Source organism: Acomys russatus, chromosome 31 (assembly GCF_903995435.1).
Source record: "Acomys russatus chromosome 31, mAcoRus1.1, whole genome shotgun sequence".
In the NCBI taxonomy this organism is placed as follows: domain Eukaryota; kingdom Metazoa; phylum Chordata; class Mammalia; order Rodentia; family Muridae; genus Acomys; species Acomys russatus.
In genome coordinates this window covers 22487656-22631834 of record NC_067167.1, presented here as the reverse complement: position 1 = coordinate 22631834, position 144179 = coordinate 22487656, and the positions used below count along the sequence as shown (strand labels likewise).

At 40.7% G+C, this 144179-nt stretch overlaps 1 protein-coding gene across 4 annotated transcripts; it reads right to left on the bottom strand.

The window, feature by feature from the left end:
* Window positions 1-60571: 60571 nt before the first annotated feature.
* On the bottom strand, window positions 60572-140382 carry Kitlg (KIT ligand). Of its 4 annotated transcripts, none has more exons than XM_051172661.1 (10): window positions 140025-140381; window positions 104035-104148; window positions 91364-91426; window positions 78554-78724; window positions 76670-76826; window positions 75883-75966; window positions 68376-68485; window positions 67527-67594; window positions 66512-66587; window positions 60572-60822 (listed from the first exon to the last, which is right to left on the bottom strand). In XM_051172661.1, exons 1-9 carry the CDS (start codon window positions 140157-140159, stop codon window positions 66548-66550), a joined length of 942 nt encoding a protein of 313 aa, XP_051028618.1. In that variant the 5' UTR covers window positions 140160-140381; the 3' UTR covers window positions 60572-60822; window positions 66512-66547. The 4 variants fall into 4 exon arrangements, with proteins under 4 accessions (XP_051028618.1, XP_051028621.1, XP_051028619.1 ...); XM_051172664.1 differs by having other exon boundaries at window positions 140145-140378; XM_051172662.1 differs by lacking the exon at window positions 67527-67594 and having other exon boundaries at window positions 140025-140382.
* Between the last annotated feature and the right edge of the window lie 3797 nt (window positions 140383-144179).

Here is a 144179-nt window from a genome sequence, read left to right as displayed (position 1 = left end):
TAATTCTCTAGTGTTCAAAAGAACATAAACCTAAGATAAATAAGCACATTTATATATTACTGTCAACATAGAAAGTTAGAATAAGAAATATACTAGAGTAATAGTGAGGTGTCCAAAATTTATCAAGCCAATCTTGTGTGCAGCCCATTATAACAAGTGCTATACGGATTAAAACAACAGCGATTTGTAATGTATTTTATAGGAACAAATTAAACATGTAAGGCACATTCTGAAAATAAATATCAAATGATGTAAACTTTTCCCTTGAAACTAATCAACTCATTCTCCTACTTCAAAATTTAAGGCTGTTGTCTTTTCTTGACCCTATAAATGTCACGGGCTTTTCTATTCTTAGTTCATTTACTTTGTTTTTGATACAGGGTCTCCTTATATTGTCCTGGATGGCCTGGAACTCGCTACAAAGACCATGCCAGCCTTGAAGGCATAGAGGTCTGCCTCTGCTTCTGCTATAGTAGTGAGGGACTATAGGTGTCTACCATGATGCCAGCATGCCTCGTGTCATTATCATAATGAACACACAAAAATCAGAATGTATCCCTATAAAGGTAAAGTGGAAAAATTGCTCCTGTTTTTCTTGCCTTGGTCTTTGGAGAATTGACTGTTATATTTGTGCATGTCCATTATGCAGGTATCACTAAAGGACTCACTTTAATTATATATATGCAGTTATATGTGTGTTTTATTATGTCGATTTATAAACACCCAATTATAATGTCACAACAGTTCTTGTGAATAACACCGTTTTTTCATAATCAGTGAAAAAGAATTGTGCTGCCATACAGTTCATGTCATCTGTGTTCCGGTGGGTTCTGTACTTTTATCTATCTTCTAACACAATGCTCATGATATTTGTGTTGGAATGCCTATGTCATACTTTCCGGCTTTGCTTTAAACGTTTCTATATTCTTTTTCTATGTATAACTTCTAAGGTGCCTGTCACCATCAGCTAACATTAATGGAAGCTTTCTCCTAGCCCTTTACTAAACGTGGGAGCCCCGCCCCTGCAACCCCCCCCCCCCCATTTCTAAATACAGCGACCAGCTCTAGATTCTCACCATTATTTTGCTCTGCTGTTGTAGCAACTAGGAAATGGCATCATTAAAAATACTTAATATGTCCTTTAAAAAAAAACAATAAAAACATTCGTCCCGGATGAAACAGACTGAGCAAAGGGATACATCTAGCACGAACAGAAAGTAATATATCACACACCACAGAAGAATTCAGTTGAAACATGCGTCGAGACGGCATTTACTCTATTGAAATTGCAACACAAAGTGGAAGCCGATTGGCTTTCACGTGAGTCCTTTCCTGTGGTCAGAGCACATGACTCCAGAGGAAAGCCAGGAATAGAAAGCCAGAAGCTTTCCTTGGGGAGTCTTGTTTCTGCTTTTGTTTTTTGTATTAAGAGGTTTCATTCTATTTTAGAACTGGAAACCTACCTGGTGGACAGAAACCAGCATGGTATGAGAGAAGGGATGTGAGCTAACACACTGTAACGCTCATGGAACAGCCTGCGTGTGAGCCCTCGATGTACTGTGCTGAAAATAGAATTAGGACGGATCCAACGTTCTCAAGCGTTCTTTAAGCTAAGCACCACAGAGCAGAGGCCACTGTTTCTCCACCCTCCACCCCGCATTCCTCCCAGTTTTTCTACTGCAGAGCCCTTCTTACAGGAAGAAAGAAATGTGGGCCGCTCACTTTCTGAGTGTTTCTGCTGCTGCTGCTGCTGCTGCTGCTGCTGCGGCTAGGAAATACACTCTTTGCCCGGACCAACCTGATGAAATCAGAATAGAAGTTCTCGTGACTTCTGGGAAGAATTTCTCCCTCACAAAAGACGTGCAAACATAAATGGCCACCCCTTCTGCTTTGCAGGTCCCCATGTATGACGTGATACCTGGAGCTCCCGCAGAACCGAACCATACACCCCGACCCACACAGTACCTGGAGCACCTGAGAGACTCTTTAACCTCTACGGTTACTGGGCTTCAAGAAAAATAAGCATCGAGAGTTAAAGCCATTTTCTGGCAGTCACGTGAATCCTGCCTGAAGGATTCTCTCTCTGTCTGTCTCTCTCTCTCTCTCTCTCTCTGTCTCTCTCTCTCTCTCTCTCTCTCTCTCTCTCTCTCTCTCTCTCTCTCTCTCTCTCTCTCTCTCTCTCTCTCTCTCGTACTCTATCCCTTAGTTAGCTGGAAGTCCAACAACTTAACCGGAATGAATGATGAATGGTTTTAAAATCCATCTCTGGCAAACACTGAATGTTTTCAACTCTGCACATTTGAAAAGAAAAAACCCACAGAACATATTTAAGGCAGGATAGAAAAATTAAGAAAAATGCCAGAGCGTTCAGCATCCTCCCCACTTTACAATATTACCTGATAATTCAAAGGGATTTAATTAAAAACTTTATCAGGCCCTTGGGCAAGTGAAGCTGGTTACTGATGGGCCCTTTCCATAGAAATGGTTTAGGAAGGTCAAGAATTTGCTTCCCGGGTTCACCTGTAGTCTCCCTAATGAAGGAACTATGGTCATTAGCCTGAAACTTGGCCCTTTTATCTGCATGAGCCATATCCTTGCTACACAGGATTCCCTCCTTAGGGATCTCTCTCTCTCTCTCTCTCTCTCTCTCTCTCTCTCTCTCTCTCTCTCTCTCTCTCTCTCTCTCTCTCTCTCTCTCTCTCCCCTCTCTCTCTCCATGTGCAAAGATTGTTAATCCAGACAAATAACATCTGTGTAGAAATCTCAACCACCATCAGATGACACGAAATGAGACAAAATTATGCTATATGTGTGTCCTTCTTCGATCCCAGCCCTCTGTAGAAGCAGGCCACTTTGTCTGGTAAGCCTAAAAGCTGGAAAGTGAAAAGGAAAATATTACAATACATGCCCAGACAGGAAATGAAACTTATCGGCTTAAGGAAGAGTACCTAATAATATGTAAAAGGTTAGGGCAGTCACTGCTGTTTTCCTACACACACACACACACACACACACACACACACACACACACACTAACAGTATAAGAATCCACAGTGAGAAAGCTGAGTAAATGCATTCAGACCTTCACTACATACAGTTCAAGCCACCCATGAGTGTGGACTAGAATGACTGGAGTAACACTGTCTCTCAGCCTGTCCTCTTATAGCACATACCTGTCTTCTCAGAGTAACAGCCTGGGCTGTTCTTCTAGGAACCAAACTAAAGAAGCTCCCCCCCGCCCCTTTCTGCTCAGAATCCCCGAGCCGTTCTCATGACCACTAAAAGTAAAAAGTAAAGATCATTGTCTTAAGCTCTTATTGCTAGGAAGAGACAACACGACCACGGCACCTCCAGAAAGGAATACATTTAATTGGAGCTGGCTTGTGTTTCGGAGGGATAGCCCATTCTCGTCACAGCAGGAAGCAAGGTGGCACATGGGCAGAGATGGTGCTGGAGAAGTAACTGAAAGTTCTGCACGCTGATCCTCAAGCCACAGGAGAAGAACGTGAACCATTAGGCCTGGCTGGAGCTTCCTGAGACCTCAAAGACCACCGCAAGTGACACACTTCCTCCAACAAGACCACACCTACTCAACAAGGCCACAGCTCCTAACAGTGCCGCTCCTTATGAGCCTACGGAGGCTCTCAAAGCACCACAGTCATAGCTATGAAATTACTTCAGAGGTTCTTTATTTTTTTTTCCCTCCCCTTTTCATTTCATGCACATCTAATTGTTTTGCACTTACCTCCAGCAAAACAACAACAACAACAACAAAACAAAAAACAATTTTCAGTTGTCAGAAAAACTCAAGACATACCCCCGTTGCTTTCTTCTTACTCATCTTTGCTTAAATGTATGCTCTTAGTAGGATCCTAGACTCACTCTGTTTACACCATCAAACCTTACGGTGCCCAAATGTTTTCCCAAACCTTCTCCTCTTTCTTGCTTCATTTCTCACCAAAGCCCCTTGCAGCAAATATAATATACTGATTTTTTGTTTGGGTTTTATTTGAGACAAATTTTCACGATGTCACTCAAGCTTGTCTGGAGCTCTGGGTCCTTCTGCCTCTCCCTCACACAGGCTGGAATTACAAGCATGTGCCACCATATCCATCCAGCTCATAACATTTCATTGTTTAAGTTTTTATTATTTATTTAAAATTTTCTTTTTTTATTGGTTCAAACCCTTCACTAGATTGCTGGTTACACAAGGGCATGAGTATTGTCTGTTATCTATTTGTGTAATTAATGCTCCAACTAAAGAATATGCAACTAACATCAATGACCAGACATTGTGGATGAATACATTTTGAATGTTCCAGCCCCTGGCTGAGTTCAGGGACACGGTAAGCTCAGCTTTCACTTTGAATAAGAGAAAAAGCATACACCTGAGGCCAGCTAATATTTAGAATAATAAGAACTAATCAAATGTTGCTTTCCTAAGTCACAGAAAGCAAAACTAGATAACAAAACTACTTAACATGTACAAAATAATAAACAATTAAGTAATAAGTTTTTCTGGGTACATATTCAGTAAATATCTGCAAAATGAGTATTCTACCAGCCTGCCTGTTTATCTGAGACATTTGCTGTCTAGTTCCAAATAACTTACACGGAAAAAAATGCTTTACTGAAAATCCATTGAAATGCTAAAAAAAAAAAGTCAGACTCCAAAAATGATTAAGAATAAAAGACAGGAACTGAAGAGATGGCTTAGTTGTTAAGAACACTGAACGCTCTTGCTGAGGTCCCACATGGTGGTTCACAAACACCTGTATCTTCAGGTCCAGGGGATCAAATTCCTTCTTCTGAGCTCTGTAAGTTCCTGCACACATGGGGTAAACATGCTTACATTCAAGCACTCACACATATGCATTAAACAAACATGTGTGTGGGGGGGAGTGCTAAAGAATGAAGGGAAGCTGGTTTACAGAATTCATGGCAGTACGATGCCATCCCCACACTGAGCAAGTGCTTACTACTGTCTTTATTCTACCTCCAACACCGTGAATGCACTCTAAGTGTCTTTATCTTTACACATATTCTCCAGTAAAAATCATCCAGCTGGATGGTTCTAGATCATGAGACAATAATTCAGCTGTCCAAAGCCACAAGAGACAACGCTTTATCATTTCAGTGGCCATATGAGTGAGAGGTCCCATTCTGTCTCCATTAAAAATGTATTCTCTACAAAAGTTTCAAAACTGCGGTTGGATCTAGATCAAAGGCAACCAGAAATGAAGGTGCTTTAAAAAAAAAATTAAAACATGAGGAAGTTCAGGTTGGATCTATAATTATAAATGTAAAATGACTGTGGTTTGCTCCTGTTTCATTTTTCCAGTTATGTTCTAAATTTTCCCAGTGGTATGAATAACTACATTAGCTCATTTAATGACGTTGGCTGAAGGAAATTAATGCAAAACCGCAAAAAGTTAATAAAATTTTTAGCCAGACGTAACACAAAGCCATAGTAAGCTCGTAAAAATTTTAGCCAGACCACTATGGTCCCCTTGAGGCAGGCTGTGATCTGTGGTGTATCAGTACTCATGCAGAGGAATTAGATATGAGTGGATAGGGAGATCTTCAGTGAAGTGCCTGGCTTCTTCAGGGTAACTTTTATCCAAAGTCCAACCTAATATCGGCTTTGTTTTCTAGGACATTCTCGCAATAAAATGAGAAGCATGAATGAAAAGCAGATGTCCGTCTGACAAATCATTATTTGTTCTTTTTCCCAAAGAGAAGATGGTCACGCATATTATTAACTGGAATTAAAATTTATTGCCCAAGTATTTTTATTTGGTGTGGTGTGCAAGACACATGCCCCCCTGTCCTGTAGGCTGCTCCCCAATGTGATTTTTCTACTATTTCTATCAGACTCATGAAGCCTTCACTGGTCTTGTCAACGTTGTGACTTTCAAACCTATTCACTTAGACGCAGTACAGTTTTTGATCTTGATCCTTTGAATGCCAGCTTCAACGTAAGGAAGTCACCATCACTTGGTTATGAAGCAATGGGAAAAGGAAGTCCTTGCGTGATTAAAGTCCAATTGGAAAGCACAGGGTGTTCCAAAAGCCAGCTAGCATCGAGATAAGTGGTGCCTGAATAATATTCCCATACGGGACATTTCTACCATCCCTTCTACGGCTCAAGAATATTTTGTGCAAATGGAGGTGGAAAGAATGTAAAATCTGGACAACAGGGAGAAGGGCTGCAAAATGCCGTTTTCTGGATATGACACAACCATTACAATTGTGAACTCATAATTAGCTGTGATTACCTGTACAGGGTCTGCATGAGGATGGATGGATCTTTCAGCAGTCAGCTGTGGGGAGGAGAGAGTTTCGGGGTGTCCTATCCCTTGCTTCTGAACTATTGCCCATCAACAGGTTTTGGGAGAGGGAAACCTCTTATGCTGTGTAGCCACTGGTATGCTCACCCAGTTCCAATAGATCGTTCCAAACCCATGGTCTCATAGATATCCCTGGTTAAACCCAATGGGCCACAGACAAGACACAGAGGCATGAAAAAAGAGGGAATATTAAAATATTCAGGTGAAATAATCAGAATATAAAATATAAAATCAAAAACCCTTGATTAATAGCCTTACTATTTAGCTCTTGACAAAACAGTTCAAAATTAACCTGTGTCCTTTGGAGCTACAGGAAAAACACATCAGGTGAAATTTATGCAGCTCTGGTTTTGCCCTACAAACCAATGCATGCGGAGGCACCTCTGTCCCTAAGCCTACCCCTCTCCCTGAGCCAGCCACCTGCTTACAGATGACACCCTGTGTTCTTCCATAGTCTGCAGTAATTTATCTGACTAACAACTCTTTTCTAAAGTTCTAGTGTGTTGCCTATATCTGCTAATGACAATATACAGGGGACACAGGCATGCTTTTTTATAACATCTGTTTTATTTGACCTTAAGAGACACTGATCTCCTTCCTGTAGTCATCCATGTGTCCTTTTCTGAGGCTATCAGGAAACCTTTCTGTTCTACTACACAATAAGAATTTCAGTCTAATTAGGTGGAACAGCTATGACCGTGGCAGGGTGGTGAAGAGATCTGGGCTCCCAGAATTCTTGTTAGCAGTAATGGCTCAGCTTATACAAAACTTCCCTATGTTTTAGAAATGTCTCAGATGGTCATTTGAATCTGAAAAAATTTAATTTTGACTAATATTGTGACGAGATAATACTTGCTGCTGGGATTCTGCTTGTTCTATTTTGATTTTTTTTTTTTTTTTTTTTTTTTTTTTTTTGTGGTTGGGGAGTTTAAGTTAGGGCTTCACAGATTTTTAAAATTTTAAGTCATTTAAAGTATTTAATTCCCCATCTCTTTCACTTTCTGTCTGTCTCTGTCTTTCTCTCTCTCACTCACTCACCTGTGCACATGCATGCCTCCCCCTCACACAATGAAGAACAGACCTTCTTTAAATAATAAATAAATAAATTAAATAAACAAGTAAATGGACATTCACTAGTAGTTTACTAAGAGAAGTTGTTTGGTGCAAACTCATTTTAAAAGAGGAATTAGAAGTGTTCACAGTCCATTAATTATGTGGCTGTTTTTTTCCACTCTTTAGTGATGATTTTGTTTTTATCAATATTTTGCTTATTAAATGAATAAATCCCCCCTCTGCCCAGAGTGTGCTGTACTGAACAAAGGGTTATTGTTTATAACCATTTGAATAAAAATTTTCCATTTTTATTTACCATTGTTTGCTTTTTGATGAATAATGCCCTTTTCCCAGACACCAAGCTCTTTGAGGAGTGGGGACAGGGAGGGATTCATACTTACTTTATCCTGTGGTCCCAGTCTAACAATAGTATATCTCCATTGTAATTTATCAGACAGGTTTTCAGAAAATAGTCCAACTGAACCACAAGGTGATGAATAAACAGCTTTTATGAGCATACGGCATTATAACCAAAGCTCTGAAGATAAAGAAAAGGTCTTTGAAGTTTTTCTATACTAGTAAGCTCATGAATCATTTTATCACGTGACTGATGTGTTTATCTAGTGATTAGTATGTTTTATCTTATGTTTTAAAATAAATATAAATATAAGAAAGTATAATGAATATAAACATATGAAACTAAAAATTAAGAATTTCTTTGTTACAAAATAACCATTCTTTACAAATATGTTAATACAAAAGCATTTGCCCATCCATAATCAAATTCAAAGCAAATGTCTAGGGAAGAATTAAATACTTAAGAGTTTTAATTATAGTGCATTATTTGTCTAAGGAGTTCCAGGCTGTGACTCATGGTTTCTGTTACTGTGATAAAACACAATGACAAAAACCAACTTGTAGGGGGAACAGATTTATTTCAGTTTAGGTGAAAGTCAGGGCAGGAACTTAAGCCGGGCAGGATTCTGGAGGCAGGAACTGATGCAGAGGCCGTGGAAGAGTGTTGTTTACTGACCAGATCCTCATGGCTTGTTCAGCCTGCTTCCTTATAGCACCCAAGGGTAATATATGCATAATAGGTTGAGCCCCTTCCCTCACACTAATCACTTGTTAAGAAAACACCCTTAGATATTACTAAGAGGCACAGCCTCACAGCAAATTCCCTGATCCTCTGGCACTACAATCTTTTCACCCCTTCTTTAATATGTTCACTGAGCCTTAGGTGGGGAAGTGTTATATAGATGTATCCATTTGGACTGTCCCCAACAACTGCGTTTTGATTGGCTGTGGTGTTATGTAGTGGTCTCAATCTGTTGCAAAGAAAAATGTCTTTGATGAGGGGGAAAGACTATATTTAACTGTGTATATAATAACAAATGTTTATAGATTGTTATTAGGGATTATGCTAGATTAGTAGATTAGGGATTGTAGATTCTTCTATGATAACAATGATCTCAGCAGCACTAAGTAGTTATCTAGTTTATAATACCATGCATAGTTTTCCTCTTGTTGAGAGGGTCTTATGTCCAATTATAGAGTTGTTGGTTACTGCTAGATTATATGTGCCACTACTGCACCCTTAAGGTTAGTGTGTTGTGCTAGTCAGTGATACAACATATTCATTATAGCTGGGTAGAACTGTTGGTTGCTTCCCTCCTTTGGAAGCTTGCATGGCACTTTCTGGTACTACGAAAGCTAATTCTCAAGGAGAAGGCATTCATTACAGTTCCAGCATGGGGGTCTCTGGCCCCTGTTTCTATAGTGCATGGTGTCTTCAGCAATAGGAGTTTACATTTCACTTTTGGGGGCAATGAAGGGCAATGACAACAGGCTGTATCTTTTGGGGGTCACTTGGACAACTCTAGTCAACAACTCAAAAGAGGGCTTCTTATGTCTCCTGTTGGGGGTTTTGCTGGAAATGTCAGATGCTGCACTCAAGGTCTCACCAACATAACTGCCCAAACATGAGATGAACAAGGATACCAATGGAAATGCCAAGTGAATGGGGGAAACCCACAAGGCCTTAATTCTATACAAAAAATTATAGACAACTGAGGAAAGCTGAAAGCAAGAAAGGTGGTCTTCCTCAGGGAAGAGCACATCAATTGGTTGTTCAGTGCCAAACTGTCAGCCTTGAATACATACATAAAAGTAACATTATACAGACTTAGCAGGTTATATTTAAAAGCATGTATGTATGTATGTATGTGCATTTGTGTGTATATACATGCAATAACAAAATAATTAATAAAAAAAGAGGTCATGAATTTGAAGGAGAGCAAGGAGAGGTATATGGTAGGATATTGATGCAGAAAAGTGAAGGAAGAAATATGGTTATATTACAATCTGAAAACAAAGTAAGAAAGAAGGAGAGGGAGAGAAGGAGGAAGGGAGGGGAGGGAGAAAAAGAGAAAATGGCCTTTAGCCCACTCTTTCGGGGGCATTTTTCTCAATTGTGGTTCACTCCCTTCAGATGAGGATAGTTGACATAAAACTAGCCAGCACAGATTGATACATTACATTCTCTGATTTTAAATTATCATCTATTATAATTTTTTTAAATATTAAGAATTTTAATTTTATAATTTTTTTCTGATAAAATGATACAAGATATCTCTAATAGCTAAAATCTTGACTTTTTATAAAATAGCAGAGCAATCATTTTAAATTGTTGTGAAATTTATGACAAATTGAATTTGTTTTGTAAAGGCCATAGGAAGTATAAGACCCCAAACATTAAAGTGTTGAGTTACTAAGCCTGGTTCTCTAATTTTAGTTTCTAAAGATGTACAAATAACTTATTATATATACTACAGTTTTAAAAAAATAAAACCAATAAACCAACTTAATACATTTTACTTGTTTAATTTATAGAAATTGCATACAATGCCAGAATATTTTCCACTAGATAGAGATTATAACTTTCTCTTTCTTTAAAGACAGAGTTTCTCTGTGTAGCACTGGATGTCCTGGAACTTGCTCTGTTGACCAAGCTGGTGTTGAACTCAAGAGATTCGCCTGCCTGTGCCTTCTGAGTGCTGGGATTAAAGGCGTGTGCCACCACTGTCTGGCTAGAAAAATAGTTTAAGTAAAATAATGCAAAAGCAATTGTGTACTTAATTTTTCTTGTGTATTATCCTATTGTTGGGGATACATTAGTTGTACATTATAATTATATTTTATCGCATACAACACTATGATTAGGACAGATTGTAGAAGGAAGAGTTTATTTGGGATTATGGTTCCAGATGGATAAGAGCCTGTCTTGTTTGGGAGACACAACTGCAAACAGCAGGCATGGTGCCTGGAGCAGAAGCCTGGGGCTCACATCTTGAACTGCAAGCAAGAAGAGAGGGATGGGAAGCAGGTGCAGTCAGAGGTGTGCTCCTCAAAGGTCACCCCGCACTCAGTGATGCACTTTTTTCAGCAATGCCACACCTACAAACCTCGCTCAAAGCACCACCAATGAGGTTCAAGTGTTCAAATGCCCCAAACTATGAAGGACATCTCACTCAAAACATCACAGTAAACTATATATATAATCATTTTTTTAAAAAATCTTTCTGAAGTCCTTGAATTTTAATAGTTATTAAAGTATAGGCAAGTGGCCCCAAGGAGCAAAAGAAGTATTAGCGTTCAGGTCAATATCTTTTAATTATATGTGAAAATAATGACACCGGTTCCTGCTAATGAATGAAAGGTCCTAATGAATGCTTTTTTAAATTTGGCTTATTTTGTGGGTTATACAAATGCCAATTTTGCCTCAACCATTCTGAAACATTTCTGTTAGTACTTTGAATAAAGTTCAATCTATATATAGACTTAAGCCTATAAAAATAACCTTTACTCTTACACAGATACAATATTTATATATTTTATATAATATAATATATAAATTATATATGTGCTTATGTATGATTTTAATTTATTAAAGCTAGGAGAAGCTGCTCTAAAAAAGTGCAACCTGTTTTTATGGTAGAGGTGTATATATGTTTAAAGTTATAGCAGAAAAATAAAACGCTCTAGAGTAAAGAAACTTGATGGAAACGTGAGTAGAGCAGCAAGTCTCATGACTACTCAGTACATGGACATATTTCCAGCAAGGACATCACTGTGTGGCACAGAAGCCAGCAAACATGGCCAGGATGTACAAATCAGTTCCAGCCACAGCACCTCACATGGTACCAATCTAATCTCAAGAAAGACTCCAGCTTTTAATTCAATTCCACAAATATTTGTGTTCAATATTTGTTGTACAAGAGAACCCAACACTCTGCCAAATGGTCAGCTTTAACAAAAAAAACAAAAAACAAAACCCTGAAATCTCTGTTTAACTTGGAGCACAATGTTCAGTCCTCATGAGTCTCAACTTCTTCATCTGGAAAATGGAGACCAGATTAAATGATAGCTAAGGTTTTAAAATTCTTTTGTTGTGCCAATAGCTTGGATCTGGTGATAGCAGATTATGATTTGCTTTTAACTTGTTTCTTTACCTCTCAGTTGGGATAGGAGCTAATAAGGAAACCGCAAATTAGCCTTTGCAGAAGCACATCAGCTACTAGAAGAATATGTTCTGGGTGCTAGGCTGGACAGTGGTGGAGCGTACAGACTAACCAGAGGGACAGTCAGTGCTGGGACTCTGCCGTCATATATTATATGATTTGAGGAAGTTATTGTCTCTCTTGGGGTTTTGGTTTCATTTCTAAAATAGTAATTGAATTTACCTACAAATGGCCAATAAATACTTTTAAAAGTGTTCAGTGTGGAAAGCTATAGGGGATATGCAAATTAAAACTACATAGAGATTCATTTTTATTTCCCCATGGGGTGGCTATCATTAAAAAAATAAACTACAAAAAGGCTGGTGAGACAATGGACAAAGAAAAATCCATATTCACGGCTGGTATGAGTAGAAGTTGGTACGGTCATTATGGAAAAATTTTTTAAAAACTGAAAAGAAAACCACCATTGATTCAGAATATCTTCCCTAAAGAAATCTAAGTCAGAATTCTACAAACACATGAACAGATACATTTTTAGTTTTACAATTCACAATACCTAAGATATAGAATCTATATGCCCAGCAACAGCTGAATGGATAAAGAATAATAAATTGTTGCATGTACAGGGACATAGGTGGAACTGGAGATCGTTGTACTAAGCAAGGAAACTAGACCCAGAAAGACAAATATTGCATGTCTTCGCTAATATAGAGACGTTAGATTTATATGTGTGTGTATTCAGATATACATGTTCTATACGTATAAGACGTAAAAGTAGAGAGGATTGTAAGAGGAGAAAGAAGTATAAAGGGATGATGATGAGGAGACAAGAGAGGCTAACGGGATGCTTGTGCCATAAAAACAGAAGAACGCAGGATATGAGGGCACGGGAAACACGTGGGAGGCTGAGGTGGAAGGCCAGTGAGAGGGGACAAATAAGAATAAAGTTTAATGATATATATGTGTGAAAATGTCACAATGAAACCTACTTCTTTGTATGCCAATTCATGTATGTATATATAAATTGTTATTATATTATCTTACAGGGCTGTAAAGAGTTGTTTTACATAAAGTCCTTTGAGCAGCATCTAGCAAAGTAGGTATTTCAGCAAGACTACCACTACCATTCTACATTAGGCAGAGGACAGAGATGTCAATAGTGTAGACTTCAACCTATACACTGACATTCCTGAAGGAGATGCTTACGTCAGTTAACAGTACCCACTTTGCGGAATCACTCATGAATAAATAAGTAAATATCTCTATATCCCATCAGGAATAGTACATGACATAAAATATATACTATTATCGTTCAACTCAGTTTATGTAATCAATGGAATCACCAGTAAATTAAAAACAAAGCAAAACAAAACAAAAACTTATCTGTCTGCTGAGGTTCCTTCCCCCACACTCTTAAACATCAGTACAACTGAGGAAGGACTCCAATCTTACTTGTCCAAACACTGAAGGTACAAGCAGAAGTTAATACATTAGTGAAGCCAGAATTACCCACAACTACTGCTCTTCCTTCAGTATCCTATGCAATAACCCCGGGAGCTGAGATGTCTAAAAATGTGGGAATATAAAGAGGTCGTTAGGTTTATAAATGTAATTGCAGGGAACTCTTAGAATATAAATATTCAGAACAAATGGAAACAGCCTTGGACAGCACAGCTAGCCAGGCATATATGCGCAACTCACACTATTGCTCATTGTTTTACATTGCCTTTCTATCAAATGTAAGCATCTTCTTCAGTTTTTAAACATTTTTTTTCATGTGGTTACAGTTGTGAGATGCCATGTGGGTGCTGGGAATTGAACCCAGGTCATCTGAAAGAACAGCCAGTGCCCTTAACCACTGAGCCACCTCTCCAGCCCCCTCTTCCACAGTTTTTATGAAAATGAAACTTACTATGCAAAAATCACATCCAATAGAGTAAGAAATTTCTAAGTGATAAGGGAAATCACCATTTTCTCACAACACAGCCAAAACTATGTCACAAATATGACACAGTCACTTAGAAGATTCAAGAAAAATAATAGTTGTTGCTTAATGAAATAAAACTCATTGGAACAAAAAAGCTATTCTTTCTCAATTACGTTTTACTTTTTCACTTAGTCAACTAAATCCTCAGTAGATTCACCGAGAGTAACCTATGACTTCATTGCTACTTGGCTAAAAATTAAAGTCACATCAAATCCTTGTCTAATGACACTACTGCCTATGAGCTGACACTCAGAGAAATGGGAATGCGGAGTTGTCAAAGCCACTGGTAGGTTTGTCAGAGAATACACATACTGCTGATTGGGCTGATCATTTTTGCATTCAGGCAGAGAGCTGCAACAGCATTCTTTTATAGACTCATGTAATATGACTTCTCTATAAGAGAATCTAAATAAATAGATGCGGTATTGCCTGTTAGGTCAAGTAACCCCCTCTTCCTTAGTCCCAAAGTGTAGTCTGTGCTTTCCATACATTCTCTTGGGAATGTCAGAACAGCTGCAATATTCCTGGGCAGTGGTGTCCATTAGGCAATGTTGTAGGCTTTCCGTCAAAAAAAAAAAAAAAAAAAAAAAAAAAAAAAAAAAAGTCATCCCTTGCTTCTTTAAACCACAAGGATCTGGCTTTCATCAACATCCTGTTTTTTTACAATAGCTTCATTTATTCATTTGATCGTTCACTTACTATTTCCATGCCCAGAACTGAGCATAGGGCCTTAGGTATTCTAGAAAAATACTTCATTCCTAACCTCCCTCTCTAGCTTTCTTTTTGCTTTTGTCTTGTTTTGCATGCAAGGTCTCATATATTGTATAGAATAGCTTTGAACCTACTCTGTATCCCAGGCAGGTATTAAACTTGTGGCTCCTTTGCATCAGCCATCTAAGTAACTGGGTACAATTTTGTGCCACTGCATCCAGATGAACCTTCATAAAGTAATATACATTATTTATTGTCTCCCATTTTATACAAATTGAAAAAATAATAAAATTAGCACAAATAGACACATACAAATGATAAATCTCTAGTAGCAAATGACCAATTGTGCTCTCAGGAAAGTGCTGAGATCAAGCAGTCACGGCATTTGTGCAAGGGAAACACATGGGCCAGGCTTCTACACAGGCCCACATGACTTTTGTGTCCTATTCCAATCATTATGGTGTCTCCTAACATAGCACCTCAGCTCTAACTGCTTCTGAGTCTCTCAATGGATTGAGAAAAAAAGATCTCCTCGTGGCTAGTCTTTAGAAGATACTGGAGCATCAAAGAGTGAAGAGGATATTCCTGGTATTGAAATAACAGAGGCAAGGAGACAGTCTTACCAATATACAGCTGCTGCTTTAGAAATGTATGTGGGCATTCTGAATATAACAGCCATTGTCTTACAGATATGCCTAGTGAAAATGTATATTCAAGCAGACTTTGTAGGTAAAAGTGAAAAGAAGAGGAGGAGGTATCTGAAAGCATCCATGCTTTCATACATATGATTTCATAACAAGTCAGAGGTCTGGTGTCATGTGCACCAGTTTGTTCTGGAACTTCTTGCTAGTGGCTTGTGAGTTTCAGAAGTGCTGTGAAGCCTGTGACCTCTAAACAGAATGACATGGTGAGGTAAGCAAATGTCTTCTGCCAAACTCACTTCTCTTTTATGGAGTCCTTTCCTCTTCCTCAAGCACTTCTGCCTTTCACCACTCCCAGATCTGCCTCTCGGTTTTCCGGTCTAAGTGTAAGAAGTCACCAACGCTTTGGTGGAGGGGATAGGGGTGGGAGTAGGGAAATGCTTTCTTGCCTTTTTGAAAATCTATAGTTTCTGTTCAGACAGTAGCTCAGAATATTACTTCTTTGGTGATAGAGATGACCAATAGGGGATTAGTTCAGGTCATTATTTTAGTGTTAAATGTATCATTTACACAGAAAATTCTACCATGAATTTGGCTGCCTTCCCTTCAATCCCAGATGGCTTCGGTTAGCACTGCAAAGATAGTATCAAAACAATTTTCTTCTAACTTTTTGTTAGGAAATTAACAACGTCAGGTTCAATCCCGTGCTTATACAGGCAAAGAAGATTTGCCAGTGGCAAGACAGGATGACTAAAACCTTGCAATGTGGTTTAGAATGAGCTGCTGCCGCCCTTGCTGTTGACCTCACCGCTTTCTCCCAGTGTATGCTCCCTGAGCGGCCTTGTGGCCACTGGGCATAAAGAAATTACATATCCAATGAAGTAATCCATCAAGAAATATATAATAGACTTCTGAAGTTGGCAAAGCTCTGAGGCAAGCTGTGCAAGGGAACACACAGATGTTCTATGAAGCAGTAAGCCCCCTTGTAAGCAGAATGTGATTACGATCGGGTGAAGAATGTTCACGAGACATGCTACTAGTACCAGAAGTGGGCACTACCACTGTAGCTGAGGTAGCCTGTGCTTCACCGGGAAGTATTACAGGAAAGGAATGGAGTGCTCTCACTGGCTATGTTCCCTGGCCAGGCACTGGGTGAGGGTCCTTACACATACAACCTGTGGAGTATTTACATGGCACGGGGAGATGAGGGAAGGGTATTTGACTTTCTTTCTTTCTTTCTTTTTCTTTTTGTTTGTTTGTTTTGGTTTTTCGAGACAGGGTTTTTCTGTGTAGCCTTAGCTATCCTGGACTTGCTTTGTAGACCAGGCTGGCCTTGAACTCACAGCAATCCACCTGTTTCTGCCTCCAGAGGATTACAGGAGTGTGCCACCATGCTCGGCTTGGGTATTCGACTTTCTTACAGCCGTGGAAATCATTGCCACTATACTCTTTCCATTGGAATTATGATCTTTGCCATAAATATCTGCTCATAAAATCAATTCATAGATAGTAAGAGGCACCACTTGTTAAATTGGTAATATTGATAAATGAGGGCAGAATTGATAAATTAGAACCAGGCAGCAGCAGGAGAAGATGAAGCAAGCTGATAACATCCCAGCCTTGTTGATGAGATCAGAAGGTCCATTCAAGTAAGATAACCAGAGGAAAACCTTCTCCTGCCACACTCCTTAACTAACATAGTTCCTAACTGCATTCTAAAGACTTGTTCTTATATCTACAGGTAAGTAGATCTCTCATCCCTGTCAGAAAAGATTCTATTTTATTCTTTTATTGAAAATAGATTTTTTTCATGCAATATATTCTAATTATGATTTCCCCTCCCTCTATTCCTCCAAGTTCCTCTCCACCTCCCTCTTATCTGGATCCATCTCCTTTCTGTCTCTCATTAGAAAACAAATATGTATATAAAGGATATTAAGGAAATAAAATAAAATATAAGATAAAACAAAAGCAAACATATAAATTCATCAAAATAAACAGAAGGAAAAGAGCTCAAGGCTAGTCACAAGAAACAGATACAGCATAGCAACCCACTCGTTCACGAGTCTCATAAGAACACAAACCAGAAGTCATGATATATGTGCAAAGGACCTTTACGGCTTAAAAAAGGAAATAAAATATATAAATAAAATAAAAACTTAAAAGCTCAACTTGAGAAAAGTAAAGAAAAAACCCAACATGACACAAGAAACAAGGAACATCCTGAGATGCCGCTGAGTTTCTTTTCCATTGGCCATCTACTGCTCGGTATCCAGGCTTCCATGAAGAGGAGTTTGTTTGTCCAGTGAGAGTCCCTTGGAGAAAAGCATAATTTTGCTCTCAAGTGGTTATCAATTAGGGATAGGAATGGGGGCGTGTATTTATTTCTTTCAGGCCCAGGACTCTGTATGGTCCAGGAACTGTGCATTCCCCGCCTCCCTCAGTCTCTGTGAGCTCATCTGTTCATCAATCCTGCTGATTGAGAAGGCATCATTGCCTTGGTGTTCTCCATCTACTCTGCCTCTTCCACTCTTTCTGCCTCCTCTTTCTCAGGGATCCCTGAGCCCTGAGGGAAGGATTTGATGGAGACATCCTATATTGGGTTGAATGTCTCGAGGTCTCTCACCCTGTGTGTGTTGTCTAGCTGGGGGTCTCCACATTTGTTCCCTTCTGCTCCAGGAGGTAATTAAAGAAGCATCTTTTTTTTTTTTTTTTTTTTTTGTAGAAGATGGAGACCATTACAGAAAGCCATAGCTGGTCAAAATGCAAAAAACAGCTGACTGGGGAGTGCCTAACCTTAATGGATACATCTACAACACAGCCCCTACACCTAAGGCTCAGGGGACATCTGGGAACAAAGATTGGGAGAGCCAGAGGGAAATGTATGACTTGTATATATGACAGTGAAGCTGTGTCCATGAAATCTCAACAGTACTGGTCTCCTGAGCAAGACCTGAAAAGTGACAACATCCGTTGACATGGCAATGAGGATGAGGGAAATCCATCAAGTCCCAACTCTTAGATTATAAGCTGCAGGCAGTTAATGGCTGCTAAGAGAAGGAGTTTCGGTCTTCTTTAGGGATGAGAACCCTGAAAGGTTACCTAATCCCAAATGGTCAGTCCTAAACACATACACATATAGGGAATGCTAAATGTACTCCACAGGTTGTATTTACACACACACACACACACACACACACACCAATAAAAATTAAAAGAATAGAGCTCATACATCTTAGAGGATGTAGCAGACACCGGTGGATTGTGGGTGGGAAGGGTTAGAAATGATGTAAAAACAATACTCACATATAAAATTCTAAAAAAAAATTTCAGAAATTAAAGACTATTTTAAATGCTTCTTAAAATCTGCAAGAGAGCTAAACACAGGGAAGCCTGTACTCTAGACCCTGAAGCAGGAAGAGCACAAGTTTGATATATAGCGATGAGTTCAGCCTGGATCATATTCATGCTTATATCAGGAAACTTATAAAATGCAATTCTTATTGTTTCATTTTTAGTGGGGAACAGGGCATAATTGTTCATGGCCTAGGAAAGTCATGCTGTATGCCTACCCATGGTGCTGACTCATAGGAAGGGCAGGATGACTAGGCAAAAATAAGGATGAAGTTAGTACCTAAAACTATTTTCAGTGGTTTACTTTCGGAGTCGGTTAACTTTGTGGCCATGGCAGTGTAAGCAAAACCAAAGATGTTACAAATGAAGAGCTCAGAAAAGCTAAGTGTGTCTATAGGCATGGGTGTGTGGTAGATAGACAAATAAAATGTAAGTGTTCTGACTGAAGATAATGAGCAAACACATACATGTGGTTTCTTTGTGTTCCAATATTTTTTTTAAATAATGAAATACTTATGTTTTTTTTTTTTTTTTTAAACAGAAATCACATTTTATGCGAAACTTAACTCAGGGTGGTCCACTTGTAAAAAGGGATGGTGGAGAGTATAAAAGCAAGACAGCACAGGTCAAGGCTCTAGATGGGGAGATGAGGTGGCTGGCTTTTTGGCTAGAGAGCATTGAGAGGAAGAAATGATTTCTCTGGAATGCTATCTGGCAAAAATGGGGAGTGTGGTCATGAAGGTGTTCCTGAGAATGAGGAGTTTGAGCTTTATTCTAAAGTGCAGAAGGAAGCCGTTGTATGGTCAGCACCGGAAGTAATGGTGATCAAACTTATGCTCCAGTGAAGAGCCACTGAACATCTCTGTCCCATGGCCCAGTTGATGTTTCAACCAAGATCATGGAAAGTCTGTACCTCTGTCTGCCTGGCCAGCGCAGAAGCTGAGAGTACAGATGTTCAGTCAGCTCCCAGAACAGCAACTGTTTCCCCATCATCATCCACCACTTTGAAGTCATTGTATTTTTTGTGCTCCACGTGTCATCCTGAGCGCCGTTTCTGGCTGTCTGGAGACTCGGTGGGCTCCTCATGACTCCGCAGAGATGGGTTTGGCAGACTCTGATCCAGCTCTAAACTCTCCACGGTAGTTTCCTTTTTTATTTTTCCTTTCTTCGTTCTCTCCACTGGGGTTGGTCCATGTTCCTCGCTGGCCTTCTTGGACTTTGTCCTAGATACATAGTCCGTGCAGCACCTCTTTAGCCTCCTTGGTACCCAACATCTCCCGGAGCATCCGGGGATTCTTTACCCCATCTTTCCTCTTTGACACCTTGGGCTCTTTTGCCCTCTTCGGCTCCTTGGCCCTCTTGGGTTCTTTTGGCTCGTTAGGCTCTCATTTTCTCTTTGGCTTGGGCCCCCTGTCTTGTTCCCTTTGTCCCCTCTTGCTCCCCTGGCTCTTTTTTCTTCCGTTTCTTCTTTACTCCAGGCCCTTCTGCCTCCATTATCCTCCATCCCATTATGGGACATCATTCCCTAGAAAAAATGATTATCAGCTTCCTTTTCGGTAGGTATAAACGTCCTTCTGGGGCAGACAGTGATTGGCAATATCTTTGATGTTCTCTTCCTTATCAGTGCTGTAGTCTAATGCCAATGGTGATTTCTACCCAAAATTAACAGAGGCATCGGACATTGGTGAGTGATTCCAACCTTTAATTTGAACAGCTGCTTCTCTCTCTTCTGTACTTTCATTTTCATCAACTAAGGGAAGGTATTTATTTCTGAAATGGCTCCTGCAGCAGCCAAAATACAAACAGCTATTATTTGGTGATGTTTAAACTCTGACCACTTGCAAGGACAACCTGACCCAGCCTAGTTGTGTTTTTTAAAACTTATAATAATGTTGAAAGGCAAAAGTCTAAGTCTCCAGATTAGAAAACGTAGACAAGCCAGAGGCAAGCCAGGAGACAGTAGCAGGATTCAAATGAGAATAAAGCAGACTTAGAGAGTAGCCATGTGGTAACTAGTACAATGAGGGAGGAGGGTCTTTTAAGTAGTGGTTTTCAACCTGTGGGTTGTGACCCTCTTGAGGGGTTGAATAACCTTTTCACAGGGGCCACCTAAGACCATAAGAGAGCAAAAATATTTACATTACAATTCATAACAGGAGCAAAAGTACAGTTATGAAGTAGTAACGAAAATAATTTTATAGTTGGGAGGACCACTACAACTCTAACTGTATTAAAGGGTTATAACATTAGGAAGGTTGAGAATCACTTCTTTAAAGAATTCTAAAGCAACTGAATCAAGTCTGTATGTCCAGCAAGTTACATTTGTCTCTGATATAAACCAACATTAATGGTTTCCAAAACCAAGCGAAAATATGCTGGGCCAAGATGATAGAAAACAGATTTGATAAATATAACATGATTTTGACGTTGAGAAGAACATGGTGGTGGGCGGGTAGGATAAACGCCTGAAAAGAGAAGAGCGATGTGCTCAAACATTCTAGTTCTTTTCTTGTCTGGCATATAGAAGCCCAGCGCTGCTTGCCAATCTTCTAATACTCAACCTATCAGGCAGCACAAAACTAGCCCTTTGAAATTTGGAGTCCCTTCCTTCTCCTATGGTTAGAGCAGGTGAGCTGGTAATAACCAAATATAGACAACTTTAAAACCAAGTCATGTTTCTACATATGCTAATCCTAGTCCTTTGTCCATTTGTAACAACAAGTAAATCTGTGTATTAAAGCAAAAGGAACGTCATTAAAATGGTTCGATAAAACAGCCTGTAAGAATTGTAACTCTAAATCAGGGACAAGACAAGGCTGTCCACCCTCTCCATATCTCTTCAATATAGTACTTGAAATTCTAGCTAGAGAAATAAGACAACTAAAGGAGATAAAGGGGATACAAATTGGAAAGGAAGATGTCAAACTATCACTATTTGTGGATGACATGATAGTATACATAAGTAGCCATAAAGGTTCTAGCAAGGAACTTCTGCAGCTGATAAACACCCTCAGCAAAGTGGCTGGATACAAAGTCAACTCAAAAAAATCAGTAGCCCTGCTTTACACAAATGACAAACAGGCTGAGAAAGAAATTAGGGAAACTACACCCTTCCTGATAGCCACAAATGGTATAAACTATCATGGTGTAATTCTAACCAAACTAGTAAAAGACTTATATGAAAAAAAAATAGTAAAAATGTCCATCTTATCAAAGGCAATTTATAGATTCAATGCAATTACCATCTAAATTCCAAAACAATTCTTTACAGACCCTTGAAAGGTCAATTCTCAACTTCATATGGAAAACAAAAAACCTAGAATAGTTAAAACAATCCTGTACAATAAAAGATCTTCTGGAGGAGTTGCCATCCCAGATCTCAAACTGTACTATAGAGCAACAGTAATAAAACAGCATGGTACTGGCACGGAAAAGGCTGGTAGACAGTGAAATCGAATAGAATACCCAAAAATAAATCCACATACTTATGAACATTTGATTTTTGACAAAGAAGCTAAATTCATACAATAGAGAAAAGATAACACTTCAACAAATGGTACTGGTCTAACTGAATGGCTACATGTAGAAAAATGCAAATATTTATTCACCCTGCACAAAACTAAAGTCCAAATGGATTAAAGACCTCAACTTAAAACCTGATACCCTAAAGCTGTTAGAACAAAACTGGGGAAGAGCCTTGAACCCATTGGCACAGGAGACAACTTCCTGAACAGAACACCAACAGCCCAGGCTCTAAGATCAGCAATTAATAAATGGGACCTCATGAAACTGAAAAGTTTCTGTAAGGCAAAGGAAACAGTCAACAGAAAAAAAAAAATGACAGCCTACAGACTGGGAAAAGATCTTTACCAATCCTACATCTGTCAAAGGGCTAATATCCAAAATATATGAAGACCTCAAGAAATTAAACATCACCAAGCCAAATATCCCAATTAACAAATGGGGTACAGAACTAAACAGAGAATTCTCAACAGAGGAATAGCAAATGGCTAAGAAACACTTAAATATATGCTCAACATCATAGTCATCAGGGAAATGCAAATCAAAATGCCTCTGAGATTCCATCTTACACCTCTCTGAATGGCTAAGATAAAAAATTCAGGTGATGGTACATGCTGGTGAGGATGCAGAGAAAGGAGAGCATACCTCCATTGCTGGTGGGAGTGCAAACTTTGGAAATCACTTTGGAAATCAATCTGTTGCTATCTCAGAAAATTGGAAATAAGTCTATTCAAGGCCCAGCCATCCCACTCCTGGGCATATACTCTAAAGAGGGTCTACCATACAACAAGGACATTTGCTCAACTATGTTCATAGTAGACTTGTTTGAAATAGCAAGAACCTGCAAACAACCTAGATGTCCCTCCACTGAAGAATGGATAAAGAAATTATGGTTCATTTACACAATGGAATACTATTGAGGTTTCAAAAACCAAGAAAATTAGAAATTTGCAGGCAAATGGATTGAACTAAAGTCAATCATCCTAATTGAGGTAACTCAGACCCAGAAAGAAACACGTGGCTTGTTCTCAATCAATAGTAGATGTTAACCACTTAATTCAGGTTAACCACATTACAATACAGAGACTGATGTGCCAACCAAGGTCCATGTGGGATGTGGACCTAGACCTTCTCCTCAGATGTAGTGGATAGGCAGCACAGTCTCCATGTGGTCTGTCTACAGTATGGGGAATAGGGACTAGTTCTGACATGGATTCAGGCCTTCTAATGTTGTTCACATCCCCCAAGCAGGGTGGCCCTGCCAGACCACAGAGGAAGGGGTTACAGGTAGTACAGAAGACACTGGATAAGCTGAGGTCAGACATTTAGGGGGGAGGGATCACCTTTCTAAGTACTGGGGAAGGGAGGGAAAGGGGATGAGGAAAGGGACTGCAATCAGGATATAAAGAATTCAAACTGCAGAACAAGCAGTTAGCTTACATAGCTAATCTTACTACATGGGAATAGCTCTGAGACTGACTAAGAATGTTTATGTATAGACAAGGCTTTATGTTGGTCACAGATTCTCTGTGACTTATTATTGGACACTATTCTTAGTATAGCATAAAGGAAGATTTGCAGATGTCTTACTTCTGCTCATACAATGATCTGAGAATCAACATTAATTTCTCTGTGCATCCAACATACCTCATACAATTATAATGTTAGAACTGCATAATGCTTGTGAGAAATTATATTCTTAGAAGAAAAGAAGCAGACACTGATGCTGGATCAGACCTGACAGGATTCATTCCTCTCAACATGCTGGACACTAACATCCTTCATCCTCCATGTTCCAGTCCTAGGTACCTCAGTTGCTGTTACCCATCAGAACAAGATAGCTTCCAGGACAGCATTGTAGAAAGCTTCTGATCCCAATTGGTCCAGCATTTCAGACTGTCCAACACAGGATTCCTATTAAGCCTGGGATGTCTCAATATTTAGAAGCTAGACCACAAATGCTATCCTTGGCTTGCTTAACCATTTTTCCCAATTTTGGGGGGGGCACCCCTTCAAAGGTATTATTTTCCTTAGATCAGCCTGAAGAAATATTAAGAGAATGACATCCATTTCATCTAAATGGTGTTGGGTAGGTTTTTGTTTGTTCTTTTGGACTACAGATGCTTATTTTCATTGGGAGTAGGTTGTAAGTTATTATTGGCCTTATACAGAGAGAAAACTAGGTTGGGCTAAGGACATTTCTCTTTTCCTTTACATTTCTTTCAAAGATAAGGAGATAGGACCTGAAAAGAAAGAAAGGGGGATATAGAAATATAGCAAGAGGATAGAACAAAAGGTAATTTTTTGAATATACTCATAAACAAGGCCTTAATTGTTACTCACAAATAAGGCTATTTTTAATTCATTGGTATAGAATTTTGTATATGCATGCAAAATAAGTATAATTCTGATACATTTTGGTATAGAATTCAAATCTAAGATCATTCTTCATACACAATATATATATATTCTAATATGAGTTATTACATCCATCCAATTCAATTATAATACAGTGTTTACTTCCAATAGCTTGAAAGTGGTGCTCCAGCCTATTTAAGATAATTAAGTAATACAAGCTAATTGTTAGTTGAACAAATCATGGTCATGTCAAATATGAGTCTAATTTTATCACAAGAATATAAATCCTAGATCTAAGAGATAGATATTATTCTATAGATATATAAGATAATATAGTTAAATAAGGTCTTCAAAAGCCTCAGAAACCTACAGAATATGGGACTTAAAGATGGTTTTATTATTCTAAAGACTCTTTGACAACAAGACAAGTTAACTCCTAGCAACACCTAGCCCACCTCAAAAATGATGAGCATCAAAGAACCTTCTTATGGAGTTGGCTTCAAACATGGCAAACAAGCCACTGGGCAAAATGTCCTCATTTCTGCCACAGACAGAATTCTGTCTAAAAATGGGCCAGCTTAGATGAAAGCAGAGTCGATGGCCAAACTCTGCCAAGACAGGATAAGCAAGTCCTCAATAGTTCCTGTCTTGCAAAATGTCTGTCCAATATATTGGGTTAGAAGGCTAAAGAGGATGCTCCAATGTTATAAAGAGTGTTGGGTGACTGTTGAGGCAGTAAACTGTCTCTGTCATTCTTTTGTTTTGGAAGCTGCTAACCTGTACTTCTGGTTCACTCAGGTATTTAAGTTTTATTCCTTCTCAAACCTCTGCTAGGGTTGAAGACAGATAGTTTAGTCTTACAATTAACCTTAGTTGGTTAGGGGTTGAGATGTTTTTAGATCAAGATAGGTGTTTTAAGTTAAGAGAGGTGAGATATGATAGATATTGATTTTCGTTCAGAAATTTAGACGCAACAAGATAGGAAAGATGTTTACTTCAAGTTTGGCAAATACAAATAGCCGAATCACTATGAATGTAACATTTATATAATTCCTGATTGCCTCGTGGTTCTTCGTGACGTAAGTAGTTTATTTTATTCACGTGTAATAATATAAATGTATATGTTATAAAATAAACATAATAAAAATGAAAAAAAAAAAGAATTGTAACTCTTTTATCTCCCCAATGGAAAATTTGAGCAGGTTTGAATGGCACAATCAGAGAGATTTATAGTTCTTAGAAAAACAAGAACAAGTTCAAAAACAAATGACCACACATACACATGCAGACATTGGGTCAAAGGACAAAACCGATAGAGCCAAAGGCTCTATCTAGTGATGTGAGCGGTGAATGCCAAACACAGAAAGACAGCACAACTGAAAATATTAAGGATAGAGAACTTAAAACTCTGGGAAAATAGGGCCAAAATTTCAATAAGCCAAGGATTTGAGGCGTAGTTTAATGAATTAGCCAAAGTTGTCTTCAATACTGACATTGGCTGAGTTTCTAGAAAAGGTTAGAAGTTGGAGTGTAACTATAGCTTTTGTTAGGATTGCATATCTGATGAAAATATTCCTGTCTGTGATTAAAATGAGATAATTCTAAAGACATCCTTTCCCATGAGAATTATCAGTAACTTGGTGCTGGAAAAATAAGATACTAGCACAGACACAGACACACACACACACACACACACACACACACACACACACACACACACACACAGCTTATTTGGCTTGCTAAAATACATGGTAGTTCCCTGCAGATACTCTGAGAGAGGTTATGTAATGTTTCATTTTCTGTTTCCTTTCTTTCTTTTGTCGTATGTCCCAGGCTGCCTTGGAAATTGCTATATGACCAAGGATGACTTTGAATTTCTGATCCTCCTGCTTCCAGTTCCCAAAAGCTAGGATTACAAGCATGTACCACTACATACAGTTCATGTGGTATTGGGGACCATACTGAGGACTTAATGCATGCTGGGTAGACACTCTACCAGCTGAGCTGCATCCCCAGCCTTGATATTCTTTCATTATATATTTTAATATGAAAAACAAAAGTATATAGAAAAACAGAGCTGGATACAAAGTGATTCTTAAATCAACTGCTAACAGGGACAAAAGCTAAGAGCTTTCCAAGTTAGGACTGCGATGATACTCAGGATCATCACAGAATGACAAGGTCAACACATTGTAAGTGGATGTTAATGACTCAGGTTGAAGGGACAACAGGGCAGATTACTATGAGACTTAGGTTTGAAAGACAGGGGTACCAAGATATATGTTTATAGACCTGGAAGTTATCCCAGAAAGAGTGATTTGTGAGAATAGATGGCCTGAAGTAGAAAAATACAATCAATAGAGATGGGCCAATAAAGAAAATTCCAACAACTTGGGGTAAATACCAGACATCACAGAATTAAGGTGAAGCCAGAGAAACAGAAACATCAATAGGCAAAGACTCTTGCCAGTCAAGGCACAAGAAATATATGTACCGAGACCTTGAGATGCAAGACTGAAAATGAAGGTTTAAGCATTCTATGTATGAAGTAGACAAATATCTTCATTACTCTGATACTTTTGGCTGATTTGTGGTGCAATGGGGTCAGAAATTATGTCGTAATTATTTGGAAGTATTAAGTTACATTCCTCACCCTCAAATTCACTTGCTTTCTTTCTATATCTCCTTAATATTTTCATGCTTTGGCTAAAAAAAAAATTAGACATTTTTGTTCCAGAACAGGAACAAAAAAAAAAAAAAAATCTTGTGCAGATATCTGAAAACACTGGATTGACATGGACCAGCAGCAGAGGCTTTATCTGAGCTCCTGTGAATGCTGTGAGAACAGAAGTGAACAAAACCTCACTGTGTAAACACTGCACGTAGAAACACGTAAGTGATGTGGGGAAAGCAATGCAGGGTCAGAGCGAGAAGAGCATACAGAGGCTCGCAGGGGCGTGCTATCTCGCATAGAAAGTCAGTAGCAGCCTCTGCTGAGATAGATTTTAGGGGCATAGAGGATATGCAAAGTGTGTTTAGAAAAGGAGTTATACAGCTTTGTACATGCGTGCATGCATGCATGTGTGCATGCATGAGTGTGTGTGTGTGTGTGAAAAGATATTTCTCCAGAATAAAACCTGCAACTGCAAGTGAAAAGGCCCCTGGGGAGCAGGCTTGCTTCAAAGACTAGCGCATCAGGAGCAAATGAGGAGCAGGTTGTAGTTTACAGTTATAGTTTATGGTTGTAGTTTACGCAGTGAACTTTGGCTCCTGTCCTTCCCTAGTGAGTTTTTTTTTTGTTAGGATTGTCACTCAAAGTACTGCAGACTGACTTAAAACACAGAAATCTGTTTTCTTAGCATTCTGCAAGACACAAAGTCAAGATCAAGGAACTGACGATTGGTTAGTGAAGCCCCTTCTGTTTGTGTGATATATATATATCCTTCTGTGGTCAGACCTTGGTATATGTTTTTATCTTTCTCTTCTCTTCAGGACAATACACTAGATTAACACCTATTTTTAAAAATATTTTTTATTAATTTATTCATATTACATCTCAATTGTTATCCCATCTCTTGTATCCTCCTATTCCTCCCATTCCTCCCTCCATCCCATTTTCCCCTTATTCCCTTCCCCTATGACTGTGTCTGAGGGGGACTTCCTCTTCCTGTATGTGCTCATAGGGTATCAAGTCTCTTCTTGGTAGCCTGCTATCCTTCCTCTGAGTGCCACCAGGCCTCCCCATCTAGGGGACATGGTCAAATACGGGACACCAGGGGTCCTGATGAACACCTATTTTACAGCCATCATTTTGATATATTTTCTTACTTTGTTTTTCTTCTTTCTTTCTTTCTTTCTTTCTTTCTTTCTTTCTTTCTTTCTTTCTTTCTTTCTTTCTTTTTTGAGATAGTATTTCATTGTGTAGCCTTGGCTGTCCTGGACTCACTTTGTAGACCAGGCTGGCCTCGAACTTACAGAGATCTGCGTCTGCCTCCCCTAGTGCTGGGATTACAGGGTGTGCCAATGTGCCCAGATTGATGTATTTTCTTTAAAATCCCATTTCTAGATATAATTACACCACAAAGATTTGTGGGTAGGTCATAACGCATGATTTCAAAGGATACACAATTCAGTGTGTGACGCTCAGTAATAAGGATAACCTGAATGTGTCTACTCAGCTATGGACTATGTTTTCAGCCTCCCTGTGAGGCTGTGGGCAGTGGTGGGCAGCAGTGGGCAAATGTCTGCCAGTTTGCTCTTCAATGTGTACCGAATGATGCCACTTTCATATTTCTAGTCCATCTCATGTCAGGGGAGAATGCTCTGTTTTGATATGTTTCCTCAGTGAACCCTACACTAGCATCACTTCCTGCTCAGCAGGAGGAGACCAGAACACACACACACATCACTTCCTGCTCAGCAGGAGGAGACCAGAACACACACACACATCACTTCCTGCTCAGCAGGAGGAGACCAGAACACACACACACATCACTTCCTGCTCAGCAGGAGGAGACCAGAACACACACACACATCACTTCCTGCTCAGCAGGAGGAGACCAGAACACACACACAATGTATATGTACTGTTATATGAAAGAGAAGAAACCTCTGTCTTCATTGAGCCTTTAAATTATGGTTGAAGCTCTCTTCCCCATATCTACACACACACACACACACACACACACACACACACACACACACACACACATCCATCCTTATGTATATATTCGCCTACCTCCTGTTAACTTAAATGGCGGTTGGATAGTAACCTTTAATTTGAACATAGTTGTAAGGGTTAAGGCCAAAATAACCTACAAGATCCACAGTATATATTGTAAGCTTAATTGATTTTTGTTGTTGTTCTTTGAGATAGGGTTTCTTGTGTAGCCCCAGCTGTCCTAGAACTAGCTCTGTAGACCAGGCTGGCCTCAAAGTCAGAGGTCCACCTGCCTCTGCCTCCCGAGTGCACTCAAGACCACTCTCCACTGCCTGGCTTTAAACTGATTTTTTTCCTTAACAATAATATAACAATTTCTCCTTAACAATATACCATTTGTTAGATTGGTAAAGTTAATTTATTGAGCCCTTATGCTTTATCTGTAAACAATCAGAAAAGAAGCAAACACTATGGATGACATCATCCTGTCTTTGAAGATGGAACCAAGATCTACCAAGTACACTCTGCTCAAAGGGAAACATACAGGATCTGCCTGGGGAGACCATGAAACACTACAAAGTAGAGATTGATGGCACTTGAGTATGCTTAGATGAAGCCACAAAGGACTGTTGTATGGATTTAAAGGAAATAGAATGTTTAGGTGCTATATGGAAAGAATAGGAAAAATTGTAATATTAGATGAATGAAAACACCTCATGAAAGAGTTGGAAACTGGCACAGAAGACAGGCCTGTGTCAGAGAATTATTGACAGTTTTCCTCTATGCTAGTTGAAAATTAGTAAGGAAGATCCTTAAACATGGTCAGGAATCTGATTTCTTTGTGAGGTCTATGGTCTTGGTCTCAAGTAATGGATACCACCTCTGTTTCTGTAGCACTGGGCTTTTCTGTCTAGGTTTCATCTGCCTCGGGGCAAGAGCTTAGATGAGGTATGTCCAGAGGTTGCTGTCTCGCTTGGGAGAAGCTGAGAGGAAACACCACTGTATATGTTCTTCATGGAAATGCTTATGTCGGTCCGATTTTATAGAAGAGGAGATAGCGCTCCAGAAAACAAGCAGACACAGTCACGGAGAGGAGCATGTGAATTCCACTGAACTCTGATGGCCACATGCTGCCATTTCACCTCTTGGTTTATTTTCTGCAAGCCACTTGCTGAAAGGGCATTCAGAACCCTCATCTGCTGCTGCAGCTTAGTTCCTGCAATTGCATCACAGTGGCTGAGACCTGGCTACCTGGGTCTGAGGGGAAGCCTCATCCACTGTGAACTATGTGAACATGGAAACTGTTTGAAATCCTCCTACCCTCCCCACACCGCTCCTTCTCCTCCAGGGCTTTCTCTGTAAGAAGCAGTTGTAACATACACTTGCCACTGCAATCTACTGAGCAGCGATGACAGGGATACCCCTACAGTATTTATCTACTTTTGCTTGAGACCCAGAATGGATCAGCACTTAAAATTTTAATAAAAAACAGAAGCCACATCCTAGTGGGACTCTAGATGAGAGAAGCATGGGAGAATAGCAAAGTAGAAGGATCCAGAGGGTCCTAGAAACCTACAAGTAGAACATTATGATAGGCAGATTTGGGCCCAGGGGTCCGGCTCAAACTAAGGCACCAGCCAAGGACAATACAGGTGGTAAACTTTAAACCCCTACCCAGATCTAGCCAATGGACAGAACATTCTCCACAGTTGAGTGAAGAGTGGGGTATGACTTTCACACGAACTCTGGTGCCTTACATTTGACCATGTCCCCTGGAGGGGGAGACCTGGTGGCACTCAGAGGAAGGATAGCAGGTTACCAAGAAGAGACTTGATACCCTATGAGCATATACAGGGGGAGGAAATCCCCCTCAGGAACAGTCATAGGGGAGGGGAATAAGGGGAAAATGGGAGGGAGGGAAGAATGGGAGGATACAAGGGATGGGATAACCATTGAGATATAACAAGAATAAATTAATAAAAAATTTTAAAAATAAATAAAAAGCAGAAGCCAGGATCTATTATATAAGAAACTAAATGTTTTCAGAAATGCTTTGAGGGCTCATTGGTCCTAAGTGAAACATTATGTCAGTATAGGCCACAGATTCATGAGGTTCAGACACTGTATGCTCATGCTTCTGTCATTAAAATATTTGAATCTCACAAGCTCCTTTCCTTTTAAGACTGCGCTGTTTAACTCCAGGACTTAACTCTTTGATAAGGAAAGCAGCTCAGAATTAATTTCCCCTTGCTTACTATCCCACAGAACCTTATCCTGAATCGATGCTCAAGTTGACTCTGTTTGTATTTGTTAGCCTTTCAACTCTGCTGTCCGTATGCTCGTGACTAATCTTTTCCACTGCCAATTAATAATCTTAAGGCTGGAATCTTTTCCCGTTCTAAACTACTGACACCCAAGTGGCTAGCTAATGGCTGTCCATGCTGGGTATGGACCCTGTTTCCTTTCTCCGTTCCTTGTTTGTAACTGTAGTGCTCAGCCTAGTGTGCACATGATTGTCCAGTACACTGCACAGGCCACATTGCAGTGAGCAACCATCCATGAGCCTTCATCTCCCAACGTCCAGTGCACCTCCTGCTCATTCTCTTAACTGAAAACTGTTTTCTCTTTGGCATTTTAGTGGTAACACCAGATGTTCAGGTGTCTCTAATTATCCTAGGTGACCTAACAGGAGAGTAAAATCCTAATAATAACTATGCCAAAACTACAGGTGCAGCAGGGCTTGGGATCTCCCTAGCCAGCCCCAACCTCCCCTGACCATCTGTAGAAAAGAAGGTAACATCCCAGACAAGGAGTCATGTGCTGTTTCTGCTGCTCCCAATCCTCTTGTTTGTTTGCGTCCTTCAGCTTTAGAATGTACCATCTTATGTCTATAATTCAATAAAGTTTAAACTTAATAGTACTAATATTCAGCAGCCTTAGAACTTTTATCTTGATGTTTACAGTCACAATAACAAAAATAATAAAATAACAAGCTTTTCCCTCGGTGACTTTTCATCGAGTTTCGGGAGTCAGCCTGGTGGACATTCTGTTTGAGCCTGGTGCGCAGCAGCTGCTGAAGTATCTGGGTTTCGTTATGGACTTCTGTTCTGGGATGACCAGCTGAGCAGGAGCGGGAGGCAGCCATTAAACGTTGATGCTTCTGCAGCACTGGCAGAGTTTCAAGGCCTTAATGGCTTTTCTCTTGCCATTTGCTGTCGATTTGATAGGGCAGGGCTTTTATGGAAACACGCAACAGCCGTATTTTCAGTCTTCACTCTGATTACACGGTTCTTGATTCAATTCATCACTTGTGCAGATAGAGGCCACTTTTTATTTATTTGTGATGACCCTTGGCTCTATTTTACACCTTGAAAGGGTGGGCAGGAACTGTCTTTGATCCATACTGCATGATTGTTTAACAATATGATAAACACTAGTGCTTACCGTGGATCTGGTAAGCTCTTAGACCAGAGGGAAAAACTGTAAAGAGAAAATGGTTACCCAACCAATGAATTTTAGCAGCCTAATGAGAGTCTATGCTGAGATCCTGCCCTCCAGTCCAAAGAAGGACCTTCACTTTTATCAATTGATACAGAAGTTTTAGGTGCAGCACGGAGATTCCCTTAAAAGTCTCCAATAGGATTACATAACTTGTATCATCTTAATGCTATTGCTCAGGTGACCTTTAGATTTTCCAACTAGTTGACAAGAACGACTGAACGGTTTGTTGTTGTTGTTTTGTTTTGTTTTACTGGTATTATTTCACAAGTATTATTCCATTTAACTTTCATATTAAAACTGTACGGAAGGCAGTATGATCCCTGTTTGGAGAAAAGTGAGCCTCAGGGAAGGGATATGTTTGTAAGAACTGGCAAGACACTGGCTAGCTTGCAGGCATCACGCGCTACTTCCCACAGCTATAAGAACGTCAGCTTTTAGTTAGCCACATTGCTGCACAGATAAAAGGACAAACTTTGCAGTCCATTTTGGAGCTGGCTATTAGGTTTTGAGTGAGGGGTAGCTAGGGATCGTATGATATTGCTTACAATTACCCTTAAGGGATGAAGGCTGTCTCACTTTTGGTTTGTTTGTTCAGGTTTCCCTGAAAGCAAACATAATGGCTAGGTCTACAGCACGTCTTTTGATTATGAGGTTGTTTGCTTGTTGGTTTTAATGAACAGGATTCTGAGTCTGTAACACTGAAGTTCTCATACTGTGGCACAGAGCCTGCCACTGATTTGTTTTATCCAAATGAAAAAGAAACGCGTAGGCTGATACTTCTCAGATCTTTATTTTCTATAATAACTAGCTAATATATACAAAGCAACAAGTCGACTGTAGTTACCTACAAGGTAGGATTGTGCCTTTGCATCATTCGGGGGCGGCATCCTCCATAATTTCAGATGTGGTGCGAATGAGTTAAGGCTGCCACTGTAGGTCACATGCCTTCCAGGAGTGGGATGTGACTCCCATGCAAGTCTCCCAGTTCTCCAAAATGATATTCTGCATTTTCTGAGCCCCTTTGCCAACTCACCTCCCAGCAGGGCCACACTGGTCAGCATCTTGTCATCAAGGATTGCTGGCCTCACTGAAAAACAGCTGGGAGGATGCTTTTGTGAAGTCACCAAAGACCTATAAGCATCTAATACAGGAACTTCAAAGCAGATGGTGAATACATTTATTTTTGGCCATCATTTGTTTCTTGAAAAAAAAATTCATGCCAAGCCACTTCAACCAACACATTGCTACTGTGCTATATTGCTGTAATCATCAGCAGATTTAGAACTTGTGGAGTTCAACACCTGGAGTTTGTATCTGGGGAAAGTAAGTGATAGAGAGCAGGAACGATGGGTCAAGAGCCAGCCTGCTAAACACAGGCAAGAATGAAAAGTCCTGGTTCCCCCATCAATCACCCCTCTCTAAATTAATCCCCCCAACACACAGAGGCCATCCAGATTATCTGCCTACACATGACATTTAATCTTAGCTCCAAACCATGTACACATTCAGAAGTCCCTGTGATCTTTTAAACTGTGCCTAACTTTTAGTTGTTAATACGAACAGTAGCAATTATGATAGAACTATTACTCGCGATGTGCGAGGCATTTCGTATGCTCAGAAGGGCTCTATAGGGTGGGCACTTTATCATCCTCACAGACAATGGAGAAGGGTGGCTTTTGCATTCAGGGAGCAAGTGGAGTTAAGACTTGAACTTACACATTTTGACTGCAGAGTTTGCTCTTAATGCCTCTCCCAGCTGCTGATTGTCTGGCCTCATCGTTAGAGTTGTTACTCCATTAAAATTGTAGTCATACTAAAGGGGCAGTTCCCTCCCAAACAGCTTCCTTTTCAGATGGCATTGTAAATGACCTCAATTGCTCCTACATGTTCATGAACTTTACAGGATGTGTGTGAAAAGCAGGAGGGGGGGGGAAAAACCCCAGAAATATCCTGTAGAAGGTAAATGATAGAAAAATTCCAACCAATTGCTGACCTTTTAACCTCAAGTTATTATCATAGTTGCTCCTTGGCAATACAGAAGGAAAAAAAAAAAAAAAAAAAAACAGAGATAACGAATTGAGCTTTGGGATGCTAGAGAAGGTAGTCTTGAAATGCCGAGAGAGAGGAAAAGGAACTCAGGTTTGGTGGTTAAAATACAAGATATTTGCAGAGAGAAAAAAAATTGGAGGCTTGAAGTACAGACGCACGTAAAAGGATTTAAATTCATCTCCGCCGCCAGGTTTCATGCTGCTTGACTACGTCACTCTGAACCAGTACTACCTAGTTTCAATTATATTCGTTTTATTTAAGATTATGTAACATTTACTTTGAGTGAGATCATTGTGAGAATTAATTTTTATTGTGAGGGCACATATGTGTGGATGGTACGCATTTATTAGTATATGTGTGTTCTCCATGTCTGTGGGAGCACATGCTTGCGTGGGTGCACATGCATCTGTGCTTGTGCATATGGAAGCCAGTAGTTGACATCAGATGTCTTTCTTGATTTCTCTCCATCTTATATCTGGCAGCAAGGTCTCTCTCTTGAGCCCAAAGCTCTTGGGTTTGGCTAGTGTAGCTGCCAGTTTGCCTTTGGAGATTGTCCCTCGCTCCCATCCTCATTTCTGCAAGGTGTGCTCTGGGATTTTGAGTGGACTTCCAGCCACAATTAGGCAGTTATATGAATGCTGGGAAGCCCCACGTGGCTCTCTTGCTTATGCAGCAAATGCTGTACCCACTGAGCCATCACTCTGCCCCTTGTACCATTTTTCTCTACGTCAGTTGCATACTTTAAATTAACAAGCATGATATAGACAGATTTCTCTCGCTGACAGAATAATCTCTAATTTTACAGTGTGATTGTAATATGAAAAGCTGTATCCAATATGTAGAATTTTGATTCAGCAATCATTTTATTAACAAAATTTTCCTTCAAGATATACATGCCTGAAGCATCACATCCAGGATTACAGACAACTTCACATTCTTATGTAGTCTGCCAACACTCTGTGTTTTAAGCTTCTGATAAAGAAGAAAAAACAGTTTAACTAATTTTTAGTAATCCCTGTGGATAAGCTTCATATTACATGTTTTACAATGCTATACAGTAATGTTTGCATTCACTTCGGATCTTATAAGCCTTTTAATGAATTCTGTTCTCTCACTGAATGAGGTTCTGCATGTGTATTAGACATGAGTCATCTGTTACTGTTAGCAGTTCAATGAGTCTATAAATCATGACTGGGTAAAGAATGAATAAAGTATAAGTCTTTGTATCTGCATGACATACGCACTGGAAGTAGAAAATTGCTAAGTGAACAGTAGCAAATTCCATGTTTGATCAGGCATTTGTTCCACTGCGGGTTGAAGCAATTCATAGTCATGCACGGATTTCCTCAGTCAGGCTGAGGCAGCAGAACTTTCTCTGAAACCCTTGCTTAGGAATCGGTCTTCTGCAGTCTTTTCTTTAGATGCACTGCAAGATCAGGTGCGGGACAGGTGCTCCCTCAATGTATGCTTGGGGACTTTAATGTTTGCTGTCCCAGGCACTGCCATTTTGGAGAAAGATAAAAGGATATGAAGTTATAGTTTTAGCTGTGTAGGAGACTCTGTAAAAAACAAACAAATAAACAAAAGCTATTTATTTTATACTGGAAGTATGGGCAGGGTCTTCTCAGTAGTGAGGAAGAGGATCCAACAGTAAGAACTTCATGGGGGAAGGTGAGAAACAGTTACCCTCTCATAGGACCTTAGTAAGTGCACCTCGGCAAAGTGATAAAAAATATATATATATAGACTTGCAAACAGCTAGAAACTTTTGGACAAAAGGCCAATCTCTGATACAGTGTCAATATTCCTTATCTTGAAAGTCCTTGAGATGAGAGAAGAAAATTAGCTTTAATAAAGTGTATTTAGGGTTTAAAAGCTCAAACTGGTCCACCAGAATATAAGAACTGCCCCACCTTATTATCATGGCAAATTAAGTATGTCTGCCTATCATTGGTTGCTGTACCACTTAAGGATGGTTTTTAGCTATCAGTAGCATAGGCAAAATTGGGGTTCTAAAACAAGCCTTACATGGAAAGAAGTTGAGCAGTAACTACCCAAAGTTGTTGGGGGGCAATGCACTGTTGTATAGACTTTCCCTTCTCTTTATTGTTATGCAATCACAGGTGGCTAAAGTACATTGAGGCTATGTGTCTAAAGAGAGAAGCAACAACATGCAGAAAAGCCAGCGGATGGAGCCTGTTACATTATACTAATCAAAAGGACAACATTTCTTAGAAGCCCAAGTCTCTCTGTTTCTTCCTTATATTGGTCAGAACTGAGTCACACTAGACTCCAGAGATAAGTCAAGGCGGAGTAAGTGCTGGAGAGGAATGACATTAATGTAATTTAGATCAGAACTGAGATAGGGATAGGATTTCCCAGGAGCCCTGTCCTAAACATGTTAACCAAACTTATTAGGGATTGTGTTAGAGGAGAGGAGAAGATGTCAGAATATAGCCAATGGGTGCCTTCTGTCATAGTCAGACACAGAGCCCCAGCCAGTCTTCATGGTTGAAAACCAATCCATTTGAAAAACAACATAGCATCTTAGTGCCAGACCTTTCTCGGGAAAAAGAAAAGCAAACAAACAGGAAGATTTGTTGACAAAATATGTTTTTAAATTTGTTTAGTATTTAGGTGACCATAAAGCATATTAGAGGTTTATTTTTGCATATTCATACATCTGTAGGCATGCATACAAAGCAATAAAACATAGAAGACGAGCCCCCCCCCCTTTTTTTTTTCAGAAGAAGCTGAAATCTCTCCGTTTTGCCCTGGAATTATAAACTCTTATCTTTGGGAAGAAAGAAAAGTTTGTATTGTGCAATGGAAGACATTTTTTTAAAAGGTCCTTAGTAGAGACAACACTCTTTCTTCATGGTTAGGGAAATACTTTAAAAGCTTGGATGAAAGTCCAAAAACCATTCATCAACCTGTCAGGGAAACTGTCATCTGGTCCTGCTCTCAGTGAGGATGAGAAAGTTCTGAGGCCCAGGACCATGATGCTTGCCATAGGTTGCACAATTGTTAGAGGAGGTAGAATTCAACCTCAGACCTCCTGAGCCTATTTGGAGTGCTGTTATCTCTGTCTCAAGCTGAAGCCATCCAAGCATCTGGGGAAAGAATGCGGGGTGGGTAGCCTCAGTTCCTGGTAAGAGAAAAGCAGATAGGAAGAGGAATTCCCTAGAGAGCCTTACCTCCCAGCTAGGAAAAGGCCAAAGGGATCCAAATATCACAAACGGACAGATAAAGAATGTTTGTGCGCAGCCAGCAAGCCTTTCTGTGTTAAACTTTTCCTCCCTCTCTCTTTATTTTTATGTGGATAACTCCAGCCTCTGTTTTCTAACAGACACAAGGTATCAAGTTAATCCTGGGCTTTGGTACAAACTAAAATTTGAAATGTGCTTCTAGTTTTTTTTTTTTTTTTTTTTTACATGTGGTCGCAATCAAAATTATGGCTTGCAATCTCCTAGAGCACAGCTCTTCCATAATGAGTTCAGAGCAACTAGCTTCTCATCTGAAAAAGGAGTGGATTGATAATAGCTGAGGGATTGGCTTTGGTTTAGCAGTCAAACTGTCAATACTGTCTGCCTTTAAGCATTTGAATCATGTTCGTTGTGCAAGCTATTGGGTCAATGGTACAAATGGAACTCATGGAAGATTTCTAGGTTTAAAAAACAGCATCCCGTCTACCATCTCACCTTCAACCTCATGCTCACTGAATGCTGCATGGCACTCTCAAACGCTGATCAGCACTAGTTTTTCAATTGAAAAAAAGTATGAAGTTCACATGTAAGAGAATATCTCACCCCTCATCAGAAAAGCTGAGTCTTGTAATAGATGGAGACTAACAAAGAGGAGTGGTTAAGAGCACTGGCTGCTCTTCCAGAAGTCTTGAGTTCTATTCCCAGCAGCCACATGGTGGCTCACAACCATCTGTAATAGAATCTAATTCCTTCCTCTGGTGTACATAAAAACAGAGCATTCATATACATCAAACAAACAAGCAAGCAAACAAATCTTAAAAACAAACAAACAAACCAAAGAGGACCTCAACTGGTCCATGTGCAGAGAATGAGATTGTGGCCTTTTCATCCTTAGCTAGCCCACACAAAGGCTCAGGGATTTTTGAGGAAGAAACAACCTAGATGTCCCTCAACCAAAGAATGGATAAAGAAACTGTGGTACACTTACACAATGGAATATTATTTAGGTATTAAAAATAAGGAAATCTTGAAATTTGCAGGCAAAATGGTTGGAACTAGACATGATCATCCTGAATGAGGTGACCCAGACCCAGAAAGACATGCATAGGACATATTCACATATAAGTAGATATTAGTTCAAAATAGATCTCCACTGCGAGTCTCCACCCAGAGAGAAAGAGAGGGACACATACTGGGACTTGTAGCTGGATGTAGGTGGAACACTGAGAGTGGTAGGGAAGAATCGGGGGATGGAAGGTCCAGGAGGGAGCAGAAGTTCCTCAGGGAGACCATCAAGGCCTGTGGATCTGGACACATGAAAGCCTGTACAAACCGATACACCAACCACAAGCAAGACATGCAGAGAACCAGAACCCTCTGTTGAGATGTAGCTGATGGACGGCTCATTCTTCACATTGGTGTCGGGGGAAAAAGGGAACTGTTGAACCTCGGATGTGTACTCTGGTGCCCACAATTTGGTCACTGCCCCCTTGTCAGGACGGCCTTGTGGGCACACAAAGGAAGGGTATGCAGACTATTTTGATAAGACCTGATAGTCTGTGGCCAGACAGTGGGGTAGGAAAGCCTCACTATCAGAGGTCTAGGGGAGGGAAATAGAGAAGAAGAGGGAGGGAGGGAATGGGAAGATAAGAGAGAGGGGATAACAATCAGGATGTAATATGAATAAATTATAATAAGTAATATATATTAAAAAGAGTTGCTATAAATGCACATCAGTTTTGATCTGGAGTAGAAAAGAGCAGTAAGAAGGCAGGGATGGTGGCACATGCCTTTAATTCCACCACTCAGGAGGCAGAGGCAGGCAGATTGCTGTCTGCCAGCCTGGTCTACAAAGCAAGTCCAGGACAGCCAGGACTATAAGAGAAACCCTGTCTTGAATAACCAAACAACAACAGCAGCAGCAGCAGCAACAACAACAAAAGGAATAAGTAATTCACAAAGAACTACTTAGAGGTCTATTGTGAAATAGTAATTTGCCAAAGAAGATGCCAAATAAAAGCATCTTCCCTACCCAAAACTAAATATATCTATGTCTTCTGACCCACAAAAAAGGAAAAACTTTTATGATCCCCAGTTACTGTGATAGAACCTATAACTTTTTTATTAGTACCCTGTTGGTAAATTTAAACCCAGTTTTTAGAACTTAAAATCTGTGTTTCTTTGATGACAGAGTCACATGACCACATAGACGAAGATCCATGCCTGAAGTTCCTTTCTGCATATGGAGTCAGGGGAGACATCTCCACCTTGGTCTCCCCCAGACAAACAGAAAGCATCCTGAATAACTGTCTGATTCTATTGTTACAATGGTTCACATCAATCTTCTGACCTATCTTTTCCAAGAACAAGAATCTATTGTATGCCTTTTTTGTTTTGCTTCAAATTGCCTTTCTTACTCTCATTATTTTTTCTTTTAGTGTTTACTTTGTTCCCTCAACACTGAGATCTACAATTCATAAAGACACATGTCTTACCTAGAGCTCTTGGCTCTTAAGTCCCTCTCCAAAGTAGGTCATATTTCCCAACAATTCTATCAAGAGCTAACCATTGATGTCACTTGACCTATTTTGCCTGACAGCAGATCAAAGAGGCATTGCTTATACACCAGGAGAAGGGCTGCTGCTGAGAGAGTCCAATAAGGATGAAGGCAGGCCATACATGGTCCCCTACCCCCTTTTTAGTACCCTTAAATCATATAACCTTTTGTCCTGTTACATTTATGCCTGGACTGTTCAAGCTTCAGGGGTGCCTATTCAATAAAGTTTTCATTCAAAACTCCAAAGATGATTCAAGGAGTGTCTGTACTTGTGAACTGTGTGGACTTCCGAGAAGCAAAGTACGACTCATCAGTGTTTCAGCATGTTGACTCAATCTGGCTCCTTGGGAGAAGCTTCTCTTTCCTTCAGAACCCGTCTAAATGTTACTTTCTTTTTCTTGTTCTTTCATACTCTTCAATAGGCCATTGAATGCAAATAAATACTTTCTGGAACTCTGTGGAGCACTCTTAACAAATGAATGAACCTTAAAGGTGTGTAGGGGATCTCACCTATCCTCAGGAGTTCTAGAAAGCCAGTTCTGTTGTGAGGGCAGTCTTGTGACATTCACCCATCAACCAATGTAACATCTAAATTGGATTGAACTGAAGGCCACTCAGCAGGTGCCCACTGCAGAATGTATATACATACTTTGGAATCAGAGATATAATTATGACTCTGGGTGTGGGAAGCTGAACTGGAGGGCACTTGTTCCTTTCTAAATCATTAGAGTTCAGTCTTCAAGTTCAATCATGTTACTTTATTACTTATGAATTGCTTTATATCCTGTCCCTATGAAACAAGGCACAATGACATAAGGCAGGAAAAAAATCCAAGCACATAATTTACAGAACATAAACTTTTAAGAATGAGGAGTTAGTTAATAAACTCATCAACTATAGAAATGTATCTAACAGAAAGATTATACTTATTGCTATATTCATTGCTGTTGGTACCAGCCATTTACTTTAATGTGTAAATTAAATGTGTAAAATGCAAGAGACTAGAAAAGAAGGTAGGGGTTTCAAGTAATAAAATAACAGAGTATTTGTTGTTATGACTAATCTCATATACCACAGCATACATTATACAAAGCCTGAAGATAAAAGGATAATAAGACATTTTCATACATAATAAACAGTAGGACCTCCTTAGTCATCAGTTCTGTGCCTGAATTCCACCAACAATAGTTCAAACACATTCATTTTACAGTTCTTGCACTAAGTAGTTAGGGCTATAAAGGTTATGTCTGTACTGAACATTTGTAGATTTGTCTCCAAATCTCTATAAACAGAACAGTATAAGAATATTTGTGACACATTTGAATTACATTGGATATAAAAAGTAATTTAGAGATGTAAGGGGTTATATACAGATAAGTTTTAAGTAACTTGAGCATCTATAGACTATGGCATCTGCATGGTTCCTAATGACTTGCAGACATCAAGGATGATTGTATAGAATTATTATCAATTGATAATAATTATACTGTGGTTGTTTGAATAGGAATGGCCTCCATAGACTCATGTGTTTGAATGCTAGGCCTACAGGAAGTGGCACTATTAGGATGTTGGAGTAAGTGTGGCCTTTTTGAAGAAAGTGTGTTACTGGAGGTGGGGTTTGCCGTCTCCTATGCTCAAGCTATGCCCAGTGTAGCAAGCAGTCCCCTTCTGCTGTCTGCAGATCAAGATGCAGAACTCTTGGGTTCTTCTCCAGCTCCACGTCTACCTGCATGCTGCCATGCTTTCCACCATGATGATAATGGACTAAACCTCTGAAACTGTAACCCACTCCCAATTAAATGTTTTCCTTTATAAGAGTTACCTTCGTCATGGCGTCTCTTCACAGCAATAAAACCCTAACTAAGACATACTTTGATTTAAGATGTTTTTAAACTACACATTTCCTATTATTAATTTCAAGTAACTACCATGAAGGATGATTATGGCAGACAAAGGACACTCTGAGACTGACACAGTGAAATGGTCAGTTACACAGTCAGATCCTTCTGGGAACCCTGAAGGCAGATGAATTTTGTGACTTTCACTCAACTTGTGGTAGCTGGGCCTCAGTGTGTAGTGTGTCACTCTCTTCTTTACCCCATCACAATATAGCCTTCTTTTCTCTGACCATATCTTCCTGCAACTTCTTTCAACTCTAGTCATTGAATTTTAGAGCCCATCAGTTCAGGCTGACAGCATAGCAGAGACATACGAATACATCTACAGATCCTATTTCTAAACAGGATCATAATGTTCTGCAGTTCCAAGTGGATGCTAGTCAACCCCGTTCATCCACTTGTTAGTAACATGAATTTAATCAAGAAACTAAGTTCTTTGTTCCTCATATATAAATGGAGACTAATAATAACATCTAAGTCCTAAATCATTGGGGTATTGCAAAAAAAACATACCAATGTACTCAGGATACTGTTTGGCAGATAATAATTGGTAAGTAAATGATAAAGAATATTAGTTCTAAAAACTGCAGTCCACTTCTTTTTGCCCCCAATAATAGTCACGGATTGGATCATCTTTGGGAAAAGTCTATGAAATCGATCCTGCTTAAGATCTAGATCACCCCCTGAACTGCATCAAAATTCTGTTACATTCTGATTTTGTTGTTTTTTCCTTTTTATTAATTCATTCGTATTACATCTCAATTGTTATCCCATCCCTTGTATCCTCCCATTCTTCCCTCCCTCCCGCTTTCCCTCTACTCTGTTACATTCTTACAAAACCTCTCAAAGGAGCACCAGTGTGCCAAGACTTTTACAATTCTAAGTATGTGAAAGAAAAGTCATGATCCAAGAACTTGGAGACTGGCTGCCTCCATTTGATCTTCAGAGGAGGAGAGTGGGCTGAGTAAATCCTGGGGCATGGAAGAATCATAGGCTAAGGTTTGGCTCTGAGTTTCAATTAGCCAGGATCGGAAACAGAGATTTCTCTCATATCGTCTCCATCTCTGACTGCCAAGCATGAGGATGAGGGCAGAGCAGAGGCGTAGTTTCTGTTCCTTCAAATTGCAGGCTATGGTGCTCAGTCCTGGTAGTAGATAGCAAGTTTCTCTTGTGTGGAAGACTGAGACTTCAAGGTCCCCTGAGAGATGTGCTCCTCAAACTCCTGAAGGGATTGAGTACAGTAAATGTCCAGTTCTTTAAGGGCTACAAAGAACCCAGTCTTTTTTCCCAGCCTAGTTCAGTGGGCATTGAAATAGACTCGTGTGTCATTCCGTTGAAATACATGGACAGTTTGTTGGCACAGAATTTGGACTTCTTTTTCCATCTCATGGTAGACCCCCTACACAATGGCGTACATATCGTGCCAGTGTGCTCAGTGACCTCTAACTGATAATGACATTCAGTGTCAGCCTGAGTATGGCACTGTGATAAAAACTTTCTACCCCCACAGTGCTAACCTTCTAACAAAGGAGCTCCCAATAAGAACGAAAGTTCATCTACAAGCAGGATTTTGAACCTTTGAATTATTGGAGCTCTTTTGCTTCTGTGAGCAAAGCTACTCTAAAGAGAAAGCCACTCTAGGAATGAAGCGACATAAATAAAAACACAAAAACTACTGGGTAATGTCAGCCTCAAGGCTGCCTGATTTCAGGCATTCCCATTACAGGAGCCAGTGCCTTTCCTTATTGACTAAATTACTGAGTTAGTCACTTCTTTTATCAGCTCTTTTCAGAGCGCTCTACCACACTGTTCTCTATGATTCAGATAGTATCTTTTGTTCTTTATAGAGTTCGAAAATGTCTTTTGTTTAGAGGTCAACCTAAATTGCCACACCTTCCATTAAGTCCTCCTTATTCCATGAGCAAGAATCATCGACACTTTGGTTCTCCCATGATCATTTATTCTGACTTTATGATGACTAGTATTTATGTGTCAACTTGACCTAGTTAAAGATTGCCAGAATAGTTGGTAAAACATTATTCCTAGGCAGCTGTGGGAAGTTTCTAGAGGAGACTAGTATTTGAATGCATAGAATATGGGAAGATGGTATCTGCTGAAAGCTTAAATATATATAAAAAAAATACACAAGGGAAGATTCTCTCTCTGAGTTGGGACATCCATCTCTTCCTGACTGGTCTGAGATATGGACATATCTGGTTCTCAGATCTTCAGGTTTGAACCAAACAATATTGCAGTAACAGCTTTCTGGTGGTCCTAGAAAAGCTGATAGCACTTTGCCAGACTTCTTGGCCTCAATAATTGTGAAAACCAGCTCCTATAATAAATCTCTCTTTTGGCTTTCTTCCTTTTCCCTTTTTCTTCCCATTCTCCACACATATATGTGAACATAAGAATGTATATACAATTAGTTTGTTTCTCTCTAGAATGCTAGTACATCCATTCACTCACTGTATACTTACTGAAGATTTATATATGGCAGTTTCTCTTATAGGCAAAGCTACATATAAATAAGCGAAATAAAAGAACTCCCAGCCTCCATGAAACTTATGTTTGAGGTGACAAAACAAACACAATACCAACAAAATGGCATGATGAAGTGGTATTTAAAATGTGTGATGGTGACCAAACCTAGAAAAATAGGATGAGTAGTGATGGGGAGTAACTGCAATATGAAACAGGGTAGGTTGGGAAAATATCTCTAAGAAGATGAAATTCAAGGATTTCAAAGGCCAGGTGTGCTTGGCTTACACAACCAATGTCAGCACCCGGGAAATAAAGCCAGAATGATCACAGGTTCCATGTCAGCCCAGGGTGTATAACAAAACTCTGTCTTTGGAAAAGAGTGTAAGAAGCAAGTAATTATTTTGAGAAAATGGGGCAAGATTTTGGCCATATTCAACATTAGTGTATTATGGAAGAAAAAAATAGAGAGCCAGAGGAAGCCATACTGTATTGGGATGGGAGTAGGGAGAAAGAAGGGGGAGCAGATGGAAAGTAGAAGCCAGATGCAAAGGACCTTCTAAGTCCCTGACCTGGCTTTGGGCAGATACTGACAAGATCTGAATTCTGTCTTTAAAGCCTCCCTTGGTTGCTGATTTGAGAACTAACTTTTGGGAGGCTATTTATCAAGCTGTGATTGTTAGTTGCTCATTCGTCTTTCTCATTTTCTCCCCTTTATCAAGACTGAAGCTTGTTCATTTTAATATGCTTGCTACTCTAAATTGCTTGACTTTAAATTGTTTGAGGGAGTGGTCATCAACTTGTTAACTTTCTCTATTTCTTCATATGTCATAAGATATATATATATATATAATCATATATAATGTATGTGGGTATGTGTATATACATGAACTAATTGTAATCTCAAAAGACATGCTAAGTATATTTCGTAGAAGAGAAAAAGTAATCATCATCTGAGTTTAAGAAGAAAGAGAAAGTCAAACAAACTTGTACATGGGAAGATAGATTTAAAATAAAGAATAAAACAAAATGTTATCATATTTCAAAATGAATTAGGACCTAAAAGAATTCAAAATTACAATAAAATAGACGTATCAGTTCAGCTTCTATCCTATAATGTAGCCTATTTTCTTTAAACTTAAATGCTCCTGAAAGCCTGGGGAGAGACTCAAATGACTGTGTTGAATCACTGCTGGACTCAAATCACCAGGTAGGTAGTCTAAATCTAAAGAAACCCGTCCCCAGAATCTAAATCAAGTATGCGCTTGGAGCACATCTGTTACTTACAAGTACAAACTCGCAACTTCATTGAATTGCCAGACAATTCATAGGTTTCACTGAATTTTTTTTCTTTAGCACCAATTGTCTGGCGTTTGAAAAGCTGTATTCATAAAATCACTGGAAAATATTTATAAGCTGCATGGTGCCAGGCGCTGGCAAATGTCCTCCTCTGGACATGTGCTGAAGCAAATAAGCCATACAGTTACGTCCCTCCCACATAATCCCTACGGTTCAGTGGGATTGGATGACCTTCTTGGGAACGCTTTCCTGTAGTCCGCATGGGTGCCAAAGCCCAAAGAATCTTGCTGTGTTGTTCTCATTCAAATACTGAGCTTGCTGGGTTCTTATTCAGGCATCTTTAGACACACTTCCTTCTTGCTCAGCAAAACTGCTAATTGGCACAGGAAACATCCTGGCTTTGTCTGTTTTCTATAGAACTTGCAAAAAACGCTTCTACCTGACTATGCTGACAGAATTCTACTTTTCAGTGCTGTGAATGCCCCAGACATTTCAATGACAACGTTGGAAGCGAAGTAACACATAATACAGCGAGTTGGTCTTAAACTGTCTCGACAAACAATGTAAGTCATTTAAAACAAAAATCCCCCCGAAACTGGGGATTAAACAAAATAGGTGTTTGAAACATAGCTATTTAAGTTTGGTGAAAGCAACACACAAGATTTTGCTGTTTCTATGTTCTTCCTTTTCACTGACTCCCCACCTACGAGTTTAATCTGTTCACCACTTGCTATAACTAAGAAAGATTACTATAGTTGTGTTCCCAAGAAATGTTTTTTCATAAGCTCGAGAGAGCATGTTGCATTGCCAAGAGTAAACGAAGTTATTCTTGTACTTAACGCCAGCCAAAAGCCCAAGTCTCACATACATCTGAAGGTGGAGGCAGTGGTGGCTGAAGGAAATTTATAATCCCTATTTTTAGGTCCTTCCTGCTTCTCATGGGCTTATGTAGAGTGAAAAGCAAAGGGGAGGAATAATTAGTTACTGTGAGCGCACTGGGGACTTGGGTTTAAATTATCATGAAGTTTTAAGGCTGATATTAACATTCTGAATCTACTTGCCCAAGGCACCTTAAATTATTAGCATCTGTGTTTGCATATATATTTTCTTTGAATTCAAGTAGATGCATCGTTTTCCACTGAGTCTTCAGGGGCTGTCCGTGGAAGATGATGATATTTTCTGTTGTGACGTTGTACTCTGCTCAAATGCATCTATATGAGCAACACTGATGCTCCCTCCAATCAAAAAAAATTTAAATAGCAATTCATGACATTGTTTAACACAGGGACTAGCCAGGTAGATGGTGATGTACAGAAAACTCATTGCTAGACTTCTTTACACGTCATTGATAAAACAAACAAACAAACAAACAAACTCATTCACACTTCCCTATTTCCAGTGTTATTTGAGTCATTAAAAGTCTATGTGCTGACAAGATGCCCAGAACTATGATAAACATTTGAATGCACACAAAAGAAATCTCCTGGAGAACTATTCTTCAGATGATGATTAAATTGTGATTTATAATTCTTGCTAGCTTGTTTGTTGAAATTAGTTTTTCAGAGAGAGTTCGGAAAGATAATATTTTATGCTTCAAACCCTCAACTTAAATATTATTAATATGCAATGCTAAACTATAAACTGTTTTTCAGGACCACGGTGAGTTAAATAGCCAATCCTTGAGAGGGTAAAATGACAGATAAAGCAAAAGTTACAGAAATAAATACAAAATTCACTTGGGAATTAATTTGGTGTGTGGGAAAGATGTTGCTTCAGCACAGTGAGGAAAATCAATTATTTACTGAGTAGGGGTAAAATGTCTGTCCAGGCCTTTGTTTGGAGATCAAGTGTAACCTATATTTTTAAACTTAAATAAATGCTTTATTAAAACAATGGCTTAACAACAAAAATAAAGAAACAGAAAACAGTGATACACTTTTTCTTTAGTATCATGAAACAGGTAATATCACTTTAAAAAAATCCCCAGCAGGATACACAGAATTAATGGCAGAATTGACTTCATAAGAACTTGACATTTCATGCCATAGAGTTACATAAAACTCAAAACCAAACCGATCCGATAACAAAATTTACCACTAAAATATCCAAAAAAAAGGACCAATTGATAAAAATATTTGCTGACCATATAAGCAAGAATTAAATTTCTAGATGAGCAAGAGATATTCACAAAACCATAAACAATGTGAAACACTTACAACTATAATCAGTAAAAATACAGACAGAAAAGAAAACAAAGGCCAGTAATCATTTATTTCAGAAATATATACTGAAAACCATAGCTACTCAAAGTATTTGGGGTTTCTGAGAGAGCAAAGATGGTGCAAAAGTCCTGCACATGGGCGCATTCTATGGTGAGGCATAGTGGCGAGAAGCCATGTTTCCACCCCATCTATTCAGAAGGAACTGTATCATGGGTTGACTTGGCCATCGCTTCCCAACATGTATGCTTGGGTCTGAATATTGGTATCTCCCAATGCATATATTTAAGGTTAATTCTCAATGTCACAGCAATAGTCAGGGGGCTTTGGGGGAATGGTTAAGTCATGAAGGTCCTACCCTCACGAATGAGATTAATGTCCTCATAAAAGAAAACAAAGTTTATCTATCTTTTTATCCCTTCCTCCATGGTCTGTCAAGTTGATGGCCAAGACTAACCATCACTAGCAGTCTGTATGTTACAGTGGTTTCTAGAAGCTTCAGGAGGAGCATTACATTAACATATTTTAAAAGATTTTATATAACAAACATTTCACATTATATTCATATTAATATTGCTATTTTTAATTATATATGTGGTTATTCTTTTTGCTTATAGGGCACTATAGAATCTTTTGGAACTCCCCCATAAATGCTACATTTTGAAATAATTTCAAAATGAAAATTAGGATATATAAACAAGTACCAAAATTACCACTCCCATTCGGATATATTTAAATCACAGTGTGCCTATTACTCATGTGTTATTAGTCAAGTATTTTAAATGGATTAATTTAATTGACAAAAGTGTACATATTAACATTTGTATTGTGCCGTATAATGTTCAAATCAGGTTAAACATAATTATGCCTCTTCAAATGCTTATCATTTCTTCATGATAAAATTCCACAATCATTTAAGTTATTTAAATTTACAATACATTGTTACTGTCCATGATTGCCACAGTGTGTAATGGCACATCAGGAATCCTTACTCCTACATAACAGTAACTTGATGTCATTAATGAACCCTTCCCACCTCTACTAAAAAGTTCATACTCGGGTCCTCTGGAACAGCGGCAAGCACTCTTAACCACAGAGCCATCATTCCAGTACCAACAGTTTTTGACTCTAGCAAATAATATAGCAACGGGACATTTTTTTCCAATGAAGAGATACCAATTTAGGGTATAATTCTTCATAATTCCAAGAAGCTACTTGGATAACCTCTATTTGAATAATGGAACCGAACCCCGATTCTCAGGGAGATCGGTCAGTCACAGTTGAGTGAGTAGTCAGGAGGTGAGTCTTTTTCCGTCTTTTCCCCTCTCTTTCTTCTTCACTTTCTGGCTTGTAGTAAGGGACCAGGCTTCTCTAAACTTCTCTGCTCCATTGTCCCACTGCTGTGACATTCTTCCTACCAAGGACCTGAGAGTAACAGCACCTCCCCCGTATTGTTGAAAACATGAGCGAAAATATATTTAAAGTTCTTTATCTTGGGTGTCTTATCACAGTGGTGGAGGTCTGACTAACACCACAGTTGTAATAAAAGAAGACATGAAATGTCTGGAAAAAAATCTCTCATTTCATGGATAAGAAAAAATGTACATAGGATTTTCCCAATTTGATAATTCTATAGACTCACATGACGTTATAAACATGAGCCATGAAGATGAAAGAAATGTTTTATGTTATTACATTTTAAAAGCTTGCCAGTTGTTTTATCCATGTGAGGAGAATAATTGTGGGAAGGCTGGATTATCTTTATATGCAAAGGTAAAGAAAAAAATGGGGCCTGGAAGATGGAGGCATAGCTTAGCAGTTACAAGCACCTGCTGCTCTTCCCGAGGCTCTGACCTCATCCATGGCTATAATTAGCATCCTCATGACCCAGTCACCTGTTAATAGGACCAGTGGCTGGAGATCAGATGTCCAATACATAAGCCGGTAGTAGTCACATCATATCTAAGGCTCAAGACTGTGCAACTTTAAACACTTGTTAAATTGATGACACCTTTTCAGCAGTTTATAGTTAACAACTTGTGGTGAATGTATTATGAGCTTTATGTTATTTTCCTTATTATGACATTTCATTTTTCTTCTTCTTTGAAATGGGGTCTATCTTGTCATGAGAAAGTATAGGCTGGCCTAGACCTCATAATATTCCTGCCTCATTCTCCATGCTGGGAGTACAAGCATGTGCGGCTTCTCCATTCTCAGGAAATACAGTACTATGTAAAAGTGACACAATTTTTAAGTAGTTTACCATTATATTTCAGTGGCCAGTTAAAAAATCGATTTGATTATTGAATCAGTACAAATGCCTACTCACTATTCCCTTTGTTAAATTAGTTTTATAACAATAAAGTACTGAGGGGAGACCTGGTGGCACTCAGAGGAAGGATAGCTAGTTACTAAGAAGAGACTTGATATTCTGAGAGCATGTATAGGGGGAGGAGGTCTCCCTAGGTCACGGACATAGGGGAGGGGAGAAGGGGAGAAATGGGAGGGAGGGAAGAATGGGAGGAAAGAGGGGAAAGGCTAACAATCGAGATGTAATATGAATAAATTAATAAAAAAATCTAAAACAAACAAACAAAAAAAAAAACCAATAAAGTACTGGGTTTTTTCAAGACAGAATTTTGTTAAAATTTGATTCTCAATGCCAGAATAATTCAACTTTCTTTTCTGGGTAATTGTTATTGATTTCTGTTTCCTGATTATTTATTTTATTTAAATATCCTCTCAGTTATTTTTATAAACAAATGAATACACTGAAGAGGATTTAAAATCTATTTTAGGGATTAATAATTTCTGAATTGTTTTTTTAAAACATCCTTACAAACTGGAGTTAAATGTAGATAAAATTTTGCCAACATTTTATTTCTTGTGTGTAATGGCTTTTGTTTTGCACATTAAAAATGCCTTTGAGAATTCCATAAGGTGTTATATCATATTGTCACTAGGATGCAAGATACAGCTTCTTGATACAGAAACCTCTTAAAATTCCAAGTTTGCAAGTGTGAAGAACGTTACATCAGCAGGAGAAACCAGGAAGGAAAACACACGACATGTGTGACATCCTGGAGTAATCAAATGTCCCTGCCATTGAGACTGCTTTTTGTCCTGTGAGATTAAGGAATGAACTCATCCTATGACTCGTACCCTGCTCTCATGTTTTAAAGCAGAATCACAGCTGCTCTGCAGAAAGCATGTGAGGAGAGTCAAGAGGAGAGCTACAGGCTGGGATAATGTGTGTGCACATCACATATCTCACAACGAACCTGCATCCAAAATACACAAAGAGCACTTCAAACTCTGGGTAAGAAAACAAACAACCCAATTTAAAAATGCACAAAAGAGGTGAACAGCAACCTCACTGAAGATAGACAGATGATGAATAAGCTTATGAAAGGACATCCGGGCCACTTGTCCCTGAGGAACTGCATTCTGAACAATCAAGATGGACTATTACCCTAGATTAAAAGGCAAACCTGTCAGTGACAGCTGCTGACAACAATGGAGAAATGCAGGAAGTCCCATTCACTGCAGCCACGGACGTAAAATGGCACCATGACTAGGGGAAACAGTTGAGCGGTTTTTTCCCCCCCAAACCAAACAGTTTTACAATATAACTAGGCAACTGAACTCCTAGGCATTTGTTTAACTGATTTGAAGGCTCAGGCCCACACAGAAGCTTGCACAGTAGTACTTAGGGTAGTTTCACTAATAATGATCAAAATCCGGAAGCAATCAAGATGTGCTTTATCAGATGAATGGATAACAAAACCTGTGATATCAATACAGTGAAATGTTACTGACAGAGACCACAGAACCCACACAGGTTAAAGAGAGAGCAGACTCCTGTAAGCTGGCCTCAGAACTCCACATGTATGTGGCATGTTTTACACATACACACACACACACACACAAACACACACATAATATAAAGCCAATTTTGTTAAATTGTATTGCTTCCTTGCCAGCGAAAAGAAAAAAATGTTTGCCTCATATGCTTCAGCCCTCATGTCCATAGGGACCATGTCCACAGATTAAATCAAACTTTGACAAAAATATTCTTCAACGGTGTGGACTGGACTGGATACTTGCAGTTTTCTGTGGTTGTTCTCTAAATAATACAATAGAACACATATTAATGTGATGTTTTCACTTCATTATAAGAAATCTTGAGATGATTTACTCTATGGGGGATGTGCACAGGTGCAAACACTATACCATTTCCTATATGATATTTAGGCATCTTAGAGTTGGGCATTACAACCTCCTAGTATCAGCATTGAGGGACAAGTGAATGGCCTCACTGTTTTTCTGATATGGAGAACCTTCTGTTGTACCAGACTTTGATGAGACCAGACTCCCTTAATGATTTTACACAGCAGATAACTAATGGTTATAATAACATTCTACAAAGAACTTATATTGAAACAAACATTTTATTATTTGCATTATGTGTGTGCATGTGGTGTGTGTGTGTGTGTGTGTGTGTGTGTATGAGTTCATATAGTGCACGCATGGGCTCATGTATATGCAGGTACAAATGAAGACCAGAAGATAGTGGGCTGGTCCCTGAAGCTGGAGTTACAGGCTATCATAAGGTACCTGATATGGATGCTAGGAACCAATCCCAGATTCTTTTTGAGAGCAACAAAGTGCTTTTAAGCACTGACCTATTTTGCCAACTTCTATACAATTTAATTTTAGGCATTTACCTGACAATAATATGAAAAGAGGAAAAGTAAGGTGCTAATAGAGGGTTTGGTAAAAATAAGATGTTTTAGGGTTGGAACATTGCTCTGAATACCAGAAAGCCTAATATATGGTCATGTTTATTTTTATATTTTATATGATTTTAAATTTTCCTTAACTAAAGTCTTAAGAAATAACTTTTGTTATCCAAGCACTCAAAGAGGCAAAAGCTGGAAGATCTCTGTGAGTTCAAGGCTAGCCTGGTCTTCAAAGTGAGTCCAGCACAGCCAAGGCTACACAGAGAAACCCTGTCTGGAGAAATAAACCAACCAAACAACGGAGCAAAACAGGAACTTTTGTCAAACAATGTGATAGATAATACCTACTCAGTCAAAGTTTGTTTCAGCTACATAAATACTTCTACTAAATTTGAAAAATGTGCTGCTATAAGGATTTGTAGGTCTAGCTCTCATGTTATTTTTGTGTTAGAAGACAATTGGTGTGTTAGCTCCCTCATAACAGATGGATTGGTGAGCCCTATTGATTGGGTTAAGTTTTTCTATGAAAACAACATGACCATTGGCACCATTTAGGTTGAGAGTAATGCAAAGAGAATGGGAGGTGAATAAGTTTGGTGCCATCAGGCTGTAATGTATGGTCTGTATTGATTACTTTTCTCATTGTTCTGACAAAATGCATAGCAAAAGTAATAGAAGGAAGGAAGGAAGGAAGGAAGGAAGGAAGAAAGGAAGGAAGGGGTTATGTGGCTTCCAGTTCAGAAGGACACTGTTCATCGGGGTGGGAAAGCAGCAGAAGGGTGAGGTGGTTGGTCCTGTTACAGCCTTACTCAGAAAGCAGAGAATGATGAACGCTAGTACTCAGCTGGCTTGCATTTCTCACCTGTGGGCCTCCAGCCCCTGGAATGGTGCTGCCCACCAACCATAGAGGTTGGTCTTCTTGGCTTGGTTAAATCTTTCTGGAAAAGGCTCTGTAGGCATATTCAGAGTTTTGTATCCTAGTTGATTGTAAGTCCAATCCAACTGACAATGAACGACTAACCTTCGGAATTCTACACCTCCAAACATATCACATTAAACCATAGCATTCTATCCATCGCCCCTAAAGTCTTAAGTTCGTCTTATCATGTAAAATGTGCTTAGACCATTTCTCAAAACCCCTTAGAATCTTTTTTTTTTCCCCCTTAGAATCTTAAAAGCACCAATACGGATCAAGACTTTAAAGTCTAAAGTCTAACCTAAGACTGGATATGAAGTCTTAATTATGAGCCCTTATAAGATCAAAACACAACTTAAATGTTTTCAACACAACAAAACAGTGAAATTTCCTATCATAAGGAGTGTATCACAAGCGAAGATTGAACTTCAAAGCAAAACCAGAACCCAGGATGCCAAACAGAGAATCTCGGGGCTCTGTGTACCTGATGCTGCCACATACTGTCTGGCATCAGGAACTTGGATGAGGGACTTAATAACATCACATTTTTTTTAAGCTTTAATTCTGGCAAAACTAGCACCATGTTGATGACACTGCCAAATTCTGCCGCCCTCTTTAGATGTGGCCTTACCTCCTTTTACACACATGAAGTGGCCACACTGTGTCTAGGTGGCTCAACCGAGCCAGAGACTTGCCATGGCAGTCTTTTTGTGTGCATGCAGAGAACCCATTCAGTGGCATTTGTTTTGTTCAAGCGCTCTCCTTCCAATTCAAATGAATTCCCATGTTCAGAAGTTGGAGCCTGGGGTTTGCTCTCCCCACCCAGCTCCCCAGGATACCTTCCCTATTAGACTGTAACATTTTTGCTTTAATACATTTATGTTTAGCAACGATAATTTCTTTACCCATGCCCACCCTATCTGAATCTCTTTCCTCAGCAAACTGCACATTTTGATCATCTTTCTGAACTCTTTCCCTGTTGCTCTAAAAGCAGGAAGGAGTAACCACGTCATAGCCTGGAAGTTATGCTCTTTTGAAACTTCCTCCGCTAAATGGATACTTCCATTACTCGTGAATTCGGCCGCTCTCAAATTCTCAGGACACCAGCAGAAAGCAACCAGATTCTGTGTCAGAATATAACAGAGATGTCTGAGTCCAGTTTCCTCTTGTCCTCTGAAACCAATGAATGAAGCTTTCACCGTCTGCATTTCTCTCAGCCTTCCAGCATTCCAAATTCCCTTCCAATTGGCTCATTGGCCTCAGCTTGCAGCACAGCTTAGACTTCTGTAGCGCATATATCCAGTCGTTTACAATTCCTTCCACAAAGCAGGCGAGAAAACCTAAGAACCACATGGTCATATTTACCACAGTGCAACTTCCCTTTAGTGCCACACTCCTCTGCATCAGTAACTTTTGTGGCTGCGACTTATGGAAGGGTTCGCCTTGGCTCTTCAGCAGTAGTCATGATGATGAAGGGATGAAGGGATGAAGGCATGCATGTGAAGTGACTATTCACACGAGATCTTCAGGAAACAGACAGATAAATGCTAGTGCTCCACACAACTTCCTTTTATTTAGTCTCAGGCACCAGAGGTTGGGATGGTGCGGCTCGCACCACATTCAAGCTGGATCTTCTAGCATCTGTTAGAACTGTCTTGAAAAGTCCTTACCCACACGCACAGTGGTGAATTTCCTAGGCAACTCTATAGCCAGTCAAATTGACACAAAGATTAATCATTGCAGAATCTCCAGCTAGTGCTAGCCAAGGATTGAGTAAGATGTTTACACACTGCCCAAACCACAGACATCATAGTGAGTTTAATTGGCCAATGGTTTTCTCAAAATCAAACATGGATGTGGACACTAAGAATGTGTCTTCGTTACCTGTTGTACCATCATCCTAAGGTCTCATCTCTGTGAATATCTTTTTTTGTATAGTATAGGCTAAGGCCACGCTTGTTTGACTACATGAAGAAAGCTGGGAGTTTTTTTCTTTTTCTCCTTGCTGTATGAGAATGTCTCATCCTTGTCAGTTTTAACTCCAGAACCAACAGTTTTCAAGAACTTCCCCTGATTTACCATTTTTTCAATGTGTGCCATAAGCATGTTAACTGGCCTCCAGGTTAGGATGTAGGTAGGTAGTTCAGTGTGGCTCTGTACACACTAGTGGGTTTCACGTCTCTCCCTAACTTATACTATAAAACTCTTGAAAGCAATATACTATTGCAACTTGATCACCTTTGCCTATTTTATGATAAAAATTACTTAATGAATTAAAATAATTTCTTATCCATTTGCATTTATGTTTCTGTGAAATACTGTCTTGATGACAAGTGTCCACAGAAAAGTAGATTTTTAAAAAGTAGATTTTAGCTTAATAAATGCTATTGTCATGTTACTACTGACATAAAAGCCTTAAGATATCAAATGAGATGGCAGATTTATGATGGTGCATAAAATTCTTTATTTAGAACAATAAAGTATATGTTTATATAATGTAACTTCAAATTCAAACCTGTATAAAAAGGGTCAGGACATATACCTATCTTAAAAAGTACACATACGGTATATACACATCACATTTTACGACCTTTTATTTAATTAAACTTCAGTCATAAACTATTTAGAATAGTGTTGACATACACTAACATTACAATAGGCAAACTTCAATCTATGACTGAGCTAGCAATGTATCTGTGAAGCTGTATAAATGTCGGAATACTTCTCAAGTTCACTGACTTACAAACAGTGGCAGCTGAACACAACAGTCACATCTCAATCCCTAAACTACTGGAGAGTAATAATACTATCGGAATTTTGATTGAAAATGTATATTTAGTGACGACTTTTAGCCTAGAAATTGAGTAAATGAAAATACAAGGGGCTTGTGTGTGTGTGTGTGTGTGTGTGTGTGTGTGTGTGTGTGTGTGGTCGTTGTTTAGACAATTTTCCTTTTCTCAAAACAGTATTATAAGAAAATATTTGGAGATGGCAGTTGTGCATATACAGTGCTTAGCAAACATTTTAGGATCATAAATACCCACCTTAGTATGGATCACTCCTAACCCCACACCAGTTTTCAAAGCGGTGCCATTATTTTATCCTGACAAAGGCATTTTAAGACTGGCTAGTGGAACGGCAGTAACAAGGGCTGTGTAATCAGACTCCACAAATAAATTTTGACTGGAATGGCTAGATTTAAAGCCAGGATTATGATATTATTCCAAAGATAAACGGGCTTACTTTAAAATCCTTGTCCTGCTTTCCCAATTTTAGATGTAATTTATGGATTATCATTTCACAAATTGGCTATAAAACATCTCTTGGCACCCAAAGTCCTTAGCACCCAACAGTTTTCGTTCTTAGCTTTCAATAAGATGAGAACATTTGCACTAATACCTTGACATATCTCCAAATGTTACACACATCTTGTATCTCTTCTTGATAAAAACACACTACTTGTTTTCATTCCTTGGAGGTGACCCCAAACATTTATTTAAGCAAAGGTAAAAGCCAGCTCATGTGTAAATGGTTCTCTAATTTGCCCTACTTAAGACTGAAATTCACCTTTACTCACAGACTCTATTTACATTAGAAACCAAAACAACGAGGACTTCTCATTGTCCAAAAGCCAGAATGGGGGTATTTTGCGTAGGACTGTTTCTGTTGTTTTCTCTGCTTTGTTAATGGTGTGGCATAGGGCTCATGCCTGAAGAGTGACCTCTGACCTATCTACACACAAATACAAAACTGAGATTCAAAGAGGGAGGTGGCATTACATCTGTTAGTGGCAAAGGACAGCGTCTTAACGATCTTTCTCAATGCTCACCAGGCTACAACTAACTGCCTGATTTGGACACATATTTCTTCAAGAACGTGTGTATAGGAGAGCTAAGATTCCATACCAAAAATTAAATCACAAAATCCAAATCTATGTAGAAACAATCAAGATTCCAGAATGGATTTTTCCTGTTCATTGATAACTTCGATTGAATTTAAATAACAAAATATGCCACACTTTTTTTTTTAAGCATAGGAAATTTTGCTGAAATGTGTTTAATTCTTAACTAAAAGCACGTACTGCCTTGTGGATACATGCTTTTACATGTTTGTATTTTTTTCTCATATGCAATATTTTTGTAAACACGTTTAGTTTTTTAAAATGATTATATAGAAAAATTCAATTGTTCTCTGATTCATTAAAACATGGCAGTGTGTCACGCATGTTAGATAGCAATATAAAAACCAGCACTGCACCATCCCTGCCCACGGATCACACAGTTTTGTTATGAGCTTGGTTTCTACTAAGGAGGTACAAAGTTTTTGATACAATTTACACTGTAGTTTCTTAGATGTTTTTCACTAAAAAGAGAAATTTTCAGCATTACTAAAGAGAACTCTCAGAAAAAAAAAATTGGACAATTTAAAGGATGATTTTATACTTTATCTTTTCAGTTGCGAGGTTTTCATAATTTAAGGAAAACATTCAGAATATACATGAAATGAACTATGGAAAGGATATGTATTTTTATTCTGAAAGCAGATATGCCATAGCTAATGTCCAAGCAGCTAGCATTCAAAATAATGTTCAGCATTTTCCTGTTGTTCGTGCATTTTATTGAACCTTAGTACTTAAAAAAATTGGCAATCCATGTAATGCTCCATGAGGTGACATATTTAGTAGGCAGGACACATCTTCCACCTTCTATGATGTCAGGTACCATGACCTGTTAAATTTCTTTATTTAGCTCTATTGATTTAGACTCTGTTTTTGAGTGTTACAAGCCAACTGCTAGCTTTGAGGGGAAACATCTATATTTATTGTACTCTCATGCTCAGTAAATAGCATTTTCATAAGTCTGAGCAGGATGAAACTACCAGGTAAATAAGTCAAGCCACAAAACTGAGAAGTAACAATAGTCTCAAGCTATACACACCTACACCTATTATTCATTAACCTACATCTATTATTATTCTCAGGGCAATCAATACCAAACAACAAAATAGGTCCTTTGCAGTAACTAAAACGACTTCTAGTTTATTACTCATCAGTTGTATCCTGGCATAGCTGAGGGCTTGAACAAGGAAATGCAGTGTCTCAATGCACTGGGCTTCACCTTGCAGGAATAATAGATAGCATTGGAGGGACCGAGAGCTTTGAAGGAACCATAGAAAACCACCTGAATGCTTTGGTATGAAGAAGAGCCGTGGTCATGTACTGGAGTTGTAGTTGGACTAGGTTTGAGTGTAAGCTAGAACTTTCCATGCACCGTCAAGGCAGAATAGAAGCTAGCAGTTAGGTTTCCATGCACTTTTGCATATTACACTGAAAATGTTTGCCTTAAGGTTTTAGGATGGGGCAAATAAAATGATTATAAGAATTAGGTTAGAATGTAAGGCTTCAAATTTTTATATATGTCCATGGTAGGTGAAAAGAACCTTCACCAAAAGAAAAGTGATTTTTTGATTTTAGCCATTTGTTCTCAATACATATAAAACCAGGGGAATCTATAACACACCTTGAAAATCTTCGTTTAAAAGCAGCGTTCATGGTGGAATTACTGCCAATTTCTGTCTAATATGAGAAATGCTGTCGCACATTTTAAATAGCAAACTGACATGCACAACTACATAAAGCTTTCTTTTTATTTCATTTCATAAACCTTAATGAATACAGAGTGCCTGATTTCAAATAAATGGCTACATTAAAGACATAACGGTTATACTGCAAATAACTGTTTTCTGATTCCTTGCATTCTTGCACAATCCTAGTAACTTAGTTTGCAACACCCATATTAGCATAAAGTGTCCATTTGTAATCTTAGTTACTAAATCCCATCATTTATTCTTATTCTTTCCCATCATGAATTTTTTTAAAAAATGGACCCTTACACAATTAGCATTTTGTCCCATCTGTTTTCATAGCTCTGTAGTAGTTTCAAAACATCAACATGTCACATTATATCTTTGCAAACATGATCTACACGCTCTAACAATGGCGCTCAAGGGAAAAGACCGGCTTCACTAGGAGCCCAATGCCTTCCTCGGCATGTTCTTCCGCTGGTCCTTGTTGATGGTTTTCTGCTGGGAAGACTCTGCTGTAGAGTCTTTCCTATACCATGGCCTCATACTTCACTTCAGCACATCTCCGCTGCATGGATAGAACCAGCCAACCATGTCCATTCCCCTAGTGGGATATGGTGCACATGGCTTGTTTCAGGAAGACCTGCAGTTTAGGCTGCTCTTGTTAATATATAACTACAGAGTGGATGTGCCTGCTCAAAAAACAAAAACATAAACAAAAACAAAACCTCCCCATGGCTTTCAACTTCATACAGTGGCTGATGCTACGGAAGTTAATGGATTTTTTTTTAAAAATTGTTTTCTACATCCTTTTGTGAATAAAAAAAGATTCCCCCCCACTATCGAGGCTGAAATCTACTTGCAGAGACCATAATTAACTACAGGCTGCAGGTTGGCACTGAGGAACAAAGCAGTGTGGAGCTTCAAAACAGACATTTCCCAAGCCATGCAAATGGCGTGAGCAGACTGGACACGTGTTGTCTTTCCCATCATCCCTTGCAAAACCTCCAGAGTCCTGCTCCATGCAAATTCTTCTTTGTAGATGATAATTCAGTGCCAGTTTCACAGCTGAACACTCTGCTCCAACTTCTGAATCATCCATACAAGGTCATGGGGACCAAGAACAGATAAAGATGAGGTCTGTCACTTGAGACAGAATAGGAATTTTGTTTAAAGCTGCTTCATTGATTGAAGCAAACATGAACTGTTACCAGCCTAGAGAGGAAGAAAGAGAAGAGATATTAAGAATTGTCTTTCTGCCTTTTTTTCTTTCTCAATAGCTAACTCCATATAAAACTCCAGAGTGAGTAATGGAGCTAATAATGTGTGTTTCACTCAGCCTTAAAGAACTGGATAGGAGCCCAGGAGCGGTGGCACACGCCTGTAATCCCAGCGTTCAGGGAGGCAGAGGCAGATGGATCTCTGTGAGTTTGAGGCCAGGCTAGTCTACAAAGTGAGTCCAGGACAACCACAGCTACACAGAGAAACCCTTTCTTAAAAAACCAGAGAACTGGGTAGTTTGTTGTTGTTGTTGTTTTGTTGTTTTTGTTTTTGTTTTTTATTCAAGTGTGATGGTTAGTCACTGTCTCCTAGGGAAGACATCATCTCAAGTGATTTTCTTTATGGTCTGTTGTCTACATCTTCCCATGATGGCATAAGGTTGTTGTGGACTGTGTACAGTTTACCCTTGTTCATTCATATGCTGGTTTCTCTACTCTCCCGTCTGGATCACAGTGTATTGTGATGTTTATACTATGTATCTCCTGTTTCAAGTTTGTGTAAGCATGTCACCCTTTTTTCCTTGTATTGCCAATAAAACAAACTAGCCAATGCTGAGCAACAACAGAGAAAAGGGTGGGATGTCCTGGTCCAGCGAGGGAAAGAGAAAGAAAAGGAAGGAAAGGATGGAGCCACGAGGAGAAGACCAGGAAACGTCAGGAGAAATCAACAAGGCCTAAGAGAAGACTTAAAAGCAAGAATAAAGTGGGAAATCAGAACGGAAGGAAACTATACTAGCATGGAGGTTTAGGATGGAGTAATTTCTGGGCAGCATTGTGCTAGAGGCTAATTAAATAGATTCTAAGTCTCTCTGTGTGGTTATTTGGGAATAAAGCTGGTTAAGGAACAGATGCTGAGTTCACTAAAATAATAATGCAATATTAAATATTAATAACCCTTCAACACACCCATTAGAATATAAGCTACAGAAGATCAGGTATTATTTTCATTGCTGCAGCACAACTCTTAGAACAGGACCTACCAAGTAGTATAACATACATGCAGCAAATATTTCTTGAATATAAGAATGGGTAAATTTCACCACTTCTCTATTCATGATAGCAAAAAATGGAGCCAGCCTAGGTGTCCACTAACAGGTGGATGGATAATGAAATGTGGTACATATACACAATATAATTTTCTTGAGCCAAAAAGACAAACTAGGAAATTTGTAGGGCTGGGCGGTGGTGGCACACACCTTTAATCCCAGCACTTGGTAGGCAGAGGCAGGCGGATCTCTGTGAGTTCAAGGCCAGCCTGATCCACAACAAGAGTCCTGGACAGCCAGGTCTAAACAGAGAAACCCTGTCTCAAAAAAAAAAAAGAAGAAGAAAGAAAAGAAAAGAAATTTGTAGGAAAATGGTTGTATCTAGAATGTGTAATATGAAGTGAGGTGACCCAAATGCAGAAAAAAAATGTATGCAGTCTCTTATGTGCAGATTCTACCATGTAATACACACACACACACACACACACACACACACACACACGACACGAATGAGTTTAAATGTGGATAAAGCATAAGAAATTGTAAAGAAAACCAAGAGAAGGTAAAAAATAGATGATGAGTAAGAATAAAGGTTGGAGTGGAGAAAAGGACAAAAAAAAGATGTGAAAGACAAAAAGGCAGTGGGTAGGGCTTACAAGGTGGGGATTTCCTATTTATTCATTGAGTGTGCTATAAAAATCCAAGGTATCATGATAAAAAATAGTGGGGTTTCCTCTATGATTATGTTCCCCACCATCTCTCTCTCTCTCTCTCTCTCTCTCTCTCTCTCTCTCTCTCTCTCTCTCTCTCTCTCGTGTATCCATACTGAAACCCACTTCTTCGTAAGCTAAAAAAACCATTTAAATAAAACAATCTAGACGTGGTGGCATGTACTTATAATCCAAGAATATGGAGATAGAGACAGGTAGATCCCTGGACATCACTGGTCAGCCAGCCCAGATGACTTGGCAAGCCTCAGGCTGATAAAAGATGTCTCAAAACTAAGATGGATGATGGCTCCTGGAGAATGACAGGCAAAGATGCCCTCTTGCTTCAACATGCATATACGCACATGAACGCACATGCACCAGAAAATAAAAAAGAATGACTAGATTAGTACCTTGTGGCTTTCATGCCCCCAAACCACCAGCTATCGCAGTTTGTGACAGGAGAGTGAGCAGTTCTCCAGCACACATAGTAGTAGACAGATGATGAGCAAGGAAGGTTTGAAGCCTAAAGCAGTGTCTGGAAAGTTGCAGAGCGGACCAGATGGTGTGGCATGAGAGACATGTCTGCTGCAGGTGGAGAAGCGAGTTAGAGGCCACCAGCATCTTTGCTGGGGAGCACCAGAATCCTGGCCGCCTAGCTAGGTCCTGCACTGGCCCTCCTCTCAACAGAGGAAGCCACAGCAGCAAGCTCTCAGAATTCTACTCCTCGGAGGAAGAACAACTGAAATCCTGGCACCACACGCTGAGGAATTCATTTGGTCTCCGCATATTTTATTGCACTTGGTGAAACACGAAAAGCCATACTTTGTTTTAGTTTTTCAGTGTTGGTGTCAAGCCACTGAATACTCAGATATTTCTGCTTCCCGGTAATTTAGGAAAGCAAAATTGAATCTGTACAGATAGATGAAGAGAGACTAGAAGAAAATTTTCAGAAGTCAAAAATATGTAGATGTTTTAAAAATAGAGCATGGTAAGACAAGCAAATCGGGACCATGGGAATCATGGAAGCTGTGCATAACTTGAAGTTCTAAAGTTAATTAAATATAGAGAAAGAAGATTGGCAATCTATTTTAGATTTTCCCCCTTGAGTCATTAAAGCAAAGAAAATAAAATTGAAGACTGTGGCAATATTTTTCATAGAACAATGCTACATTTCTTTAGAGTGATACTTTGGACCTTGCAACACACTCACGAAATAAACAGAATGAGTGGTGTTGTCACATACAGTGGTGTGTCCATGAGGGGGATGGCTTCTTACAATCAAGTCGTTAGGTGGTGGTGTTGCACAGTGTAAGTCTACAGATCTAGATGGGAGAACCTGCTACACAGCTAGACTGCTAGACGATAATTTATAATAGTACTGTGAGTGTTGTACATTGGCTGGAACATCAGTATGCCCTATTTCTCCAAGTGTAGCTCAGATCTACAGGAAAATTTCAGTTTATGTTTTGTTCTCAATCTTCTTTATGGCTTTCTACTTATATGTGAGTCTATATATATATATATATATATATACCATAATGTATAACATATATAAATTATAATGTATATGTTACATATTATATATGTTATATATTAGAATTTTAAAAACACTTAAAATTTCATATATTGAAATTATAATAAAGATATGTATATATCACAAAGTGTTTTTGAAATACAAATTATAATAATTTACTTTCTACTCTTACTATGTAAAGATAACTGAAGGTAACAAAATGCATGCACAAATACATACATGTAATTTACTCTCAGACATCCTGAGCCTTCTCTGTGACTCAACAGTGTCTTTTTCAAGATCTCAAGTAAGATTCTTTGCAGATGACTCTCAATTCCAATCTACAGTCCCAGCCCCAGGTGATCTCCAGACGTCGACGTCACTACATGTGGCAACTTCTCAGAACTAAATCACTACTGATCATCAGCTCCCTTTCTTGACTCCAGACATCCATGTTTTCTAATTGCATCATCATCCTTTCTTTCTTAAATTCCACATTAGGAGTCTAGTTGAAGTATGCATCAACCAGGTGGTTATGTTTGCTCTAAAATGTCATCAATTCTTTTTCTCCTAAGCAAAGTGGCTTGCATTCCCCATCATAATCCAAATGTCAAAGGGCAAAGGCAACGATCAAAAACACAAGACTGAAGAGCCATGTACCAAAACAGGATCCCGGAAGTGCAATCCCCAAACCAAACACCAGTGGATAGCACCCGAGCTTTTAAAACAAAGGGGCGCTGTGTGAACAACTGGCAGAAAGGGACTGAAACGGAAGTTCCGAGGAAGAAACCGGGGCTTGTGCTGGGGCTGAAGGTCGGAGAACAGGGTTTCTGGGAAGAGCAGTGATTTCAGCTTAGAGTATACCATTTTAGAAAATAAAGATTACACTGACTTATTAGACAGGAAACGAGACGGGAGCAGCTAGGACGGGAGAGATAAGAGAATCACAGTCTTGCTCCGCACGTGGCAATCAGGGGCGTGGCTGAAGGCAAAAGTCAAATGTATGTGGAACAACTATTCTCTCATGCTAAGTCCGGCTGTTAGAGCAGTCTTTTATGCCTATCAAAGTGAGTTATTAGAGCAAGAGGCAGAGACTCTGGCCCAGGTTCCCCAGGGAAGAGTCAGTCTGGAGATAATTTTGGAATCGGGGACAGAGTGACAGCTGGAAGGACAGTGACCTATAGGGAAAGGAGACAGTCCAACAGACACTCTATCAGAAATAAGGTGGTGTGTGGGAAGAACTGAGGCTCCCAGGAGAGGAGGACGAATCCCACTCGCTGCGCGAAAAGCATGCAAGGCTCAGCAGTCATTAGTGACCAGGTACCAGGAGTAAAAGTGATTCAAAAGGTTGAACTGATATTGAAACAAGTTGATGCCATCTGTGCCACAGAGCCAGGAAGGGAGATAACATGAGATAAGGAGCATCAAGCCCAGCTGTGGTGGTGCTCGCCTTCAATCCCAGCACTCGGGAGGCAGAGGCAGGCAGATGGCTGTGAGTTCGAGGCCAGCCTGGTCTACAAAGTGAGTCCAGGACAGCCAAAGCTACACAGAAAAACCCTGTCTAAATAAAAAAAAATTTTTTTAAAGAAGCATCTGTCCAGTCTGGCTGTGCCATACTCACCTATTTTGCACAGTGTCTCCAACCCCAAACCACACAATCATATGAAGTATCTGTTCTTTTTTTTTTACGATTTATTTTATTATGTATACAATGTATAGCCTGCACGTACACCTGTCCCCCAGAAGAGGGCACCAGATCTCATAATAGATGGCTGTGAACCAACATGTAGTTGCTGGGAATTGAACTCAGGACCTCTGGAAGAGCAGAGTCAGTGCTCTTAATCTCTGAGCCATCTCTCCAGCCCTGTTCTTGGTTTGTGGATTCAGTACACCCTGGATTCTGGACTACGAATGGGGCTCACTTATGAGCTGCCCTGCATTAAGTGGCATTTTGCCTTGAAAGTTTTATTCTAGCTGTAAGACACTGACTTTTTCTTTAAATGGCAGCAAAATAGCTTAGGGGTTTCCCTTTATTAAAAACATCTATCAAATGGGTCACTGTCATTCGACTGTGGTCACACCTAATCAAAACTGGTTGTGGTTATTCTTTTTTTTATTATTTAATTTTATTCCCAATTTGATGTTTCCTTTTACCCCATGTTAACAATCCATGATTAATATCTTATGTACCGCTGATCTAAAATGAATCCACTGATATGCATCAATACTGCCCACCTTTCAAAACCTGAGAGTTTGCCAGTGAAATACCCACAGTTTAGCTGTGTAACAACTTCAGCTAACATTCAGACATCAGTTCCATCAAGAACATAAATATACATCTTGTTTCTAAATGTTAGCGTTTGAGACCTTCTATGGTTCTTGCAAGCTCTTGCAGATCGGTTTCCAACAACTTACCACGGCACGAAGGTAACAATGTTGATACATCCACAATTACACCTCTTGAAACTCTCTCCCTTTCTGTTGCAGCATACTGAAAAACAGCAAGAAAAACCCTCATTTGCTTCTGGACAGAATCGGAAGTGCTTCAAGAGCTGGGCATTGTAAGAGGCTAGTCTAAAAATGTAGTAAATACAGTAGCAAAAGATTGCTTTGGGGGAGGAGGGATCTAGACACAGAAGAAAATAATTTTATGTCTGTCCTATAGAGAAGTCAGATGATTTTGTCTCAACGTCATCAGCTGAAGTAGTTAAAATTACATTGAAAATGGTTATATGTTCTCTCTCTCTCTCTCTCTCTCTCTCTCTCTCTCTCTCTCTCTCTCTCTCTCTCTCTCTCTCTCTCTCTCTCTCTCTCTCTGTCTCTCTCTCTCTCTGTCTGTGTGTGTTGACAGACATGAGGGAAAATACCATGCTGAAGATCATAATCGAAGGTAGGAAAAATGAAGTGCAAATTGGACAACATTTTAAAATAATGATTTTGTTTAGCTTTAGATAAAATGGTAAATAAATTGGGGGAAACAAAGGGCTATGAAAACCAGATTAGAGTACAAAGTTACATTGAAGACTGCAAGGGAAAGCCATCTAAAGTGTTTTGAACAAGAAGTAGCCTCACCAACAGAGCTTTAAGGAATTACATGACAAAGAACGTATTTACTACAGCCTGTGATAGCAGCTCAGCCAAGAGCAAATAATACAGATACCAGACACAGGTAAAAGGATTATTTTCACAGGACATAGAGAGTCTGTTTGTAGAAAAGAGAACATAGACAAACGTGCCTTCTGAGAGAGTTATTCACAGGAGACGACTGAAGCGACAGTGGAAGGACAGACATGGCACCAGATGTGGAACACCCTGAGTGGGAGGTGCAGCCCATGCACGAATACCACCCTAAGGTGTTATGTCCATGCACCATGCATAGGAAATGGCAACACCAGGTTAATTTGAGCACACGGTTAAGAGAACAAAATACCTTATCTCATTATCCTCTTCATTAATCTGTATATTTTCAACTGCCCTTGTAAGACTTGACTGTTTCTTCTGGGAGGGGGAAAAAAAAAAAAAACAAAACAGTGATACCTATTGTAGAAACACCGATGATGGCTGCAATGTTTGAAGTCTGTTGTCTTCACCTTTACCATTAAAAGCAATTAACTGCCATCACTAGTGCCTTTTCTTTAGCATGCAAAATAGTGTGTGTGTGTGTGTGTGTGTGTGTGTGTGTGTGTGTGTGTGTATGCGCAATGAAAGCAATGCAAGCATGGTCAACTCAACATTTTTAGGCTGTTCTATAAATAGTAATGAAATTAAAAAGATATTTCTTAAAGCTGAGTCACAATGATTTAGCACATCCAGAAAATTTAGACACACTTCAATAAGAGAACAAAACAGAGGCCATCCAAAACAAAAAACAAATAACAACAGCAGCCTTATAAAGGCATGTCTGTTTAGTTTCTAAGCACAGCATATTATTCTCAATATATTTTCTTCCTTTCTATATTTAATTTAGACCATTAAGCTCGGCCCCATCCCTTAAGTGTGCATTCTCTGTAACAGGGCTTCTCAGACCAGTGCACAATAATGAATGCTGGAAACTTCTAAAGTTTGAGTTTCACTGAGGCCCTATGTCATAATGAAAATGATCATTTCTTCACTAGAACCATTTCTTGGGAAAAAAAGAAGTATGTTAAACACACACACACGCAGACACACATACACACTCAGACACATACACACACACACACACACACACACACAGCTGTAGTATGAACAAACAAGTATATAAAGGTGGTGATGGGGTAGGAAGAATAGCAAGGCTCACCTTCCAGTATAAGGCTCCAAAAGCAAAGCCAATTACAAGAGAAATGAGTGCTGGCACTGCCATGGCTGTCCACTGTAGGCCCGAATCTTCGGGGGACTTTGCAGCTTTCCCTAGAATTCAAAGACCATGATGGTGAGTACGGCAGCTGCAGTCTAGAAGTTTGCTTATTAGGGTGTGGTTGTTCCCAAAGGATTCCATACTGATGCGTACAGCCCTTTGCAGTTTTTCAAAAAGCAGGCTTTTCTGTTGAATTTTGGTTTTGCAAGCAGAATAAATGACAACGGCATTTAAAAAGAGAAAAGCCACCCAACAGACAGAAAGGCGCTTGGCCCAGCTAAGGCTCATGCACATTTGGATTACAGGCTTCGCATAGTCCTGAGAAGAAAGGATTTCTACCATCAAGCAAATCTTTCCTCTGGAATCGATTGCCTAATACTGTTTAGCTTTCTTGCTCTTTGCATTCTGACCCCCAGTGTAAAACGAACCTTGCTAGATGGATCAGATCCTACATGCACTCAGCCTGGGTTAGTCTGTGGCAGACAGCAAATCGTTAAACGCGCACTGCAGATACAGCACTTTGAGCAGCTTTAAAAGTATGGCTCTTTGCTCATTTACACACTCAGTATACACAAGGGAGGGAACTTTTTTTTTTTTTTTTTTTAACTTTCTACATTGGAAAGTTTGACACTACACTGAAGAATGACTGAAGCCACCAGTGTCACCCAACTAAAAACAAAAACAAAAACAAAAAACAAAACCTTAGTGACAAAAATAAATGGCACTGACTGTCCGATATCTTCCCTGGCCCTGCTTCACCTTTTCTTAAGACGCTGAATGAGTCCCACACAAGGGCCTCTTTCCCCCAAAGTTGAGACGAACTTTCCTAAAAGACTCATTACAAAGACCAGCTTAGGTATTTGCAAACATTGGCACATTTGCTAGGTGGAAATTTCCTTTTAAGGAATTTATACATTTCCAGCAATTACAGGACACAAATTAAAATAGCATCAAGGTAAAGTAACTGCTTTTAGATAACCTTGTAACAGGAAAATGTGGACACAAGGTCGGCTTACAATTACTTACTTAACACCTAACATACCCTCTACGTGATTACTATAAAGGAGCAGATCCACTGTGTGGGTGTGCACCCCAGGCTAATGAGGGGGGAAACGCACAGGTTTAATCTAAAAGGCAAGACATAAATCTTATCTACTATAGTGAGAACAGACACCTGCTAATCCTCCTGGTACATGTGGACAACAAAGTGGGAATTTTGTAATTTTTTGACTGTTGTACTTCTGTAAGCTCATGCACATGGCATGTGGTAGAGAGGATGCTAAGCGGTGCATGTTCAGTATGAAGTGCAGGGATGTATAAAGGGTTGTGGGATAATATAAACTGATTCCTCATGATAAAATTAACAATTCTCTGGCCTGCCACATCATACAACCTAAGCTCAGACGTGTTAGGCATGCCAACTTGGGAGCCAGTACGTACTTATCTCTCCAAAATAAAATGGCGCCTGTTACAAACAGACTGAGAATAAGTGAAGGAAGTAGTGATGTGTGTCACAAATAATTTCTAGGAATTTCACTGTCTACAGATACATCATTTGGCTATTTGCATTTGTATTTCCTTTGAAGGACAACCTGCTGTGGCTACCACTGTCTAACGGGGCTGTTCACCCTTGGACCACTGCTCAACACAAAGTCCTGCAGTCTAAAATGCAGCAATGTCCCTTCTGTAAGAAAGGAAGCTAAGAGGGGCTCTAGAGACAAGGGGAGAAAAGGCCAGGGTGAGAGTCCTTCTCCTCTCCAGAGGGATGGAAGGAACTGGGTAGGAGAGGGCATGGGGAGGGGAGCAAAGGTGAAGGTTAGGAGTAGGGAAAATTGGGGGCAGGGTAGGGAGGACAGGTGAGAGAATGGAAGGTAGGGGGCATCTCTGGGGCATGCCAGAGACCTGGATAGTGGAAGCCCCAGGAAGTCTATGGGGGACACCCTAGTTGGGACTCTTAGCAATGAGGAATATGGGGCCTGAAGTGGCCACCTCCTATAGCCAGGCAATATTTCCAATGGCGGGAGAGGGCACCAACCCTTCGATCCAAATTCTGTTATGCCTACAGGATGTGCAGTGACAAAGATGGAGCAGAAATTGAGGGAATGGACAACCAAAGACTGGACCAACTTGAAACCTATCCTATAGGAGAGAACCAAACCCTGGCACTATTGACGTTACTCTGTTATGCTTATAGACAGGAGCCTAGCATAACTCCTCCTCTGAGAGGCTTCACGCAGCAGCTGATTGGAAACAGAGGCAGAGACCCACAGACAAACATCAGACAGACCTCGGGGAGTCCTATGGAAGGGTTGGGGGAAGGATTGAGGGATCTGGAGGGGTCAAGGACTCAACAAGAAGACAACTAACCTGGGCCCATGAAGGCTTATGGGGACTGGACCAGAAACCAAAGAGCAGGTATAGACTGGTCCTATGTCCCCTGCACCTATGAGCAGATGCACAGCTTGGTCTTCATGTGGGTTCCCCAGAAACTGGAGTGAGGTCCCTCTCTGACTCTGATGCCTCTCTTTGGATCCCACTCTTCTAAATGAGCTGCCTTGTCTGGCCTCAGTGGGAGAGGATGAGCCTAGTCCTTCAGCGACTTAAGTTGTCAGGGTGGATTTGCACCCATGGGAGACCTCCCCATTCTCTGAGGAGAGGGGAGAATAGGGGGAAGGGTGTGAGGGGGCAGCGATTGGTAGGAGAGGAGCAGGGTTATTATTAGACTGTAAAATCAATCAATAAATATATTAATGGAGAGGGAGAAAGAAAGCTCGCTTACACGAACTCCAGGGAGAGCTTTAGCGCCTCCACTGCGGCTCTCCAGCAGAACTGGATGCCTCAGAGCCCACTTGAAGGGGGTTTGAAAAAGAGCCCATGCACACCGCAGAGTTTCTCTGCTTTAGTACAGCAGTTGTCTGCCAAGACCTTGTGGGAAAGAGAGAAGATCTGGACAGGATCTGAGTAACACTCATTCCCTGGATCATGGCGGCATGGATTGTGTTTTGTTATTACTAAAACCTGCCCGTGGTTGAAACAGCCTATGGACTGATTTGTTACAAATCATAGTCGCCAACGTCTGGAAAACACCTGAATACAGAAAATGGTGTTCCTCTTGCTGGGCTTCCTTTTAGAGCTCTACCCTGCTTAGGAACTCCATGACAATGTCTCTCGTGGCACTTGGGAAACGAACAAATGATTTGGATCCTAAACTCATCAGAGTCACTGACCCACAGTGTTATTGTCTCGGTGCCTAGTTGTCTTCATAGTCCTTGACTAAGTCTTACTAGACATTAAGTAGGGCCCCATGCGCTTGCATACTAACTCATTTACATTGACAGAAGTCCTGCGGATGGGGGATTATTAGATGCCAATTGACTAAGGATTTAGAAGGTTTAATCAACTTGCTGAAGGTCACCCAGTATGCTACGAAACGTCCAGGCATTCTGATTCATAATAGATCTCTAGAATATGTATAGTTGATCACAAAGCAAGGCTTTCTCTTTCTATACTATCTCAATACTGGTTAGACAGCTCTCAAATGTAAATGTTTGAGAATAACAACTGCTATAAGCATAGTCCTATTCAGATAAATAGTAGTCCTGTGTATCATTCAATGACTCCTCCCTACAAATTCACATCTTTCATAAGTCCTGGTCCTTTGATTGTCACGGCTTATAAGACTTATCCCTACAAACTACAGTGCTTTTTTTTTTTTTTTTATCAAATTATCCTGACCACTCTTCCCCAAACATTTGAACTTCCTTTATGCTACAAGTAAAAACATTTTTGAAACTTCTATGCTTATATACTTATGTACTGTACATTGGTGTTTCGTTCATATCTCTTAGAATGTGAGTCCCACAGAAGATTGTTTTATGCATTGTTGTCTAACTTATGAGTGACATTTTATCTAGCCAGGCTGTGACATGTAAGACCTGTTTTACAAAAAGAATAACGGGCAAAATAAACATGGAAGAGGAGAGGAAAACTAGAATAAACAAAGAAACAAATAAATACATAAAGGATGAAATGGCTTTTAGATTTTGTATCCAGATTTTTTTGAAGATGGTAAGTAGATAAACATTTTTTAAAAGTTGGTAAGCTGCTTCTAATCATGATGGTGAGGGAGATCCTGTCTCAAAAATATCAACTTATGCTGGGTATGGTGATGGAGACCTTTAATTCCAGTGCTCAGGAGTCAGAGGTGGGGAGATCAGTTTGCGCTTTTAGCCTTCTCAAAGTACATAATTACAATTCCCGACATATTATATAAGACAACTATTTTGACAAATTAGCCCACAAATAGTACAAATACATACTTGCTAACAGAAAGAAACATACACCGTGAGACCCATTACGGATTTAATTCTTGCAGCAATGCAAGGACGCCTGCTGCACAGATTGCTCAGTGTTCATAAGACTCTACACTCAGAAATCCCTAACATTCAGAATGAGGTTACCCTCCCCTTGTCCATAATCAAGTTTTAAAAATAAGCCTAGAGAGGAAGGTTAAGCTTATCCACCAGGAGACAAACCAATCACCCAACAAAACCCAATGGTCTCTAAAAGAACGCTACAAAATTCAGAAGCTATATAACAATAGAGCAGCCATGACATACAGCATATGCTTAAAAAATTACTCGTTGTTCAGAGAAATATCTTGTCACAACCAGGAAGACAAAAAAAGCTATAGAGATTAAATGCTAAGATGACATACATGTTCAAATTAGGCAGTAAGAATGTTACACAAAAAAGAAAAATGTATTAATACAAAATTGGAAAAATCTCAGCACAAAAATACAAAATGAAAACTCAATTGGAAATTCTAGAACATGAAATCTAGAAATGAAAGCAAACTCTTGAGTGTAAGACACAGTTCAGAGGTGGTAGAAAGGAATCAGTGAACTGGAAAGCAGAGAAGTGAAAATTATACATTGAGATCAATGTGGTAAAAAAAAACTTTAAGAAAATTAATATATATAATCCCTTCACTTAGGAAGTAGAGGCAGAGGATTAAAAGTGTGTGGCCAGACTAGCTACACAGTGACTTCAAAGGCTAGCCTGGACTATGTGAAATTTTGTCACAAGTGAAGAAAAGAAAAAAGATAAAATAAAAACAGAATACAAATTTTTGTGACACCTAACACAACACCAAACTGAACTAAATATGTGTCAGTGGTTATCTCACAATGAGAGGAACAAGATAGTAAAGAAAAAATATTGCAAAAACAATGACCAAATTTTCCAATACTTTGGAATTGAAAAAAAAAAAAAACCAAACTTATAAACTCACGAAACTAGTCAAAAATCAAGAAAAATGAATACAAAGAAAACCACCTGTTATCAACATCTTTCACATTGCTCAAAAAAGAATTTAAAAAGACAGCATAAGGAGAAGTATATCTAGTATAAAACATATGGAGAAAAAAAACAATACAAATGGTGACTATGGCATTTGAGATATAATATCTTTGGAGGAAAATATCATGGTGTCTTCAAAGGAATAAAACAAAATTTTACGAACCCAGAATTTGCTATCTAGTAAAAAGTACCACAACATGCAGCAAATATAACATTTCTCAAAGAAAAGGAAAAATATTTGTTGCCAACAGATCTGTACTACAGGAAATTGAGAAGGGCTTCTACTTCCTGAAAGGAATTAACATCAGGTAGAAACATGAATTGAAGGCATGAAAACAACATAAAAGGTGACACATTTCTTTCTACTTGAAAGGATATATAGTTGCTTAGAACAACAGTTTAAAAGCTATATATGGGAGTTTGTGACTTAAGGGTATGACATTTATAAACACAATAGATTGGTTCAGGTAAGGGCTGTGTTTTCTTTGAAGTGCACCAATATTAACTCTAGGAAAAAATATTACAAGTTAAGATGTATGTTTTAGTTTCTAAAAATCACTATAAATACCACAAAGAGATATTAAAGATCCAATGGAGATGAAATGGGTCTTTCAGAATAAAGGAGCTAGAACGAAGAAGCAAAGGATAAAAACTGGAACAAGAAAGCAAGTGGAAAAGGTGACAGGTCCAAGTTTAGCCACAGCAATTGTATTACAATACCAGAGACAGCTGGGTGTGCTGCCACATACCTGTAACCCCAGCACTTCAGAGCCTGAGACAGGCAGATAGCAATTTGAGGCCAACCTAGTTACACATTAAGACTCTGTGTAAAAACAAAAAGTAAAACAAAACAAACAAACAAACAAAAAAAACAAACCAATGCACGTATGCATACTTTTGAAAAACAATAGAAACACAATATGCAAAAAATGTGTGCCACACAGTAACAGCAGGACAAAGGAATTTTCTCCTTTTAATGAAAGAAGTAAGCTGAAAATTAATGATGTAATTTTCCAACTTAAGAACCTGAGACAGGTTGAGTAAGTTCAAAGCAAAGTAAGGGGGATGGAAATAGTAAATATTAATATCAGTGAAACAGAAGTGAAGGGCCTGAGATGCTAAAAGTGGTTTCTTTGAAAAGATGAGTGAAAAGCCTGAGGATGACATGAATACAAGGCCCGGTCCCTTTTTGAAATTTGTTAGCTCTGGCGTGTTAAGCATGCAGTTCAGAATCTTAAGGTTTCTGAAGACTGTCCTGCAAACACCGGACATCATAGACTGCCATCCAGTGAGTTCTGGTGCTGTCCTTCCATCCAGTGTTTTCAGCATCTACACAGTGAAATGCATAGATCTTTTTTAAAAGAATAGAAGGCTATATGCAGCTTTATTTTAAGTTCAGGTCAAGTTTTGATGGGAAAAAAAATCTAAAACATGTGTCTCAGAGATTTTTCTTTTAAAAACTGAACAAGCTATTATAACTCTGTAAACACTGACACCAGAGTATATTTGATAATCTTGATAATGACCATTGCACAGTCTTGGAAATAAGACGTAGTCTCCCAGGAACCTGGGTTCTTGGGTAAAGAGGTCTGAAGTTTTATAGAAATAAGTACATTCTTGTCCAACCCACACTCTTGGGTAAAATAACAGCATCACCAGATTTCAAAACACACAGTAGTAAACACAGAGACCCAAAACTGAAAATATCCTAAGACTTTCAGAAAGTTAGCACATTCACTTCAGATTCCAAAGCTCCATTTTGATCAGGGACATTCTCCACAGTTTTTTTTAAACTTGCAATGACTTAAAAGAAGGCCTCTATCATATTTTTTTCAATTAATTTCATGCCTTATTGAAGATAATCTTAGCAGAAACTTTACTGACCTAATTCCTTCATTATTATCTTAAACACTAGGGAAACCCAATTCTACAAACCAGATATTAAATTGTCAGGAAGACCACACAAGGAATAACAGTAACAGAGTGGTATTATTAGTAGTAATTTATAAGCTTTCCTTCAAGTCCATGCAATACTCCTATAGAGGCTACTTGGAGCCCTGCATGCATTAAATCAGATACGTGTACTTACTATTACTGCTACTGCTGTCATTCCTAAGGGAGCTGGCTGCAACAGGGGGTAACATAAATGGTTTTGTGACACTGACTCTGGAATCTAAATAGAAAGCAATAGCGTCAGTGTTACATGGTGATTTATATGAATCACAGAGTCCCCAAAAGGCGAAGTTCAACATCACAGTGTGTACCAGGTCCGCTTCCCAAATCCACATTATTCAGTTCCTATTTATTTCATACTCAGCTCTGCTGCACAGACTTATCAAGAAACGCACCATAATCGTCTTGTAGAGTGATGATTTATTGCATGCATCCACATGCTAAGAAATGTGAATAATGAAAAGCTGTTGGTAATTCATCATGTTTTAAAAGGAAGCAATGAAGTTAGTTCCATCACAGGGACCCAGCTCGGGTAGAACTGGTGGGGAATCAGAATTCAAAATTCAGAGTTAGACCCTTATGAAAAAGATATTAGAAATGAGCATTGAGGACAATGGAGATGAAGAATAACATAATTCTATTCTACTAGCAAATGTCAGATAAAATACGTGAGGCACCATCATTTATTGTTAACTCACATGATTCCTCCATTTAAAAATATTGAGTATTGTTTTGTCTTGGACACTGACCTATCTCTAATGATAGGTGATAAGCATTAGTAGTCATTGATGCTTGCCTTTTTTAAATTAGAAAATCGCACATGTTCTTTCTATACCAACACATTCAGTTGACTCTGAGGTAGAGGCTTACAGAAGTGCAAGCTTGCTGTGTTTGCTTAAACAGGAAGTGCTTAAATGCCTTACCTTTCTCAGGACCTAATGTTGAAGAAAGCACACAATCGCTAGTGTCAGATGCCACCATGAAGTCCTTGAAGGCATCAATGGATCTATTGAAAATACTAAAGAATTCTTCAGGAGTAAAGAGCCTGGTTTCTGGCCTCTTAGTTGATTCCTTTACATTCTAGACAAATAATAAATAAATAAATAAATAAATAAATAAACAAACAAGAAAGATAGATTCTATTTTTCAACTGATTCATAGACTTGACTGATGTCAACACAATGGGATGTTGACTACGCTCTCAAAGACTCAAGTATCTGAACTCTACCAGCCAACAGGTTTTGGACAGCTGTTCTAAGAGACACAACTCAAAATGGTTAAAGAGAATAACGATGGCATCAGGTCAGTCACAGACTCAAGTGATGACCAAAGCAACTAGGGGACAATAAACAAAGCAAAAGAAGGAGCAATAAACAATGGGGCAGGACCAGGTCGCAACAACAGGACAATGAAATGATCCCCTCCCCCCTAAATAATTAAGAATTTAAAAAGTGCTTCTTAAAGTATGAGTGTTAGCTTTGAAGAGGCGCTGCTCTATAACATATGTTCCAAGAACTTATATCTTGCCATACTAAATATAGACAAAAATATGAATGGAAGGGAACTCCATTGATGTTTTATTTTTTTAATTGTGTGTACATATGTGTTGGGGTGGTAGAGGTGGTATGTGCGTGTTTGAGTGCAGGTACACATGGAGTCCAATAGAGGGCATCATATTGCTGGAGTTGGGATTACCAAGGCTTGTGAGTTGCTCAGCGTGAGTTCCAGAAACTAAACTTGGGTCTTTGTCTGAACAGTAAGTGCTCTTAACTGCTGAGCCATTTCCCCAGCCCCAGAGGAAACTTTTATACAGTGATTTAGAAATTCTACTCACAGGAAAATACCTTAGGAAACTTTGCTGCACATATAATCATAAAACAGAGAAAACTTTGACCAGGAGTATTTGTAATCCTTATATCAAGGCAATGGATGAGTGGCTTAATAAGTAGTCACAACCTTAATTATAATGGAATACTCTATAAATAGCAAAAACAACCAACTAATGTTATGTATATGAAAGTTAGCATATCTTATGAACAATATCAGATGACAGAAACACATCATAAAGAAAATAATAGTATGACTAACTTATATAAGGTTTAATGAATCAAACCATAGCTCTATGTTAAAAACACAGAAAGAATTAATATTCTATAATATTAATAGCACACACATATAATTTCTTGGGTTCTAGTAAAATGGCCATGGCTAGTAAATGCACATTCTTTGTTATTTGTAATGATTTACCCAACACTGCCATTTCTTAAACACAAGTCATCTTTAAATCTTCAATACATATGCTATTTCCTTTGTGATAACTTTGTGATGTAACTGGTTTTTGGTTTTTTTTTGGGGGGAGGGGAGGATTCCTCCTTGTTATAAATGAAGTGGCATTCTCTCTGCAATAGTAGCATGATGTGCATAGATAAGGCAGTGCTGAGAAACTGTGAATTTCAAAGTATGGTCTAAATTCAGAAATCAGAAAGTAAAACAACCGCAATGGTAAACTGTCATGAAGAGATTATTAACATGACAAGAGTGCCAAGGAAAGAGAGCATTAAGCTAGCTGAGCCCTTTATTCAATTAGGTCAGTGGCTATTAACCTTCCTAATGCTGTAAACTTTAACACAATTCTTCATGTTGTGGTGACCCTCAACCATAAATCATTTTTATTGCTATTTCATAATGGTATTTTGATACTGTTATGACTTGTAATGTAATATCAGATATCCTGCATACCAGATATGTGACCCCTGGGAAAGGGTAACTGGACCCCCCCAAAAAAGAGGTTGTGATTCACAGGTTACCTTAGGTGCGTTTTCTTCCATGCATTCCACGAGGTCATCCACTATTTTCCCAAGTTTGTCTATGATTGAGTAATTACTCAAGCCTTCAGAAATATTGGAAAACTTGTCCAGAAGAGTAGTCAGGCTGAGTGACAATTGTATTACCATGTCTCGTAGCCAGCAATGACTAGGCTGGAAGAAATTCAAAGAAAAAAAAAGAAAGCATCTATTAATAAGTATGGCAAAGTCAGAGAGCTCTTCATGTCTGCCAGTGCTTTAGTCGCTGACTGCAGGACAAAGAATGTCCTCAGAACCCAGCAGGTCAATTCTTGTTTTGCTCAAGTCAGATTTAACATCCGTTTCAAAATAAACAAATGCGTTGAGATCCAAGGAAACGGTCAATGATTTTGTCCTACCACCGAAGAAAATGAAAAGAACAGAAAGCCGGTTCTTACCCCACACAGTGTTCACGAACTAATCCACTTTAATTCTATGGAAGATTACTTATGGTTTACTCACTGTGTTTTCAAAGAACACTGGATACAGATGGGGTTACCAGAAATTTTTAGGAAAGGGAATCTTAGCTCTGTAGGAACTCCCAAGTCTAAAATAAATTAACCCAAAGGTCTCGACAGTTTTCACGGCTTCTGACTAGATAGGTTTACATGGGTAGGGATGTGGCTTGAGATCTGGTGGGCAGCACCAGCTTTGCTATATGTGGGAGGGACTGCAAAATGAAAGTGTATTTCTTGTTGAAAATTATCATGCCACAATTTACTCAAAAACTATTTAAAATTTCAAGGTTGTGATAGCAGAATGCTAATCCAAGCACGGGCCTAACTCGTGAAGCTAGTTCTGCCCATTTGTTAGATAGAGATATTGGAAGCTGGAACCAGACCTAACTGCTTAAATTCTGAATCACATATCGCACACGTACAGCATGAAAATTATGGAGATAGTTTGCATAATTTGAATGTAAGTTGCATAAAGGCAACATTTTTAAAAGGTCTTGCTCTCTGTGGTGCCTCTATAGCCTAGAGCATTCTGGGGTATCTGGTCATTGCTCTGAAATTATGTGCTAAAGGGATATATGGATGAAGGAAATTAACTGGGGGCTAGAGAAAGGACTCAGTGGTTAAGAGCACTCGTTGCTTCTGTAGAGGCCTTAGGTTTACTTCCCAGCATCCTCAGGACAGCTCACGATCACCTCTCACTCCAACGGCAGGGGACCCAGGGACCTCTTCTAGCATCTGGTAGACATATACTGCACATACATGCAAGTAAACACTCATCAACGTAAATACTTAAAAAATCCCTTAAAAAAAAAAAAAAAAGAATTACAAAAATACACTACATTCCAGGTTATCACTCTTGGAAAAACCCCAAAAGAGTAACTATTTTGCACTCTGTAAAATATATCTTTATCTCCATAAAAATCAAGGCTATTATGCAGAGTATGGCGGCAAAGCACATTGCTACCAAAACACTCACCCTCCAAGTACCAGGGATCAACCTCAGGGCTTTGCTTCTGCCAGCTGAGCACTTTTACACTGAGAATGATGCTCAGCCCTCGACTTGTTGAGGCAGTGGTTTACACTGTAGCTAAGGATAGTCTTGAACCTGCTAAGCAGCCTAGACTGATTCTACACTCCTGCTCCTCTGCCTCCAACTCCCAGAGGCTATAGCTGTGAACATGCACCTGTCTCGCCTGGTACTCTAGAAATGTTATTACAACACTGAAAATGTAATAATAAATTGAGTATGTTTTGCTTAATGGACTACTTTTCAAGAAGGCTCTACTAATGAGAAAGATAGAATTTTTTTGTCTGGGTTGATATATTTATTTGCTCAATTGTTCTTCAAAACTTGAATTCTTTATTATCAGAGTACTCACGATAATTAATGTCACACAAAATGAGTCAAGCTAATAAATTTGATTTCTCTACTTACCCGCGGGGGGGGGGGGACTTGAGTGATTAATTCATTTATTATAATTTACAGAGTTATTATATATTTGTTTCACATAACAGTTTTAACTAACATAATCTAGCAACAACAACAACAAAAAGGAATTTGGTTTATACAAAGATTGGTATGCTCCAATTCCTAGAGACAACCATTAAACATCATCAAACCTTTTCGAATGTTGGCCCTGGTTTCAGGAAAGGAATTCCCTTCAAAGCTCCTTCATGCTGACTCACTGTTAAGGCTCTCTCCTATTTGGGCAGTGCTAACTCCTTTGAGGCAGCAGCCTTCTGAGCTACTTTTACAAATGTGTGGTCGCACATTTACAACTGCTGCCTGATAGGATGGCCCACAGCACATACTTTAAGTAGTATTCACACAGCAGTGTAGCCCTCACCAACACGCACAATCGGTCTCAGCCAAGCCACTTTTCAATGATAACAGGTTGAATGTATGATTTTAAACTCTCTGTATGTCATGTCTCATGTCGCCAATATTCTTGCCTATCCTCTTGGGTACTCCGACACAATTAAATTCCCTTGTTTTGAAGTGAGGCACTCCTTTTATCCTGTGCTTGTTCCTTTAGGAAAGTATTCTTTCTCTCTTCTCTCTGTCTGTGCCCCACAAAGCCCCCTAGTCACAGTAGAGGACGGTGCTCATTCATTTCTTATTTTAACCTGGGGAGTTCCAGATTTACTGTCCCTTGTGTTTGGCTTTTTGTGTTTCGGTATTTAGGACAATTCATCTTCTCCTTTCTATTTAGTTATAGCTTCTCTCATTTTCAGAGGCTTAAATCAAGTCTGAGATAGGGGTTCCCAAGGTTTATCCTCTCAAACACACGGACAACTTGTCTTAATAATAACAATTTTTGACATGAATCCATTCATTTATTTCTTCCCTTATTGTCCCCATATCCCATTCTGCTGTACAGACAGGACCTTGATATGAAGGACACGTGAGCTGCCACCTTGTGATCCTCCTGCCTCAGTCTCCCAAAGTACTAGGGTAAGAGAAACATGCCACCAAACACCAAGCTTGCTATAAACTCTTGGGCATCCTATTAAAAGCTCACATATTTCTAATCCCTTGCTATTATATTTTATCCAACAGTCATTATTTTTTTTTTTACCATAATTTTCTTGAAAAGATTGTACCTTTAACTCAGTCCTATAAATTCATTAATTTGTTTACTCAGCTATGCAAAAGCTTTTTAAGACTCCTGGATCTACTCAGGAGACAAAGTAAGCAGATCACGTTCACTTTTGGCCTCTTTTGACCTTCTTGCCTGGGGGAGGGGACGGAGGGAAACCAGTTTTGACTAGAACATCAAGCAGTTTCTTGTCCTTCTATTTTTCTTCTTAATTAAATATAGTCAATGATTTGCAAAGGAAACAAAGCACAATGGACTAAGTATTTCATTTGTGAGATGATAGGAGGGAGCTCTCTGTGTTTCAATTCTTCCAAGATTATGATTATGAAATAGATGATTAAGTGTTGTCAAATTCACAAACGGCATCCTTTTTCCTTTGCCTTAAAATGGCGTTATCACTGCTTCTTATCTTTCAGAGGCCAGTTTAAAACTTAAAGTACTTTAAAGCAAATATTAACTTACAACAGTCATAAGAAGAACATAAGATAGAATGTTCTCTTTCGCTGACACAATGCGAAGGATCAGGAAAGTTAACAGTAACACAAAGTGTGAAAGAGAAAACACACAGCTTTCACATTTCATAATAGCTTGTAATTTGACTCCCCCTCCTCCAATCCATAGATACAGCTATCAAAGGAAGAATTAAAGACAGCTTTGAGTAGGAAAATTTGCCTGAAAAAAATTTTTTTGACTCCGTGCTTCATATAATCTCTCCCCTTCTGGCACCTTCTGACTTCCATTTTCTGGGTTAATTGGAGCGGGCCTGTGTGAGACTACTGGAACAGTGTGTGTTCCCTACTCCTATATATTTGTAACATGCGTTAATCTAGAATGCTAATTGACTTCAAGGCATTAAACCAACATCTTAGGACGATGAGCAGATGAGTAGCACTAACGATTTAGCTATGAACTTCCTTAAGGATTTTAATATAAAATCACTGTCCTGTGATTTTACTACATGGCTAAGTAAAAGATACAATGAAAGACAAATATAATTATCAGTAATCTAAACACAAGTAGGAATACCACTGCTTTGGAGGGGCAGTGATGAAAATCCCCATGCATTCCTAAGACCAAGAAAATGCTAGAAAGAAGATGAATGGATTCTCTAAGATGTGTGATGCAGCCACCCTGCAGTATCAAAACTGGGTAATTTGAGCCATGCATGAAGAAAACATGGTAGAAATACCTTGAGGTTTTGCTAAGTCTGGCATATTGTGTCCTCTCAGAATCTGACACATTATTGTACATCCATCTCAGACTTACAGTCTCTCTGTGGTCACTGTCAGATAGCTATGCGCTATCTTACTGAGCCTAAATTTGCTATAAGGCCAATATCAATCAGATTCTGAGGGAGAAAAGCCCCAGCTGGTAAACTTTCAATGGTATTCACAACAAGTATTCACGCAGTCTCTAATTCATGGCAATGGCAATATAATCCTATGGGTGGGCAAATCTGAATTTTCCTCTAAAAGTACTTTGTAAAATATTATGTCTTGACATGGCTAGTATAGACTTCCCAAAGCATAACTCCTTCTCGATGATCAGGGTTTGGGGATGACGCTGTCTGGTCCTCCCCTGAACAACTCATTTGGGTTATTAGCACTAATTTTGCATTTTCTTCCAAATTAAAGGGATGGACAATATTCAATCTAACTAAGATGGTAATCAACCCGAGTGGTATGGGCATAAATTCATGCTATTTCTTGGGACAGGCCTATCAGTGGCCCCCTCGAGCCACACCCAACATAGCAAGAGAGGATACATTACAAGGATGGGTAAAACCAGCCCTTAGTCCCTGTCACCTCACTTTGAATGAATTCTAGGTGAGTCAATTCATTTACTGCTTCACTTCCTCCATCTGTAAAATGAAGGGATCTGTCTAATCTATGCTGGCAAATGTGGAGTCTAATCCTACTGGTGGCTATTTATTGCCCCATACCACGATGAACACTTAGTGCCTGAGGTAGAATTTGCTATAGCTTTGAAATATGTAGTGGATTTCCAATAATGTAAGGATGGTACAATATTCTACAGGTAATTTTCTATTAATTGCAAAGTAAATGGTTGTATGTGGCATATTGTAAGCTAATTACAGTTAATTGTGCTCAATTGCATCTGTTCTTTTAAACTTTTTTTTTTAATGTGGCTACTCAACAATTGAAGATTACATGTGGTTCTTTCCTTTCTATCAGACAGCAATTTGGCCTACATGTTCTAAACTGTGTCTCAACCTCATTTATTGAGTTGAGCCCTAGTGCCGTAGGTGAATACGCTAAAAAGCTATGTAAACCATTATTCAAAATATTGGTTTATCTATTTTCTTTCCTTCCTTTTGATCTTTTTTCTTTCTTCTTTATCCCTTCCTTCTTTCCTTCCTTCCTTTTTTTTTAAAACAACTTTCTTAAGGTGGGGTATTGGTGCTATGGAGCTATAATCCTAGTACTTCAGAGGACGAGGTAGGAAGATGTGGACTTTAAGGTAATTGTTGGCTTTACACTGAGCTTAAGGACTTCCTAGGCTACACAAGTCCCTGCTTCAATAAAGTGAAATCAAAATTAAAAAGTAATACTTTTATCCTAAATGAAAGGTAAAAGTAGATAAAGCAATGGGCACACTCCTTTACTTAGCCAAATTTATTTTCTATAGTAAATAGTCCCTTCTCATAGAGGTAGACCATCTAAATCCATATGTACAGTGACATGTTTTGCTAGGCCATGGCTTAGATGATGGTGTACACCTGACTCACAAAAAAAAAACAGTAAGAAAAATCCCTCCAACAATTGGTAGTGGTGATAGGAGCTATAATTAGTCTTTGAGCCAGGTTCAAACTGTAGTGTGTCGTTTCATGCTCTGAGACAATTGTGGAACAATGAAGAAGCGTTCTGCACAGACATGGGACAATCTGCGCAGAATCAGGCAGGTTAGGGTAGGGTTAGGAAAGGGAAACCTAGGAGCTTTGCACACGCCCAGGCCCTTGGCAGGGAGGTTCTGTAGCATCCTACAACAATGGGACCTACCTTCCTTCCTTTTCTCCCCTGCCCCTGTTTTCCCTTTTCTCTTCCTCTCCCTTTTCCTGGTTAATCTGGAGTTCACCATGGTTAAAAAAAAGGATCATAAAAGTCCTTATTAGTGTGGCAAGATGGGCTTCTTCAGTACTCACAAACTTGGCATTTTCACTACAGGGAAATGCTGTCTGGTAAGGTTTTTTATTTTGTTTGTTTGTTTTTGTTTATTTTTTAGTAAGTACTATATGCAAAGAATCATATAGAGAACGGAGAGGAACACAACAAGGTGAAAGAGGCCATCCCCGTCTTTTCTATAGTTAAAAATAGAACAAACAAACAAAACGTAACAGCATAGCCATGGCATCTGGGAACAGTGGCACATCAGTGTACCAGCAGCACTGGGAGGCTGAGAGGCAGGAGGACTTCGCGCTTAAGACCAGCCCGGGCTACACCACCAGAGCCTATCTCAAAGTTACCAAGTTATCATCACCCTGACAATAATAGCAAAGATGATGAGAGTTGTTAGATGTACATCATGCATAGCTCTTTTATAAATATCTTAATTATTCCTTACAACACCGTGAAAGGGGCACATACCATACACGCTCTTCAGTTGCCCTATAAGTAATACACTGATCTACCCACAATGAATGCTTTTTAGGAACTTCTACAGAAATCAAGAGATAATCAGCTAAAAGACAACATGCCCTCAGCAGACTGTTGCTGACCACCAATCAAGATACTCCACTCAGTCTACACGTGGCATTAATTTCCTATGGTCTCATATTAAAGAGGGGAGAGAAAGCACAGTCTAGAGGCATAGATGATGGCCTTGTATAAAAAGGAGACCTTAATCTGCTGTTAAAAGAGCTGGTAACCAAGACATATTGAGTTCTAAAACAGCCACAAGTCCATGGTAGGGTATGTGGGCAGATGAAAGGCCACCTGTGGCAAAGGTGAGCAACACTCAGCACAGCACAGGCGTTGAGAACAAGCAGGACCACATTAGGGGGCAGTGATGCCTCAGGCTTGGGTGGTGAGCTGATGTAGGGGAAAACAGGTGTTACAATGGCGAGGCTAGGATGAGGCAAGATTAGGGAGTTTTATAAACAACAGGTTTAGGGACTTGGCCCTCAGCCTTTGGCAAACTGGAACACTGAGATGGTTCTTGAACAGAAACGACTCAATACAAATAGAATAGAAGGCTCAAATGCACAGTTAAGAACTCTTACAGCCAAGATGTCATGAAGTGTGCACAAGTATAAAGAAGAGATAGCAGCAGCATCTAGGTTCAGATAGTGTGTAGTGAATTACAGGTACCCAGACTTCACAGTCACCTTGGGAACCAAGGAAATGACAAGTGATACACATCAGGGCGTGCTCCTACTTCCTTTCTTTGCATCCTTCTATTAAATATGTATTAAGCATCCTACCATCCAGAAGGCACTGCAGGTGTAGAAGAGCACAACGTAAGACAACAACGTGCATGTAGAGTTTTCATCTTATAAAGTTTGTAAGCTAGGGAAAGAGGATTCATCAAATAGCCCCATAAGCTCTCAGGAAACTGGATTCTGAACCAGTGCTGCAATACAACTTTTCCTGTTTCTGAAGATGAGTAAGATGTCAGTCAGCATATTTGAAGGAGGACTAGATCTGCCATTGTATAATTACTTTTAAGTCACTCTGTCAACCAGAGAAACAAAGGATCCAATAATAAGTCCTGGAATGACAAAGGAAAAAAAAAAGAACCCAGAGTCAGATGAAAGAAAATGGTAACAGCCTCAAAGTGAGGCTGTGGATACCCAAGGAAGGCTACAGATAAAGACAGCTAAAAGGCGTACTCTCTCAGTAATAATAGAAGTCCTCAATCAATCAATTCCCTCTTAGTTGTTCCTTTTAAAAATGCTTTAGGAACTGGGAATATGCCTCTGTGTGCCTGGCATATGCACAATCCTGAGTTTGATCCTAAGCCCCCAAAGAAACAAAAACAAAAACCATGAAACAGCAAAGATTAGTGTAGGTAATAAAGATCAGTGGTTACAAAATTTGGATAAGGAGCAGGATGGTCACATGAGTTTAATATGTCTCTAAGACTGTTAATAAGTAAATGCACAGAAATCAGCTGAACATATTAACCAGGTGGAAGAAACAAATAGCCTTGCAGTATGTCATCCCCTGCATGCTCTGGGAGAGACAATCAGAGTAGGTGTCATCACATGACATCATGACTCAGAATGCATGAATTCTACAGCATTTAGTAGGAACCATTAGCCATGTTTGAAAGGGAATGCTTTTTCAAGTGGCTCCTTCAAAAATTTCAGTGCCATAAAGACTAAGACTAAGGGACTTTTGAGGGGGACTTTAAGATATGATCTGTTGCTTTCCTACTGCAGCTAGAACAAATTACCACCAAGCTGGTAAACAAGACCAAGTTCATTTTACAGTTCTTGGGGCCAGACATGTGAGGGAGAAATTCGCTGTGCCTTTCCCAACTGCAACAGGCCACTCGTCACTATTCCTGCTGCTCCTGCTTCCATTTTCAAAGCTAGCAGAAGAGCATCTGCAAATCTCCCTCTCTATCTCAGACACATCTGATTTCTTGATGCAGGTGTAAGTGCATTGAATGAGTACAGTTGATAATCCAGGCTAATCTTCCCACCTCAAAAATCATAACTGAAGTACTTCTTCAAAGTCCCCTTAGCCAGATAAATAAGCTGGACTAGACATCTTTGGGGAAATCACTATATTAAAATCACCTACTGGAATGATGGCTCAGCAGTTAAGAGATGTGTTTCTCTTCCAGGACCCAAGTTCAGTTCTCAGCACCCATGTCTAGCAATAGCTCTAGCCTCCAGGAGTACCTGCACCTATGCGTGCACTCTTGCTTGCATGTGCATGTGCACACAATTTAAAGTAATAGAAAGAAATCTTTAAAAATTCAAATGTAAGTCATGGTCCTAGAATGGACCTTTACCGGAGGAATAGAAATGAAAAACTAAAAAATAAAATTGAAGAAAGCCAATACATTAAACTATAATGATTACTGTTAATTTTACTACAGTTTAAAATATGTTGCTGATAGAGGTAAGATAATACTTCCCTATTTAAGAAACATGTACTAAAGTATTTAGAAGCAAAGGGCCATGATGTATACAATTTACTTGGAAAAATAATATAATATTTATACAGAAAAGGTTTTGATAAAGCAAATGAAAAAAATAGTTGAATCTGGAATAGAGCATATGGCGTTCTTCGAATATTCTTGCAATTATTCTGTACAACTAAAGGCATTTCCAAATTAAAAATTAAAAAAAACCCTGTGACTGTGTGTATATAATTTACTCTAATTGAAAATGATGAAGAATTTACTCCAGCATCTTCTGGTTTACGGGCAGATACACACATTAGGCTGCACAGCAACCCCAAGTCCATTCTTTGTATAGTAACTGATGGGTAAATGAAATACCTAGCCGCATTCATTCAGGTATTCCTAAGCTGGATGCAGAGACCCACAGCCAAACATTAGACAAAGCTCGGGAGTCCTAAGGATGAGGGGGTCCTATGGAAGAGTTGGAAGAACGATTGAGCGAGCCGGAGGAGGCAAAGACTCCACAAGAAGATCCACAGAGTCAACTAACCTGGGGTGGTGGGGGCTCACAGAGACGGAACCACCAATAAAAAGCATGCATGGACTGGTCCTAGGCCCCCTGCACACATGTAGCAGATGTATATCTTGGTCTTCCTGTGGATCCCCCAACAACTGAGTCTGATGCCTCCCTTTGGATCCTGCTCCCCAAAATCGGCTGTTTTGTCTGGCCTTAGTGAGAGAGGATGCACACAGTGCTACAGTAACTTAATGTGCCAGAGAGGATTGGTACCCATGGAAGACATCCCTATCCGCTGAGGAGAAGGGAGAATAGAGGGAGAGGTGTGGCAGGGTGGGTGGGGCGTGGGGAGGGAGCGGAGACTAGGGGGAGAGGAAGGCTACGATCAAGATGTAAAGTGAATAAACAAATAAATTTTATAAAATAGTCCTTAATTTTTTTAAAAGAGGAAGTTCAAGGAAGAACTCGAACCCATCTGGCAAGTATTAGAGTTGTAAGCATCTTCAACTAGCGTTTTTCAGTGGATTCGTATACTAACCGGATGACCACAATCCGCTATTCCATTTTTTCTGAGACAGAATCTGCTAGGTTAATTTTCTATGAAGGCCAGAGAGGAAAGTAGACTTTCCTTTTCAGTCTTTAGCTGCTCTTTACAACAAAAGTGAAAAAATAAACTGTATCCCACCCAGTGCCCAAGGCTGACTTTTATTGCTTTGGCCCCAGGGACTCTTTCTGGCATCAAGTCCCACTCCACCCTCCATTGTTTAAAGACAAAAAGATTAGGCAGCTGGGACTCCGACCACCAACAAATCACCACAGGCCACTCAACTGGGGACCGCCTCTGGTCTTGGCAGAAACCGAACATTTAAAATGAAGGTAAAGGGTAAGACCCCAGTTTCTGGGCTAAGCCCTCCGCACCAGCTTGGTTTCTCCTGCCAACGGCGGTGGCCAAGAACAATGTCTCTCAGTAGTTCCACGAGAGCGTGCCAAGACCAAATAATAGCAGGCTTTTCTCAATTGTAGAAACACGCACAAAATATGTGGCAATAAGTCGGCTTTATTTTTACAAGCCTGGCTCTAGCTATCACCAGCCCATGCTGAAATTTATGATTTAGCACTGTCTATGATTAGACCGGCACGAAAGCATCTATTTAGTTATTACTCCCCCCCCCCCCCGCCCCCGCCGCCGTTTAACACTTGCTTTGCGGAGAGCAGCAGGACCGCTTTTGAGCAAGCCTGGCAACAGCCAGGCTCTAGGCTACTGCAGTCGCCTAGAAGCTTCCTTCTAACACTTGGCTCATCACTGTAATTATTCACATCCCCATGTTCCGTAACCCAGAGTTAAGAGTCAGATGGAGGATGGGGGAGGTGGGAAGGGAGAGTAGGCGCTCTCTTTGAGGTTTGTCACGTTTACACTGTAGAATCCTTGGTCAAAATAAGTCTGGGCTGTAAACCTTCTTGAGTCTTTTGCTAATACAAACAAGTTTGCTTAATGCACAGGGCTTCTTATCACCTTTGTGTGTGTGTGGGGGTGCCAGGGTGTGGGGGTGACATCGATTTGCAAAAAAAAAAAAAAAAAGTGTGTAACAAAAAGGCTACGCACTTTGCCCACAGTTATGGTTAAAATTTTTGCCTGTTTGGTTGGTTGGTTGATTTTGTGGTGCCAGAGATGGAATCCAGGACGCTGCATATGTTGGGCAAGCACTCAAATGCTGAGGCCAGAGTTGAAATGTGTAAGCACAGGCTCTTCAGCAAATACTTGCTGACTAAGTGACTGCACTGACTTATTCTCAAGTTGCTCTAACTTTCCCTCTCTGTTCGCAGAGAATTCTGCTACTAGAACGGACAGACAGTGGCCAGGCTTGAACATAGCTGGTCCAGCAGGAAGATACATGTTCTACGGAGTTCTAAAGAACTTTCGGCAGTTTATGTTAAAAAAAAAATGCTCATGAAGTAAAAGAAGTGTAGGCAAGGACAGTCTCTCGAAATGAAAACTTTGTGTGGTATCTGAAAGGCATTGTGAAGAACATAGAAATATGCTTTTGCTTGAGTAGTCTACAGAAACCACATTCAACATAATGCACAAACAACAGGCTGTGAGTATTTGGTATAGGGGTGCAAAAGAGGGGGCAGGTCAAATGGCTTTAACTTTACTCCCGGATCGCAACAGTTACAGTGAGTCGCCATGGATAGTACATGTTGAAAACATGGAGCTAATTGCAAGTTGGAACACAGAGTACAACAGCATTAACTTTGTATCTTTCAGTATGGCAAACCTTGATATCTTATGAATGTATAAAAGCATGCTTGGTTTTTTTGTTTTGTTTTGTTTTGTCTTTTGTTTTGGTCTACATAATTCTCATGGAGTTTGCCCACAGCCAAACAGCCAAAAATTTACATCGAAACAAGGAAACTGTTGCTCACAATAATACCATTAAGAGACAATATGGGGAGTAGCGGGGAGGGGAAAAAAGGCATGTACGAGGCTGAGTTATAACATTTTACCATCAGGGGAAACATCTGCAGTGGATACTGAGCAATGTTAAGGTATGCTAAGCTCAGTGAAGAGGCTACACACTCTATGTTTATTTCATACTCACAAATCTAACACTGTAATCATGTTTCAATCACAGGGGAGAGTGTTTTTTTTTTTTTTTTTTTTTTTTTTTTTTATTATAACCAAATACTTTTATTCAAAGATCTATTGCATGGCTAATACGTTCAGAAATAAATTATTCCATGTCCTTAAATGAAATAGGAATGAGAGTTACCATATATATGAGACACTGTCAAGGAAAAAAATTAACACGACTCTACATTCAGGCCTCTTTAAGAGAGATCCAGTGGAAAAGGAGACATCAATTGCTAAGTCTAAAGAAAATGGCCCATTTCCTTTTAGTACACAGGCCCAAAACACACACTGAAATCCTCACTCACAATCTAGCAGCAGATTGAGGGAAACATTTTTTTAAAAGTATATGGCAAAATCTATAAAGACATCATTTTTAAATGAAGACGAAGAGTAGATGATTTCTTTAATATGGATGATCCCATTTCCCCATTAGTTACTAAAATACAGCTCAGAAACATGCAGATTACATACCAAAACATCCATCCCGGTGACATAGTTGAGGGTTATCATATAGTCATTTGGAAGATTTGCCACCTACAGAGATAAATAAATGAATAAGTGAGTAAATACAAAAAAATTCCTTGAGAAAATTCATACATCCAATCTGTCATATCATTTACATTCCACTCCCCTTTGTTGTCCAATATACAGTGATAAAACTTTTTAACTCTAAATCCAATTATGGGTCACTACGTATATACCATACTTGGTGCTGGAAACCCAGCCAACTACCCAGGGTTAGCGAAGTCACGGGTCTTGGAGGAGAACCTACGACCACTACTTTATCCTAATCCTACTGAGGTTTTGAAAAACATAGCTATGACTCTTGATTTCCAACTGTAACACCGAAATTCCCCTATAGGACAATTTTCCAATTGGTTTCTATATAGGTTGTTAACGCCTCTCCTGTCAGTGATGAAGAAGGAAAATTTTAGCAGGCTCACTGCGTTTTATGTAACGAGTCCCGCAGTGATGCTGACAGACGTGCAGGCTGGAGGGCTATTGTTCCAAGCTGAGCCTGTGAGTCAGGCAAGCATCAGAAGGATAAGGCTTCTCTTTTAAAAAGTGGACACTGTAGAGTTTAGTTAGGAAAGTTTGGGTTCTGTGATAGAACTCAGTACACTTACCTTGGCTTAAGCATAGCATGCTTCGCTCATCTGGCTAGCTTCTAAAATGTTCTAAGATGTTTGAAAGCATCTAACACATTTATAGCAATAGTCGTGGTATCAGTGAGTAACCAGTGGGCGGGGAACTGAGAATTTGGAATTAAGCTAAACTAGCTTGATTTCTTTCATTTACAAAACACATATCCTGGTACCTGTTACTAGTTAAGTGAATGTGCCAAACACAGTAAAATAGCAAGCCATGTTTTGTTGTTGCTGCTGCTGCTGTTTCTTTGTTTAAATTAAAAACTAGTTAGGAAATTGGTTTCAACGGTGTATAATGCCTTTATTCTGTGTCTGTTGTCTTCGTGGTTCCTATAGGAAGCAGGGATCACATACTTACAGGTATAGGTTATCTTTTATAAGCTTTCTATAACATAAGACATATGCTGCTTCTTGGTGTTGCCAATAGAATCTGAAAGCAACTCGGTGAAAAAATGCTAGTCAAACACAGACATGGTCAGAGCAGAGTCCCAAGGTAGTGTTATTGCACCTCTCGTTCATTTTAGCCTTGGTGGACAAATTTAACAACTGTTCTTTCTGCAACTCATGTGATGATTATTAGCAAAAGGGGCCCAATCGTTTTCAAGTATTTATGATATTCTAGGCACTGTGCTCGTGCAAGTGGCATTATCATCTCCCTAATATGGTATCTGTGATTAACAAGCAAAGAAATTGAGACTTAAAGAGACCAAATCATTTGGAGGAAGTCACTAGATTCTCGCTTGTTATGTGTGAACTAGAATTCAGGTTCCTCCAATAACAGAAGGCTCACTGCAGCCTGGCTCAGTGCTGCACATGTTCAATTTTTTTTTTTTTTTTTTTTTTTTTTGCCTCTCAATCATTGGAACAGACTGTGCCCAGTAGTCTACATGTAAAACGCTACATAGTAGCCTAGCATGGTGACCCATGCCTGTAATTCTACTATTTGTGAGGGTTAGGGGCCAGATGGTACATGAAATTCTCCTTGTGAATCTCCACCATTTATCCACCTCATGCTAGTCCCAGTAACAGTGTAGAAGAGTTTTCAGTGTCCACTGTAAATACCCCTGGGCTCCTGTAGAAGGTGGCGCATTTTTTATCTCAGGAGTTAACGCTATGCTTTACTTTTCTTCTTTTCATCCAATTTTTCCACCATGCTTCTTTTGCCTTCTATACGCTCACGCCTAAGTTTGAAAAGCAAACTGACCTAGTCATTATTCATAAGTGCCACCGACAAACCTTAACAGGCACAAGACTAAGCAGTTATATTATAGGGCATGATGGACTAGCCATGTAGGTTAAAGTCATTCCGAGAGGAAAATACACCAAGAAGTAGTGAGTATTCCAAACACAGGCTGCTGAAGATCCAGTTTAAGTTACATTTTAAAATGGAACTTGAGAATTAGTATTTAAAAACCGTAAGATCAGGGTATATCAAAAGGACAGAGATATTGGCCAACTTCATTTTATGAGTAATCAGTACATAAAGGCTTATTTAAAGAAGCCAAAGGAAGCTCACAAAGACTTCTATGACCAGGAAGGACACTAGCATCTCTCAATGTCAGGGGAGGACGTAGCTCCGTGCTGAGCTAGTCTACCTATATTTGACTTCTGGTAGGACTGAAAAAGAAGACTATTTTTGAATACAGCTTTACAAATTACAGTAAGTTTTCATACAGTCACTGTTGTAATTCCATGAGATGTGCCTTATTAAGCCTGTTTCACAAATGAGGACAGGGGTGGGGGGGAAGGATGGGGATATGGGAAGTTAAATGGTACCTCCAAGGTCAGAGGCACCAGGAACACCTGAAGGAAGGGAGAAACCCTGACTCACTGAGCTGGTGTCTGCACACTGAGAGAGCCACAACGCTGGCTCTCTCGTTAGCACTTGGCTTTCTGTGTTTGTTTTCAAATACCTTTTGAGGAGAATTTGGGGGAAAAAACTCAGCTGCAGATATTTACTATCATTTTGTGAATTATTGTATTCCTTTCTCAGTATTTGCAGTGTGCTGATCAGGACTGAGAAAGCACGAATAGCCCTGCAATAAATTCCACGTCTCTGATGTTTATTGATCACTGGGGGAAGTTGTAGAGAGAAGAGAGAGCCTTCAACCTGAAAGACAGATGTTGCTTAAAGGTGTGCAGTTTGAAGTTGGGGCCAACAGCACTGGTTCTGAAGACAGCCGGTTTATATTGGATGCTGGCCCATCTGCTAACTCAGTTGAAGTTACTTCAACTACTTCCGCTTTCCTTTCCACACACATAAATGGAAATTAGACTAGAGTGTGGCTAAAGATTTGACGATGATCAAACAACTTACACTAAGTGCTGGCTGGGCATGGTGATGCATGCCTTTATTCTCAGCACTTTGGAAGCCGAGGCAGAGGGATAGCCATGGGTTTGAGAACCCTGAGCTACGTAACACTTCTCTATGCTTCCTAGGTCACGTGACAACCCTGTCTCTGAAGTCCACAGCAGAGGAAAGGAAGGGAAAGGAAGTAAAGGAAGAAGGGAAGGAGAGGAGGGGTGGCTTAGACGTGGTGTACGAATGAGTGCAGTGGAGTGGGACATAGTGAACACAACAATACCATGTGTAAGGTGAGGAATGGGAAGCCTGCGGTGTATTTGGCACACTAGCTAGAAAAGAGCTATTGTGCTAGAGACACACCAGAGAGTGTCACCTGCATGCTGGGCTAACAGGTTCCTGTGGGGGGCAGCACCATTCAACAGGATCAGTGGCCCTTAGGCACATCGCATTATCTCCGTGGACTTTCTACTTGGCCTGTGAAAGAGGATTAGGTGGATAATTACTAAGATTAGTATGGATAGACTTTCTGGCAAGCAGGGAAGGAACAGCAGTAAATTTAGGATGAGTAGTCTAGAAGAATGGATGAGAGACCGGAGAAGGACAAACAGAGAGTTTACGGTGCCACTAGGGAAGCGCTGGGCATCTGCTCAACATTTACACAAGAGGATGGAAGTCTCTAGAAAATCAGGAGCCGGAGCTGGGTACTTGCGGTGCACACCTGAAATCCTCGTACTTCGGAGGTGAAGAGAGAGGATGCAGACTACTTGGAGGGAAAATGAACTCAAGCAAGCACCCCCTGGGCTATCTGAAATCCCACTGGAAGAGGGAGAGATAGATGAACCGAAGAATCAGAGAGGTTTCTTCTAGCAGCTGATGGGAGCAGATACAGAGACCCACAGCCGAACATTAGGCAGAGCTTGGGGAACCCCAAGAATGAGGAGAGGAAGGATTGTAGGAGCCAGAGGGGTCAAGAACACCACTAGAACATAGCTGACAAAGTCAACTAAGCAGGGCTCATAGGGACTCACAGAGACTGAAGTGACAACCACAGGGTGTATGGCTCTGTGCTAGTCCCTCAGCATATATGCTGTGGTTGTTTAGCTCAGGGTTTCTGTTGGGAAGTCCTAAAATGGCAGTCAGGTTGTCTCTGAGTCTTTTGTCTGTACTTGGGACCCTTTTCCTCCTACTGAGTTCCCTCATCCAGTCTTGATATGAGGGCTTACGCCTAGTCTTGTATCTTATGCTGTATTTGGTTGATATCCTTGGAAAGCTTGCTCTTTTCTGAAGAGTAATGGAGGAGCAGTGGATCTGGGGGAGATGGGAGGTGGAGGGAGGACTGAGAGATAAGTTAAAAATAATAATTAAAAAAAGAGAGATGGAAGAAAAGAAAGAAAGAAAAGGGGAAATAAGGAAGAGAAGGAAAGAGGGAGAAAAAGAAAAGTGGGGGGTTTGCCTAGATTCCCCAGAGGTAACATGGTAGTGGTTAGGGCCACATAATGCACTAACTGTATTAGAAGGACCCAGTTTTAGCCTTCCTTAGATATCTGAGGATTGACCATATTCAGCAACATTGGGGAAAAAAAAAAAAAGACAGCAAAGGGGAACAGTTTTCGGAAAGGCTCAAAACTTTGCCAAGATTTCTTCTTGGCAAGGCAAGCTGGCACTGGCTGCTTACCAGCCCCGGCAGGTATTTGGACTCAGGAGAAAAGAACACAAAGTCAGGACACTTAACTCCATCCCTGAGTCACTGATCTAAAATGTCTGGCTCGTACAACACAGATGTCATCAAGGTCCCTAAAAGTCATGTAATCAGTAGACAGCTAAACACCTCTCAGTGTTTCTCCCACATCCACAGCAGTTACTCACGATTTCCTTTTCTCAATCTTTCTGGGAAAGAAGGTCAGGATCTTTAGTCTCATCAGAAGCCATGGCTGTGCAGAGAACACTCAATGCATCCGTCTTAGTTCACTCTTGTCCAGCTTTCTATAATGTGGCTTTTGGTCCTCATACAGACTTCAGAAAAACATTTGTCAGTGCTTTTGGACAAATGTTTTTCACATTAGTACTGCCTAAAGTCCTAAGTAACTAGATCAGCTATCATTGATTTTTGCTCCCAAAGGTATCTGGGTGGTTTTTCAGAGAAAGAGAGAGAGAGAGAGTGAGTGAGAGAGAGAGAGAGAGAGAGAGAGAGAGAGAGAGAGAGAGAGAGAGAGAGAGAGAGAGAGAGAGAGAACTCAATTATTTTAAAAATTGAGATGGATTCAGAAAATTTTCTGTACCAACTATCATTAGTTCAAAACAACTAAATGGAAGTAGATAGATAGGTAGCATTTTTTCCTTTTAAATAGAGCAGATTGATTCTTAAAAAATACTTTTTTCTGTGGTTAAACTATGAAATACAACCCCAGCATAAGGTCATTTTTAAAAATCTACTTCACGATGCCATAGTTTGAATATAGCTTGTTTCTGCAAAATGAACAGTGGAACTATTTTTATTTTTTGCCTTTATTTATAACCCCCGCCCCCACATGTATGTGTGCATGTGTTTGCATGTGTGTGTTTGTATGTGTGCATGTGTAAGTGTTTATGCATGTGTGTATGTGTGTCTGCATGTGTGAGTATGTGCATGTGCATGTGTGTGTGTGTGTGTGTGTGTGTGTACACGTATGTGTGGAAATCAGAAGACAGCTTGTGGGATTCAGTTCCCTCTTCTACCTGTGGGCTCCAGGATTCAACTTAGGCAAGCATCTTTGCTCACTAAACTAATTCTACAGTCCATCTTGTTGCAATTTAACTCCCATTATGAAACATGGTGGGAACATGTGAGACCTTGAAGTGGTAGGTAAGACCCTGTCCTTAGGAATGTGGATTATTCTCTTATTGTAATGTGCAGAGTAATGGGCTATCTCGTGTGTTTGCCATATAAGCCAGTTTGACAAGGCTTTATCTTTGCTTTCTGTCTCACTTTGTGGTACATTACCTTGTCTTAGGACTCTGTCAGACAGAGCCATCAGATACAGTCTTGGGCCAGAACTGTGAGCCAAATTAAAACTCTTCATAACTTGCCAAGTCTGAGATATTATGCTATTAGCAACAGAAAGAGAATAAAATACATATATATGCCTTATGACGATTCCAGCTAAGTTACAGTAATTGATCTTCTAAATGAAATAGCATCCCAATCACAATAAGAGAAGATGCTTCAGGAAATACATTCAGTGTATTACCCTGGTAACTCATAAACAACAGATGAATCATTTACCTCAGGCTACTGGCAAGACAGTATCAATTATAAACACCCATCTACCTCAAAAAACAGTTTGAGAAAGACAATTCATGATTCAGCAGATATCTAAAGATTAAACAGAACAGCTAAGAAGAATTAGAAATTCACATTTAATTAAATTCCGCCAAGTGAAAGGAAAAAGAGAACCACAAATAAAAAGAAGAATAGGGAGAACAGATGGGAAGAATGCACTCCAACTATTTCAATATTTGGACTCCTTCCCACATGTGCAACTGACAAGCCCTCAATATCCTAACTATCCCTAGAATTCTTCAAGTTCGGTTCATCCTCTCCCCACATACTTGACCCTTTCCTTAGGTAGGTCTGAGTTTGCCATTTAAAACAAATCTTGCAACACTTTTCAAAAACAAAGCAAAATGTTCTGTAAATAGATGAACTATTATGCTAAGTAAACATGCCAGAAGGATTTCAAATAAAAACCATGGGGACCATAGGGGCAGTACAGAATGTTCAAGAAGAAATTAAAAGAAAAAAAAAAGTAAAGCTATAAATCTTGTGCTTCTTTGGCATGGGAATCACCCAAGCAAACATACTTAAGGTCTGTGGGCACAATGCAAGGTACCACTTACTGTAAGCACTGAGCTGGTTGGAGAGTACAAAGGGATGATCTCCACTGGAGAAACAGCTGCAAGCACAGAGCAAAAACCTAATGCCAGCTCACGTTTCTTGGCGTCACAGAAAAGCACCAGGGCTACAACCTACAAAGCCAGGCCTTCTTTTTCCATACAATTAGCTTTAGTCCAGGCAAACCTGATTTATTCTAGATGGTGCAACCTAATGAGACATCACTGTGGAATAAAATAATAATTAAAAAAAGCTCAGAAGGGCTTCCAAATTCTCTAACCATATAGATGATCTTCTTGGGGACACAGGCTTCTCTGAGAAGTGAGGAAAGCAATATATACACAGCCTCCTCAGAAACGGACATAAAAGATGGAGAAGAACGATTTAAGAGTTTGAAATGTTAAGGACTCTAAATCATGCCCATGTCTCTTTTTTCTTTTTTTTTTTTTTCAAGATAGGGTTTCTCTGTGTAGCCTTGGCTGTCCTAGACTCGCTTTGTAAACCAGGCTGGCCTTGAACTCACAGAGATCCACCTGCCTCTGCCTCCCAACTGCTAGGATTAAAGGTGTGTGCCACCACTGCCCAGGCTGTTTCTTATTTTGGAATTCAGAAAAGTGGATCCTAGAAGGGTCTAGTAGCTTGCCTATAGACAGATGAACAGGTATTCAATGGTATTCATACTGCCCTGTGTCCCCATCTTCCACCAAGATGTTCTGCCTACCATGGTTTAAAAGAAATTCTGCAATTTCCGTCCCCACCGCCCACTCCCCATAACCTCAGTGGTCCCTCCTGTTGAATGAATCAGACTTAGGGATTATCATGAGAAACACTTAACTTCTTTACAAACACAAGGAATAGAGAGGCAAACCTACATAAGTCCCATAGCTGAGGTAGCTGGGAGAATCACTAATCCACTTTCATTTTCCAGGTTTAAGCTTCTTAAACTTATGCCCAGAAGCTGCACCTCAACACTTCTGCACTGGGGCCCATACAACTTCCCAAGGGACCAGTGGTGCTGTTCTTTCATATCCTACCAATTTTGGTTAAAGCAACGACTTTGGAGCTTTCTGTCAAAAGCTCAAATCTGCGTCAAGACAAGTTTTATCTGGAGGCACAGATCTATAGACAAAAGTCAGAGGGCTGGGTGCCTGGTGGAACCTCTGACAGCTACTGTTCCTGAAGACACCCAGGAACTAGTCTAGTTTCCTTTCTTATGTATAGTTTTATTAGATACCCCCTGCTCTTCCTTCTCCATCCAGTACCACAAACACCACCACATGTGGCTGCGCATCAGAAGGTGATCCAGACACTCTTCTGTTTCGGTTCTCTCAATTATTTAATAAAATTAAGCACAGCTAATTTATTATAAATGGCAAGAACACTGGGGCAGAAAGAAATTATGTGATAATAGCTGCCTTTAAAAAAAACCCTACCTTATTTACTATATACCACAAAATTGAAAAGTAGAGATAGCAATATAAACTCAGATCTACCAGTGTTCATTATCTTAACCAATGTGCACATTAGCATAGATTGGACCCTATGCTATGCAGTGAAATTTTAAAAAATTAATTACACTTAGTGTGTGTGTGTGTCCGCACTCATGCACATACATGTACACGGCCATGTGCTAGTGTGTGTGTGTGTCCACACTCATGCAAGCTCATGCACACACATGTACACAGCCATGTGCTAGTGTGTGTGTGTGTGTGTGTGTGTGTGTGTGTGTGTGTGTGTGTGTGTGTGTGTGTGTGTGAGCCTGAAGGCAACTTTTGGATATCACTTCTCTCCCTTCTGCTATATTGGAGAACCAGGGATAAACCCTGGCTGTCTGGCTTGTCATACAGTTCCCTTACCTGCTGAGCCATCTGCTGGCCTCACTGTTTTTGTACTGACACAGTGGGACACTCACACTGTAATTCAGAGAACTGATCTGCCATACTCGATCAATAGCTCTCTGTGCTCAGGGTCTGTTTTACACATTTTAATTTCCCTCTTCTATAAAATACAGGCTGTGACTCAGTTACAGGAGATCTTTGGAGTCCTGCTTTTCCTAATTTGATTTATTTTCAAATGTCTTAATATAAGACATCCAAAAATAAAAATTAAAAAAAAAAAAAAAAAAAAAAAGACATCCAAGAAAACATATTGATTTCACTAGAGAAAATTTTGCATGTTTTCCCCCTTGAGTCAAGTGTTGGATGGCAGAAAAATCTTTCTTCTTTGTTCAGTGATTTAACATTTGAGCTCCTCGGAGTAAGAAATTGTATCTTACTGTACAAACACACTCTTCCTGTACAAACACCCCCTGCCCAGGCATTCAGTTTGTCTTTCCTTCCTTCCTTCCTTCCTTCCTTCCTTCCTTCCTTTCTCCCTCCGTGTCTCTCTCTCTCTCTCTTTCTCTCTCTCTCTCTCTCTCTCTCCCTCTCATCTCCTCTCTCTCTCTCTCTCTCTCTCTCTCTCTCTCTCTCTCTCTCTCTGGTTTTTCAAGACAGGGCTTCTCTGTGTAGCATTTGTCCTAGACTCACATTTTAAACCAGGTTGGCCTCCAACTTAGAGCAATCCTCCTGCCTCTACCTCCCTGAGTGTTGGGATTACAGGAGCGTGTTCCACCACACCTGGCTCCCAGGCATTTACTCTTCTTCATCTTCTTAATGTTTTTGGAATTTTCCTTAATGTATCAATTGAGTATAAAAAGGTAATAATCAGCAGATAAAGGCAGGCAGAGAGGAATCTTAGGAGGTGTTTGTAACAGCCACTTGTGCTACTTGGAAACCCCACTTGGACGTTCTACAAGAAGTGGTGCTTTTTTGAGTCATGTCCCTTGGACACTCGGCAACAACACTTAAGTAGTTTCTCTTGAGCATTGTACTAATCTTCATATGCCCAGCCTGTGGTCAGATGCACCCTCATCTTCCAACAAATGGACCACCTCTCGTTTAGATGGACTTTATTTTATGTGTATGAGTATTTTGTCTGCATGTATACCTGTGTGCTGTGTGTGTGTGCTTGCTGCCAAGGAGGTCAGAAGTGAGCATCAGATCCACTAGAACTGGAGTTACAGAACCCAGGTCCTTTGGAAGAGCAGCCACTGCTCTCGACCTCTGAGCCATCTCCTCCAGCCCATAAGCACCTATTTGAAGCTTGTAGCTCCCCACGCTGACTCTAAGCGTCCACCAATATAGTAACAGCAGCTGCAGGAGTTTATTCTCCAGTGACCTACTTTAGGCTTGGTATTAACTGATATTCTTAAAAGTCTACACAATACAGAAGCACTTAGAGATAAGAGTTGGGACTGAATTACAGCGATAGTAATGACCTCTTGATTTTTTTTTCCTTGTAGTACTAGATATTGAACCTAGGGCTTTACACAGGCAAGTGCTCTAGCACTGACTGAGCTACATCTTGAACACGTTGTTTCTAAACTTTTGACAGAATAGACCATCTAAAGCAAACTGTTCTGTTCTAAAGCAAATCTCTTTACAGAACTTCATGAAAAATGTAGGTGCCTGGACCCTTTCCCAGGCTTATTGAGTCAGGTCCTTGGATTAGGGCCCAGTGTTTCATATGCACTACAAGCAATGGGGATGTACATCAAAGGGCAGCCCGTCCTTTCTCCAGTCCTCCAACGACAGTGAACGATGAGCATGATGGTGAGTTCTAATTGTCAACTTGAGACAATCTAGAGTTACCTGGAGAGATTGTCTCAATGAAGGATTGTTTACATTACGTTGGCTATGAGCATCTGTGTGTGTGTATGTGTGTGTGTGTGTGTGGGGGGTTATCTTGATTGCTCTAATGGGTGTAAAAAGACCTACCCACTGTGGGTGGCACCATTCCCTGGGCATGAAATGGATTAACTGAGGTGAGAACTAGCATCTATGCTTTAAGTTTTTCGTTTCTGCTGGTTGTGGGTGTGATGTAACCAGGTGGTTTGAGGTCCTGCCACCTTGACTTTCCCTGAGTGATGGACTGCGACTTAGGATGGTGAGCCAAGAATATAAAAATAAAAACCCTTCTCCCTTAGGTTGGGTTTTTTTTTTTGTTGTTAAATTCACAACAGGAAAGAAAATAGAGCAATGAGCCTGGTGAAATGGCATGTACCTGGAATGCCAGTTTTCACAAGTTAGAAGAGATCAGGCTGGTCCACACAGGGAAATCTTATTTTAAGCAACGAAACAGAACAAAACATGCGTGCGCGCGCGCGTACACACACACACACACACACACCAAAACAAATTTCCCAAATGCTTGACTTCTGTGCTAGTGATACATGTAACTCAATGATAAAGCACTTACTAACAAAATGCAATTCCTCAGACTCATATACTGCCACACACACATAGGGGTGGGGTGTCAACAACTGAACAGCTTTTATGGATATACACAGGTCTTAGAATATAAACACAAGTGATGGGATAACAATTGAGTTGTAATCTGAATAAATTAATTAGATAAAAAATTAAAAAGGAATATAAACACATATCGACTTTTAAACATTATGTCTTGGGTCACAAAGTAAAAGAAAGGGACCATGATCTATGTTTCTAAAACTAATTCCTCCTCACCCCCTATCTATCAGGGGCTCAACACTGAGCTGGAAAGCCAATAGGACAAAGTTGTATTACAGTGCTCACCAGATCTTCAAGCGCAACATACATATACTGTCAGCTTTTTTTTTTTTTTTTTTTTTTTTATGACTTTCAGTGCTAGGGAACAGACTCAGGACTTTGTGCACACTAGGCAAGAATGCTTTTAAACCTGGAATGTCTTGGCATGTCAAGGAATCTGCATAAATCGAGTGTGTGTGTCTAATTCTTCACTGGGGCTGAATTACCCAAACCCTTACTTCAGAATTCAACTTGTATTTTCAAGTTCTGTTGTGAACACCTTCCCCCCCACCCCATTCACACTCAACCCATAACCCAGTAAAGTGTAGCTAAATACAGAGCTCATCCTGTTTCTTGTATTAATACAAATAAGAATATTTTATTCTTACCTCCACATAAAACTCCTATTTCTTCCCCATTGTTGTATCACTTGTGTTCTCTAATCAATTTTAAAATAATCAGGAGCCGCACAGCTAAGGGATTTTCACTCAGTTTGCTTTTCTTACTTTTAGTTCATGTAGAACTAGGCTGGCCTCCAATTCATGATTCTCCTGTCTCAGCTTCTTGAGCCATTGCCCGGCTGAAACTTTTATGATTTTCAAATCGTACTCAGTAATCCAAGTATAAAACATCTCTCCTGGGTCACAAGAGCAGGAAACAGTGTGCCTCAGTTGCGCTTTGCTCTTGGACTTGAGTCTTAAAAGAAGCCTCAAGAGAAACAAAGCAGGAAGCTGGCTCTGACCGAGTCCTATGTGTACAGTGTGACAAGCACCGAGATGAGTGGCTCTTGGCCACATTCCCTGGGATCGATCTCTTACCACACATGGCTGTCTTTGTGCTGAAAGGTGAACATGGCCTTCGTAGGTGTCCCACTGCTCTGCTTCCTACAGGAGCAGGAAGGCACGTGGCAGACACAGTCACAGAGACAAACCCATTCCGCAGACGATGGGAAAAGCCAGTGACTGTCCTTCACAGGGAGGACAAGACCAGCAAAGAACCAAGGTAACTGTGTCCGTGTTCAAAGGACCAGTTTCACAGCTAAGGCCTCCATGACCCAAACACCTCTAGTCTGGCCATACAGAAACCCTTTAGATTCATAAACTGAGTCCTTGTCTTAGAAAACTAGGAGCTTGGGGCAGGAGTGCCCTAAACGTATAGTCAGCAAACACAACGAAGAGTCGTAGCTTCCAAAATCATTCGTTACTTACCAATTTCGTGATGTCCTTCACGTTATCAGTCACAGGATTCCCGCAGATCTCCTTAGTTTTGACCAGAGGATTGAATAGGAGCAGTAGAAGATAAATGCAGGTGATAATCCAAGTCTAAACAAAAGCAGAGACATTTCTTGGTGCCCATCAATTAAAAATCTAATTATGCAAACCAGTAACACCTTATACCATATGTGGTAAATGCAAATACACAGGAGCGGTTTGTAAAACCTGGTGGCTTAAATATAATTAAATGTCAAGCATGCAAGCTGGTCTCACCAAACTTACAAAGAAAAAGAGCAACAACAACAAAACACTCCTGGCCACAACCCTGCTTGAATCATTTATTTCAATGGTTTTACTGTTATCTTCTGTTGTAAGCTTTCTAGAGCCAGCTCCCTAGTGGCAATTAGGGATGAACTTGTAGCAGCATGTAAAGGAACTATCACTTAGTGGCAGCCTCCCCCCCCCCAAAAAAAAAGTAGGAATGCATGAAATTCATACCCTAAGGCTGAAAGGAAACGTTTTCCTTTTAAATGCAGAAAGTTCGGCAAGCAGGAACACAGCCTTGAGAGGGGGCGCACATTTAGACTGGTACTCTAGCCACACCTTGCCACAGGAAGGCAGAGAGGTGTGTCTTCAGGTCGAGGGCAGAGTTTAGCCTAACTTCTAAAACAGCAAGAGAATTACTGGGTGGAGTGAGTTTGTTAGCCACTTATAGGGAAAAGATTTCCTTAGCCAATGGGAAGATGCTTTTGAACTGTGTCAGGACATTCTCTCTCTCTGTCTCTCTCTGTACCTCCCCTCCATCTCCCCTCTTTATCTCTCCCCCTTCCTCTCTCTGTACCTCTGTCTCCCTTACCCTCCCTCTTACACACACACACACACACACACACACACACACACACCTCTAAGAAAATAACACCTTCCACCATAGATTTGTTATTTTTACACATGACTTGTTTTTCTTTCTTATAGTACATTATAGCATTTTCAGAACTTGAGCATCTGATTTACTATTTTTCTCAAGCATCTACAAAACACATATAATAAGTGCCCTGCATACAAAAATCCCTTAGTATGTGATTGCAGGATGAATCCAGGGCCAAGACAAAAACCTATTCTGATTCTCTAATTCAGTAGCCATTTACTGAGATGAAGTTTCAAAGGCAGTGACTGCAGCAGTCACCAAGGAAACGAAGATGATGAAGATGTCCTTGAAACTCCGAGGCAGGTAAATAAATAATACCTCAACCGGTGATAAATGTTTTGGGAACGCAGAGAAGAAAGCAATTAATCAATTAATCTTAAGGGGAGACAAGGGCTAGGAAAGCAGCTCCAAGGAAACCCAGAGAGAAAATGTGACTCTGGTTAGAACTGAAAAGACAAGGACTTTGGAAATACTGATAAAGAATGACCACTGCAGGAAAAGACCATAAACCAAAGCATGCGAAAGTATTTAAAGACAAGTTAGATCTTTTATGAACTAGCATTCATCCATGGCATTTTAAAATTATAAAAAAAACAAACAAACAAACAAAAGCACAGGCGCACATGGCTAGACTCTTTCCTACTTCTGTATAAAGAACTAAATTATTTTCAATGAACATCTGCACGCTGACACACTGGACCACATGATGATTTTCATTTGCTAAAATGTGTCACTACAATACTACTTCTGTGGGTATAGTGGCTTATGAATAGAATTAAAACCTCCTATTCGTCCACCACTTGAGGTCAGCTTTAGCAGCAATCCTACTTAAGTTTATTTAGGGCTACTTTGAGCACTGGTGGGGACATTCTCCTCATTTTACCATCTCTCCTAGACCACAATGAAAGGACAAATTATACACATGGTCTGTCTGGGGGGTCCCTGTTTGGGGGAAAGCTTGGCACACACATTTCCCCTTAGCATCACAGTTTTCCTTCGCGGGTACTATTTACATTAGGCCTTCCTTTTATATTGCTGGTGCTGAGATGGGACTCCTCCTGAAATTTCTTTTCTCCAAGGCCCTTTATCCTGATAAGATGTGGGAAGCCTCCCCAAGGACCTTGGTAGCTGGCTGAACTCAGCGAGAATAATGTTCATATTGTAGGTCCTAGGAAACATGGGAGCAGATGATGTTTCTTGTCCTTCATCGTGCGTCATGCGTGGTACTGAATGAAAACTGGGGGCTGGGAGCTTGAGATATAAAAGCTGCTTATTCATTCAGCAAAGAATTATTGGATACTTTATTGAGTATATATCATATGCCACACATCTCTCTGGTGCCAAGGTTATACACCAAACAAAAAGGCAAGATACCTCTACCTGCATAAACTTCACCTATAGCTCAGAGAGATGACCCATAGGCAGGAATGAAATTGTCTTACATAGCCTGTGCTAAGGTCTTTAGGAAGAGAATTGTTAGGGCCAGAGAAGAGGACTGGTATTAAAACAGGTAAAATGAGATAGTTTGAACCTTTAGTAACAGACGGACAGGATTTTAGGTTTAAACTGAGAGTGACAAAAGACCCAGGTGTGGAACAAGTGTGCCCAGTTTCACTAGGCTCTCCCATGTGGCACTTCGCAGCTATTGTGGTTTTTACAAGCTGAAAGTTTGCGGCAGGTATATATTGATCGAGGCTATCGGTGCCAATTTCCAACACCTCTGAAGACCCTCAGCCTTTTAAGCAATAAATTTCACTTTAAGTGTGGAAGTCTCCCCCCCCCACCCCTCCCACCCCCCGCTGCATGCGTAATCTGTGCGCTGTGCACACTCCTGATACGCACAGAGGCCAGAAGAGGGCACCAGATACCCTGGAACTAGAGTTGTAGGCGCTTTGTCAGCTACCCTATGGGTACTGAGAATTGAAGCCAGGTCTTCTGAAAGAGCAGCCAGTGTTCTTATTCTCTGAGCCTCGAGTAAAGTAAGTTAATTCAGGTATGTGCACACTGTTTACTTAGACATAACGCTGTAACACACTAGCTGCTCTACAGTGTAGTGTGGATATAAATTATATAGGTACAGGTAAACTAAAGACTCAGCGACTCTCGTTTCTGTGACAGTAGCTGTGATACGCTGTCTGGTATGGAACCCACACTATCTCCAGATTCGGGAGGAAAACTCAAGACAGGCAGCAAAATGCAGCTACAGTTACTCTGGTGCCTCACAGTTTCCAAGGCATCTCTAGTGTCTACAAGTCCCTGCATACTTGGGATGTGTGTGGCAATGACAACAACAAGTATCCAGGAGGACCACCACTCTAGCTATACCTTCCCAGCACAGCGGCCCTTTAGAGGCGTGAAGAAGCTCCCTGTGCTCTTACCAGGGTGGCGCTCGAAGACTCACCACAACCATTAAGCATCCATGATACGTTGCCTGCTACCTAATATCTTCAGCTGCATTCTCTTAGAAGAAATACGGGCATGCTACCGGCACATCTTGAATTCAGCGTTTCGAAAGGATTACAGAAAGGATCAAATTCCCTGGCCTCCCTGAGTCCAAAGAAAAAGCCAAACAGAAATAGCCTTTACCCTTGCCTTTCCAGGATTGCAGTACGTACGGGTGGAAACAAACTGGCGTTTTAAATGCCGGCGATCAATGGATGCCTCGTGGGTATTTCTCCCCAAAGACTGGATGGAACTAAAGTACTCCACTTACACATCTGTGGGCAACTGATGCCGCAGAAGAAAGCAGATGTCAAGTCCCTAAGGTATACTAAAGACACCAGGTTTATTTAAAGCAGCAGCAGTAAACCAGGAGCAGCAGATGGCATCAGAGAGAATGGAGAGGCAAAAATCAAGGGTACTGCAGCCCACGGTCCAGTTTTACTGTAGATGAAACAAGATTCACTGTAGAATTTTTAGCATAGGAGGGGTACGAACAGACGCTGAATTAAAATAAAACAGGAGCAAATTAAATAAGGGGCTGGGGGTGGAGTGCTTCCTAGCATGCATGAAGCCTTGAGTTGGACCACATAAACCAGACATGGTGGTGCATACCTATAATCCCAGCGCTCAAGAGCTGAGAGCAAGTTTAAGGGTCAAAGTTCAAGTTTATTCTCAGCTAAATGGCCATGTTTGAGGCCAGCCTGGGATACAAGGAACCATGTCTCAAAATAAATGCCTTAATTAATTAATCAATCAATTTTAAATACATAAGTAAGACCACCGTGATTGCTTTTGGGTAACAAAAGGTAGAAAGATTTTAGACAGGATAAAATAGACAGCAATTATAAGTTACCACGATAAACCACCAAAGAATGACAATGAAAATGCATTGATAAGAAACACTTAAGAGTCTGAACCTCTGCAAGCTGAACCCTGAGCCAGGACAATTACAGCTTCAGAGTCAAGGCAACACAAGGATTTGTACCTGAACAATGGTTGGTTGTGCCAGAGGAGATGAGTGAGAGCAGCCTAGAAGCTATACTGCACATATGTATGGTCACTTGTGTAGTCGGCCCATGACCACAGCAGGTCAGAGCAGTCAAATCTGGATTTGGGGTAGGTGATTGGTTGGGACTGGAAATGCAAATACGACCCCCTCGATAAACAGGTGAGATTCTAAACAAAATGAATGAATTAAGCCACGCTCGGATTCTAAACAGAAAAACTAACAAAGTATGGAACATCCTATAGTGTCAGGATTCAGGTGTCTCCGACAGAGGATAGGAACGCAGGCAGGAGGCTAGACAGGTAGACGTCAAAGAAGAAGGAAAAGTAAGTACGTATATCCAACAACTAAGAGCAGAGTGTGGTATCACTTGACAAGTCCCAGCACTTGGGTCTGAGGCAGGTGGATGACAATGTTGCCATGGATTGACACATGACACTCTGCCTCAGTAAGAAACAAAAACATATAAAACAAAACTTAAGAAGGAAGGGGCTGGGCCAGATATGTCAAAGGCTGAGGACCAACCCCTGGACTGAGCAACATGGAAGCCATTGGTAATACCAAGCAAGAGTTTTTCGTGAGGAAGCCTGAGGAAAGACTTGTCCAGACACGGCTTTAAGGAAGCGCGAGAAGTCGAAGTCGGGCATGGTAGCACACACGTTTAATCCCAGCTCTCAGGAGGCAGAGGCAGGTGAATCTCTGTGAGTTCGAAGCCAGAGTGGTCTACAAAGACTTCAGGACAGTCAAGGCTACACAGAAAAACCCTGTCTCGAAAAACCAAAAGAAAGAAAAGAAGAAAAGAAAAGAAAAAAGGTCACCAGAAAGAACACGAAAGTCTTTGAAGAGGTTTCTTTCAAAGGAGAGCAAGAACAATTTAATAAAATAAAGATAAAACGGAGTAGTAGTTGACAAGGAAGTAGGAGTTTGGGGCGGGGCATTTGAAAGAAAATAAAAACATCAGGATGTTTGTATGAGACTGGGGATTATACAGTGAGAGAGGACACCTGGAGATGTGGACCCCAAAAAAGGGGGGAGGGATTGTTAGAGCCACATGTCTGAGTAGACAGACAGGGTGAGATGAGTGCCTAAAATACAGCAGCTGGCTTTCAGTACAAGTGTAGATAGCTCAACAGAGCTAGAAAATATCAGAATGTGAGTGCAAACGCAAGGTTTGGCTGTAAGGGGGAAATACAGGGAATAAAGCTATTTGTTGTAAACATTTACTAAGTATTACGCATCTTGCATATCTAATAACAAATAAAATGTACCTTAAGTTTAGGTGATTTCAAAACAGTGAAACCAGTATACAAAGTCAGGTCTCTCTGATTCTAATTTCAGTCCTTTTAAGTACAACATACTGTCCCAACTACAGGAAATCTGTCAGATCATGTATGAGGACACTGCGGCATATCTCATATACTTTAATAATTTTGCAAATACCGAACATATGGGAACCCATTTGTTCCACATTCCACGCAGAGCTGAATATTCTGCACCATTCAGATGGTCACACTTTTTAGTATATGTCCTTTGATAGTTTCTTAAAATATAATTAAGACAGATTGCTGCAACAATGGAGAAATAATTTCACCTGCACAACCTCAATTTTTGCTGTCAGTCAAATTCAAAGATGCTTTGCCAGTTTTACGGAGGTGTACTTGGCTAAGGTAAAAAACCAAATTCGTGAAATCGGAGCTACAGACAGTTGTGAGCTGCCATGTGGGTTCTGGGAATTGAACTTGGGTTCTCTGGACAAGCAGCCAGTGCTCTTAACCACTGAGCCATCTCTCCAGCCTGGAACAGCTGTTTTTCAGTTTGTTCCTTGTCCTCTTTCCCATAGATGGTCAGTCATTATTCATATCATATTCTTCAAAAACAAAACAAAACAAAACAGAAAAACGTGGCTCTTTGCTAGCCTGCTGAAGGCTTTCTCTTCCTTTTCTTACTTTCTTTGGCATTTTATTTTTTGACCTAATATAATTACATCACTTCCCCTTTCCCTTTCTACCTTCCAAACCCTCCTGTGTTCCTCTCCTCACCCTTTTCCCAATTCATGGCCTCTTTCTTCATTAATTGTTATAATATACATACATGTATTTGCACATATTCCTCGATACATAAGTACAGCCTGTTCAGTCTGTACTTGTATAGATGTTTTCAAGACTGATAATTAGGTATTGCCTAGCCAATTGGTAGGCTCCCCTCTGACAAAGAGCCATTTCTGCTACTTTCCTGCAGAAGGCTTTCCTGATGGTGAGCGAATACTACACTCATGGTGTGTGAAAACTACACATGTCTTGTCCACCATGGGAACCCATAGGAACAAGCATTGTAGCCCTGAAGATGAGGATGTCCTAATGTCACTGGAATTTGTGACTGTGTTTTATGTGAGTGATTGTGTTTTATGTGAGTGTTTTATATGTGAGTGATTGTGTTTTATCTGAGTGGGCTACAAGAGGGGACACTATCTTGGGTTGTGGAGACTATTTTACTTTAACTTATGTCCTTAAAAATGGAGAACATTTGTTGTCTCTGGTCAGAGAAATAATGACATTAGAAGAATATGATTTACCACAGCTGGCTTTGAAAACAGAGAAAATAGTCTAAGAGTCAGGACCAAGGCCACTTCAAGAACCTGAAAATTGGAAGGAAATGCTTTCTTCCTTTAGAGTCTTTGCAAAGGAATCCTTGATTTTAGACTTAAGATCTCAAAAAGAAATCATAATATATTTGCATTCCAGCAAGCCACTGAATTTGTGGTGATTTTCACACTGAAACGATAAAAACAAAACAGACCTCAATGAACACTTTCTGACTGAGTTCATGAAGGGTGGAACCTGAGCACCTCAAGACACTGTGCCTGAGGAGAGTGAGCTGCCGTGACCAGAATTCTGCTTTCCTAATGTCTATCTTAAGGATGGGGGGGGGGGACAGCGGACGGGGAACAGCTTTTTTACTGTCTTATTTATTCCTGCTTCTGAATAAGATTTTGTTTGAACAAAGGCTTCCAGGGGTAAAGAAACTCATGTAAGAGTTCCCCCCACAGAAACTATGAAAAAAAAAAAAAAACTCACATAATTAAAAAGCCATGAGCCTCTTACCGCATGACCTTGAACAAGTCCGTTTATCCCCAGGCAGACCCATTCATAAGCTCATGAAATGAGAAAGTAAAAAAGTAAATAAAAGCCTCACCCATTTCATGAGCTGGTAGTAAAAAAAAAAAAGGAAAACTATTCCAAGCAGAGGAACTATACAACCATTCATTGTGTGACTTATGAACTTTGGTTTGGGTAGACTTTTAAAAAAAAGAGTTTAGGAATGTTTGAATAAGCCACGCGTGCTGGCTCACACCTATAATCCTAGCCCTTGCGAAGTAGAGAACTGCTGTTAGTTCAAGGCCAGCCCAACTGCATAGTTCCAGAGCAGCCTGGGTTTCTCAGTGGGGTTTTTGACTCATAAAATAAACAGCAGAAAACAAGAAAGCATGAAAAGCCAGCATAAAGAGTCTTAGGAAGTCCTTTGCTAAGTGAACTATCCGTGAAAAGAGTGCAGTCTTTAAATTATAGATAAAATCGCTATCTGCCATGTGGAAGGAGAGCATGCACTGTTGTACACAGATGTCACAACACTTTGGGGGTCAAATACAGCTGTCCATGTTTTAATTTTCAACTGTGTTGAGAGTAGCGGCAGTTAAGAAAACTCAGTGAAGCATGCCAACATAGAATTTTTATCGTGATTTCTTTTTCTTCCTCTTTCAGCAAGTTCTAAAACCTTCAAGGAGAGTTTGACCATCAGCTCCTCCCTGCATGGGTGTGCACACAGACGCAGGCACACACCCCAGTGGAGATACTGCACTGAAGCAAAGGGTCCCTTCTTTGTAACTTGTGTTCTAAACGTATCACTTCAGTTTGCAGAATCATCTTGCTGTTCTTCTCCCCCACCCCCACCCCCTGTAACACTCTCTTCGTCAGCATGGCATTTTCTTTGGTTACTTTGTTTTAGAACAGCACAACGCTCCTCTCTAGGCCACGCTCAGTGTGTGATAACCTCTCCCTTTGAGATAACCTTTACCACACAGACACACTAAACAAATCTAACTGACGGCAGTTCTTGACTCTTTTTTTTTTTTTTTTGGAGGTAGAGATCAAAAGTATCTCCCATACACTCCCCATAAAACTTAACACGATATCCTTTTATTGCAAAAGATTGCTTTCAAATTATAGGCATAATGAAAGGAAAAACCCTGATGAGATTCAATCACGCTATAGGATTGGGAGAAGCACGGAAGAGAGAGTACAATTCACACTCCATTGAGAACGTTTTACAGTCAAACTGGGTAGGGAAGAAACTGAAGGATGAAGCTGGCTGGAGCCCATCCCTACCCTCAAAAGAAAGCACTATCGGGGAGACCCAACTCAAAGGGCTCCAGCGGAAGATTTATCGAATCATTGATCCGTATGAACACAGCTTGCGACACAGTAAAAAGCCACACACCAGCAGTAGGGTTTGGTCCCCTAAAGTAAACTATTACTTGTTGGGAACATGTGGCAGCACACAGGAGGTTCCTGAGGCACACTGCTGCAGTCTCCTGTGCAGCCGTAGGAATCAGCACGCACCCTGGACAGGGATGCTCAAGAAAGCAGGAGACCCCAATTCTGTAAACTTAAGAGAACAAACGCCCTCCTGCCTATGTGCCTGAGGAGTTTTCACAGCATACCTTACTAGGCATCCATGTCACGCAACTCCACAGGGTCATCAAGGGAGGGAAGAGTGGCTTGTTTTCTTTATACGGGAGAACTAACAAAATGGAGAATAGATGTGTCCATGAACAAAACAGCCACTGCTACCAGAAATACCGTTCATCTCCTCTTTAATCTCAGGTGACCGCTATGAAAGCAGGCAGTTTCCTTGCAGCCCAAATGTGTCTTGGAACATAGCCAACTGGCTTAGTCTCCCAGAGGCGGGAAAGTAAATTACCAAGACACAGGTATAATAATTAGTCTTAAGTTCAGGTCTTCTGAGGTCATATGGAGCAAAAAGTTTTTTTTTTCCCCAAGTAAACCAGAAACAGGATTCTCATTCAACAAATAAACAGCAGAATTCCTTTTGAAAGGAGACTGTTCAGGGATAGAGTTATCTTCCTGTGAGGAGGCGCTCTTAAAAAAATTTTTTTTTAAGAAAAATTAAAGATATTTGAATGTAAGCATGGTGGTAAGGATGTAATGAATAAATTCTTATAAATAAAAATACCTAACACACACACACACACACACACACACACACACACACACACACACACGTACCTAACACAGAATTAGGCATGGTGTTGAATGCCTGTAATCCTGGTGCTTGGGAGGGTGAGCAGAAACCCAGATTACAGAGAAAGTTCCAGGGCCATCGTTAGGATATAGAGAAAGCTACTCTCACAAGGAAGCAAGCAATTCCGCATTTCCCAGGAAAGAACGGCTTAATATAAAAGGCAGATGAACTTAAGAAATTTTAAAGTCTTTAGAGTATTGATTGATTGTGGAAGGTGTAACAAAACCACAGAGAGTAAGTCCTTGTTCTATACAATGGCAATTTCAAGCTGAGCATTGGCATTTGCTGACCACTACAGGCTTCATGGGGGATGAAGATGTGGCAAGCAATATTTCATATAACACCTTCATTTACCAAGTAAATAGTGGCCCGTTCTGGAGCCCAATAAAACATTGAGTAAGTTCCTTAAGGCTCTCCCCCTAATAAAACTGTTAGATTTTAACCAAAAGACTATACTATGCTGCAAAGAAAAATATTGAGCCAGTGAGATAATAAAGTAGATTTCGTTTGCATGCAACAAACCATTAAGCTTTTTGTAAAGGTCTGTGTGGTGGGAAGGATTCACGTGCCACTCCTAACCCTTTCATCGGTCCCTAACCGAAACCACAAGACTGAAATAATCAAGCAGTGCAGGTAAATGAAGGCGTTCTACACCTTAGTTTAAAAGAAACAATTTATATACACCTAGAAGGAAGGGAGAAACCCAAAATTTAAACGGAAAGGTTCTTGCTGCTAAAAGGGTGTTTTCAGACTTCTGGATATCCTCTCAAAGCCACTTATTCAACAAACAACTTTGGAGCACCTGAAAGGCAGATAAGATAAGGGAATCGAAGATGTGAGGACTACCCAAGGAATCTCAAGCTACTCACAAAACAACACTTGAAAGGCCCAGGATAAACCTGCTGGGGTGGGAGGGCGGGGTGGGGGGAGTATAGGGGTGTGGCTGGGACACAAAACAGGACCCACACCAGGACCCCATAATCGACTTCTAATTGAGTGAGAGGCTCAGTGTATCAGCAAATTACCTAGAAACTGGGCTCTTCTAAAACAGCGTGTGGGAGAGGAAGTTTCATGAAATGTGTATAGGAGATGGCCAGGTCAAAAGGAAAGAAAGAGAGAGAGAGAAAGAAAGAAAGAAAGAAAGAAAGAAAGAAAGAAAGAAAGAAAAAGAGAAAAGAGAAAGAGAGAGGGGTAGCGGAAGAGAGAGAGAAAAAGAACAAAAAGAAAGAGAGAGGGGGAGGGAGAAAGAAAGAAAGAAAGAGGGAGAGAGAGAGAGAAAAGAGAAAAGAAAGAGAGATGGGAGGGAGGAATGGGGGAGAGAGAGAAAAGAAAAAAGAAAAAGAGAGAAAGAAGGGAGGGAGAAAAAGAAAAAAAGAAAAAAGGGGGGGGAAGGGGAAGGGAGCAAGAGAGAGAGAAAGAATGAGGGAGGGAGAGAGAAAAGAAGGGAAGGAGGGAGGAAGGAATGGAAAGAGAGAGAGACAGAAGGAAAGAAAGAAAGAAAGAAAAGCTGTAAGAAGAGTAGCCACAGAACTGAGGCGACAGAAGGTGTTCACAGAAGGCTGTGCTTGTGCAGTCAGAGATATATCTGAGTTTAATTATGGCTACTTGCTCTCGGAGTTGGAGGTGGAGATGGTATGAACTGTGGGACACAGTGTCAGAACACTAAAGAAAATGGTGCCCTCTCCCCCAGCATCCAATAGCTGCCCATAATCTGACCTTCTCCCACACAAGACAAAATGTTATCAGTTAATCGTGTGCAGGCATCAACAGCTGCAGTGTGCGCAATGGTGATGCTATGCCCAGAAGACACAGCATTCCTGCTGGATACCAACCCCCAACACACATTCTTTTCTCACTCTCTTTCCTGAAATTAACTGAGCCTTAGAGGGGGTGATACAGATGTTAAGCTCAGGCCAGTCACCGACTCTTCAGTCATTTATCTCCCTCAGTTTGACCAGCTCTGAATCTCTGCATTTACTGCCACCTACTTCAACAGGAAGTGCCTGATGAAGACAGAGAGGAGCATTCGTCTCAGAGCACATTCAAGCAGTCTTGCCAATTGTTTCGATTTCACTCTAAAGGAATTAATAGCCCTAGAACGATTTGAAGCATATCAAGATCTGATTCCGTTTTGAAAGGTTTATCAGGCATCAGAGAGAATGAGTGGGGATGAGGAACAGGTTTGGAGGCAGGCGGCCAGTAAGCGGCTTGATCTCTAGCATCTTGGTCCGTATTTGGACAAAATGGGAAACAGTGTTAGTTACAGGGGAAAGAAGTGGCCAAATGGAGACCATATGCAACTAGAATGGAGGGCCTTCTTGATGGACAGATCGGGCAAAGAAAAGGTACAGTTGATTTTTCAGATTATGAACTGGTTGAGTGGATAAAGAGTGGCAGTATTCACTGAACCATGTACACACACACACACACACACACACACACACACACACACACACGTAGACAAGAGGTTTGATCTGAATGTCCTACGGCCAAGAGAAATAAAGAGCTACGTGCAAGATAGGATGAACGAAATAGGCACTACCGGAGGTCAAAGGATTGGCTCTTCCCAATGACCTCATAGTGTGTGTGACCTTGATGAGGACAGCGGAGTGAGGGAACTGAAACTGGACCACAGGGGAGAGATCACGAGGAGGGGGGAGGGGCCATCGCATTGGAACATCTGGTCATAAAAGGACAAAGTGGATGAGCAGCAGCATCCGGAGAGGTAGAAAGTTCACCTCTGCCTTGGTAAAGCAGGAGGGAAGCAGTGAGGCTGCAGTGACAGCCTCAGCAATTAACTTCTTCAAATGACCTAAAGGGGGTGACTCACCTGTGGCTGATGAAAACTACCTAAGCTTAGGCATTTTGACCTTGAGGAGAGAACAGACACCTGGTCTGATTTCTGTTCAAGATCTGCCGTGGTTATTTTCAATGCATGTGTGGTTGGATAAGAGTCTGTGCTGGTGGATCCACTAAAGACAAGATCAAAAGTACACGTCATGAAATATTTGCATCTATGAAGATGATATGTACCAGAACTGGAAGGATGACTTTGAACACAGAATGGCATATCTGAGCCAGGCGGTGACGCACGCCTTTAATCCCAGAACTCGGGAGGCAGAGGCAGGTGGATCACTGTGAGTTCGAGAGCAGCCTGGTCTACAAAGTGAGTCCAGGACAGCCAAGGCTACACAGAGAAACCCTGTCTTAAAAAACAAAAAATAAAAAATAAAAATAAAAGAATGGCATATACTTTTAAAGAAATAAGAGGAACAGCTCTCAACATTGGCCAGTGTATGCAAATACTATATAAACAAACAAACAAACAAACAAAAGCCTCCGGACCCCTTTGAAATATCCATGACCTCCATGGGCACTGCTTCTTTTATGGTGACCCTGTTCCATCATACACCAATTAGCTGCTCTTCCAACGGTCCCAACGCACATGTGCAAGCCTCTGGTGTTTGTAGCTGCCCCAAACCAGCAACCGAATCATGAATTGCAGTTTCCACTCCCCTACATAGGGGGCTTGGAGGCTGAAATGTGTGATCTTGTGAAAAGCAAAAGCTAGAAATTCTTTAAAAATCAGTTAAGGAAAAAAAAAAATCTTCTGTAACTGCAAACAACTCAGGGCTGGGAAATGAGTGCGAGCTCCCACCAATTCTGGAAGTGAACGTCCAGAACTGCTGAGGACCCCCCCCCCTTTCTTTGTGCTTCCTGTCCTGGATGCAATCTGATATGAAGAAAGGCCAGATCAGCTGCTGCGAAGCCTGTGCTATGGGGATCTCAGGGAGTGGCTCAATTTTTCACCAACTCCCAGCCAACCCTGAGACTGTATACACAGTTAATGGTTAATCAGGGAGGGACAGACATTTTCCTTAGAGGTGTAGCCACCGATAAGACACAAAGGCTCCTGCGGAGCAAATCTCCCATGCCAATCATTTGCAAACAATGCTGTTAATGAAACTCATTGGGCCACCATCACCCCTCAAAAAAGAAAGAAAAGGAAAAAATGTGAGAGCAGAAGGGGGTTAGTTGGAAAGAAGAAGTGATCAGAGGCAGGTGTGGGGAACAAGGAAGTAAGGAGAAAGTTAATATAATTAAAATACAGTGTGTCATAATCAAACCATTATTAGGCATATAATCACGGATGCTAATAAAAACATAAACAACTTCACATCAAGAAGCAGGTCAGGCAGTCTCAGAAATCCAAACTTTTCTTTCTTCTGGGTTTTTCATTATATTAAGATAAAATAAGCTTTAGTACTTTCCAAAAACCATCAGAACTGGACGAAATGAAGAAATGAACTCAACAAACATTCCCAATCTTGATCATTTTCTTCATCACATTGAATGACAAGCCAATGAAAAGGTCAAGGGACCAGCTTTCCAGATTGCTCAATGTGTGCTGGGCACACCAATTGCCTACGGGAATTCACCCCTCTCATAGAACGTGTCCCACATGGTCGGGGGAGCCAGTTCTCTTATGGTTAGACGAAGTGGAATCATTTGGGATGCCGACCTAAAATGCAGATTCCTGACTGTCACAAAGTATGCAGGTTTCTCAGGGTGTCTCTCGGGTGTGTACATCACATGGCACCTATGTGATTCTTATACGTTCTATGTTGTCTGGGACACTATATAGGCAGGCAGTAAACATAACGAACAGGGAGAATACACACAAATGTCTAAGAGGGTAAACAGGCTTTCATCCCATTCAAAAGCCATCTAATACAAGCTTGAGATTAGAATAACTTGACACTAGTACAGTGAATGTGGGGAAACGCATGAATTAGCTTTTCAAACCCCACTGTACCTTTCTTCTAGGACATCCTGACCCAGAATGCCTAGAAAGCTAAAAGTGCAATCTCTCGGGCTTTCAGTGAGTTTGCAAGGCTAGCGGTTGTGACTAAGGTTTTGTCAGTCAGTCTCCAACATTTCTTATGGGAAGGGAAAGTGAAGAAGAGCGGCTGGAAGCTGGATGTGTCTGCTTGCAGCGCTTGAGCCAAACAGCAAGGATCTGCAGGCAGCAGCAGCAGTATCTTTCAACACTGGCTTTAACGGTTTTACTGACTGCAGTGGACTTAACTAGGTGCTGGAAACTGTCCCGATTTCAGCCTGCATCCCATGCCTGCCTGCTTGCCTGCAGTCCTTCCACAGGTTTATAAATCACTCATTGCACCACAGTGGACCCCTTTCTGTTTCATGGAACTATTGTCTGTTATATTAGCTGTACAAATCTGACATTTAAAAGGCAAAGTTATTAAGCATTTATTCTCCAAAAGCTTGGTCTAGATTGTTTTCCTGGGAATTTTTCATTAGCAGTTGACAGTTAAAACCATACAACATGCCTGGCAGTGATGGCGCACGCCTTTAGTCCCTCCAGCACTCGGGAGGCAGAGACAGGAGAATCGCTGTGAGTTAGAGGCCACCCTGGTCTACTAAGCGAGTCCAGGACAGCCAAGGCTATACAGAGAAACCCTGTCTCTAAAAAAACAAAAAACAAACAAAACCCAACATCGTAAGACAATGATCATTGGAAATATTCTAAAAAAGGAATTTTTGGTAGTCAATTCTAGAGAATTTTAATATACGTTTGCTACCCAAAGCACAGCAACACACATTTACGGGATTTGACCCTCTAGGGATGTGTCCTCGTGGGAAGACATTTCCACATTAGCTTCACTGACATGCATGGGGTATGCTCATCTCACACATTTCAAGTATACGTTCTTTGTTTTTATAAAGGCAATGATGTTTAAAGTAGAACATCATCCAAATAAGACCAAATTTTTGGTTTTGTCATTTTTGTAATATCACCATAAACAAATTATGAGACCCCTCTGGGCCTTGGTTCTCCTGAGATAACATTTTTTTTTAAATCTTTTGAAAAGATTAAATAAGGTATTATTTGTAAAGTACCCATAAAAAGGACTGGCTGATATGAGACCATTATATGGCAGTTAATGCTAGTTACTATTTTATCAGCAATAGGAAATTGGGTAAATGTTGAAATCTACAAGCTGCAACCAAAAGTCAAAAACACTTTTGGGGGCTTGCTCTGCCTCCCTCCAGATGAAAGCCCAGCAAGCCAGGCAAGGGAGTGATAAAGGCAAGTTGTGAAATCACCCCTGGGTTTGGATTTGCATCAGCAATCCAAAGGAGGCAGGCTCCTGCCTACCTGCTATAAAAGGGAAACTGTTTTGTTTGGGTACTAGGTGAATGTTAACCTAAACAGCAGCTTCAAAAGGAAGTCAACTTCAGCACCACTGATAAATCCAAGAAGCCTGAGAAGACCAAGGGTTGTTTATTCTTTTTTGGGGGTGCGGGGAGAAGTGGAGAAGCATCTATTTAACAAGCGGACTGCTCAAATGTTCCTCTGTGTTCCGCCATCACCTAGCCTGCGGCCTTCAGAAACTTGTTTCATCTTTCTGTGGCTCCCGTGTCCTCATCTGCAGCATAGGCGTAAGAAAAGAAAGCACTTGACAGATGTGTGGAAGATTAGATGGAATTGTTGTGTAGGACACGTGATACATCACTTGAGAAATGTCTCAAAAATTTCCTCTGGCTCCTATTATCAGTTTCAAGCACATATTGAACACACATCCCCAGTAATATCATTTGCAAACCTGCAGGATATTAGTTCAAGTCAAAACTCTGAGTATCATCTTGATTCGTCCCATTCCCCTATTTCTGCATCTTGTCTGTCATATTTCCTAATACCATAAACAAACACAGTTTTAAAAGAGTCACTCCTCTTTGTTTTTTTTTTTTTTTTTTTTTTATCGCTACAGTTCCCACCAAGCTCCATCACCCTTTCCTGGAGGATGCCTATGAGGAGATTATAAACAGCATGTCTCCTTTTGTGCTTGGTACAGTAATGCGCTCTGGAAACATAAACTGTCACTGCCTGCTTGACATTTCACAGTATTTTTCCATCATACTCACAGTAAGATTTGAACTCGCAACCAAAGCTTGTGCCATATACCATGGTTTTGAATTTCTCTGCCTTGCAATGCTTTCTCTCTCTACTACGCTCTGGTTACATATACCAGCCTCTTTCTATTCCTGGAACATACGAAGTATACTTGTTCCTCAAGCCCCCTTGTGCTTGCTCTGAGTGGCAAATGCATCTTATTATTCAGAACACTTTCACAGGGAAACCTTCCCATGTTTGCTTCTTAAATATGGTTAAATATGATATGTGTAACACAGGCCCTTTTAAAAAAAAAAATTCCTGTCCCCAGCTGGTGAACACTATTTCGGAAGGGTTTAAAATCATTTTCCCATTGCTGTTTTGTCATGTATTGTGTCAAGGAACAAAAGGGTACTAGCGTAGCATCTTAAGAAAGATCCTTTTATCAACGGCATCACAGTTTCATCAAAACAATTTCCATTGCCAGAAATAGTGTGTGTGAGTGTGTGTGTGTGTGTGTGTGTGTGTGTGTGTGTGTGTGTGTGTGTGTTTATGTGTGTGTGTCTGTGACAAGAACTCACTTTGGAGCCAAGAATGGCTTGAAATTTATTATATATTTCAGGCTGGCCTCAAACTCAGGACAATTTTGTTTCAGCCTCCCAAGTAAATGGTTACTTTTGTTTATTTGGGTTTTTGTTTCACCTCTCTGCACACGGTAGGCAAGGATTTTATGAGTTAAACCCATGGCAGAAATATGTATGATAACCTAGAAGGTCTCAACATCCTTTGTCCCTTGTGGTGAGTGCGCACACCGTGTAAGAATGAGGGTTCTGTTGTGTCTCAACTGGATCCTTATCGTGTATATTCTTCCACACTTGTGAGTGGTGTGCACTGCTCTCTATGTCTACACCACTCATAAGAGTTGCACCATGCCAGGAGGGATGTTATGGTCTTGTAATCTCATCATTTAGGAGTCTTAGGCAGGAAGATTGACATGAGTTTAAGGTTACTCTAGGCTATGTAATGTGTTACTGGCCAACAAGACCCTGTATCCAAAACCAAAAAAAAAAAAAAAAAAAAAAAAAAAAAAAAAAAAAAAAAAAAAAAAGAAAGAAAAAAAAAAAAAAAAAAAAAAAAAAAAGAAAAGAAAAAGAAAAGAAAGAAAGAAAAAACCCCAATTCTCCTACAATTGAATTCTCTTTTACACAGTGCGGACCACGATAGTAGCGACATTTTCATCAACCATGTTTAGACTAATTCTAAGTATATGAAATGGACAGAGAGGAAGTTTCAGCAATGTTCAGTTCAATCCTTAGCAGATGAAGTCTCCATATTGATACCATGGGGTTGAGTTGTGACAACCCTAACCAGTTCTGCTGATCTGTCTTCCACACTTCAATGTATGCACCATAAAACAGGACTTTCAATTTTTCACTCTTCTGTTAAAGGAGGTCAAGTTTGAAAAAGCCTCTTGTAATTTAAGAATGAATGAATGAATGAATGACCAAATGAAGTCAGAAGAGTCCTTCCTTGGTTAAGTGTAAACCATAGTTACCCCTCTTACTCTTGGGTCTAGTCACTGCGGAATTCTAAGGTCTAACCAACCAATGGACGGAATGCTGCTCTGCTTTCCTTGCACCTTGAAATTTCTCTTGGTCCAGGTAAACAGAAATCTAGTACATGAAGCCAAGAGCGGACTGCGGGCTCCACGGGGACCATAGGAATTGTAAGTGGTTTGCTTATTATTGTATCTCTGGCTTTCAGAACAATGAAGGAACTGCTAAGTAAGTGTTCATGAATAAGTAATCATTGGAAAAAGCCTCTCCTGGTAGATGGTGCAAAAACACAGTAAGTCAAAGTGCTGATGGTACAACCCTGAGGTCCCCTTCTAAAGAAGTAGGCACAGAAAACCCAGTAAAGCACCTTTCTTATATTGTATCAACACAGTGGCACCACATAAAACCCCTACAGTATCTCGGAATGCAAGTCTCTGAGGAGTCTACAATTCCACGCAGCTATAACTTTCTCCCTATAATGTAAATGAGCTGCAATCGATCCACATCCCTAAAGTAGCACTTCATAAAAATATTATTCATGGTGACTCTGCACAGGAAACACACACAGGAAATGAGATTTCACCCAGGGACAGATGCATTTGGATGTGATGACATAGGTTACACTTTTAAATGCTAATCACACCCCTTCCCAAAGCTCTGGATGACTCTTACCTACCTGTCACCCCTAAAGAAGCAGGCCAGAAAAGACTCCCCGGGTGGCGTTTTTGTACGCTAGTCCCATTTTCACTTTGACTCAAGCACAAAACTAGTTACACTTTCTTCAAGGTCACATGGCTTAGTGCAGACCCACCCCTCTCATGTGACTTCTCAGAAGAAACAAAAAGTGGCATACCAAATAACTTATGTTACTATCTCATCCCTCCACCAAGGGAAAAAAACAAAAAACAACAACAAAAAAAAAACCCAAAAAACAAAACAAAACCCCAATAGCTTCTTTATTGCATTTTCATGTTAATAAGCGTGACTAAGTGAGGCAAGTTCACTTTTTAAACTTTTCAATTTTTAAAAAAGCTATTCCACTTTTTCACCATGAGATCTGGGAAATCATACCTATCATTGTGTCTAATAAGACTCTAACATCATCCCTGTCAGAAATGAAAAGGAGTAGATATTATTTTTAGAATGCATAGCAGAGCTGGTGACAGCACACATTGTTACTGTCATTAAAGGCTTGTTTGTTTGGGGTCTCTGTGTACCAGCTGTTGGCCTGGAACTCACAGAGGTCCACCTGTGGGCTGTCACACGGCTGGGATTACAGGTATGCAGCACCCTTGGCATTATTAAATGTTCTTAAAGGTTCTGCATCAACGGTCTAAATAAACACTGATCTGATGTTCTGAAATCAATCCTTCCATGGGACTTCAGGAAGATTTACTTCAGGAAGATTTACCAATGCATTGACATCTAGAAATCAGAAGAATAAGAAAAACGAACCTCAAGATTTCAAGTCCCCACACTAAGTCATGCTGGGAAAAGAAGAAAGACACTCTCTCTTATGGACAGGAAAGAGGGTAAGTGGGTAAACCATCTTAGGATAATCCTCTGGGCTTCATTTCAAAGCAGCTGCTTTGCTGAGGATTCAAAGGAGGATGGAGGAAGAAATGTAAACATTACACTGTTTGGGAAGCAAAGTGCCTCTCTCACCAGATGGCAGGGAACAAGGAATGAACAGGGATGGGCTAGACTTCCTCAGGAAATGGAGAGAGGGACTTGTATGCAGAGCATCCAACTAAATGAAATTCAGACGACACGCTTCAGCTGCTGGAGTCAGGGTGCCAAGTCTGCGCTCACTGACCTTCCTGCTTGCAGGCTTCATTGCTCACTTCTCTGTTATCTCCTCCCCTCTCTCACAGCCCCTTCTAGAGGTCGGCCTGCCAACTGAGGCGAGAGTTGAACTTTGCTCCTTGGGATAAAACTTGAAAGGCACACTGGTTTTGGAACTGTTAACTTGTTTGTCTGGATTTTACTTGTTGGTTGCTTGGTTTTGAGACCAAGTTTTGCTATGTGGCCCGACTAGCCTTGAACTTGCAGCAATCCTCCCGCCTCAGATTCCTAACTACTGGCATGGCAACACACACCACCGTACCCATCCCTAAGGTACTGCCCTGTAAGAATGCATGCTGTGTAAAAGCATCCTTTCTTGCAAAACCTCCTCCAAAGATCTTACTCCACACTTACTTACGTCATCACTAATGCTAACCATGGGAATACTGTTCTGCTAAAGTCCTTAACCACATCTTCCAGTCATTCACAAGCATTTTGCAGATGGAACCACCAGAGACTTCTCACACCATGACAGCCCTGATGTTTCAGATTATGTGCATCAAAACTGGTATGCAGTCACGACATCCTACACGTGTCTATTGCACATGTACCTCTTATCTCATCTAAAACATGGGGAGGCTTTTGAAGGAAACACAGTGAATATGTGCAACCTGGGGGAGGGGGGATCCATTTACTGTAACTGTCTTACCCAGCATTACCACTACACAGGGAACCGGGAACAGATCAGACAATGACTGACGGCTCTAAAATGCTGAGCGACTTGCTTAACCTCTCTGAACCCATATTCCTCTTCTGTACAATGGAACTGTCACACTGCCACTCTCACAGATGGGGCAAATTAAGATATGACGGATGGAACACACTTAACTCACAGTTAAGAATCTGGCACAGATGAAGAATAGCTTCAGTTCTAGAACCCTGCCTGGCTCTTAGGTCACCCATCTAGCTAAAACTAGCTGGAACTGGTTCTTACCTTCATGCTTCTTCCTTTTTTTTTTTTTTTTTTTTTTTTTTTTTTTTTTTTGGCTTGCCGAGACAGGGTTTCTCTGGGTACCCTTGGCTGTCCTGGACTCACTTTGTAGACCAGGCTGGCCTCTAACTCTCAGTGATCCACCTGCCTCTGCCTCCAGAATGCTGGGATTAAACGCGTGCGTCACTACCGCCCAGCTATGCTACTTCCTTAAAGCAATGGTTTTCAACCTGCAGGTCGCGACCCCTTTGCGTCTCCTGAGACCATTGGAAAACACAGATATTTACATTATGATTCATAACAGTAGCAAAACTATAGTTATGAAGCAGCAAGGAAATAACTTTATGGGGGAGTGGGTGCCACAAGGTGAGAAACTGTATTAAAGGGGGGCAGCGTTTGGAAGGTTAAGAGCCACTGGCTTACAGAAAGGAAAGGAACTGCCCACTGTCTTCCACAACCTCAAGTAGAGTCGTTATCATTTTTCCTCTCTGAGCAGAATTATGTTTGAACATGTATGTTTATGCAGGGGACTGATATGGCCATGGTTTCATGTGTCTCTGTTGACACTTTTCTTCCTACTTTCCAACTTACCCTCCTTGGTGCCAACAATGTGTCAGCCCATGCCAGTAGGCATGAAACTATTAAATGCCCGGCTCTACGCTTAGACTGTTCGATGTTCTCCCCCAGACACCAAACAAGACTCACTAAAAACCTTAGTTCAGGGATGTAGAAATGGTTCGGCAAATAAAGGCACTTGTTGCCAAATCTGACAATCCAAGTTCAATTCCCAGGACCTACATGGTGGAAAACAAAATGAACCCAGGCTTGCAAGTTTCCCCTGACCTCCACACATGCTGTAGCATGCACACACTGTATAAATGCAGTAAAATCTTTTTTTTTAAATCATAGTTCAGCTAACAAAATCTTCAGAAATGCTTTGGCAATGTGTTACTATAACAAAGTAAGTAATGTAATTTAACTTGGTAAGTAGGAGAGAGAGAGAGACAGAGAGAGAGAGAGAGAGAGAGAGAGAGAGAGAGAGAGAGAGAGAGAGAGAGAATTTCAAATTATTATAAACAGTACTTCTGATATGATTTTTGGGGGGAGGGGTGCTCAGGGAGGGAGGGGGGGAAAGGGCAAAGGGTTGCCCTGGATGACTCCCTAGACCAAGACTCATCTGCATTAAGTAAATGAGCCATCGGACCTTTAAGAACATGAGCAATGGTATGAATACCTCTGGTGATAATTAAAAGATGCCGAAGTGGCGTGGAGGAGATAACCACAGAGGACCTTGAATAATGTGCCACAGGCTTGGATTTCACCCTGGTACTACAAAGACCGAGGGAAGATTTAGCCAGGTTAGTCACACAGCCAGCCTTGACTTGACACCACCCACCACCACCCACACAGTGCACACTAAACAGAACATCTAAGGTTCTAGAGCCCACTATCCATTTTCCTATAATGAAAAGGACATCTTCCCTGTCACAGGATGATAGGTCAATTCCAGACACTTGAATATAGGGTGTGAGCCTCCTGTGCTGCCTCGCAAATTCTTATTCTGCTTTTCCTAGATTCTCCCTCAAAAACTGGGACAACAGAAACCCTTAGGGAAAAGTAGAACCCCCAGCACTTTTAAAATCCAAATCTGCAGCCGGGCGTGGTGGTGTACGCCTTTAATCCCAGCACTCCGGAAACAGAGGCAGGTGGATCGATGTGAGCTCGAGGCTAGCCTGGTCTACAAAGTAAATCTAGGTCAGCCAAGGCTACACAGAGAAACCCTGTCTCAAAAAATCAAATAACAAGAACAAAAATACAAATCTGCTCCTAAGCCATTCACAGGGATGCTCAGTGCGCCTTGCCTGTTCTCTTCCTTGAAGGGGGCAAATCACAGGTAGACCACCTATCACCAACACTAGCTACCAACAATGGCCACTGACAACACCGGCCACCAACAACAACACCCACCACGCCCCTTGCCCCACCATACCACTACCCACCACACCACCACCACCACCACGAACAAGAGGTTTCCCATCTGTTTTTCCTTGGTTGGAAGTTTTGGGTCAGATCCTACTTGACATTGAGCTCAATTTGATTCTACACACTTCTGACTTGGTGAGTTTTGCTAAAGACATCATACGTCTCTATAGTCAACGATTCCAGCAAGAAACCTTTCTTTAAAAACCGCTATGAGGCTGGAAAAGACAGGAGCTGTTTTCTCTTCTCTCACAAGTGCTTAAACCAAGTCAGCCAGCCATCCAAGAAACATAACAATTTAATATTCTGTCAAAGAACAGAATGCTTGTTTACCTGAAGGTAATGGACTGATAAAAAGAAACTTGCTTCTGCCTTGAATGATACAAAATTTATTCTAAGATTAACCTGGACAATTAAGCCCTTAAGCTCCGGACAGAATCACTGGTAAGAGGCTTGGAGTTTAACTTCAGTCATACAAGAAACAAAACATGAATTTATAAGGGAAATGTTTCAAACCATGTGTCTCCTACATTTATGAAAGTAACACTTAAAAATTTAACAACTGGGCAGTGGTGGTGCACACCTTTAATCCCAGCACTTTCCTGGAGGGTGGGGGGGGGTGTGGGGAGGAGGAGCAAAGGCAGGAGGATCTCTGTGAGTTTGAGGCCAGCCTAGTCTACAGAGAAAGTTCCAGGACAGCCCAGGCTAGGCAGAGAAACCCCATCTCAAAAACCAGGAAGCAAAACAATAAAACAAAAAATTAACAACAGTATCATACTCCAAAACAAAAATAAATGTAACTGGAAGCAAAAATATTTAGTTACATTTTTGGTAAGCAGGTTCTCTCCTCTTACATGGTCATTCAATGCCTGGACCCACCTAAGGAATTAGGCTTTTGCCTCATTTTACAAAAAAAAGGAAATCTAAATGTTGGAAACATAGACTGCCTCCAAGCGACTCAACTTATTTGAATGTTTTGAGTTTTTCCCTTACTTGAGGCTCATGATAGTATGGCTTTTGCCTCAGAATAGGACAAAACCGTCTATGGAGTACTGTCCCACTCATTACTGTTTCTCTTGACTCTCAACAACTTGTGTCAGCTACTTTATAAACACCCACGCCTTTTGCTACGCTATTTGTAGTGACACAACTCCACATCTCATATTGGCCCCAAGCTTGCTTTGCTTTTCAATGAAAACAGCCTTAAAGCAATACTACCCATCCTGCACACGGAATAAATTTACAGAGTAGACAGACAGTGTGCTACTGAAAGATCAATTTTCCGGTATGCCTTATTTAATCCTATGTTCTTTTTGTTTGTATGTTTGCTTGTTTTTCGATACAGGATTTCTCTGTGTTAGCTGTGGCTGTCCTGGACTCTCTCTGTAGACCACTGTTGAACTCACAGCAATCAGCCTGCCTCTGCCTCCCGAGTGCTGGGATTAAAGGCGTGTGCCACCACACCCAGCTAATCCTGTGTTCTTCTAACTGGAAATCACCCTTCATCTAGATCAGTGGTTCTCACCTTGTGGGTTGAGAGACCCCGTTGGGGATAACCACTCTTTCACCGGGATAGAATATCAGATATCCTGAATATCAGATATTTACATTACGATTTGCAACAGTAGCAAAATTGCAGTTATAAAGTAGCAACATGAGGAAGTGTATTAAAGGGTCTCAGCATGAGACAGGTTGAGAATTGCTGATTCACATAAAGAAATGAGCCCTGCAGAAAGAAAGAAAAGTCATATTTAATGGTCTAAGTGACGGACAGAGCTATAAGCCTCATTCTGACTCCCAATCTCACTCATCCTTCCCCTGTGTGTGTGTGTGGCTAGTCAATACTACAAAAACAGAATCTGCCGGCTTACAATGTAGTGGGAAATGTTTTAACTCTGAAAGATTTCTTTCTATTTGCATCTTTGCAGCTAGAGATAGAAAGGGCCTTTCACATGCTAGGCAAGCCGCCCAAAAATCCTTCCTATCACAGAATGATTCTGAGAAGATTCATCACACACATGTTATTTCTAGATTTAAAGGGGAGGGAGGATGGGGGGGTGGAGAGGGCAAGGAGGGAGAAAGAGCAAACAAGGGAAGAAGAAAGAGAGGCTACAAAGTCTCATCCCTCCATTTCATCTAAGGTTACAGAAAGGTTAAACAAAGGCAAATACATTGCCTAAGACCCCACAGCAGCCTAGAGGCAGAGCCAGAGGTAAAACCTAGGTGCTCTTTAACACAAAAGCCACACCCTTCACATCCTCCCTCAACAACTGATATATCTCAAAGGAAAAAAAAATGCTGGGCAATTACTCTCTGAATCAAAATGGGAAAAAATTAACACTGTGCCATCACCCCCACCACTGCCACAACCATCACCAACACCAGCAGTTCTAAGCACCAAGCTTATAAATATGAACTTTGGAAAGAGACCTCCTGCTTTATGAACCAGCCCACCACTGATGAGCTCTGTGGCCTTGGCCACCGTACAGAAAAGGAACTTTGCTTGTGGTAAACTCTCCTGAGACTGGATAAGTGCTTCTAATCCTCCCATTCATCCTTGCAATCGGAGCTTGAAATGAGGCATCACTACAGATGCCCATGCGCTCCCATTTGCTTCATGAGAATATAATAACTTCTCTGGGTGTTTAGTGTTTCCTTTTTACCAGGCACCGGCCCAAGTGCTTCCTGTGGGTTACTTATTTTATCCTTCATAGTCTCCTATGATAAATGTACAATTGCTCACCCTATTTGACAAATGGGGAGACTGAGACACAGTGCTTACATGGAAGAGCATACCGTAGCTGTAGTCTGTTTGGGTGAGCCTCTTGTTCGCCATGCACTGTACTGCAAGTTAATTAGTTACAAGCCAAGACTTTTACTAAAGACATTAGAACAACTGTCTGATAAAAAGTTATCACTTTGGGCTCAGGTCAGCAGAGGGTTTGCTGTGCAAGTATGAGGTCCTGAGTTCAGATCCCCCAGCAATCACATAAAAAGCTAGGCACAGAAGTGAATGCCTGTGACCCTGGTGCTGGGTTTTAAAACTCTTTACATTCTTTGTGTTGTGCTCCTTGCTGAATAGGTATGGAATCCCAAAGCAAAGGCCACAACACAAATGAATTACAGACTTAAATCCCAGGCATAATCAATCATAAAGGCATTTTTACAAAAGAGCTTCCTTATCTGATTGTGGAGATTTAAAATTGTCTTCAGAAAAAAATCTTGGAAATAGGGTCAGAGCAAATTGACAAAAGTAATCTGTGGAGCAACCCTCTTTCTCCAATAAATTATCTAGAAGCATAATTTTTAAATGTTTGTCTTTTGAGTACTTCTTTATTTGAATGACACCAAGGCTTCTAATCCAACAAGTAAAATGGCATTTTTACAGTTTACAATGGGAGCTTCCCTACAGTAGTCAATGGGCTTGGGTATGGAGCTTCCATTTGACAGTTCCGGAAATGGGGGGTTGGAGAGCCACCTATGAAGGCCAGGATCCCTGACTTGCTGGGCACTGTTCAAACATTGACACTTGTGAACAGCACGGAGGAGCTGGAATCAAAGCAAATTTTCCACTTAACTGGACGCTTACCAACTTTGCCTGCTTTCAGGTTCCCTAGTCCAAACAGTACACTAGGAGGAGGAGGAAGAGGAGGTAGGAGGAGGAGGAGGGAAGAGGAACAGAAGGAAGAGGGGAGGGGGAGGGGAGGGAGGAGGAAGAGGAGGGGGAAGTGCAGAAGGAGGAAGAAGGGAAAGAGAAGGACTGGGAGGGGAAGGAGTGGGGCATGGAAAGAAGGAGGGGAGGCCACAACAGCCACTAAACTTTACAAGTTATGGTCATCTTCGTAGCTTGGGTGGAAAAAGGTGAAGATGATTAACGTTTTAAAAAGAAGGGATCATTTGGCTTACAGTTGCCAAGACTTTAACCCCACTGCTTTGGGCTTATGGTAGCACAGTACACCACAGTGGCATGGTAGTATGGCTGACGGCTGTTCTCTTCAGGGTTGCCAGAAAGGAAAAGGAGGGTCCAGGGCCCCAATATTCCCTCTAAGAGAATGTCCTCAATGATGATCTACCTTCCTTTCACTAGCTCCACCTCCTAAAGGCTCTGCTACTTCCCCATAGCACTACAGCTGGGACCAAGCCTTCAGCACTTTGCCTTCAGGGAACACAGTACTATAGCCCAGGTGGTATCTCTAACCACGTGTGTAAATACGGGCGTGTGACACGTCAGTGATTTAGAGGAGTCTGGTCTTTAGAATTCAGTAGGTGTGGCTTCCAGTTCTAAATCCTTAGACTTCCTAGCATTCTTTCCCTGTTAATCCCAAGCAAACAGTTCTGAATCTATCAGAACTTCAGTTTCTTTATTTTGAAAAACTCACTGTTGGCAAAGGGTGGGTGGGGAGGTCACTTCACTATACTATTTTCTGTAAGATATTTTTGCTCGAAATCTTGTGTAGTTTGTGGCTCAGTGTCTCCTTCATAGTAAGTTCAACATACGCTAACTTAATAACTAGTCTTAATATTCTTACCCAATAAACTGCCTTTTTACTTCTTAGGCGACTACTCACAGAAATGGCAATATGTGACCTGCCAGTTTCTAGACAGCTAATAGTCTATCATTTGATTGTCCCATGAATACTCCTTATGGTTATGTCTGCCCATTTAAATATGGGGGAAGGACAGTTCTGAGAGAAAAAAACTGGTGGAAGGTCACAAAGCCATTAATTGACCCAGTCCTCAGACAGAGGGTGTGGTCCTTAGTGCTAAATGACTTGCCTACCCACTGAAACTATTCCTATAAGTGGTGAACAAAGTAGCCTCCACAATTATCTGCATTTGAAACAAGTACTATTTTTTTAAATTTGTTTTGTTTTAAAGAAAAGCTTGCAAACAATTGTACCAATAGTCAACAACCCAAGTCTAACATGCATTTATTTCATTGTGTGTTGATAGAGCATCTTACATGAGTCACTCTGCTAGGCAACAGTAACTATGACTTTTTGTCCAAATTCTATTACTGGCAGCTGCTTACACTATCCGAATCACATTTGCTTTTTATTTAGTGTTCCTGTAAACAGAATTAGTATCTCCAAAGTAATGAATAAGTCACACTAATGTACCTGCTGAGTCACACTACATCTCTTTGGGTGACAATAATGACAATTTCACAAATTCATTGAGGAAATGATGATTTCATTTTCCTCATCTGAAAAAGGAAATGTTAAGAGAAATACCACCCACCTCGCAGAAGAAAAGGTAAATGAATGAATGAATTAGGGATCTACTTTCTAGTCAACATGTTTTTGTCATGTTTTATTACCAGAGTGGTTCGATTTCACAAAATAATGGAGGCAACTTTAAAAGTTTCACATTTTAGTGCTTTCACGGGTTATAACAAATGGTGACCCTTCAAGCTGAGTCATTCGTAACTGAGCATGTGCACAGACAGGCCAACAATAACTGGCCCAATCGGCTTTGTAGTTAAAAGTCTAATTGTTTAAAATGTTGAGGCATACAAAAGGCTTGGAAAGTGACTTTTAATCATGAGTGGTAGGTCTTAGAACTAGCTCCAAGTACGACAAGCTATTTCTGATTTTTTAAATTAAAATTCTTCACAGTGAAATGTACGTTTTCATGAAATTAAAGCATCTAGCTTAGTAAATCACCAAACATAATTCTAAATGTGGAAAAAGGGTCCCTACTGTTTTCTAAGTAGCGTTAGTATAGACTACCATGGCATTTAGACATTATAAGCATATACAAAAGGTTTAAAATACACTCCTGGGAAGGACTTAAATTTTTTAAAAATGACATCTAATTTTTGTAAAAATAGAAAACCATCTAAACTGTATTTAATTCTACACAAAATTAATTTCATCCAAATACTAAAAACTCCATCCAGGCATGGTAGCACATGCTTTAATCCCAGCACTCGGGAGGCAGAGGCAGGCAGATCGCTATGAGTTAAAGGCCATCCTGGTCTACAAAGCAAGTCCAGCACAGCCAAAGCTACACAAAGAAACCCTGTCACAAAAACAAGAACAACAAAACGGAAAAATAACCACCCTCCCTTTGATTGCTCATGGTCATTGATTGGCCCTTCTATGGCATCTATGACACTGCAGTTCAGCCTCTATGGTGAACCACCTGGAAACAAAGTGCACCAGCCCTCCCTCTGTAAGCTCACAACTTACACCAGGAGGGGCCAATGTGATAGGGTGGGTGCTCCACCCAGGAGAGCACACCACAGGTCTCTGGGGAGGCCTACAAAACACATGCTTTTTGGAACTGTCACAGATCCAGGCTAAGGCAACCAAGGATGTTTGAGTCGGGTCATGAGAACTAGAAATGTCTAATGTGCTTACCACCTCAGAGGTGTTAAAGTGTGAGGCTATACACAGACATCAGTAATGACTCCACATATGACTTCATGGCTTTCTCTCGCAAACCTTGGGTTTTCTAGATCATATTATAAACTAGTTTACATGAAAACATCTCTACTCTCCCTTCCCAGGGCTTAGCCAGCAAACATTCCTAGGTGAGTGTGAGTTTTAACAGTTTAACAGGCAGTAGAAGCACAGTACAGTTTCCAGGAAGTAGCAAACCCTTTATAACAAAAGCATGTTTTCTCTGTTAACTTTCTCTTCTTCAGAACCCAGAAACTGGTGTGTTTTTACAGGGGAATTGTTGGGGAGGCGGGGATGCAGAGCATAGCAGAAAGCTCATCAGAGTGGAGTTCCTAGGGACCCTCCAAGGTCATCGACCACTATACAGTTTTGAGTGTTGGCAGCAGTCTCCGTCTGTATGCATTCAAACACACACACAAACCAGCAATGAGATGTGATTCACCCTGGAATTCAATAAGTAAAATCGACCCAGGCTTGCTTTTCTATGGAGTACTGTGGCTGGATGGTTTCCCCTGTGCTCTCTTCACACCCTTTTTTTGTGGTCACCCTAGAGAGCGAAAGCATTCTTTGCAAGGCAACCAGGAGATGTTTCAGCTGCTGTCTGTGTACAGAGAACACACACACACACACACACACACACACACACACACACACAAACACACACACACACACACACACACACACACACACACACACACACAAAAGCCACCTAATCACTCCCGTTTCAATAAAACCAGGCTCTAACCCAGGGCCCTCGAGAAAGCCGAACAGAGCCAACAGCTACAGGTGCACAGTCTAGTGGTAAGTTTGCATCCAGATAATCAAGGGACGGCTATTGCTGTCTTTGTTTTTTAATTATCTGGAGTATTGCCTCCACTGTGAACTTTCTCTTAAGAGGCAAGTCATTACACCCTGCAGCACTCAGAACTGGGCATTTGTGCCATCGCCAGGGCACAATTTTCAGAGGGATCGCTAGTCTCTTGGCTGCAGTGAAGGTCCAGCTGGCTTCTGAACGTTCTAATGCGAACAAGGATAACCATGGCATCTGACATCTAAAGAAAGTGTGCTGCTGGCTGTGCATCCCGTGTCCAGTATTAAGCAAGGAAATGAAATGGGCAGAGATGGTAGAGATGCTCTGGACGTGTGTAAATGCTGACGCAAGCAGGGACTTGCCAACAACATCAACACAGAGCTAGCCTTTCCCTGATAGGCTCTCTGCACTGTCCACTCTGTGGCCTAAGCTGCTGCCTTCCATCTCCACTATCTTCTCAGCATTAACTTGTGGAGATGCCATGGTCCAAGGTCACGTGCCTGGAGACAGTACAAAGTGCCCAGCCTCATGATCTGGTTCTCTCTGCTCAGATTTCCTGCCTCATCACCTGCCTGGCAGGCAGACACAGAAAGCACTGTCTCAGAAAACGTATGTCCTAGGACTGGCTGATTCTGTTTAGGATTCTTCCTCCATCAGACGACTCCTTAGATTAGAAGAGAGCAGAGGGCCTTCTTCAAGTACCATTCTCGTTTTACAGAAATAACAAGCAGTGGGTGAAAGGAGAGCAGTCTAAATTTAAATCTGAAGGTCATCCCCATCTGCAGGTTCACCAGCCTAAAGCAATAGCACCATACTTATTGCATTGACACTGAAGCAATGGACACATCAAGCTCAGAGCTAATGGGAGCTCCCGTGCCAGCTGCTTCACACTTCTCTTTTAGTGGTATTTTAGAAGAGACCGGTACTTCGAAGCAGAGGCACTTACGCATAGCCAGTGTCGCTTTCCCTTCCCTCAGCTAAAGAAACAGGTCCAGAGAGGTCCAAATCCTTTCCCAAACTCGCACAACTCAGTATTCAGGTTAAGACAAAGAACATGGTCTCCTAATAACCAAGCCTGTGTGGCGGCCTAGAAACAACCGGTAGAATGTAACCAAAGGACACAGAGGAACATGACAGCATTCCCTTGGATGACACACATCACACTTTTGGAAAAAAAAAAAAAGCTAGAAGCCTAATTATGTGAAAAGCACCCCACCTTCTTTTTTTTTTTTTTTTTTTTTTTTTTTTTTTTTCTGGATAGACAGAAATAGGTAGGGAGGGATAATGACAATGCTAGTCCCTGCCCAGGGTAAACAGTTTTCAGTATGCCCATAATTAAGTGAAAAGGCAAAATGTCTTGTGGCATCTAGAAATCAGCAAGGCTGGAATCCATGGTCCCTTGTGAAGTGGAGTCTGTACAAGCAGCCGGAAAGGAGAGGGCTGTTCACTCATCTCAACTAAGTGTCCTCTCTTGTCTCACAGGTGACTAAGACCAAACGCAATCCCTGCAGCTTCTGGGGATCCATGTGCTTGAACAGGTAACGGATCTCTCCTCAGAGATGTACATCCAACTGGTGTACAGACTGTGACATTAAGGTGGTTGAGAAAAGGGATCCCCAAACTTGGATAATGGGGCAGGGGGGATATCACTGACTGTTGCCTGGTTAACATGATGAAGAATGAAGGGATGTGCATCCTCACTGAGAAGAGCACTTACAACAGCAAGAACAGGAAGCAGGCTGATTCTTCTCATTCTAAAGGAAGACAGACTCTCCGAACCGTAACCGATGAACTTAGCACAAACATACAAACAGGAAAGTAAATCAAAGGAGCGCTCTCACTTTTGTTGCCTCTCCTAGTTCTCTCATTCACTTTCGACTCGAAAGCAAACTGTAGTTAGCTTCCCAGCTGCACACTCCAGCCTCGTCGCTGCACAGTCCTGGTTTGGCCCTATGCTAAGAACACCTGATAATCAGATGTCGCCTTGTAATGAAGGCCAGGCACTGAATTAAGGGATCCAGATATAGAAAAGCTCTCCTCCGCTTTGCTCCTTAGCAGTTATTTTCCCCTGGCTTTTAAGCTGGTGGGAAGGCCGTTCTCAGACTGTGCTAGTGAGCTACTGTGCAGGGTCAGAAACTGTTTATCTCCTTTAGTCCTTTCAGCCACCATCTGAGAAACATCTGTATATAACGATTTTTACAAACATCATACATATTACAAAAAGGAAATCCCAAGATACCATTTGCTTAAGGTCATTCGTCTCACAAGTGGTAAAACAAAAATCAGATGTCTGCGTTTCATAGGCTAGAGCCTAGAGTTCTCCCACTAACAATATTTTAGGTGCTCCACCAACAGGGAGAGAGAGAGAGAAAAGGGGAAATGAAAGACACACTCAAAGCTGAAAGACTAGCTATTTTGGCAGGGATTTTTATTTCTCATGTTACTTTAGGGGGTGGTAAGATTTCGATCAATCACCTGTCGCTAAAGTACAAACACTCACTCACAATTTGCTATCTTCACATCAGCACTTAGACATAAATAAAATTTAGCAATTTTAATTGGCTTGGCACCCACTCACAGATTTGCATATGGTTATTTTCCCTGTTTTATGTTAAATGTAATCTACTTAGCACTTGAGTCTCAAAGACTTGGCAGAAATGTATCAATTAAAAGCTACATAAATTAGAACTATTGGAAGCACATACTGCAAACTGAGTGTCTGCAAGGACAAGATTTTCAAATGCTCTTTTCGCAAATATGTTAATTTTCCTATATTGTAACTGCCATTGTCACCCACGTGACAAATATTTCATAGATTTTTTTTTTTTTAAAGGGAGGATCTTTTCCTAGTATATAAAAAAGCTAAATTTCTATGTGTTCCTTCCCTGGGAGCTTCGGTGTTGCTAAAATAGACCTTTCTGCATTTTTTTCATGACAGACAGATCTTTCCTGTCTCAGTGTTTCTGACACTGACAGCAATCACAACAGCTCTGGAAACCTGGAGGTAAATGTAAACGCAAGCACACGAGACACAAACAGGAGCACATTAAGCTGACAGCACTTCTAAGGAAAACAGCACTGACACTGCAATATGGCCTCTCTCCCTTGTGATGTAACTATTAGAATCCTGTGTTTAAAAAAAAAAAAAAAAGTAGCTGCTAGCAGTTTTTAAACCAGAGTCACAGTTTTTCTTCGATACTGTAAGTTCCAACAATAAAGGGGCGGGGGTGGGGTGAAGAGACACATAGCAATCTCAAAAATACAAATCACATTCTTCACTGAAGACTTAGGACATAATTTATTGTCCCAGTTGCTCCTCATGACAGTTGCTTCTGTACTTATTTTCCAAATGCTAGAGTACATCGCTGGTACTAAGTAAATTAAAGAGTCATCCATCAAGCCCCAAGTGGCTGCCGATGGAATTTTCACAATTATTTAGCTTGACTGAAGGCTCAAAATGCCTGGTGGCCCCATGATTCTTGCAAAGCTATACAATTTAAGTTAGCATCCTTTAAAATGTTATCATTACATTCTTTTTCGTTTATTGGGTAATGAGAGCACACATTAAACAATGAGGGCTATAAGGGAAGTTGGTATTAATCTCATACTTACAGTAGAGTATTTGACAACAATAGATTTTCATCCCAGGCCAAAAAAAAAAAATCAGATTTAAAACAAAATACAAAACAAAACAAAGCCCGGCTCCTTCTTGGTGCCCTCCTCCCTTATACTATGCCCTAGGCATACAGAGATACACAGAAAATTTCTTCACAACTCTTGGATTAGGAGATTTGACAATAGGAGAGAGACTCTGACCCCCTCTCCTTCGTTGCAATGGATTATTTTATTGATTCTTGTGCTGTTTCTAGTGTCCTCTTTTTTCAGGGACAAGAATTTGAATTGCTAGAAGTAGTCTTAAAGGAAACCCTGAAGGTCATTAGATCCCAGACAATGAATGCCTTCATTCAATGAGAGCACTGCCCTCTTTTCGCCTACAAACCCTTTATCAGCAGCAAGTTCTCCCCCCAAAAGGGCCTGCACTTTAACTTGGTCCAAACAGGTCACATTTCTAAAATACTTAGTTGTCTCAAATATCTCTGGTCAGCAGCACTGAGTCACTAATGCCACCATCACAGCGTTTCGGGCTAGATCGACCTCTTTCTAGTTTTCAATGGAATTATTCCGTGTAATCCTATTTACACGGCCATTTAATCAAAGCGAGAGGAGAGATTACAGAGCTCACACTTGTTTTGCAAAGAGGGCGCAGGGATCATCCGTCCTACTGACTCTCAAAGTCACTCCACAGCACATTGTTGCGCTGTGGCGTGTTGGACATTAACCTTGTCTGTCTCCTGTTTTCTTGTTTAAATAAGAAGGTTTGGGCTCTCTTCCTGTATCAGAAGCTGCTCGCCTCAGAGCCGCCACCGTTATTCCTGTAAGCGGATGCTATTATAAAAAAAGAAACAGGTACCCCACCCTTGTTTTGTTATTCCACAACGCAGAAGGCATGTACACACCAAGCAATCACAGCAAAACTTTTCTTTGTTGCAGGGATCCTTAACATGCGCATCTCAAGTGTATAGAGATCTTAGGTGTGATGGCCTGGGTTAAAAACTAACCTCCATGCAGGGGCGGATACCTTCCATTTCTCCCCCAACCTCACTGACTCAGGAACACGTCCAGTACACCAGGACATGCTCCCTCCCGGATCCCCTTTCCAGCCCAGGGAAAGGTGCTTTATTCTTGCTGTTTCCTAATGGGTCCGACTCCCAGCCCAGACATCTATTTAAAATAAGACGCTACACGAGTAATAAATTAATAAATTATCTGCAACACTCTGATGCCATCTTCAAAGCTGAAGATGAGCACAAACCCTCGAATCTCATCCCCTTCCATACATTTCAGAAATTGCAATCACCCATAGGCTTGGCACGGGGACAGTGGTGGTGGTGGTGGTGGTGAGGGGATGGTGGTGAAAGAGCAGCTTCACCCAACCTGCTGCAAAATAATTTGGAAAGGAAGAATCATGAAGAAGTAACAAACGCAAGGATAAAAAGAACTATAGAGAAGAATGAGATTACTACTGTAGTGCTCTCTAACCCGGAGCCAGATATGTGCGTCAACGAAGAAAAGACATAATTGTACCCCTGGGCAATGTTTTATGCATAAAGCTCAATTTAGCGACCCTGGCTGGGCATTATCTCAATAACTATCCTTAGGAGGTGCACATTTTTTAAAAATGAAGAAAAAGAAGGTTAAAAGAACTTTTGCTGTTTGATAATGGAAGAGGGCGTCAGGCAGTGTAGAAGTACTGCTACTCCATCTAGAGCTTTCTGGAGGGCCCACCCAGAGCTGTGAACCCGGCCGACACCGTAGGCTGCCAAGTTTCCCCCTCCTGCCTGCCTGGCAGGTTCTGCACCCCGCCAGGCGCTGCCGCCTAGGAGCTCTGGCTTGGCTTCGCTCCAGTGGCTGCACCGGCGTCCGCACCGCGTCCCGCGCCCACCTGGGGACTGCACAGATAAATCTGGCTGCGAGAGCGTGCGAGGGTGGCGCGTGGGAAGCTGTTTCATAATCTCCCCAAATCCACCGGGAAAGACCTCCCGTGCAAAAATCAAGCCTTCCCCGCGATAACTGGAACTCCCAGGCGGAAGAGCGAAGGCTGCTGCTGCAGTTTGCTACTGACAGCTTCAAACTTCGCTGCTGCGGCTGCAAACTTGCTACAGGCTCCCTCTCACCCTTGCGGCTCCCCAGCTCCCGGGCTCATTGCCCCACCCCCAACCCCCCACCGCGGGCGGCGGCTCCGGCTCGCACACCACGCCTGCCTCCTCCGCACCCTTCTGGCTCACCCGGCGGGCGCAGCCCCACATGGCCCGGTTGCCGGTCCCGGGGCGCGCCGGGCTTCCCGGGGCTCCCGGAGAGATTTTCTTGGAAAGCTTCCGAGCTCCTCCCGGGTGTGCCCTACTCACTTGTGTCTTCTTCATAAGGAAAGGCAGCGCTGCGATCCAGCCCAGGCAGCGGTGTGGCGACTCCGTTTAGCTGTTCTGGAGCTCCAGCATATTGCACGAGCAGCGGCTGCAGATAGTCCCAGCATTGGGTAGCCCGAGCGCAGCACCCCGTTCTCAGCCGTGCTTTCCCGCGGCACTCTGGGTCCCCGTGACAAACAGCGAATGAAGCCCGGGTTGCTGCGCCGCTAGCGCTTTTTATACAGCTCTCCCGCCTGCCCGCCCGTCCGCTTCGGACACGCCTCCTTCCCTTCCGGAGCCTCCAGGAGGCGAGCAGCAAACTGAGGCTAGGCTAGGAGAGCGGGGAGCGCGCTGAAGGGCGGAGATCGTCCGGGAGGTGGGACAGATCCTGCCTCGTGTGTCCCCCGCCTGCGTACTGGCCAGAGTCCACTGAGGCGCGGGGCGTCTGGGACGCGGCTGAGCAACCTGCAGTAGCCGCCCGCGCAGCGTGCTGGGCTCCGCGTGTCCCAGGCGGCCTGCAGGCTCACCTCGCCCGGGTCCCGGGACCAGCGTTGCACCGCGCGCTCTGGAAAGGATCCTAGCTCTGGAGAGGCGCTGCAAGGCGAGGCCCGGCAGGCTTCACCTGGTTCTGAGCAGACACTTTTCTCCTGCCCCGCCTCGGGGAAATAGAACCACCACCAACAAAGTTTAATTGCAATCTATGGTTTTGCCATTGTCTTATCCAGTCTGTCTGTCTGTCTTTCTTTCTTTCTTTCTTTCTTTCTTTCTTTCTTTCTTTCTTTCTTTCTTTCTTTTCCTTCCTCAGTAACTTCAGTTAGAAAACTATCAACACAGTGTCAAAGGGAATTGTTTTCAATAGTTTACTACAGCGCCTTTAGAAAACAAAATTGAGAGAAAATGGTTACTAAACCTGTGGCTGGTTGTCCTCACAGCAGGGGTCTTGAAAGGTCTTTTTGGTTAGGAAAGTTTGTAAAATTGGAAAGATAATGGAATGGTCGTGGTAATAGCTTACACCATTATGTAATGGCTTATTACGTGCTAGGCACTGCAAAACTATGAATAAATCATCTTTTTTCCATGGACCTGGTGTGTAGAGCCTAATGTGTATGCGTGTGTGTGTGTGTGTGTGTGTGTGTCCCATTTTACAGATCAAGAAATAGCTTCAAGAGGTTAATTTTCCCAAATAGCCAGGTAGCAGAGCTGTGGTTCAAATCTAGAACCTTGGGATATATATATATATATATCCCGGGTAGTGGTGGCACATGCCTTTGATCCCAGCACTTGGAAGGCAGAGGCAGGTGGATCGCTCTGAGTTCGAAGCCAGCCTGGTCTACCAACCAAGTCCAGGACAGCCAAAGCTACACAGAGAAACCCTGTCTTGGAAAAAAGCCCTAAATAAATAAATAATAATAAATATACCAAACAAGAATTTCTTGATTTTCCAAAAAGCCCTTCAAGATTTTACACACAACTGAAGAATAATAAAAAAGGCATTTTTGCTATCTTTATAAGGAAAATATTAACCTGACATCCCCAACAGTAAATTTTTTGGAGCAAGCATGCTGTATAAATAGGAGTCCAGTCATTCTCATAAAAGATGAGTATGCCAAATTTGCTTTGATTAGTTCAGTTGCCATTGTTAAAAACAAAACAAATGAACAAACAAACTCACTGTGTTACTTGCCTACTGCTGCTGTGAGGTTTTTTGCTTTTGTTTGTTTGTTTTTTGTGTTGTTGTTTCCAAGACAGGGTTTCTTTGGCTGTCCTGAACCCACTTTGTAGCCCAGGCTGGCCTCAAACTCATCAAGATCCACCTGCCTCTGCCTGGTGCTGGGATTACAGGCATGCAGCACCGCATCCCTCCTGCTGTGAGACTTTCATACAGACTACATGATGTCAACCATCTCACATTCATCTTAGTGTTGGGGTTCAGAAGTCCAAAGTGCCTCTTGTTGAGGGAAAATCAGCTTTCGCCAAGACTGTGTTCCTCCTCTAGGCAGGCTGAGTGAGAGAATTCATTTCCTTGCCTTTGCACCTTTGAAGGCTGCCCAGGGTCCCAGGGTTCCTCCACTCACAGCCACCTTTATCTTCAAAGCCAGTAAAGCTGAACTAAGTCTCCTATCAGAGGATTCTTAACCTTCTGGTTGGCCTCCCTATAGCACTTGTGAGGCTTTAGGAGACTGCATTGGTTTACCTGTGTAATCAGAATAGAGCTCCCACTTCAAAGGCCATTGGCCATTGTTTAGCAGTCTGAATTCCACTGGCAGCCTGGATTCTTGAGGGAAGTGTTAGGGGACATAAATCACAGATTACAGGCACTAGCGCATGGCTACTTTAGGGGGCTGATGTCTGCCTCACTCGTCTACAAATCTGTGGAGAACAGAGTGGGGTGGAGATAAGTCTGTGCTGGAAGAACACCACCTTCAGTTACAAGATTATTACATTTTGGTGTGGGAAACCAGAAGAAAAGCGGAGAATACCATACAACTGATTTTCACTTTAAACAAAAACAAAAGCAAACAAATAAAAACAAACAAACAAACAAAAAGTGCAGCAAGCCATTGTGACCAGAAGAAGGCTAAGATGGTGCCAAATATAGCCTTTCAAGTAAGGGTTCCTCCCTGGTAATCTTTGCCTTCACGCAGCCCTTCCATGTCTCTTTAGTTTGTCAGGCAGAATTCTCCAAATACCTGATGTGTGTACAAAAGCTCTTTATCCCTATGATTCGCGGCGTTGAGATCTAATGAGAGATGGTTTTGAGCGAGGTTGATTTTCCTTCAGATTTCCCTGCAGACTGTAAGAACTTGCCTCCAAGGTTGGAAGCATTCATAACCACAAAAGCCATGAGATGAATATATGTGCCTCATGGTTTACAAAAGTCTGAATTTGTTTAGAAGATGAGTATATGCTAAAAACATATATTTACTAATGCACTAGATCAACAGAATATAATAAATGACTTCAACTTAACGCTTAAACTTTCCTATATAAAATTGTCTTTATTAAGAATTAATGTAAACAATAGCTAGGCTTGGGGGTGCATGCCTTTAATCCCAGCATTTAGGAGGCAGAGGCAGGAGGATCTCTCTGAGTTCCAAACCACCCAGGGCTACATAGTAAGAATGTGTTGAAGTAGGAGGAAGAGGAGAAAGGGGCAGGGATGAATACAAATATATAAAATATGAAAGAGAAATGCTGCCCAGGCACACCTTTAATTCCAAAACTCAGGAGGCAGGGACAGGCAGATCGCTGCGAGTCCAAGGTCAGCCTGGTCTACGAAGTGAGTACAGGACATCCAGGGCTACACAGAGAAACCATGTCTCAAAAAAAAAAAAAAAAAAAAAACAAACCAAAAACAAACAACCAAACAAAATAGAAATGCTTAATCTGAATAGCTAGGGTATAGCAAGTGTTTTCCTCCATTAAAGTTACTTTGTGAGGCTTGGCAGTTAGCCCAGCTACCAAAAACCTCTTATTGCTTTACCAGAGGTCCCAAGTTTGGTTCCCAGAACTATTAGGTGGATGTAACTGCAGTTTCAGAAAAGCCAACCTCTTCTTTTGACCACTATTGGCACTTGCACACATGGAGCACACACACACATGCATGTAAATGAAAATTATTTTGGAAAAAGATTATTTTTATGTGAGCCAGTTCAGTGGCTTAGCAGGTAAAACACAGTGCAAAAGTTAACAGCTGAATAAAATCTCTTGGTCCCATGTAAGAGTGGAAAAAAAAGCATCAACTTCACCAAGTTGTCCTATGTTCTCCATTTGCACACTGTGTGCACGCCTCCACATATATCATACATGAATGATAACAATAAGTGAAAACATTTAAAAATTACTTTTAAGCCATGTATTTACTTTTCCGAAATGCTAATGAAGTATATTTGACAAATAAAAAGTTGTGTGTGTATCATATACAACATAATGTGTGTGTGTGTGTGTGTGTGTGCATGCGCATTGGCTTTAAATTGGGTGTTTTGCCTGCATTTATGCCTATGCACTATGCTCTGGCCAGGGGGGCAAACAGAGGGT

Coding starts and splice junctions, on each gene's coding strand:
- Kitlg (XM_051172661.1), bottom strand. CDS start 140,159: ATGAAGAAGACACAAGTGAGTAGGGCACACCCGGGAGGAGCTCGGAAG. Junction 67,595..68,375: donor TTGGAGCCTTATACTGGAAG/GTGAGCCTTGCT, acceptor TCCCCCTCCCAG/AAGAAACAGTCAAGTCTTAC. Junction 66,588..67,526: donor GAAGAGGATAATGAGATAAG/GTATTTTGTTCT, acceptor GCTGTTTTTCAG/TATGCTGCAACAGAAAGGGA.